At 48.5% G+C, this 121,896-nt stretch overlaps 2 protein-coding genes and 1 long non-coding RNA gene across 5 annotated transcripts in view; 2 read left to right on the top strand and 1 right to left on the bottom strand.

Annotated features, from left to right (window-relative positions):
- Positions 1-3,308: 3,308 nt before the first annotated feature.
- Positions 3,309-38,912, bottom strand: CD9 (CD9 molecule). The gene is made up of 8 exons (XM_081250066.1): positions 38,705-38,912; positions 14,608-14,713; positions 8,224-8,321; positions 7,560-7,634; positions 6,081-6,179; positions 5,870-5,959; positions 5,176-5,259; positions 3,309-3,813 (listed from the first exon to the last, which is right to left on the bottom strand). Exons 1-8 carry the CDS (start codon positions 38,768-38,770, stop codon positions 3,748-3,750), a joined length of 684 nt encoding a protein of 227 aa, XP_081106192.1. The 5' UTR covers positions 38,771-38,912; the 3' UTR covers positions 3,309-3,747.
- Positions 38,913-39,053: 141 nt separating this feature from the next.
- On the top strand, positions 39,054-61,629 carry LOC308625057. Of its 2 annotated transcripts, none has more exons than XR_014017047.1 (3): positions 39,054-39,437; positions 58,610-60,258; positions 60,490-61,629. It is a non-coding gene; the product is annotated as an uncharacterized lncRNA (long non-coding RNA). The 2 variants fall into 2 exon arrangements; XR_014017048.1 differs by lacking the exon at positions 39,054-39,437 and adding an exon at positions 52,636-52,769.
- A 38,988-nt stretch (positions 61,630-100,617) lies between these two features.
- VWF (von Willebrand factor) overlaps positions 100,618-121,896 on the top strand; it is a 134,855-nt gene continuing 113,576 nt past the window's right edge. The window contains exons 1-6 of one of the 2 annotated variants that reach the window (XM_081248296.1): positions 100,618-100,766; positions 101,932-101,986; positions 103,431-103,595; positions 111,706-111,808; positions 112,090-112,298; positions 120,013-120,134. In XM_081248296.1, the coding sequence (XP_081104422.1) occupies positions 101,932-101,986; positions 103,431-103,595; positions 111,706-111,808; positions 112,090-112,298; positions 120,013-120,134 (654 nt within the window). In that variant the 5' untranslated portion in view covers positions 100,618-100,766. Of the gene's footprint in view, positions 100,767-101,865; positions 101,987-103,430; positions 103,596-111,705; positions 111,809-112,089; positions 112,299-120,012; positions 120,135-121,896 lie in introns of both variants that reach the window. The other variant, XM_081248297.1, reaches the window with a different exon arrangement.

Genomic DNA, 121,896 nt, shown 5'->3' with positions numbered 1-121,896 from the left:
CAACCAGAAGCGGAGAGCTGCAGGAGTGCCCAGTCCGTGGTTCCAGGATCTTCTACAGCTTAACTGTGTTTCCATGTTTGGCTTCCATGAGATACTACCTGTGTTCTTAACAAACTGTTCGCTTTCGCTGAAGCTAGCCAGGTGGTCCGTTATTTATGACAAACGGAAAGACAAGGTATAATAAATAACTCTGAGGTATTCCTCAGTTTACGTAGCAGCAATCCGTTTTGCTAACTTCACTCTCTCCAGCAAAGAAGCCAGGACTGGGAAGTGTGCATATGGGACCTGCTTTTCCGAGAAGGAGCTGGCAGTCACGAGCAGGGTGGATATTACCTTTTTTTTGGCATGTGGGATCTTGGTTCCCTGACCAGGTATTGAGCCCACGGTCCCTGCAGTGGAAGCACAGAGTCCAAACCACTGGACTGCCAGGGAAGTCCCCAGGGTGAATACTACCATTAATCAGGGATTGTGATGCCGTGAATTAAGACAGTCTCATTCACTGTGAGATAAAACAAACGATTGGCCTGTTATTTCCACAACTGAAATAGTAGTTAGCCTTCAAGTGCTCAAATTAGTAAGGTTCCGAGGCCACAGAACAGCAGAGAGACCCAAGGATGCTAACCTAGCTTGGATTTGTTTTTTTAATTGTGGTAAAATAAACCTAGCATACAACTTACCATTTTAACCACCTTTAGGTGTACAGTTCGCTGGCACTGAGTACATTTCACAGTGTTGTGCAGCCATCATCACTACCTACACTTCCACGCCTTTTTCTTTATCCCAAACAGAAACTCTGCACTCATTATACAATAACTCCCCATTCTCCTTTCCCCAGCCCCTGGTTACCTCCAATCTACTTACTGTCTCTATGAATTTACCTATTCTAGGTACCTCGTATAATTGGGATCGTCCAGTATTTGTTCTTTTGTGTCTGGCTTATTTTGCTTGGCATAATGTGTTCAAGGCTCATCCGTGTTGTAGCATGTGTTGGAATTTCACTTCTTTTTGAGGCGAAATAATACAGTAAGTCCCCTACATACAAACGAGTTCCATTTCGAGACGACGTTTGTAAGTCCAATTTGTTCGTATGTCCAACAAAGTTAGCCGAGGTACCCAACTAACACAATCGGCTACATACCGCTGCTTTTACACTTGCTTCCGGACATCCTGGGCTTGAAATAAAAATACTGTACTACTATACTCTATACAGTACTGTACAAAGTACACAAAAGCACAACCACTTGTAGAGGATGCACGCACGTGACAACGGACGCCAGACACAAGAACTAACTTAGGTGATTGGACATGCGAAGGCACGTTTGCATCTTTGAAAGTTTGCAACTTGAAGGTCCGTATGTAGGGGACTTACTGTATTCTGTTGTATGGATCTACCACATTTTGTTTATCCCTTCATCTGCTGATGGACATTTTTGGGTTGTTTTCACCTTTTGCCTCTCGTGAATAACGCTGCTGTGAATATTGGTGTCCTGATTTTTTAATGTAATGGCGTTCAGGGCCATTTGGGTTCTCTCTCTCTTTTTTTAATGTTGAGAAAGAGCCCAAACTGAATCAAGGAGTGGAAAATAAAAACAGGTTTCCTACGCTTCTGTACTTCCCCTCTTGTGGTGTTTATCTCACTCTGTTGTAATTGCTGGCTCGATGCTCTGAACTGCTCACTAGATTGTAGACTTTCTGAGTGAAGACTGTCTCCCGCACGGTGGCTTGGTGAGGGTGACTGACATCCCCCAGCATGCCTCTTCCTCCTCCTTTCTGGTTAGAGTGAAGCACAACTGGAGGTGGAAATGCAGCAGCAGGCATTCCGCAGCTCACACGAATTGCTGCTGCTTTGCTGGCTTTTACTCAGGTTCTCCACATCCCAGCCGGTGTGTGTTCGGGTCCACCGCATCGGGTCCTGGCCTCTGCAGGACCCACACCACCATCATCAAGAACAAGAACAGACGCGGATTTGTCTGTCCTCTTGGGCTCCACGTTCTCGATCTCGCCCACGTTACCTCCATCTGTCCCCCCTGACTCTCTGCCCGTGGGCGTCAAGTTCCAACGTCAGAAGCAAAGATCGTAGTCTTATAGAGACTGCTTAACCAGCTCCAGCAGTTGTGTAAGGTCAAATCCCTGTAAAAAAAGTATTTAATATTCTGCTTCTGTTTAAACCCTGATGAGTATACCCTCATTTACTCAACCAACAAATCTTGAGTACCTACCATGCACTAGGCAATAGGTGCTAGGTGCTGAGGGGATAGCAGGGAATGAAACAAAGTCTGGGCCATCGGGGAGCTCATGTTTACTACTGTATCCTCAAGACACATCACATTGCTGCAAGAAAGAGTCCCGGGCTAGGCTCCAGTGTTGATGTGTGAACAACGGTGAGATCTTGCATCCAAATCCCTTCATCCCTCCATGCCCTAATTTCTTCACTAGTAAAGTAGGGAGACCAACCTTCCCACCTACTTCTCATGTACAGCACAGAGCAAAGAGCAGGTGAAAAACAATTGAAAAAATAAGTAGCTCTAAAAAAAATTTAGGGAAGCAAAACCCCAGAACATGTCTTTGGTTATAAACTAACACATGCTATCCATGGAAGCATTTGGGATGAAGTGTAGAGAGGTCTGCAGTTTACTTTCAATTAGTTAAGTGGAGGGGAAATGGAGAGGAGATGAGGGAGGGGGAAAGGATGTGTAACATGTTAACAACTGGTGAATCCAGGTGCACGGTATACAGGGGTTTGTTATTCTTTCACCTTTTTTTGTAGGTTTGAAATATCCCAAAATAAATGGGGGCAATGCCTAGCTAGGCTAGGACTATGGTTGACACTGGACAGACATGAGGACCCCCCCCCCGCTTTTTTTTTTTTGCGGTATGCGGGCCTCTCACTGTTGTGGCCTCTCCCATTGCGGAGCACAGGCTCCGGACGCGCAGGCTCAGCGGCCATGGCTCACGGGCCCAGCCGTTCCACAGCATGTGGGATCTTCCCAGACTGGGGCACGAATCTGCGTCCCCTGCATCGGCAGGCGGACTCTCAACCACTGTGCCACCAGGGAAGCCCGAGGACCCCTTTTTTGATGTAGCAGGATAAATTTAGGTTGGACCACAGAATAATTTGAGTGTTCTGGAGCTTTCTAAGGATAGAAGGGTAGGCCCCTAATCTTCTCTGGATGTGGTTGTCTTTTCTTGGAGGCAAAATATTGGATTCCATGAACTTTGGAGAAACCTATCATCATGTTCTCAATTTTCTGTGCCCTCTGAGATGTGCAAGGTTGGAGAGGGCAAGGACCAGGTTCTACTGATACCAGTTTGGGATGTTGTCATCATCTTTTATTATGTATCAAATTGTCTTTAACATAAGTTACAACCTGATTAAACTTGATAGACATTTTTTATCTATTTAAAGACACACAAAAATCTCTTTATATACAATATCTTTTGCCTAGAGTCTAGCAAATATAGTACCTTTCATTGCAGGATTTCTGCTTAACATAATAAGCAAAAACAAATGACCAAAAAAATATAAACCAGAGCAAACCCAAATCCCTTAACTACAAATATCAATACTGAATAAAGCATTAAAAACACAAACATAGAATAACTTTTTTGTTTAGAAATGCAGAATGAATACTAAAGTTAGTGGCAAAGAAAACCAAAAAACAAAAACAAAAAAAACCACAGAACCCCGAGAAAATAACCAACAGTCTTCTGGGGTGAACTTTCCTGCTCACGGCTGCAGCGCTGACTCTAGACCATCTCTCGGTTCCTGCGGATGGCACAGCACAGGATCATGCTGAAGATCATGCCGAATATCTGGAAGACAGGAAGGGGTGTGAGGAATTATGTGGCTTTGCTGCGGGAAGGCGGAGGGAGAGGGGAAGACAGGAGACATGCTGGCCGATACAAATGACAAGGACAAGGTGCCCACGAGGCCAAATGAGGTAAAGGGTGTGAAGCAGGAGAAATGTAAGTAAGACAGTGGAGGGACTGCTGACCAGGGGGATTCTGAGTCTGCAGCCATCAGCCACTGCAGGCCGCACAAGCCAGCTCCCTGGGAACTCTCAAGGTGAGCATTCTTTTTTTGTTTTGTTTTGCGGTACGCGGGCCTCTCACTGTTGTGGCCTCTCCCATTGCGGAGCACAGGCTCCGGACGCGCAGGCTCAGCGGCCGTGGCTCACGGGCCCAGCCGCTCCGCGGCACGTGGGATCTTCCCGGACCGGGGCACGAACCCGCGTCCCCTGCATCGGCAGGCGGACTCTCAACCACGGCGCCACCAGGGAAGCCCCTCAAGCTGAGCATTCTTAAATTGAATGCTCCAACGCCAGCTATTCCCATAGTGTCTACAGGCCAATATGTTCACTTCCCTCTTTGTGTATGTCTGTGTTTCCTATTCTAGTTTTAAAGGTATTGCCGTGCCTTTTACTGAAAGCTGCTTCAAGCCTTTCCTAGATGCAGAGGAGGGGTGTCAATTACCACTAAGACAGGAAGCGATTCTCTCTCTGGGGGAGTCTTTGCAAGGGGCAGAGGAAGGCCGTGTCCCCTACAGAGTCTCATCACTCCCTTGTGGGGGAAGATGGGTGACCCCAGGGAACCCGGTTGGCCCCTGGTGGCTTCTGGGGGCTCCTGACATGGCAGTAGATTGTTGGAAGCTTTCAGTCTCCTCCTGGTTATCCACCTTTGGGTGTCTTTCTGACCACAGTGGGAGGTGAGACAGTTCACATCCACGTTGCTTTTACTGAACTACTTTCGTGGGGCAAAGAAAAGCAGGTGCACGGTGAAAGCATGTTCTTAAGATTATCCCGGGATCACTAACAAGTCTGGGTGATCTATATCCTTGCTGTTCCAAGTGTGGTCCGTGGACCAGACACAGTGGGATCACCTTACATTTATCCCTGCACCTTAATGGTTATGGGAATGGATCCTGGAGACACAGTGAGTTCAAATCCCAGATGCTTCACTCCTGACCTCAGAGACTTTGATCAATGTACTCAACCTCTCTGTCTCTCCGGGCCCGAGTCTGTAAAATGGGAATACGAATAGGTCCCACTTCGTGGATGTGGCGAGGCTTAAATTAGTTGATAAATTAGTTGATTAGTTAAAACAGTGCCTGGCCAGAGCAAGGGCTTCATCAATCTTAATTACTAAGATTCCCTCCCGATGCCCCCTGGCACTCACCATCACCACGGCAATCCCGATGCCCACGGCGCCGATGATGTGGAATTTGTTTTGGAAGACCTCTTCGATGGCCTCAGGGCAGGACTTGGGGGGCAAACCAAGACTCAGGTCACATACGGTCTTGCTCCAGGCTCCCCCCAGCCGCCCCCCACCCCGGCACCCGTCTCATACCCGGAGCGCTGGTGGTCCCAGAGCAAGGGCTGGGGACTGGCTGGTGGATGGAAAGGAGAACCAGGAGAGAGATGGGAGGTGGGTCCCCAAAATTTGGGCAAGAAATCAGGGAGGGAAGAGGGATGAGCCCTTGCTTTGGGGTCCATGTCTTATCTGGCCATAGGGTTACCTCCTATTATTCTGAAGTTTGGACATTCGCTCTAGCTCACAATCATGAGCTGCTCTCAAGTCTATAAAGCAGGAGTCCAGGCCTGGGAGCATCGCCCATGCACAATGGCTGGAGGGCCCAATCGTTGCAGGGAGCTAGAACACTTGGTTATTTCCTTGGCCTTTGTTTTGCTGCCCTTGAGGAAACAGAGGCCCAGGGCAGGGGAGAAAGGAGATGGCCACCCAGGGGGAAGAGGTGTTTAGGAAGCACTGGGATGCTGTCCTCCCAGAACAAGGGGGCTGAATGCAAGTCCACTTTGGCAGGATTTGCCCAGAGCAGCTGGGCCGGGCACAAGGGTCTTGCGCGTAAGCTTACCTTCGTCGTGAGGTTGTCGAGTATATCCTTTTTGGGGCAGATGTCTGAGATAAATTGTTCCACTCCCCCAGCCAAACCACAGCAGTCCAGCTGCAGAGGGAAGGACAGGGATGGGGGTGGGAGAGATAAATAAAGAGGACTGAAATAGAGATGCACACACGTTCTGAAGCAAGGCAAGGAGAAGGGAGGCGTCTTAGCGAAGCCGGTGTACCGCGTAGTGGATGGCTTTCAGCGTCTCCCGCTGGGGCTCGTCCTTGTTTTTCAGCTTGTTGTAGGTGTCCCTGTAGAATTTCTGCACTTCCTTGATCACCTGGGATGCACAGACAAGAGAGGAGCAGAGATGGCTTCTTTATGAACAAACGTCACCTGTTCCGTCTTGTTCACGTGCAGCCACAAATTCCCGGAGCGGACAAGCCACTGGACTAGGACCTCCCCGCCTCGGGGCCTCCGGGGTCCACCCTCATCTCCTCCCACACCCTCTAGGAACCGCTCCAGCCATGTCCCCTTCTTTTTGCACCTTTGGTTGGTCCCTTCAGCCCCACTTGGCTTTCCCTTCTACCTAGAAACAAAATTAAATTGCCTCAATCTAAGGAACTAAAACCAAAAATCCTACTCCCGATTCGGCTAGTTTTTCAGGCTTCCATCTTTTTTTCTTCACTCAGAGACTGGGTGACTTTTGGCAAATTACCAAACCTCTCTGTACATGAGTTTCTGCATATGTAGAATGGAGATTATAATAGTCCCCACCTCAGGTTATGGCAGGGATTTAAAGGTAATATTGCATTAAGCCTGTAGCACAGTGTCTGGTGCAAACAGGGAAGAAGGACTAGCTATTATTTTATAATACGAAGGAAGTAGCGTTATGGTTCTGCACCTGGGTGCATCCGGGTTTAAGAATGCCTGTATCCAGGGTCTCTCTTCTTTGGCCCCTCCTGCTAAACATGACAAGACAGCCCTTCCTGGAACACTGTTCTGATGCAGCCCACCCTGGCCCCCCACTGAGCCCACTCTCAGCCGTGCTCAGACCCTTTCTTTGCCGGGAAGGCCCAGCCTCCACCAGCTTTCCTCCTGAAATCCTCTCTCTCCTGCCGGGTTTAGGTCAACACCCCTCTCTCTCCGTGAAGCCAGAAGAGAGTCCCCTACCCCACGCCGGCTTTCAAATCCCACGGGGCTTCTGATTATAAATGACTTCTGTGACACTAGTCAAATGCATGTCTTTCTCCCACACTAGGTGTCAAAGCTCCTTGAAGTGGGGACCACCACCCACGCATCTCTGGACCCCCCAGCGAGCGGGGTACAGCTCTTGGCTGGTGGTGGCACCGATTTAGAGACGAGGGGAGGGAGCGGGGTGGGGGTGGGCCCGGGCCAGACAAAGCCATTTTTCCCTAAGTCGTGTTCCAGAGAAGTTGAGGGGAGGGCTGCTAAGCTGTGAGCGGCAGATACACTGACCCAACAATACTGCCCAAGTACCCACCCCGTGCCAGCACCGTCCAGGGCACGGGAAGCAGTGGCCGGCACCCACCCGCACAGGGTAGTGTGAACACTCGCATCCCCTTCCCTGGGGAGCTCCCCTCAGAGGCACGTCTGATGGCTGAAGGCCAAAGGCCGAAGCAAGGGACCAGCTGGGACACCCTTCCACCGCCATCACCCCATCCCCTAACTCCCAAGAGACCTTATAGGAAAAACCTACCTCATCCTTGTGGGAGTATCCCCAGATGGCCGCAGCTATTTCAATGGCAAATATCACCAAGAGGAAGCCAAAGAACTGGAAGGGAAAGGGCTGGGGTGAGGCACAGTCCCAGCCGGCCGGCCGGAACAAGCATCTGGGAACCCGGCATCTGGGGGAGGGAACGGATGCCTGGAAGGGACGGGAGGGGGTCCACAGAACTGCCGGCTCTCAGCCAAGGCCAGGAGGGGAGAGTGGCACAGACCCCAGAGCTGATATTTCTAAGGTGTCAAGGAAGAGTCAGTGATAAGATACCCTCACCTGCTCACAAAAACCACAGAGATTTGAGGAAAGAAGGAGGTGAGTACAATCCAGAGTTTGAGGAAAATTGCAACAAATTTTGAAACAAGAAGGGGAGGCGAAGGTACCTGTGGATTCAGGGAAAAAAAGCAAACGTGGTCCTCGACAAAGGGAAAAACAGAGTCCTGGCATTTAGTTGCCTAAGGGAAGTGATAAGACAGAGGCTCCAGAAAGGGAGAGGAGCAGCGTGTCATCACGGGGCCGGGGATGGGGGCAGCGAGGTGGGCACCCTGGGCACCCGCTCTGCCCCGTCCCGCCCCCTGGTCTATGGGATCTCGGGTGGGCACCCTGGGACACCAGGGGCTGTGGGCACAGAGGGGACACTCACCAATCCCAGCATGCACTGGGACTCCTGCACAGCCCCACAGCAGCCCAGGAAGCCCACCAGCATCATGAGGGCGCCGGCTCCAATCAGAATGTAAACTCCTGAGGGCACAGGGCAGAGGACAGGACAAGGAGCTGTTAGCGGGGACGTGTACGTGCTTCCTGATCTCGTTCCCCCTCTGCATCCTTACTGCTCCCGTCTCAGGGAACAAGAGTCCCAGATACCTCCTCCCACCTGTCTCTCCTCTGGGACCCACCCATCAAGCCCCCATTCCCACCTTACCCTCAGCCCTCCTGGAAGGTGCCCATTACCCCCGCCCTAGGACAGAGAACATCCATGGGAGCCCCAGATTCTACTCAGGACAGACCGGTCCAGTCTACAACCCGTCTCCAGCTGGATGGACCCACTCCCGCTAGTTCAACTAGACTCTCCAAACTGGGGCTAACTTCCCGAGGCTCTGACAAACCTCCTGCTGGCCTCCACCTGACACAAGAGGCTAGGAGAGCAAGCCTTCAGCAGGAAGGGGCTGTGCACACGCAGACGCCCACGCTCTGGGCAGGCCAGCTCGGCCACCTTCCCAGAGGGGATGCCTTCCCGCCCTGCTGCCTGGTGGCAGCCGGGCCTGCACAGTTAGCAACGTCCGAGGGCACGAGAGCCCTGCTCTGGTGCAAAGAGCAGCCTGGGTGTCAGAAGACCCTTGTTCTGGTCCCAACTCTGCTACTAGCTGCTGTGTGATCTTGGGTAAGATCACAATTTCCTTATTTCCTTGTTAGTAAAATGAGAAGTTGGTTGCTAGAAAAGTTCAAAAGATCCCTTCTAGCACACCAGTGAGACCTTGCCGCTGCAGTTCAGTTACACCAGGTTAAGAGTGGAAAGGATCCTCCTTGCTAGAGGGAAGGTGCGTGACAAGGTTTCTAAGCACTCAGGTGGGGTGTCCAATGGGGAAGGGGTGGTGAAGGGCTGTGAGTTCCACAACTCTGGCCTGGGACAGGGGGACACAGTGGGACACAGCCCCGGCCCTAGTCATCCCCCCCCCCCCCAGGGAATGCCCAGAAGGGCCCATCGTGCAGTTCTATTCTTGAGAAGCACAGCTGACCTGCAGTGACCACCCGCTTCCCCGGTTCCCTCTTCCAGCCCCACCAGCCCCGGCCCCGGCCCCGGCCCCTGCCCCGGGAAAACTGGCAAAGAAGTCCTAGGCCTCCCTGGCATGCAGGCATGTTCTGTCCACTGCTGGGAGGGGCCTCCTGTCACACGTCGAAAGCCCCAAATGCCTGGGTTTGAAAGCCGGCTCTGTGACCCTGGGAAGGCCACTTATCTCTCTGTGTAACTGTCTTCCATCTGCAAACTGGGGACAGGAAAAATGCCCACCACAAGGATTGCTGTGAGGATTAGACCATATGCTCCAAACGTCCACAACAAGTGCTAGCTACTGCTAATCTTTCTAACTTTAATTTACAAAATTTTAATCTCTTTATTAAGGTATAGCTGACGTACAATCAGCTACTGTCAGTCTTCACAATACGAAGGATGGACGACAATTGTGAACGATCACGATTGCGATGCCGAATTTCACAGACGTGTTGCTCCCTCCCTGCTGTCCTCTCGCTGGGAGCAGGGAGACCTCCCTAAAGTAGGCATGCTTCGCCACAATACACAACAGGACACTGCGACGAGAACCCCGGCAGGTGTCACAGTGATTTCACCGTCCCACATCCGTACGCTCCTCCCAGGCCGGAGCTGTGTAGGCAGCAAACCTCGCAGCAGCCCGTGGCTGAGACTCCCGGGCAGCAACAGCGAGGGGCGCACACAAGGGAGCGTTTGTCCTCTGCCCGTCCCCTCCCCACATCTGTCGTGATGTCAAGTCACGTGGCCTTGCTGGCAAACCCGGATGAATGTGGGTATTGTTCCCATGCACGCCCGGCCCAGACTGGGCAAGGGGACAAATGCAGCTTGTCCTGGAGTCAAGTCCCATCCTCCTAGGTTGTCCACTCCATGGGGCCACAGGCTGGACTTGGGGAGGCAGGTCCGCCCCGCCCACACATGGGCACCACAGGAAAAGTGGCAGCGCTTTCGGGTCTGGGCTCTGACTTGGGGACCCCGGTGAGTGGGGGCAGTAACACGGCCCCCGTTTCTCCCCGTCTCCTCATCTCTCCCCACTGGGGCAAGACAACAAAGGATGAGGTCCCTCCTTGGAGCTCCGTTGCAGGGGCTGAATAAACAGGGGGTATCAAGAGATCAGAAGGATTTACAAGCACATAAAATAGGGTTGAGTGGGGATGATCACACAGACGCGTTTTCTCTCCGTCCAGATCCCAGCCTGGCCGGGCGACCCTGGCAGAAGGCAGAGGAGTCAGGTTGGCGGCCACAGAGAGCCACTAAAGGAAAAAGCATTTCCCACGCAGAGAGAACATTCTCCTAATGGGCCTGTGGGTTAATATTAAATATTCAATCTTGGGCTCAGCAGATGAAGATTTTAGGACCAAGGGTCTTGGTTTTAAGTCTTGCTCGGACAGCTGCAAGATCTGGGGTGTCTTGGCTTCACCCTCTCTCCATCCAGTGGGGGATGAAGATGGGCAATTCCCTGGCGGCTGTTTATGGGGATTTTTGACAGCACCTGTCAAGCCATAGGGCGGCTCAGCTATGAGCAGCAAGCCCAGAAGCCTTCAATCCACTGCAGGGTGAGGGCTGCCTTCAAAGGGCCATCCAGGGCTTCCCCTCGGACAGGCTCCGCCTGGTCTACACCCCGAGCTTGTGAGCAGGGGCTGACGGTGATAAATGACAAAGCTTTCTCCTTTATAAAACAAGTGGATGTTAGCCTTCAGTCTGACTCATGGAAAAATTTATTTGTCACGGAGCCTTCTCTGGGATTACTGTATTCATTTGCTTAAGGGCTGTTTATTCTGCTTTCTTCAGGCTGACATTATAGGCCTAGTACCAAAAAAAAAAAAAAAAAAAAAAAAAGCTTCTAGTGAAGCAGTAGCGTTGAGTCCTTTACACAAAAGCCTTCTTTTTCACCTGTTTATTGGGGCTCTCGGCCTCGGGAAGGCAGGGGACCCATCAGCCTCCCGTCATCACCCCCATCCTATCTTGCAAACAGTCCTTCCCACACCCATTCGTGTGCAGAACAAAATCTGGCAGAGCCTCTGGCCTCCACTTGCTGAGAACAGTTTACTGTCTCCAAATAAGTGGAGCCCTAAGTCTGCTCCCCGATGGCTCTCTCCCAGTCTCTGTCCATCCCACTGATGGCTGGACCAAGGACTTAAGAAGGGCTGCTGGCCTGGGACCAAGAAGAAGAAGTTCCCCAATTGGTTTGCAGCCTGGGATTATGGATACGGTTGATGGCCTGAATCTCCAGGGCCCGAACTGGAGAGAAGGCCCATATAAGGCTGTCAGCCGTTCTGGATCCACTAGAGCCTGTTCTGAACGTTGCAAAGTTTCTTCCCTCGCTTCTCTGCCTGATTATGCATTCGTTCTCTACTTTGAAAGCTGTGGCCCCGCTGGAGAAAAGACACTCCTGGGTCCTTCAGGTTTCCTGAAGGGTCAGCTGCATGGCCAGGCTGGCCTGTGGGTTGCCCTGCAGATGGTCTGTACCCAAGTGCAAGGGACGGTCACCCTATGATGTCAGGAAGAGCAGCCGGGATGGAGCTGGCACTCTCTGCTGGAAGAGGGGCTGTGGGTCAATGCAAAGGCTGATGTCACAGCCCGAGGGGGAAGGGGACACAGAGAACGAAGCCTCCTTGGCCCTTTGCCCGGGTATGACAATTATTCAGTTGCCCAGAGCACTCAGCGAAGCGCGGGGCCCAGCCAGGCCCAAGTGGTCAGTCGTTGACTGTGTTCTATGTGATGCCACTTGAATCACCCTCCAAGTCCTGGGCTTCTGCCAGCAGAATGAAGTCTTCAGAGCTGAGCCCTTTCCCAGGAAGGGGGTCCAGTGCAGAGGGTTTGTATCTGTCTATGAGAGCTCAGGGGGCAGTGGCCACTTGTCCCTGAGTAGGGGTTGCTGTGTCTCTTTGGGATGTGCCTTCAGACCAGCTCCTGGTCACCTCAGGTAGGACCACGGGCCATCAGAAGGACGCCACAATGACCAGGGGACCTGAGTCCTGGGAGGTTCCTGGAGGCAGGCCTGGCCCCTCTGGCTGTATGCTTGTCACTCTCCTGCCACTTGCCTGACTTTCCTACCTGTCACCTGCTGGGCTGCTGGGGCCGGGGGCCTGTCTCCCCCAACCACAATTGGGGCAGAGTCAAAAGGCCTAGGGAGGGACTTCCCTGGCAGTCCAGCCAGTGGTTGGTACTCCACGCTTTCACTGCCGAGGGCCCAGGTTCAATCCCTGGTCGGGGAACTAAGATCCCATAAGCCACGAGGCCAAAAAAATAAATAATAAAAAAGAGTGGATATATGTATAACTGACTCACTTTGCTATACACCTGAAACTAACACAACATTGTAAATCAACTAGACTCCAATCAAAAAAAAAAAAAAAAAAAAAAACACAGAATGAGCCAGAGTCCTAGATAACAAAACAGAAACTGGTCGTTGGAAGTGACCAGAGGTATGGAGCCAGGCACCTGCAGAGCACGGGGAGGCCGGGGACTCGCTCTAGGACAATGCCACCTGCTTGCACACGCCTGCCCCCAGATCTGCTCTCCCCGTGGAGGGTCCCCAGCTCCCTGTTGTGACGTGACGTGGAGAGCTCAAGGCCTGCCCTCAGCCCCTGCCCCTACCCTGCAGTCCCACTGCCCCAGCCCACAGAGTGGCATTCCAGGCCTGCCGAGGCTGCCAAAAACCTCACAAAAGAATGCTGTAGCTAAAACAAGTCAGGGCCCTATGGAAACCTGCTCCCTAGAAACTCTGCGTGTGTAGTTTTCAGTGTACTTTTTTTTTTTTTAACTTTATTTATTTACTTTTGGCTGCGTTGGGTCTTCGTTGCTGCGCACAGGCTTTCTCTAGTTGCGGCGAGCAGGGGCTACTCTTCGTTGTGGTGCGCGGGCTTCTCACTGTGGTGGCTTCTCTTGTTGCAGAGCACGGGCTCTAGGCGCGTGGGCTAGTTGTGGCACGTGGTTCAGTAGTTGTGGCTCGCGGGCTCTAGAGCGCGGGCTCAGTAGTTGTGGCGCACGGGCTTAGTTGCTCCGCGGCATGTGGGATCTTCCCGGACCAGGGCTCGAACCCGTGTGCCCTGCATTGGCAGGTGGATTCTTAACCACTGCGCCACCAGGGGAGAGCATGTGTGTGTAGTTTTAAAAAAATTATGCTGTGCTTTTCTTTCCCTTACTTTCTTTCTGACAATAGGGAGACACGCCCTAAAAAACCCCAACTAACACCACCACCAAAAAGAGATGAAGGCAGGGAAACCATCCCCAGACCCAGGCGCCTGTGGGGCCACCCGCTGGAGGCTGGCCCTGGGAGGCGGGAGGGGGTCATGCGCCACCGGCCACCGCGTTCTCCCTGAAGGTCTGGGTGATAACGCTCTTCAGACTGTTTGCTCCGTCTTTTTTTAAAAATAACTTCTTTGGTGGGTGGAAAGGAAGTGACCAAACGTACACTTCGAGCCTGATGACATGACAACATTCTCCTAAAAATAGGGGCTGCTTTTGTTTGTCGCAAATGAAGGGTTTCCTATCCCCCAACCAGGCGAGGGGAGAGCCAAGAGGCTCTGTGAGCTGACTCAGAAACCAGGGAACTGCCTCCACAGGTCCCGGCCCTCCCACTCCTGTTAGAGATGCTTACACAGCGATAGGCTGGTGAAAGTGACAGAATATGATGCTAGAAAAAGATGCCAAAGGACCCGTGTGCAGAAAGAAACCTGCTAAATCTGTTTATCTTCAAACTGGAAGCCTTTGCCCTAAAACAAAATCACTTTAGAAAACAGATAAGACTTAACATGCATGGCCTGTGCCCCAGCACAGGGCTCTGAGGGGCTGGTGTCTCTTCTAGTCGCTCGCATTAATCTGAACGTTATCCAGGAGGCAGGTCCTCTGGGTCTCTGAGCCCCTATCTGAACCGTGGGGGAGATGCTCCCTCTCCTTCCCCTGGCTCTGTGGGTCCCCAGGACAAAGTTTTTTAAATTAAAGAAATGAACAAGGCTTCTTAGACATAAAATTCAGAGAGAAGTTCAGAGACAAGAAAGAACAGAGGTTCTGAAACCCTCCAGGGCGGCGGCAGCTTTAGCTGACTTCACATCAGAGAACGGCCCCAATGCCAGGCTCGGTCAGCTCGGAAAAAGAAACCACATCAGTCAAATGCAAATGCGTGGGCACAACTACACAAAAGCACAGCTGGAAAAGGACCCGACGGGCAATGCAGCTGGAGCAAAAGTCCTCCCCAGCCCAAGTCCTTGGATCAACATGGACTCTCCACGGCTGGAGGGAACAGCAAGGTCCCCCACTCACCTGTGTAGAAGCTGGAATTATTATTATTCTCTTGCTCGAAGATGCTCTTGGTCTGCGAGTCGAATCGGAGCCATAGTCCGATGGCAAGGACCGCGATCCCGGCAAGCTGCAAGACACACAGGACATCGGCGTGAGCCTGGCTGTCAGGAACAGCGCGGTGCCCTATCTCAGGTGAGCCGCCCTTGGCCTCTGCCCCTCACCGGGCACCTGGAAGCAGCAGCAGCCAGGTGGGGGTGGGAGCAGGGGATCGAGCCATTTGCTAAAAATACCAGCCAGGTGGGAATAAACAATTATCTACCAGCAGTACAGGGATGGATACCTCGTGGACAACAGAATATTATACAGCCGTGAAAATGAACCAGCCACAGTTTGTGCAATACTACGAGTGCATCTCACGATGTTAATCAGAAGAGGCAAAAAGCACCGAACACGTACAATACAATTCCATACAGTTAAAAACTCTTGTTTAAAAGTGCATGTATATCATAACAGAAAGAGAAGGAAGTGATGATCATAAAGTCGAGTGAGTGGTGGCCTGTAGGGAGGGTGGGGTTTCTGATGAGGGAACAGCATTGGTGGGGGCGAGGGGGGAGGCGGGTCTAGGGCACTGGCGATACTCTAGCTTTGACTTGGGTGGTAGTGGCCCGGATATTCACTTCACAATGATCCTTCACATTGTTTGTGTTTTCTGCACTCCTCTGTATATATACCAGACAATTAAAAAAAAAAGAAAAAACATCGCCCAACGCGTAGGTACCTCCCTGGGCTGTGAGGGCAGCTGTGATTCCGGACTCAACCATGCTGCTCAGTGAAACCTACCCACAGCTGGCGCCTCTCTCTTCACACAGGGAAGCCTAACAAGCTGAACCACCCGACTCCAGGCTTAGGTGGACATTTACTCATGGGTCATCCTTGTAAACATCAGACAAGAAATCTCCAGAGGATTGTCTGATCCTATAATTTAGTGAAAATCCCATTTCATAGGTGGGCAAGTTGAGAGACTGGACCCTAAAGGGCAGACTCTCCCAGTAAGGAAAGACTGAAGCATCAATCCTGGCCTGTCAGGCAATGCTGAACTTGATGCCAGGGACCAGGGATAAGGCCCCCTGCCAAGCCCCGCCAGGCCAGCTGAGCTCCCCTCCCCACTGCTGCTGGCCTGTACCAGGGCTTGCTGGGGTGACTCACAGGCTGTGGGTGGTGGCCGGCTGGACGAGGGTGTGTGGGCTCAGGGCCAAGGCCCAGCCCCAGGTTTCGCTGGCCCACCCTCCTCAATAGAGGCACCCTGTGTCAGAACCCTCCTCCTCAGGGAGCTGCGTTCTTTGCCCCAAGGGCCAGGACAGCCTGCAGTATAGACAGGCCTCTTCTCTCTCTCTGCTTCTCTCCTTCTCCCATGACTCTGCAGCAGGTTTGGACGTGCTGGGTGGAGAGTGGAGACAGCAACAGTGGGAGGGGCGACCCAAGACCTCACACTGCAGTAGAGTTAAAACCTTGCCTACGGGGGATTCCCTGGCGGCCCAGTGGTTAGGACTCTGTGCTTCCACTGCAGGGAGGGCCCAGGTTCAATCCTGGTCGGGGAACTAAGATCCCGCATGCTGCCTGGCGCGGCCAAAAAAAAAAAAAAACAAAAAACACCCTTGTCTACTCCCGTAGCGGTGTCCACAGTGAGGGTCTGGAATTCCTTAGAGTTCTGTTGCTTCAGTTCTCCCATCTGGCAAACAGGCGTGGTGAGCTCGGGTGCTTGGGTTCAGTCTGGGTTCTCCTGACTCTCAGGACCTCTTAGAACAAGGGCCCAGCTGGGAAATCTTGGTGCACTGGGGACTAAGACCCAAGACCCTGGTCTAGCTCCCCTGGGGTCTTGGAGAGTTATAAGAAAGAAGGTAGTAGTTCCCCCTTCTCCAGCCCCAACACAAGTAGGCCCAATCAGATTCCTGGAAAATGGAAGACAGAGGCCACTGGCTTCTTTGGGAATATGAAAGCATTAACCTGAAAAGCCTGGAGGCTGGAGCTTCACATGCACTTGCAGGTAGTCCTAGACTGTGGTTAGCACTGAGCCACAAGCCCTGGCCTCAGTTTCCCCTCTCACCCTTATCCTGGCGGGGCTGTCGCTGAGAGCACCTGGGACTGAGAGAGCCGTGTTCTTTCACGTCCTTCCTGCTCTAGGCTGCCTGCACTTATCCAAGGATTATCCTCCAGTCATTCTCCTTGTGGATAAAGTTACTCATCCACCCCTTACTCTGCTGGAAAAATTCTTCAACGAGTCACCACAAAAAGAACAAAAACAATCCCGTCCAAAAGAACAAAACTACAAAAGATGACGATGTAAAGACAGTGGTTCTGCTCAAAACAACAAAAAACGATGATGACAGCTGCACTCTGCCCAGAAGCTTGTCAGGCCAGGAGCTGGGTCTCTTTGGGAGTGATGCCATGTACAGGCATCAGCTCCCAAATGAAACTTCCAGTTTTAGTTTTGAGGATCCTGAGTCAGTCGTTTACCTTTTACCTGGTCCACACTCACAGGTGGCATGAAGAACACTGTGTGAAGAACAATGTCCCAGAAGGTCCCACCCCGGCCAAGGACAAGACCAGATACAGGAGAGGAGTCCAGGGTCCTGCCACATCTGGACACCATCCCAGACCTAACATCAGGAGGAAGGGAAAGTGGCTGGCTCTGCAGAAGTGGAAAAAGCATGGGACTTCCCTGGCGGTCCAGTGGTTAAGACTCTGCGCTACCACTGCAGGGGGCGCAGGTTCGATCCCTGGTTGGGGAACCCGCATGCCACATGGTGCGGCCAAAAAAAAAAAAAAAAAAAAAAAAAGAAGTGGAAAACGCAGTAATAGATCTCAGTTTCTTATGCCTAAAAACTCACCATGAGCGAGGAGGATGGTTCAAGAAACCCAGGAGGAAGGGAGGACAGGGGCGGGACTGGGAGGCTCGGTTCACCAGAATCACAGAGAAATGAGCACTGTTGCCCCTTTTGTTTGAATTGCTGAGTTAACTGGCCTGAAGGGATGCTGCCGACAGCTGCCCCGTTTTCTGTAACGCTGTTGGAGAAACTGCTTCAGTTGGCTGGAGGTCACAGGGCCATGACACCACTTAACAGTGGCCTTCCCAGGTGTGCAGGCAGTGCTATCCGGGAAGCTCAGAGCACTTCCCAGGAGGGCACCCTTTTCAGTGTGCACAAAGGGGTCCCCCAGCCCCCCACCTGGCTCTCGTCCCCAGCTACTTGAGTCCTAGGAGAAACCAAACAGGAATGACCAGCAAGCACCAAAAAGAGCTTTAACCTTTAAACAAGGGTCCCACCCCAATGTGCAAAGCAGCACTATTCACAACAGCTAAGACATGGAAGCAACCTAAGTGTCCATCGACAGATGAATGGATAAAGAAGATGTGGCACATATATACAATGGTATATCACTCAGCCATAAAAGAGAATGAAATAATGCCATTTGCACCAACATGGATGAACCTAGAGATGCTCATACTAAGTAAGAAAGAGAAAGACAAATACCATATGATATCACTTATGTGTGGAATCTAAAATATGACACAAATGAACTTATTTACGAAACAGAAACAGACACACAGACATAGAAAACCAAAGGGGAAAGGGGATGGGGGAGGGATAAATCAGGAGTTTGGAACTAGTAGATACAAACTACTATATATAAAATAGATAAACAACAAGGTCCTACTGTATAGAACAGGGAACTATATTCAGTATCCTGTAATAAACCATGATGGAAAAGAATATGAAAAATATCTATATAGGTATAACTGAATCACTTCGCTGTACACCAGAAACTAACACAACATTGCAAATCAACTATACTTCAATTAAAAAAAAAAAGGGCCCCAGCAAGTTATTGAGGGACTCCATAAAATAAGGAATTAGGGGTCTGGGGGACCAAGAAGTTGACCGTTTCCTCCAGGGTTAACGAACAGCACGTGGCAGGAATGTCAGCCACACAGAGGCCACGGCTGCAGCCCGCCTCTTACCCATCATGGCAGGACTAGAGTGCGCAGGCCGAGGATGCTCAGACAATTCCCTGCTCATGGGGTCCCTGGAAGAGGGCAGCGACCTGCCCACCACCACCAACCGGTCTGGTGGGCACAGAGGTAGAAGGTACAGCCCCTCCACTCCCAGCCCCAGGCTCTGCCCAGTCGGCCTGGTTACCGCTTTCCAACAAGAGCCAAAGGGACGCATTCCGCCTTCAGGCCAGAAAAGGTCCCACCCATTTGATACTGCAGGGAAAAAGGACAGTTTTCCCCATCGTTTTATTGGAGATTTCTATATTTCCTCATGCACGCTCCGTTTCTTCTTAGAAGATGGGTCAGGAGAAAAACACGAGACAAAACCTAACCTGCGGACATTCTACAAAATACTTGACCAGAATGTCTCAAAACTGTCAGGATCATGAAAAATGAGCACAGACAGAAACTGTCACAGGCCAGAGGAGACGAAGGAGACAGGACACCCGTCACGTGGTATTGTGGGTGGGATCCTGGAACCGAAAGGGGACGGGGCTGGAAAACCAGGTGAAATCCGAGTAAGTCTAGCTTAGTTAAGAGTAACGTACCAGTGCTGGTTTCTGAGCTGTGACAAATGTGCCCTGGGAATATAAGCTGTGAACAAGAGGGGAGACGGGGAGGAGTACAAGGGGACTCTCTGTAGTATCTCTGCAACTTTTCTGTACCTCTAAAACTGTTCTAAAACTCTGTGTGTGTGAGTGTATGTGTGTAGTGTGTGTGTGTTAGGTGGGGCCTCTCCTTCAAAGCTTCCTGTCTCCTTCAAGAACCTGCTCCATAGGGCTTCCCTGGTGGCACAGTGGTTGAGAGTCCGCCTGCCGATGCAGGGGACACAGGTTCGTGCCCCGGTCCGGGAAGATCCCACATGCCACGGAGCGGCTGGGCCCGTGAGCCATGGCCGCTGAGCCTGCGCGTCCGGAGCCTGTGCTCCGCAATGGGAGAGGCCACAACAGTGAGAGGCCCGCGTACCGCAAAAAAAAAAAAAAAAAAAAAAAAAAAAAAAAAAAAGAACCTGCTGCATTAATTCACCTCTTTCCTGCCTCTGTTGTCTGTCTCAGCTGTTTCACTTTTTAAAAAAATTTAATTTATTTTTTATACAGCAGGTTCTTATTAGTTATCTATTTTATACATATTAGTGTATATATGTCAATCCCAATCTCCCAATTCATCCCCCCTCAAACCCCCCCGCCACTTTCCCCCCTTGGTGTCCATACGTTTGTTCTCTACATCTGTGTCTCTACTGCTGCCCTGCAAACCGGTTCATCTGTACCATTTTTCTAGGCTCCACATATATGCGTTAATATACGATATTTGCTTTTCTCTTTCTGACTGACTTCTGCCAACACACACGGGCAGGTCTGTCGATCCTAAAAAAACCCAGAAAACAAACCGGCTCCTCCTCCAACTGCACTGCTCCTCCTGGCTGCTCTGCGCTTTAAACCCCGAGCTTCTAGCTAAACCACCTCCAAGTCCTCAGTCAGTACGGAGTCCCCGTGGGGCCCCCTGCCCTTCATGTAGGACAGTGGCCGTTCCTCTGAAAGGCTCCGACGGCTTGGGCTGTCACCCAGTGTTAAGGCTTCTACGCCATCCTCGCACTTCTGGATCTCTGAGCAGGAACAACAGTGAACCCTGCTTCCTTCTCCGCTCCTTAGATGGAATCCCTCAAAGTTTCCCAAATAAGTCTCGTAAATCCTGCCTCAGCTGGAGGGAGCCCCTCCTCCTGGAAGGCTGTCCCGGCCACCTAGGCCAGCTGCTTCCCCAGCAAGACGTCCTCAGCTTCCTCCCCGGGAAATGCGAGCCCCACTCCGCACTGGTCCTCCCCAGCATCCTCGCTCCCTCTCTTCCTGTTTACACTCTCCTGGAGGGCAGGATGACATCTCGGTCATTTCAGTAGCTCCCCTGCACCCCATCCATACTTGCGACCAGACAGTCATTAGTAAATCATTATTCAATACGTGAAGGATGACTTCAAAGAAAGAGAAGCTCTGAAGCCCATCAGAATTTCCTCTCCTGGGTCCCCTCACCTTGGACAAGCCTTCTTTCCCACCGGCTTGTCATCCAGACCCATCTTCCAACATCTCCCAACAAGGGTCAGAAACTACAAAGAACAACTACTTGCCCAGAATAAATACTGAGAAAGAGCCATGAGGGTATGTGATGAATGTCACAGTGAGATTTAGGGGCACGTCCACATCAAGTCTTTTGGAAAATGAGGGTTTATAAAAAGTCCATGCCCTGCTGTGCTCACTGCCCACTGAAGTCCAGTTAGACACTCCAATCCTTTTTTTTTAATGCATTCATTTTTTATTTAATACTACTTTATTAAAGATGACTACATATAATTAAAGTAAACCTTTAACATACATAGCTTTGGATATTATTATACTTTTAATAGCAATATTCAAGTGGTGATGGGTGTTTAATTCTTTCACTCTAAAATATATGTGACTGGACTCCCCTGGTGGTCCAGTGGCTAAGACTCCATGCTTCTAATGCCCGGGGGCCTGGGTTCGATCCCTGGTAGGGCACTAGGTCCCGCATGCTGCAAGTAAAAACCCCCACGCCGCAACGAAGATCCCGCGTGCCACAACTAAGACTCCAAGAAGCCAAATAAATAAATAGTTAAAAAAAAAAATATATGTGACGTTTTAGATGTCTGGTGATAGGTGTTGAATTCATCACTCTAGAATATCTGTGAATTTATGATTCTGAAGTTTTTCTGGATGACAGATGTTTGAGAATTGGGTGAAAGTCTCAGAAAAAGTCTGAAAAGCATCGCTATAATTTTCCATACAACCTCTAGAGTTCACAGACACTCTGAAACCATTCATAAAACCTGGAGTGTATGGATTCCACATTGTGAGTACTTGGATAGACCCTCCAATCCTTGACGAGCACACAGGTAATCCAGTCAGCTGGGGCGGATGCCAGCTTCAGGAGGCGTGAAAGCACAGCCCCGCGCGCCGGGCGGGCCCAGCTTCCTGGCCTGTCCTCTCCCCTCCCCTAGCTGAAAGCACAACATGCCCAAGGCACCCACGCAGAGATGGGGATTTCAGTGAGTCACACCAGACCCACAGGGACAGGCCCAGAAATCTTACACTACAACACACACCTGGGGTTAAAGGAAAGGTCTCCAGTTCCAACGGGCGAATTGAAAACAAATCCTAAGTGCAGTGTTGCTTAGGGACACCTGGCTTCTCTGGACCCCCTGCCGAGTTTGCAAAGCCAATTCCAGCTGGAGCCTGAGAAACGGTGGCCCTACCGCCCGAAACGCCTGAAGCAAGCGTGCAGAAAGGCGGGAGGTGACGAGGAGGTGACACAGAGGAAAAGGGCAACCCGCTGACTGCAGAGGTTTCAGTGTGTGTGTGTGTCTGTGTGTGCATACGTGTCGCCTTGCATCCCATCCCTCAGGTGGAAGGAACCATGTCTCCCCGTGGGGCAAACCCCACTTCAAAGAAAAATCCTTTCAAGGCAAACACATTGGGTGGTCTTGGCTTGGGCCTCTTTCCTCTCGGTCCCCTCTGTTTTCTGTAATATGACCTGACGGGTCACACGTTTTTTAAAAGGACAAAATACTCATGGACGCTTTCTCCATCGAGCTGTCTTGGCCCAGGAAGCGCTGGGCAGATCATTCTCCACAAGCAGTTTCCTTTGAGGCTGACCTCAGACTGCAGTGGTCCCATCTGCCACTTTGGAGGCGGCTAGAGGTGGGCGGTGGTGACAGGAGGGGGTCGGGGGAGAAGGCAGTGCTTTCTTTCCTATGTCCCATTGTCCTTCTGTGAAGCCCTGGCTATCTGGTGACTTTGGTCAAAGGGATGCAGCCGACTTTTTAGTAAGGGACAGGTGGCATGACGGAACAGTGGGCAAGAAGCGGGGGGCCCGAGCTCTGCCCCCTGTCGCTTGCACACCGGCGCCAGCCACGGGGTGATATGAGAATCACCTGGCAGAGTTCTAAACAGGTATCCGCCGCCGCTCCGTCCCGGGGCACCCGAGCGCTCCCAGGAGAATGTACATCTCTGCTGAGAACAGCTGCATGTGTGGACAGTGGTGTGGCCTCTGGGGCTAATTCCAGCGCTGCCACCTAGGAGCTGTGTGACACTAAGCAGTCTCCGTAGCTTCTCTGAACCTCAGAGTTCCCATTTGTAAAAAAAGAGTTTGATACTTTCCTGCCTTTGACCCAGGAGGTTGAAGGGAAGATTAAATGAAGTGATACGTGTAAAAACCTCTGACAACCGTGAGTGCCAGAGCCAGCCAGATTCTGTGGGGAATATAATGATGACAACAGTAATAATAAACCTTGCGAACGACACGAAGACAAAAGTGGGGATATTCACGGCTCTTGGCGGCCTCAGCTGTGTGTCCTCCTCTGATCTGAGGAGGCAGCTGGGTGGGCACAGGGCGACTGGGGACAGTGGGGGTCTGTCTTCTGTGGGTCTGCGTGAGCGCGGTGTGCTGGGGGAGATGCCCCCAGAGCTCCGCTAGGACCAGCCGGGATGGGGGGAGAGAAGTGGGGCGGGGAGGGTCAGGGACACAGCTGGCCGACAGTGGAGGCCTCTGGCCTTCCTGGGATCCCAGGCTGCTTCCCTGAGCGAATTCATGCCGCAGGAAGCAGTTACTGAACGAACAGATCACAGAGAGGGATGGGATTTGCCCTCTTTCCTTCCTTCCTTTGGGAAGATCCGTATCAGCCCTGGATTTTTTTGTTAACATACTGGGCTTGGGAGACCTCAGCTTAGCTGCCCCTGGCCACCCAGGAAGTCACAGAGGTGAACCCTGAGGATGCAAGCTGCCTCACCACTCACGCCTGATGGAGCCTCGGGAGTGCAGATAAGGGCCTCTGTGTTCACACGGCCTTTAGAAACAAGTCGGGCCACCTAGACCTGTGGGCTCCAGCCTCACCCATCTCCATGGCAACCCTGGCTCAGCACAGAGTGCCAAGCCTGATGGGCTGATTCACCGTCAGGAGCCTGGGCCGGGTGCTGCTGGCAAGAGCAAACAGGAGCCGGCTCCCCAGCGCCTCTCTCACCCTCTCCCGGCACCCTCCTCCCCTGAGCCGGTGTCTCTGGAAGGATGAAGCACTTGGACAGGAGCAGAGGTCTTGGAGTCCTGCCCTCTACGGGCCCGCCGCACAGGACAACAACAGCTAAAACCAAACTCCACGCTGATCAGAAGAAAACTGCCATGACTCGCTTTCCTTAAGGATCACAAGTAAACTGTTAGTGACCTCCCTGGTGGCGCAGTGGTTAGGACTCCGTGCTCCCAATGCAGGGGGCCGAGGGGGCGGGGGTTCGATCCCTGGTCAGGGAACTAGATCCCCCATGCATGCCACAACTGAGGAGCCCGCCTGCAGCAACTAAGGAGCTGCCTGCCACAACTAAGGAGCCCACGTGCTGCAACTAAGGAGCCGGCAAACCGCAACTAAGGATCCTGCGAGCCACAACTAAGGAGCCCACCTGCTGCAACCAAATAAATAAATTAATTAAATTAAATCAATATTAAAAAAAAAAGTAAACTGTTCGTTCATGGCAGAACTGAAAGATGCCAACCAGGGCATATTACTAATGTTAGTTTTATTAGAGCTGAACAGAAAAGCCCCAGAGATCACAGTCCTGAAGAACAACTGTCCTCCACCTTCCCGGTGAGTATGATCATTCTGGGGGCCATCTCGTCCCCTTGGGGCTTCTTCTGAGCTGCACATCTACAGAAGCCTGTATCCTCAAAGGCCACTGGGGGACGTTTTTCCAGGCCCGCGGTTCTCAACACGTGGTCCCCAGACCAGCTGTAGTAGCAGCAACATCACCTGGGAACTTGTCAGACGTGCAGACTTGTTGTCCCCGTCCTGGACGTACTCGATTAGAAACCCAAGTGAGGTGAGGCCCAGTGATCTGTGGTTTTTTTTTGGCCACGCTGTGCGGCATGCAGGATCCTAGTTCCCCAACCAGGGATCAAACCCGAGCCCACTGCAGTGGAAGCGTGGAGTCCTAACCACTGGACTGCCAGGGAAGTCCCAGCAATCTAGGTTTTAACAAGCACCCCCAGATGATTCTGCTGCCCACTCAGGTTTCAGAACCACTGCTCTAAGGCTTTCATTTAAACACTGAACAATCGGAGGAATGGAAAAGCTCTTTCTGGGGGTTCTGAACCCAGAGACCAGCTTTTGAAACGCCAGTGCCAAAGGGCACGAAGCTATGGAGTGGGGGTGTGAGCCTCCCCTGGGCGCAGGGCTCCTGCTGGCACTGGAAAGCCAGGGAGGGGAGCTGGGGCTGAGGACCACCTTGGCTGCTGAATGGTGACAGTTAAGGGGGAGGATACAGGACAGGTAAGCAGGAAGGAAGCAAGAGGTGAGAAAGACAGATACTGGCTAGACAACGCCCTCTTGAACCCACTGAGTGGGAAGTCACAGTACATGCTCAAGTCAGAACCTGCCTTTGGCTTCTCCACGTGCCTCCAGCCACAGAGTCACCTGGTAAACCCTCCTCCCCCAGATGCCAGCATGACTCGGGCAGCCCCTGCAGCAGGGCGCTCTTGGCAAAAACTTCCCCAATTTCAGTAGCCTACGTTCTCCCCAGGACAGGCTGCCGTTGTGTATGGAAGTGAACTCTTCCTCAAATCACCCCAAATTCTAGGAAAACAACATTAAAAAAAAAAAAAAAAAAGAACACATGCAGAGGCTGATGGTCAATGACCTTGTAGGTTTATCTAGAGTTACTGCTGATTTGACTGTGGCAGGCTTTTCTGTCCATTAGTAACTCCTCCAGAGGCTAGGGAAAGGAAAATAAATAATGTAATAATAGTAGCCGTCACTCATTATGAGCACTCACTCATGTCCTACATCGCAGGAGGTGATTTAAGTATATTACCTCATTTAATCTGCGCGTCACACTTATTTTATAGGTGAAACAGAGAGGTTAAGCAACTCGCTCAAAAAGGCACAGCCAGCAGCGCAGAGCCGCACTCTTCCCAGACCTGTGCTGCTTCCCTGCCAGCTGGTGAACGGGAATGGGAACCCCCAAGAAATTTTCTGGGGGGGTGACAAGAGTCTGGTCTGGACATCTTGAATTTGGCAGGATGCTCTGACCTAAACCTTATCCTGCCTGCTGGCTAGACGAGTCCAATTTAGGGCATCAATGCCAGCCAAGGCCAGGGCCAAGGGAGGGAACGACCACGGACTCATCCTTTGGGTCCGTTCTCTCTCTCCCCTCCCCCTCTCCCTCTGGTGAGCCTGGGACAGGTGGTGGCCTCAAGCCCCCCCTCGGAGGGTCCCAGGGGAAATGCACCCTTCAGGGCCAGTTCTATCTTCCTTTCTTTGCTTCCCAAGGTGTCCACACAGAAGCAATGGTGACTGGCTCCGTCCCCTCTGGGACCTGGCTTCAAGGTGTCAAAAAGTTCCCCATAAGAGGAATCCAGCCCTTTTGGGAAGCAGGAGGCGAGCGTTGAAGGAGAGGTGCCGAGGCCGCCCCTCTTGGGCAGATTCCACAAGAGGGGTCCCTGTCAACTGGGTACCCTTATGGGCTACTCCAAGCAAAGCCCCAAACTGGTCCCTCCCTCCCTCACCTTTCCCAAACCAGGGGAGTCTCTGAAATGGGCGTTTTGTAGACAGATGAAAAGATAAGTCGTCTGTTTCACCTTCTGAAAGAGAGGAAGCCTAGTGGTACAATTTCAGCTTTGAGCAATGCCCTCAGTGATGCGGCTTCGTAGAGCTGAAGCAATAAGATGGGGACGAATGTGAGTGCTCAGGACAACTGCAACCTCTGAAAAATTCTAAGGAGCGGTAGCTCCATATGTAATAGTAACTCTACAACAGTTGCAGAAGCTGACAGCTGAGCTCTTGCTATGAGCCAGGTACCATGATAATAACTTGACATTAAATAGCCCGTTCTTGCTCCCAATGACCTTGTTTTATTGTATGCAGGTTGCAGGATTACCCTCATTACCCACGTTAGGAAACTGAGGCCTAAGGAGAGTCACCAACGGGCCGCCTCCCCCCAGGGATCTACATTTCCAACAATTCAACCCCTCCTTCCCCCAATAACCCCCCTGGGTCATAACGTCCCCTGCTGCTCTGTGTTGCTCTTTTACACAATGCAGCACTTTGACGGGGTGGGGGGGAGGCCTCAACAGCAACAAAACCAAAATCCAACCATCTCCCCCGCTCTTCTCCCAAGCCAGGACCTCAGGGAGGCAGCCTTCTGCTATTTAGTGCCCTAAACACTGAGAAGATTGTGGTACCTACCCCACCGCCTAGATAACTCAACATTAAAAAAATAATAATAATAAAGATTGTAGGATAAGTCTAAAGAATTAACTTTCCCCAGGTTCCTGAGCACGGGCTCAGCCTGTCTGTGGACCTCTTGGGAAGACGCGGGGTGGTGGCTCAATAGCTGCAGCCTGTGGGTGCTACCATCTTGCTCTACTGGCCTCTTTCGGGCAACTGTGTTCAGCTTGCTAACAGGGGGACATTCCCTGGAAGCACACAGTGAGAGATTCCCCAGGGAGAAGAGGAATATTGGGAGACTACAGCCCTTCTGTTAGGCCCTGCGGCCCCTTCTGAATCTGAGGATGCGGGTGGGACTGCCTTATACACTTCGAGGTAGTTCCGATCATCCCAGCTTGAGATGACGAAACAGGCTCAGAGAGGTAAAGTCACTTGCCCACGGTCACACAGCAGGTATGCAGTGACTCAGCTGACAGTTCTCTCCCTCTGTCACATGCACAGCATGTGCCAGGCAGCGGTCAGTTCCTTGACTGCCTGTCTCATCCCTGGTGGAAGGGAGGTAGCTTGGTCCCCTCTCTGGGGTGTGGCAGAGGATGAAAGACCTTGTAATAAGCTTCTTCTCAGCACACCTTTATGGAAATTAGGCAGTGACCTGGTCTGAACAAGTTCAAGACTTGAGAAATCCTCCCTCCTGAGGACTGAACCAGCATCATTTAAAAACCAGAGCCCTGGCGGTCCAGTGCTTAGGACTCTGCGCTTCCACTGCAGGGGGCTCGGGTTCCATCCCCGGTCGGGGAACTAAGATCCTGCATGTCTCACGGCGTGGCCAAAAAAGAAAAAAAAGAAAACCAGAGCCCTTATTCTGCCTAAGAGGAGAAAAGTTGTAGCTGATACAAGGTGCCAGTGTTAAGTCGTTTGGGGCTGAGGGGTTGGGAGGGAGGCCTCTGCTCAAGGTAACCTCCTTCTAAACAAGAAGTTTCAAGTTTCCACTGCCTGCTGGCCAGACGTGTAGCAGACGTCAGCCAGCCCATAAATCCATTTTCTGCTGAAAGTAGGCATTCTGATCTTAACCAAAATCATCTGATGTGGGGGATTGTTTTGGGGCTGTTTTGCTTTAAATTCCAGAATACCATTGTGTTTTCCATTGTGTATGCCTAACTAAGATGCCTGGTGAACACACACACACACACACACACACACACACACTCTTGCTGATACACTTTAGCCACACGGACCAGCTAGCTCTCATTCCATCTGTGGGACCTGTTATCACCTGCTCGCGTGGCCCTGGGTGGTGGGAGATACCCCTTGCCCTATTCCTCTGCCACAATCCCCTCCTCATTTTAGTCTCAATGATTAAACAGCAAGCCCTCCACTGTCTGCTGTGTCCCCCGCCTCACCCCAAGTGCTTCACTTGAATCATTTAATTTTTCTCAACAGACCCACCAGGTAGGTAATATTAACTTCTGTTTTCGAGATGAGAAGTTTCAGGCACAGAAGTTCAGGAGCTTGTCCTGAGATCACATGGCAAAGAGGTGCCTGAGTTACAGCCTGGACCCAGAACAGTCTGACTGCAAAGCCCAAATTCTCAATCATTTTGCTAAGCTCAAAGATCTTTTTGATCCATTTTGTTGATTTCAGGGCCAGAATTTTTCACTTTTATCCTTTCTCCTTCCTGGTCACAGCTGATTCTATTTCAAAAGTGGCGTCTTCGATCCGTAAAGGCCCCAAGAGAGCCCACGTGTAAGAGCAGAGGGCCTATCTTCTCACGACAGGAAGGTACCTGCCATGGCCACCTGGCCTGCAGGTGCCATCGGAGTCTGGCGTCTCTCTGGGGGAGCCTGATGGACAGAGTCTAGAGAGAGAGCCTGGGACTCCTCTTGCTGGTCTCTGGCTGGAGAGCTCTGGGCACGTTCTTGCTGGCCAGCCAGAATTGAGTGTGGCCACAGCCCTGCTCTGGGAAACAGACTCTCCAGAGTAAGCTGGTACATTCCCTTCTCGTCCCAGCTTTGTCACCACTGCAAGCCTGGCAAGTACAGACACCGCTGCAGCTGCCCATTGGCCACTGTCCTTGTATCCCTATAGGAATGGCTTGAAGGTGGGACTCAGAGCCTTTGCCCGCTCCTTACAGCACCATCCTGCCGGCAGAGGACAAAGGGAATGAGAGGGCATCACTGCAGGCCTGTCTTACAGCCCTGGGCATGGGGCCCTGGGAGGCATGAGGATCACACCAGCTCCCCATTCTAAGGGTCCCTCCCCAGCTCTGGAAGAGAATGTCATTTCTAGTTGAAATGAGTTTTCTGATCTCTTATGGGTTATCTGTCTTGGGGAGCCAGGGCTATAATTTGATTGAAGAGGGGGAAAGTAGAGTGTAGGACGACTTCCCCAGGCTTGTAGAAAGGAGGCTTTAAAAAGTTTGAGCATAGGGAGGGCTTCCCCAGTGGCGCAGTGGCTAAGAATCCGCCTGCCAGTGGAGGGGACACAGGTTCGAGCCCTTGTCCAGGAAGGTCCCACATGCCACGGAGCAACTAAGCCCGTGCACCACAATTACGGAGTCTGAGCTCTAGAGCCTGTGAGCCACAACTACTGAGCCTGAGTGCCACAACTACTGAAGCCCACACAACAAGAGAAACCACCGCAATGAGAAGCCTGCGCACCGCAACAAAGAGTAGCCCCCGCGCAGCAACGAAGACCCAACGCAGCCAAAAATAAATAAATAAATAAATTAAAAATAAAATTTTTTTGAGCATAGGGAATTCCCTGGTGGTCCAGTAGTTAGGACTTCGTGTTTCCATTGCAGGGGGCCCGGGTTTGGTCCCTGCTCGGGGAACTAAGATCCCGCAAGCTGCCCAGTGTGGCTAAAAAAACAAAAAAAAGTTTGAGCATAATAGTTACAGGTTGAAATCCATGGCCCCACATCACAAGAAGGCGCTTATAGTGCATCAGGGTGAGCAGGAGGAAGAGTCTTTACAGGGGATGAGTTTCCTGTCCCTGCAGGACACATTCTGCTGAGGGTGGCTTCCCACACAACAGAGGGGGGCATGGATGTGAGGGGTGAATGCAAACTGGTACACTGCAATTGTTCATCTAGATGGGAAGAGGTGTTTTTGATTCGGATTTGTAAATAACCTTGTCTTAGTCCATTAAGGCTGCTGTAACAAAGCACTGTGGACAGGGTAAAAGTCCAAGATCAAGGCACCAGAAGATTTGGCATCTGGTTTGGACTCGCTTCCTGGTTCATAGAGGGCTATGTTCTCATTAGAATCTCACATGGTTGAAGGGAGAAGGGAACTCTGGGGCCTCTTCTTCCTCTTTTTTTTAAAAAAATAAATTTATTTATTTTATTTATTTATTTTTGGCTGTGTTGGGTCTTTGTTGCTGTGAGCAGGCTTCCTCTGGTTGTGGCGAGCGGGGGCTACTCTTCGTTGCGGTGCACAGGCTTCTCACTGCTGTGGCTTCCCTTTGTTGCAGAACATGGACTCTAGGCACACGAGCTTCAGTAGTTGTGACACGTGGCCTTCAGTACTTGCAGCACATGGGCTCAGTAGTTGTGGCTTGTGGGCTCTAGAGCTCAGGCTCAGTAGTTGAGGCGCATGGGCTTAGTTGCTCCACGGCATGTAGGATCTTCCCGGACCAGGGCTCGAACCCGTGTACCCTGCATTGGGAGGTGGATTCTTAACCACTGTGTCACCAGAGAAGTCCCGCCTCTTCTTATAAGGGCACTAATTCCATTCATGAGGGCCCCATCCTCATGACCTAATCACCCCCAACAGCCCTGCCTCCAAATAAAATTGCACTGGACTTCAGGATTTAACACATGAATTTGGAGAGGTGCAAACAGTCTATAGCAAACTATCTTTTAAACTAAACTCCCAAAGAAGACATAAAGATGGCCAACAGGCACATGAAAAGATGCTCAACATCACTACACATCAGGGAAATGCAAATGAAAACCACAATCAAGTATCATGTTATACCTGTCACAATGGCTATTATCCAAAGGACAACAAATAACAAGTGTTGATGATGATGTGGAAAAAGGGAACCTTGTGCAGTCTTGGTGGAAATGGAAATTTGTGCACCTAGTATGGAAGAGTATGGCGGTTTCTCAAAAGATTAAAAATAGAACTACCACATGATGCAGCAATTTCACTTCTGGTTACATATCCAAAGAACATGAAAACACTAATTCGAAAAGATACATGCACCCCTATGTTCACTGCAGCACTATTTACAATAGTCAAGACATGGAAACAACCTAAATGTCCATCCATAGATAAATGTATAAAGAAGATGTGGTACATATATGCACTAGAATATTATTCAGCCATAAAAAAGAAAGAAATCACACCATTTGTGACAACATGGATGGACCTGGAGGGTATTATGCTAAATGAAATCTGGAAAACAAAACAAATGCACAAACCAAACCAAACCAAACCCACAGACACAGAGAACAGACTGGTGGTTGCCTGAGGGAAGGAAGGTTGGGGAGGTGGGTGAAATGGGCGAAGGGGATCCAGAGGTACAAATTTTCAGTTATAAAATAAGCCAAGGGGATGTGATGTACAGCAAGGTAACTAACTATAGTCAGTGATATTGTTTTGCAAATTTGAAAGCTTCTCTCATCTCAAGAAAAAAAAATTCTGTAACTTTGTATGGCGACAGATGGTAAGTAGACTTACTCTGGCAATCATTTTGCAACGTGTATGAATGTCAAATCATTACATTGTACACTGGAAACTAAAGGAATGTTGTATGTCAATCATACTTCAATTAAAACACATACATGCTGTAGAGCAGAAATTAAACACAACATTGTAAATCAACTATACTTCAATATAATTAAAACACACACACACACCAAACTTCTGGTCAATTGAAAAGCAATGAATTCGCAACTATGTATGATTTTGCTGATCTTTCATTTAAAGCTTTAATAAATCAACCTTATCATTTGCTACCGATTCAATCCATGTAAGTTTAAAGATAAATAAAAACTAAAATGCTATAGAAATGTGTTTTGAATTCACTAAAACGGTCTAATTTACTTTATTATATTTTTAACCCCCAGTCAAGGATTTTCTCCTATGATCCACGTGTGGTGTTGTTTCTGCCCTTGGACACTGACATGCAGCTCAGACGGGGAGGAAAAGGGGCCTCCTCTAAGCAGTTTGGAGGCAGGGGCTCGGTAGGAGTCATGGCCCCCATCTGCCTGGGTCTGAGAGAGGTGAATACTGGGACCCTGAGAGTGTAGCAGGTAGGCTGTGGAGGGTGACTTCCCTAACATAGCCAGGGACACCGTTTCTGCTCCCTTGCACAATGCTTGGCAAGAGGATTGGGCAAAAGGACTAACTGACTTTCTCCACGTCCACAGTCCACACACCTCTCTACCCAGGGATCTTCCCTGGGATCAAACAGATCTGGCCCCTCTCCTCCAAGTCAGCGGGCTTCGTCCTCCCTGCTACGTAGCCAGGCTGTACATCACAACTCAGAGGTCTCCGTCTCCAGAGACCCCCGGGAGACGCATCTCCCTTTCCAAAGTCCTCAGGGGCAAGGCCAGAGAAGGCCAGCCGAGCCTTCTAGTTTCCATTTGTGGGAAAGACAGGACCCTGCTCTTTCCCAGCAAAGACAAATCGCCCAAGCTCCAGGACTAGGAATACAGAACACGCCTTGAATTACTCTCGAGTCCAAGCCACTCCTTGGGTGAGGATTAAGCTGACAGTCGGAGCAAGGCTGGGTGGGGAGGCCAGAGCTCCAGTCAGGGCTGCCCTTGATCCTCGGGGAACTTAGGGGCTCTCTAATGCCTTCCTCCAAGTCCCCCCAGCTCCCCTGCGCAGTCCTGGAGAGCAGTGAGGCAACCCACACCTCATGGCAGAAACGTGGGATTCCGGACAGAGCAGGGTTGCCTGGAAACCAATATGCGGTGTTTGATATAGGGAGGTTCATGGGTCTCTGGAGAAAAAAGCAAAAAAACGTGGACTGTATGTTTCTGGAGGCAGGTCCCATTGTTTTCATGGGACTCCCCCAAAACGTTCGGACATGCCAGTCGAGGATGACAGCAAGTAGTACTTAAAAGCTATCTATCCAGGGACTTCCCTGGTGGCGCAGTGGCTGGGAATCCTCCTGCCAATGCAGGGGACATGGGTGCGAACTCTGGTCCAGGAGGATCCCACATGCTGTGGGGCAACTAAGCCCATGCGCCACAACTACTGAGCCTGCGCTCTAGAGCCTGCGAGCCACAACTACTGAGCCCGCGTGCCACAACTACTGAAGCCCGTGTGCCTAGAGCCCGTGCTCCGCAACAGGAGAAGCCACCGCAATGAGAAGCCCACGCACCGCAATGAAGACTAGCCCTGGCTCGCTGCAACTAGAGAAAGCCCGCGCAGCAACGAAGACCCAACGCAGCCCAAAATAAGTAAATAATAAATAAATAAATTTATTAAAAACAAACAAACAAACAAAAAACTATCCAGAACTAAGTATTTCTTTGGTGGAGGGGAGGAATTACTGGATGGATGTAATTAAAATAAAATTATCTCATCTGGAGACAGGACGCTGCTTTCCACAGCTGCCTGCCATCACTTGACGGAAAATGCAAATGTCCCTGGACCAGCATTACTTTTTCCACGGAATGAAACAGGCAAGTGATCTGCAGTCAGACTTTAAAAACATAAATTAAAAAATATATTGTTTAGATTAGCGCTTTTGGTCTCCTTAATTCCCTCAGTTGCAAATGATTATCTCTGGGTGAACCTGGGTTCGACAGGCTCTTCCCCAGATTTTCAAACCCCCAAACCCTTTAGTCATTGCTCTTCTGTAAGTAAGAGGGAAAGACGGTTTCTGCAAGTCTTTGGTTGAAAAGACCTGAGGCGGCTCCAAATCAAGTTCCCCTGCCCCCGTCCCCGGGGGGAGGCAGGAACACGGCACAAAAACATGCAGCTTCCTGAAACTTTTTCTCCATGCTCCTTTCCCCAGACTCTCCAGAACATGCAGCCACCACCAAGGCAACAGGACCACAGAAGCCACGGTAACCCGTGACGTCGGGTCCCTCACCCTCACAGCCAGACACACCCAAGAAAGAGGGTCAAGGCTTGTGCTCTTGGGCAGAAAAAGTGCTTTTGTTAAGTCCCAGGCGTATTATTAAGTCCCAGACTGTGCAACCAGTCCCCAAAACCGTGCCACCTTGTAAAATGGAATCGAACAGGAAAACAGACAAATCGAACATGGACACATAGCTCTGTGTGTTAAGAGTGAAGATCTGCATCTGACACAAAAGGAAGATGTGAGAACGGTGATGTGTGAGGTCTGAAGTCGCAGAAGACTCGTTTAGCAGAGTAAGTGTTCCAAAGGGCTTCTATCAAAGCAGTTCCAAACTCAGGTCTGAACGGGCAGCTGCTTCCTTTGAGCACAAGAGGGTAAGGTCTGGAATGGTGCCAGGTGAGTGTGCGTGCGCGCATGTGTGCGTGCGCGCGTGTAGAGGAATCCTCCCCATCCCCCAAATCAGGAGTCCAATCTGTTGTTGACAACCACCGCGGGGCAAAGTGGGGGGAAAGCCTCAGGAGTCTGGGCAGGGAGAAGTCTTATTTTCCTGAGCAGATGCAGACACCTGGCCTCCCCAAACCTGCCAGCCTCTGTGCAAACACAGCAGGGCTCGGGCTGTCTGGGTGCCAAAGGTGGAAGCCATTTCACGCAAGAGCCCCAGCTGCTTGCTCAGTCCAGCACTGAAGGCAAACAGCTTCTGGGTGAAGCAGCAGGTTAGGTGGGAGGGGCTTCTGCCAGTGCCATCCCGCTCGCCCATCCCCCGCCCGGACCCCGCATTACGAATTTCTCCGCATGCAGTTTTATTTTCAGAAGTGGGGCTGCCCCACAGCCAGACTTGCGGCCACACATGAAATGGAGTCAGGGTCCTGAGGTGGGACTCGCAGAGGTGTGTGGAGGAACGAGGCTGGCAGTGATGCAGGACGAGAAGAAGAAGGGGGGACGTGTGTGGACGTGGGGTGTGCACCTGGCTACCCCTCTCCGGTTTCAACTTGCACACTTCCTCAGGCCATTGCTCCCACCCTCCCCACCTCCTCAGCCCCCTTTCCACACAGGGATGACAAAAGCTACGGCTGGAAGTTTACTCCTCATCCAGGACTAGGCTCCTGGGCTAAGTACATCACACGCATGTGCTCATGTAACCCACAGCAACCCCAGGGGGTAGGCACCAGCTCCACACGATGACGGGCAAATCCAACCCAGAGCCACTCTGACCACTAGGCAGCACCGCCACAAAAGGCTGAGGGCGACCAAAACAGAGAACCCCCCCAGACAGAGAGACCCCACCCAGGGGGAGTGGAGGGAACTTGGGGTTACCAGGAAAGAGAGGCACGACTCAGGCCCCAGACGTCAAGAGGCCTCTGAATGAAATGAAGCCACGCTGGGTCAAGCCTGGGTACCCACTGCACACTTCCATTTCCTGACTCCTATTTTGGGTTGTGTGGGAATGTCCTCTGCTGTAGGCCCAGGGGGTGGGGCTGGTTTCATAGACTGAGCTACTGAAGGGACCTTTCTGGACCATTTGCTCCAACCCACTGGTTTTACAGATGAGGAAACTGAGGTCTGGAATTCAAAAGTGACCTGCTCAAAGTGAGCTGGGGGCAGAGCTGGACGAACACCCAGGTCCCTGAACTCTGGTCCAGGCCTCTGTCCATGTTTCCGTGAAGCCTGCCTTAGGCCCGCGAGACCCCATTTCTTGGGAAAGAGAAATTCCCTGCTATTCCCATCAGTGAGGGAGGAGACGGGGTGAGAGGCAGGGAACAAAGGGGTGAGGAGGTGGGTAGAATGTGAAGGCCTTGCCCCTGGCCTGGACCAGCCCCGGTTCCCCACTGTACGGCGGAGGCTGCCCCTTTGGCACTGTAAAATGTTTCCCCATCGAAATTTTTTGGAGGGTGGGTAGGCTAAGAGGTCTGAAGGAAACCCAGAAACAACTGAAACAGAGCTGGGAAGTTAGGGTCCTGGAGGCACTGGAAGAACAGCCTGACTGCTGGCTTAGCCACGGGCACCAGAGACCCTACGTGGGGAGGGCAGGCAGCGCAGGCTCTGCTATCACTGAGGGTCCCACAGGGATGAGACCGGGGGCCAGGGAAGAGGTACACCGCTCCCCTCCCCCGCCCCAATCACCCCACTGCCACTGAGGTGGGCTTCTCGTCTCTGGGTCCCTGCTGGACCACCCCTCAGCATCCTCTGTCCATGCGGTACTGGTGGCCCCTAGCCTCCCAACTCCTCCTCTTCAAGGCCCACATCAGGTCCCAAACACCAAGTTTATAAATTCCTGGTCTCAAGAGAGAAAGGGAAGCGATGACGTCATAACAATCCAAGCAAGCAGTTCCCTCAGGTCATAGCTTCTCTTAAAAGTTATTTTTTGAGAGCTTGTTGCCACCCTCCTTTCATTCCCACTCAGCTGGGTACAGCAGTAGGTGGTGGAAAGCGTGCTGAACTTGGAGCCAACCAGACCCGCCTTCAAACTCACCTCTGATGCTGTCCTGCCACATGACCCTGGCTGAGTCGTGGAGCCTCTCTGGGGACTAGTTTCCTGGTCATCAGTAAAATGGGGATAATGCTACCTGCTCTGGCTATACGATGAGATTTGGAAAAGGACTTTGCAGTAACATGCTGCACGAGGGGATCATGGTGTTCCTTTATTCCAACACCTCCTAGGAGGGAGATGAGGGCTCCATCTCTACAGGGACCTGGATACAGGACGACTGAACAATAACCGATTCAGAGACATGAAGCTACTGCTGACCCCCATACACCACCTGTTACCAGCTCCCCTTGTTGGTTTTGTGATGGAGACGGAAGAGGACAGGACTTAAGGGACCTAGGGGTTGGGATATTGGCTGGGTTCCTGTGACGCTGGGCAGGTCAGCCCCTCTCTGGCTCCCGCTTCCTCGCTGTGAAGAACAGGCTGGACTGAATGACCTCAAAAGTGATTTCTAATTCTATACCCAGCTGTTCCCAGAATGAGTCATTTCTGTTTCAGATGACACAGCCCATCAGCAGCACCTAGCCCAGGCAGGGGCAGGTCTGGATACAGTGGGGTGGCAGGCTGGAGTCAGTGAGAGGCTGAGCAGATAGATATCTGAGTGGCCTGGGAGCCTCCCGCCAGGCTCCTGCAGGTGCCATGGGGCGGGGGGTATGGAGGGACCCTGGGAGTCCGTGGGTCCCCACGCCCCAAACCCTCACACAGCCTAGGCAGATAGCTGAGGAGTAACCAGGAGACTGGCAGGGGAGAGACGTGCTAGGGAGGAGGGAGAGGAAAACTCCTTAAAGGACAAGGGCTGGGTGGGGCAGGGCTAGTCAGCCTTTGACGTTGTTTCCTAGAGGCGGAGTTGGGGAGGGGTGAGCCAAGGCTGGCAGCTAGCTGGCTGGCAGGGACACCTGGGAGGAGGGGGTGCCCACCACAGGAGGGTCTCCCTAGAGCAGGCCATGGGCTGGGCAGGGCACACCTATGCACTGTCCTCACTAGAGCAGGTGTTGGGTGTGATGAGTCTTGCAAGGGCAGGTCAATCTCATACCCCGTCAGCTCCAGAGAGAGGATTAAATCTCAGGAGATTTTTCCCTGGGGTTCATGGGGAAGCAGCTCCAAGGAAATAAGCACATTTTTGTTACAAGCCTCTGGTGGCTCGCCCCTGCTTCTACAGCCATCTCTATCGAGAGTGGCACAGGGCCTGCCTTTCCAAATGCTTTCCTGACTGCAAAGGGGCAAATACTGTCCACCTGTGAGCAGGGGATGTGGCCCGTGAACCAGGACATCAAAGTCCCCTATTCTTTGCTTCTTTCTTTGGGTGGCCCCTTAATCCCTCAAGGAGAGGTGCGGAGGGGCCACTGGCCTTCCCTGCTGCCGGCCTTAGCCTTCCCATTTGCAGACAGGTTGAGAGTGGCCGGCAGCGGGAGTCCTGGAGCTCCCCGGCCTGCGTCCTCCCCAGGTGACAGTCCACTCCCTGTGGCCCCGCCCGGCTGCTGGGTGGGCTGGCGGGGAAGGGGGTGAGGCCGGCACCTGATCTCTCCCGGAAATGGAGAAACACAGGACTCATCCTACTGAGAGCGCCGAAAGGCATCTGCCCCACCCCTCCCTAACTCTCCCGGAGTTCTCTCCAGCTCAGATACTTATCGCTCTTCGGGGGGAAAAAAAAAAAAATCAAGACAAGCTAGTCTTTCAGGTAGTTTCGAGGGAGCTCGGACTTTCTCACGCCGGCTCAGAATCAGTCTGAGAGCATGGGGGCCTTAAGTTTCCTCCTCGTGGGTGGAGGAGGGATCCCGACGCTCATTCAGGGACGGGGCCCGGGACGCTGACACCCGCGACCGGCGCGCCCCTTGCTCTCCGGCGTAAAGGTGCCAACAGACCTTCACTGAGCTCCTCCGGCGCCACCTTAGTCCCTTGGAGGGTCCGCATCCTCCCCTCCCCGCGGCCTCGGCCACTCGGGGGGGACCACACCCGGGTCACGAGCTGCACTGCCCGCCACAGTCCCCCTCGGGCAGGGCCTTGAGTCCCCAGCAGAGGGGGTGCTCCGTTTCTCCCTCCTGCACTCGGAGGGGATCGGGGTGGGAGCAAACCACCCCGCCCCGGCTCACTAGGGCCCCGCGCCCCCTGCCCGCCCCGCTTCGGACCAGCCCAGGACCAACGCGCCCTCCCAGCCCGTCTCGGCCCCCGCCGAGGAGCCAGCTGGCGGCCGCAGCGCCCTCTCCTCCCGCCAGGAGTCTTCCCCTGCGCAGGCGATGCCGGTGACCGGCAACCCCGACCGCGGACCGGGTGCCCGGGACGGACAGGTGGCCCCGGAGAGGAGCGCGCGGCAGTCGCGCTCACTCACCCAGAAGATGAAGTTAAATCCGAACAGCAGATATTTGATGCACTTGGTGCCTCCTTTGACCGGCATGGTGCGCGCTGGACTGGCCTGGGCCGGACTGGTGTGGGACGGGGGCGCTTGAGGCCGGGACGGGCGGGAACAGGCTTCGGACCGAGGTGCTGGCGGCTGCGGGTTGGCCTCAGGGCTGCACTTTTAAAAAGTGCCACTCCTCGGGCGCGCGCCGCCGCGGTGCGCATGTGCCGGGTCCCGCCCCCGCCCCCGCCCCACCTGCCCCACCCCGCCCCGCCCCGGTGGCCGCGGCCCCTCCCGCCTCTGGCTCGGCCCTTCCCACCGAGTCAGCCGGCCTTGACTTCCCGCCGTCCTCCATGTTTCCTCCCACCACTGCTGGGGTCTTTCCAGTCGGTCATGTTCGGCTGCTTTCGTCCCAGAGTAAGTGGAGGCCTCGCCCTTCCGGCTGTCGCCTGGTTTCCTACCTTCCCGAGCCCTCTACTTTGGGAGACCTTCCCCGGTGGTCGGGGCCGAGGTCCCTTAACCCAAGGCCGGCTGCCCGCAGAATGAGGGCTCTTCTTGCTTTGGCCTCGATTTAAAGAGAAGCTGCCTGGCCTTATGTCTCCCTGGGGCGGCTCCTTGCCAACCTTCACTCGTGAAACACACTGTTAACTCGGCACATCATGCGGAGCAGGAGGAATTAGAAGCTCGTCGTCCAGGTGGGAAGATCGGTCGGAGGCTTATGGGAGTAAGTCTCAGATACCATCACTGAATAGTAATATGTCTGAGGGCCGGGCAGCCCGGGAGTGCTTCCTGAACTTGAGGTTCAGGTGGCCCAGAGGAGAAGACAAAGGCTGTAGCCTGGCTTCTGTTCTTGCCTCTACTGCCCATCACCCGCCCTCTTGCCCTTTGACTCTGCCCACTGCTACCTCTTTGATGGTCCAGTGCCAGAGTGCTTAGGGTGTTTCTCCCCCGCTCAAGAAAGTCCCGCAAATGATAAACGTTGGCGAGGATGTGGAGAAAAGGGAACCCTCCAACACTGTTGGGGGGAATGTAAATTGGTGCATGGAAAGCAGTATGGAGGTTCCTTAAAAAAATTAAAAAGGGAACTACCCAGCAATTCCACTCCTGGGTATTTATCCAAAGAAAATGAAAGCACTACTTGAAAATACATTTGCACCCCTGTGTTCATTGCAACATTATTTACAGTAGCCAAGATATGGAAACAGCATAAGTGTCCATCAATAGATGAAGGGATAAAGAAAATGTATATACACACAATGGAATATTACTCAGCCATAAAAAAGAATGAAATCTTGCCACTTGGCAGCAACATGGATGGACCTAGAGGGTATTATGTGGAGTGAAATAAATCAGAGAGAGAAAGCCAGGTACTGTATGATTTCACTTACATGTGGAATCTAAAAAACAGACAAATACAACTAAACAGAAACAGAGTCATAGACACAGAGAACAAACAGGTGGTTGCCACAGGGAAGGGGGTAGGGGTAGGAGAGAATTAGGTGAGGGAGATTTAAGAGGTACAAACTTTTACTTACAGAATAAATGAGTCATGGCAATGAAATGTACAGTGTGGGGAATATAGTCCATAATTATGTAATATCTTCGTATGGTGACGGATGGTAACTAGACTTGTGGTGATCATTTTGAAATGTATAGAAATATCGAATCACTGTGTTATGGATCATGAACTAACACAGTGTTGTAGGTCAATTATACTTCAAAAACAAGCAAACAAACTCAGAAAAAGAGATCAGGCTTGTGGTTACCAGAGGTGGGGAGGGGAGGGGAAGGGGAATTGGATGAAGGTAGTCAAAAGGGACAAACTTCCCATTATAAGGTAAATAAGTACTAGGGATGTAATGTACAATATAATACATGATTAACACTGCTGCAAGTTGTAAAGGAAAATTGTTAAGAGAATAAATCCTGAGCTCTCATCACAAGGAGAAAATATAAATATTTTTCTATTTCTTTATGTGTATGAGATGTGGATATTCACTAAACCCACTGTGGTAATCATTTCATGATGTATGTGAGTCAAATCACTATGTCGTACACCTTAAATTTATAGAGTGCTGTAGGTCAATTCTATCTCAGTAAAACTGGAAGAAAAAAATTCTTTCTGCAGCTCCCCACATTCAATGAGATAAGTTAAAATTCCTCATCTTGCATCTGTAGGGGGCACTCTGCCCTCCCCAGCACCCCAGGTCTGCACCTGGCATGTGGTGTGTGCCCTCTGGCTGGCCTGCCTTCCCATCTTCACTTGTAGAAATTCTATGGCCCCTTAAACATTCCTTTCCTCTTTCTCACCAGAGGATGAGGAGATTCCCCCTACTTTTGAAATCCCAAAACCCTTTCATATTTTTTTCAAAATGAAGTTTCCTTTGGTGGTTTTTTTAATTACAAAAACAAAACCTGCTCAATTACCGAAACATCAGAAAATACCAATAAGGAAAAAAAAAAAGTAACTCAAAATAACACTCACCAGAAACAGCCTGCGTTACTACTTTAAAGTACATATTTTGCTCTGTTTATGATCGTTGTTAGATCTGTCTCATTGATGCATTCGTTGGAAAACACTTCAGTATCCTGTTACGAGGGTATGTCCTTAGGGCAGGAGGGGGATGAGCGTGTTACAGGAGGTCAAGGAGAGAGGCTTAAAGGCCAGGGTGGCTTAAATGAGGAGCCTTTGACCCAAATTGGGAAGCATGCTTCAGAACCCCAGGAAAAGTGGTTGCAATCATGGGAGAATCAAGCAAAGCTGGGGCTGGGGCCGTCTGGGGTCTGGGCTGGAGCTTACAGTTGGGGGAGGCGTGTGGGGAGGTGTAGGTGGGGATGTAACTAGAGGTGCCTCATGGTCCTGGACTCTGCACGCGGGGGTGAGGGGTCACTGAAGTGTTTATAAGCAGGGAACCTGTGCTTTAGGTAGTTGGGTGGCTGGTGGCAGGGGGCGGTTGGGGGTTGAGAGGAGGAGCAGGCAGGAGGCTCCTTGAGGACAAGGACCATTGTCTCTTATCTCCAGGCCTTGGCTCAGAGCTTTGGGGGGTTAGACTGAAAGGTGAGGTGTATCAGGGCACCTGCAATTGGGGAGGGGGGCAGCAGGAGATGAAGGTGAGCCGGGGACCCGTGGAGGTACGTTAGGAGGCTGTGGAGTAGTTCAGGTGAGAGACCAAGGGGTGGGGCAACGGGGTGGAGGCTGGAGAGAGGGGGGCAGACCAGGAGAGGGGGCAGCGAGGGCAAGATCAGAGTCAGGCCAGCTGGAGCCCAGGAGGATTTCATTCATTTCTTCTTGCAGTGTTTCTGGAGAGCCTGCTCTGTGTCCTGTACATACCCGATGCTAAGACGACACGCCCTCTATCTCACCTGGAAAAATCTCAGTGCAGGCCAGACCAGTATAAGCCCCTGGGGTCTTTGCTTGTGGTGTAACCCAGCAGGACCCTATGGGGCCTTCCTGGGACAGGCCTCCCCCATATCCTCTGCTTTAGCTCTCTCTTAAGTACCTACGGTAATAGTATTTGATGCACATTTCCTGAGTTGTTTTACAGATGCTAAACCCCCCCACCAAAGGGAAGATGTTAACTACTTGATGACCTGAACACATAGCCCCAGGCCTCCTGGAGCCTAAGGATTGGTCATGTGACCCCCTGTGACCCCGCCCTGTTACCTCACCATCAGCCAATCAGAGAACTGTGCACGAGCTGATCACAGACCCTGCGACCCTTGTCCCTTGCCTGGCTTTTAAAAAAGCTTTGCTGAACCCCTTCGAAATCCTTCCTGGAGCTTGGGGGTTTTTTAGGGCATGAGCCACCCGTCCCCTTGCATGGCCCTGCCCTGATAAACCTTCCTGTGCTCCAAACGCCGACGTTTTGGTATGTTTGGCCTCACGGTGCGTCAGGCACACGAACTCGTGCTAACGGGGAGATGTGGCCTAGGAAATAGCAGGGGCTGGGGTGTGTACCCAGGTCTGCCGGAGCCGGGAGAGGCTTCCAGCAAGGGGGACACCGCCGCTGACTTTGGAAGGCGGGCCAGCAGACAAGGCTGGGGAGGGAACTCCAGGCAGAGGGAAGCATGTGGAAAGGCACAGGCACAAAACCACAGGCAGCTGCTGGGGAAACCACCATAGTGGGTGAGACAGGGAAAGAAGGAGGACTGGGAAGGAGCAGCAGCGGAAACAAAGTTCCCTAAATGTTGCCAGTGGTGGCCACGGGCAGAGGAGTTTTGGTGCTCTTTGCCAGGTCACTGCCCCTGACCCACCGTGGCCAAGGGTGGTTGGGGTCCAGCAGGGTGTGGGGTGCTGAGGCCGGAAACCAGACGAGGTCTCACGGTGCTGTTCTCAGCCAGAGTCCACCTGCCTTGGGATAACAGGTCTAAGGAGAGAAAGGATTTTATCTTTTTTATATTCTCCTCTCCTCTCCCCGCCCCACCTCCTCATTCACAAGCCCAGATGGGAGGCGTTGAGCAAACATTGAAGCTTATAACAGAAACTCCTCCTAAGGGTAATTGTGAGCCCTGGCTGAGGTCATCCACCTGCCACTGGAGTGCCCAGGGAATGTTGGCTACTGTTACTATTACTGTTATTATTTACCCTCAAGAAACCGTTGGTGGGAGAGGGCTACGGTGAAACATCAAATTACGTACAATCAAGGAGTCCTGAGAATGTGAGTGAGGAGATCTGAATTCTGTTCTTGATCCCACCCTTTGGTTTATTTTGGACGAGCCACCTCCTCTGTCTGGGCCTGTACAGTGACATTTTGAATTAGGAGATGTCAGGTCCCCTCTATTGTGTGGTGCCCTGAGCCTCCGCCCCAAAGTGTGTTTGTTAGAGGCGTTGAGTCCTACAGGCAACCAAGAAAGGGAGCAATGGAAAAAATATGGTTTGCTTTAACTGGAAGGGGAAAATCTGGGTAAGCCCCTGAGTCAGAGGTCACATGAAGGCAGTGAGGCCTTCCAGGTTCTGTGTTGATGGAGTGGGAAAACTTTTCCTACCTTCCCTCAGGACATCCTGTTTCTGGAAAAACCCCTGCTCTGGCTGAGGGTTCACTTTGGCTCTTGTGCCCCACCTGGTGGTAAGATTTGAACACAGGGCTGGGGAGCTGAGGACTGGCCACACCCATCTGCCTGGGACCGTTCTTGCTTCCCGCTATGGGAGGCGGCTGGAGAACCCACTCTCATGGGCCACTAAGGCCTCCCAGCTGCCACACTGGTGGCCATTTCTCCTTGCCATGACCCTGCTGACCAGCCCTTCTTTCTAGACACCTCTCCCTTGCTGTCCCTGGGTTGCACCATCTTGGTTCACTCCCTTCCCTTCTAGAAACGTCTTTGCTGCGCCTCTTACTAAGCTCAAATGTCACCACTCCGTGAAGCCTTGAACACTCGGTCTTTTCCTCCGTGGATTACCTTGTTTGGATCTTTCCTGTGTGACTCATTGGCCTTCATCGTAATCTCTCCTGTGTACACGTTTTGGAGGCGAGTTCCTCTAAATACACGTGCGATTGGTTAGTTTCTGTGTTCTCCAAGCGTCCAGTCCCTTGCCGGCCCATAGCAGCCCTCTGCAAACTTGTGAAAAAACTGCCAGGGAGTGGGTCTGCCTCAGGCATGGCTCCTCTGTCCTGTGTTCCCCTCTTTCCCTGGACGTGCATCCCCCCTTGTTCCTCCCACCGTCTTTCCTTTGAAATTTTCTTTAAATTCATCGTGATATCTGAGGGCCTGTAGAGCATTTCCCTAACCCTAATGTCCCCGCAAATATGCCCACATCCTAACCCCCCAAATCTGTGAAGATACTACCTTCCAGGGCAAAAAGGATTTTGCACGTGTGACTACGTTACGATCTTGAGATGGGGAGGCTATCGTGGCCTGTACTCACGGGCTCAGTGTAATCCCACGAGTCCTTAGAAGAAGAGGCAGGAGCGTCAGAGCCAGAGAGGGAGACGTGGAGGTGGAGGCTGAGATGGGAAGGACGCAGGGCCGCAAGCCAAGGAATGCAGGCAGCTCCAGAGGCTGGAAACGGCAAGGAAGCAGATTCTCCCCTAGGGCTGCCAGAGGGAGCAGATGTCATCCTGCCGACTCGTTTTTGGGCTTCTGACATGCAGAATGGTAAAGTCACGTGTGCTTATTTTAAGCCATTAAATTTGTGGTAATTTGTCACAGAATCAATAGTATACTCATAGACATGTCAAAATAAATATCAAGATCAGACTTCGTAATCTCCGAGGGCCTCCCTGCACAAGAGGCCGCCTGCCCTTCTCCTTGCCCACACCCTGCAGTCAGCCCCGACCCCTCCTCTCACCTGGGATTCCTCTGCCCCTGCTGGGCCCACACTGTTCCCGTCACTGGTAGGAGGTGCCACCGAGGCTGTCCAATTTAAAAATGAAGAAGCGAGCCTAAGGCAGGAGAGAGCGATTTATTTTGTTTCTTATTTTTTTCTCTGTTCAAATGACAGGGTTTTATTGGATTGTTGGTGTCTTTTAAAAATTTTTTATCTTTTTCGAGGAAGTTTATTTATTTATTTGTTTATTTTTTAATTGAAATATAGTTGATTTACAATGTTGTGTTAGTTTCCCATGTAGGTTATCACAAAATATTGAGTAGAGTTCCCTGTGCTCTATAGTAGATCCTTGTTGGTGATCTGTTTTATATATAGTAGTGAGTATATGCTAATCCCAATCTCCTAATTTATCCCTCCCCACCCAAGAGAGAGGGATTTAGAGAAAAGAGCAGACCTCAGGGCTTCTGAGTCCAGCTCCGTGTTGATGGCTCAGCTTTCCTTCCTCACGCTCCACCCAAGGTGGGGCCGTGTCCTCGAAGCCCTTCCTCAGTCCAAACAACTGTCCCATCCTCCTACCCGCCTTCCTGTCATTCACTCATCCAGTCTGCACACATCACTGGACCCACTGCCTTGCCCTGTCACTGGGCTTGGGCTGCCGTGGGCCGCCCTCCTCCCACCATAACTTCTTTTCAGTGTGTTGAACACACGCGTAGTCCATGTGGAGACCACCCACGCGGAGTATGGAGTTTATGAAGATTTCACGGAGAACTGAATGAGGGGTGACAGCTTGCATGCCAGAGAACACCATTCTCAAAATGCTTTTTGGATCTTTCTTCAAACTTCCATTCTGTGCAGCCATGCCTGCCTGGTCTCCTGCACCCCTGCCCAGCCCCTGCCAGCCTCTGGCCGCTGCCCTCCGCTTCACGGGGAGCAACGTAGCTGTCACTCGGCATTTCCAGTCTGCATCCTCCACTTCCCACTACCCCAGCTCAGCAAAACAAATCATGTGTCTCAGGATCTGTCCACTTTAGGAGATTGGGTGGGGGGTGACGAAGAGTTGTAAGTAACTAATATTTTTTTAATTAATTAATTAATTTATTTTTGGCGTGTTGGGTCTTCGTTTCTGTGCGAGGGCTTTCTCTAGTTACAGCGAGCAGGGGCCACTCTTCATCGCGGTGCGCGGGCCTCTCACTGTCGAGGCCTCTCTTGTTGCGGAGCACAGGCTCCAGACGCGCAGGCTCAGTAGTTGTGGCTCACGGGCCCAGTTGCCCCGCGGCATGTGGGATCTTCCCAGAACCAGGGCTCGAACCCGTGTCCCCTGCATTGGCAAGCAGATTCTCAACCACTGCGCCACCAGGGAAGCCCCAGTAACTAATATTTAATATCATCTTTTTGTCGTAACCCCTAAAGCTTTGCTTCGCTCATTTTTCCTGCTCGAAAACCTCTCGGGCTCCACTTACTGCTAAATTGTTTGCCATCACACTTATCACCTTCTCACAGAGGAAAGAATTTTCTTAGTATGTGTGTTGTTTATAATCTGCCTCCTTCCGCCGGAATGTAAACTCCTCTAGAGCAGAGACTGTGACCGTCTTGTTCTCAGAAGTATCCCAAGGGCCTTGAACAGTACCCGACACACAGCAGGTGCACAGTAAATATTTTCTGAATGTATGAAAGGCTCATGTCCTGATTCTAAGCTCATCATAAAGGCTCTCTGCTCTCTTGTCATTACCTATAGTATTTACACTTCTGTTCCCTCTCTTGGGACACTGCATGCACACCCACACCTATGGCTGGGTTCCCACCTCCTCTTCTCTCTGCCCCAGTCCCTGGCCCATCCTTTTCTCTTCTCCCCCATAAGCAGCCCCCATCTTTGAGGCCAGCTCGGCCCCTGCCTTTCCCGAATCCTCCATCATCCCAGTCTGCGCTGGCCCTCCCTCTCAGCACTCCTGTAGTAGTTTCTTTCTGAATTACCCACTAGACTCCGATCAGACGTTGTCCTGGATGGTAATTTCATGTGTGTGGTTTTCTTTTTTGGCTGAGCCGCGAGGCATGCGGATCTTAGTTCCCCCACCAGGGATCGAACCCGTGCCCCCTGCAGTGGAAGCACGGAGTCCTAACCACTGGACTGCCAGGGAATTCCCAGTAATTTCATGTTTCATGCATCTTTTTAAAAAAATGTCCCCCAATAGATGATCAGCTCCTGTAGTACCCACAGTAGGTACTCTGCAGACACTAGATGAAAAAATAAGCCCAAAGAACGAACACTTGGATGGGCACAACTGCTATGCGTAAACCCGTTTAATCCTCAAACGGCCCTCTGAGGTTGAGAGTCTTACTACGTCCATTTCACACATGGGGAAATGGAGGCCGCATGAATTCACTTGCTAGGAAGCAGCGGAGCCGGAATTTGAGCCCAGGTGATCTGGCTCCAGGACCCGGGTGCTGAACTACCTCTGCATGGCGTAAATGGCTGTGTGAACATTGGTGCTCTCTCTGTCTTTCTTGCCCTTTGGTTGTGGAGGTGGGTGAAGGGACTGCAGGTGACACCCGAGGGGTTGTGCCATCTTGTAGGTGCCCCCAGCAAGCTGAGCGTCTGAGTCTTAGGGGCCGAAGACAGGTGGAGAGTTTGCGTCTTGGTCCTGCCTTTACTGGAGCCTGTCCTTCTGAGGCTCCCTTTTCAGCTGCGGAGCCAGGAGGATGACTGCTTTTCCTCCACCACGGGGAATGGGGATGGCTGCTGACCTCTGTTCTGGGTGATGGTTCTAGATTCCCGGGGGGGATTAGAGGCTGGACACAGGGCTCCTCCTAGATGAGCTGTGTGTGTGTGAGTGTGTGTGTGTGTGTGTGTGTGTGTGTGTAGCAGACCTGGGATCTTTGTGTGTGTGTGTTCAGGCACATCTGGGCAGGTGAAATATAGTTAAGATGAACATGAAGGTAAGAAACTGTGGCTGGTGTCCCCCTGGGGCCTGTGGGAGGGGTTCAGAAAGAGGGGACATTGCCGTGGGGTACTGCCTGCAGAGAGGTGGAGTCTGGACCCCGTGGTGGGGCACAGGAGGCCCTGGTAAGGTGGCCTCTGCCAATGCCCATCACCCGTTCCCCCCTTCTGGCAACTTCTATGCTTTAGCCATTTTGTACTGCTCTTCTTTTTGTCTTTTTTCCTTCTCTCTCTTTCTTGCTAACTCTTTTATTTTGGAATAATTTTAGGTTTACAGAAAAGTTGCAAAGATAGTACAGCTTCCCCCCAATGTCAACATCTGAAAGAAAAGTGGTTTATTTGTCAAAACTAAGTACAGTACTATTAACTAAACTGCAGATGTTATTCAGATTTCACCTGTTTTTCCACTGATGTCCTCTTCCTGTCCCAGAGTCCAATCTAAGATCCCACATTGATTTAGCATTTTGAATTCGTTTTAATTCTCTGAACGCCCTGGGCTCATTCCTGCCTCTCTTCCTTTGACTCTGTCATTCTCGTCGTCTACAGTAAATTTCCTATTCCCAGCAAACTCCTATTCATCCTGCAGCAACCCCTCTTTCAGTCAGGAATAATATGGGGAGTGGTGGTAGGAGTGGGGCTTTGGGATCTGGCTTTTAGCAATGTTAAGTGGGGAGAATTTCCACTGCTCCTTCTGTACTCAGGATCTCTTTGACTCCCATTTGTTTTTTTATTTTTGATAAATTTATTTATTTATTTTTGGCTGTGTTGGGCCTTCGTTGCTGCGTGCAGCCTTCCTCTAGTTGCCGCAAGTGGGGCTACTCTTCGTTGCAGTGCATGGGCTTCTCATTGCTGTGGCTTCTCTTGTTGCAGAGCGCAGGTTCTAGGCACGCGGGCTTCCATAGTTGTGGCGTGTGGGCTCAGTAGTTGTGGCTCATGGGCTCTAGAGCACAGGCTCAGTCGTTGTGACGCATGGGCTTAGTTGCTCCGCGGCATGTGAGATCTTCCCGGACCAGGGCTTGAACCTGTGTCCCCTGCCTTGGCAGGCGGATTCTTAACCACTGTGCCACCAGGGAAGTCCCACTCTCATTTTGGGTTTTTTTTTGTTGTTGTTTTTTTTGCAGTACGCGGACCTCTCACTGCTATGGCCTCTCCCACTGCGGAGCACAGGCTCCGGACGCGCAGGCCCAGCGGCCACGGTTCACGGGCCCAGCTGCTCCGTGGCATGTGGGATCTTCCCAGACCGGGGCACAAACCCGCGTCCCCTGCATCGGCAGGCAGACTCTCAACCACTGCGCCACCAGGGAAGCCCGTCTCATTTGGTTTTTATGTAACCTTCTTTATGCAAATCCAAGCACATGCTGGGGCATACTATTGCTCACTCCCCGCTCCCCCAGCCATGGTTTCTCAAGGTGCTGCATCTGCAGGTGACCTTCACAGGACCCTGCAGATGGCTGAAGGCAGAGCTGGCACAGAGCTCAGGTCTCTCACCCCTGGGAGCTTCAGCGGCTCCTCTGTCCTTCGGGATTATCCGCCTCTAAGGTCTTCCGCTGTCCGGTCTGGGGGTGCTTTGGTGTAACACTAGGCTCGGTTTGGTGGGTAGTGGGTTTCCTGTGGTTTCTCGGCAAACTGCACCTTTAGATAAGGCTGCATCATCCTTTTATTTATTTATTTATAAAGTCCCCTTTGGGGACTTTCCTCAGGATGCTGCAGCCTAGGCTGTCGCTGGTGTCCCTGCAACCCTTCCACCTACCTCTGCCAAGCAGACCAGGAAACCCCCCAGAATGTTGGACCCCTGGGCTCCCTGACTCCACCCACCTCCGGGGGCTTCGGCGGGGCCCCCCCTCCCCCACCCCCGTCCTCTCTGCTCCTGAGTCCCCTGCTTGGGATGCTCTTCTTCACCTGCATCCTTTAACTCTCACGCAGCCTTAGATTTGTACTGTCTCCCGAATGTAACTTCTGTGTAGATCATTCATTTACATGATTGAGAAATAAAGATATAAAAGTGTAGAGAGGGAAGAGTGTATCTCCTGGAAATTGTTATAGATTGAGAGAAATTTAGGACTTACCTCAACCCAGTACCGCATGAGGGCCTTGTCTGGGTCCTGATCCAACCGAACCAATTATTAAAAAAAAAAAAAAAGTTTGTAGGCAATTAGGGAAATTTAAATATAAACTAAGTGTTAGATGATAGTAAGAAACTATTTTTAAGTGTATTAGGTGTGATGATGGAGTTGTGGTATACTTCTGAAAACCCCCTGTCTCTTAGAGCTACATACTGAAGTTTTTTTTTTTTTTACAACTTTATTGGAGTATAATTGCTTCACAATGGTGTATTAGTTTCTGCTTTATAACAAAGTGAATCAGCTATACATATACATCTGTTTTTAAAGCTAGAATGATACGGTGTGTGGGATTTGCTGTACATTTTCAGTCCTTTCCCAAAAGGTAGGGAGATAAATGAAACTAGAAGGCAAAACGGTGGTAACTGTTGATGCTGGGTGATGGGTAGAAGGATTCACTAGACTGTTCTCTCTAGTTTTGTGTGTGTTTGAACACTTCTGTAATAACCCAAAATATCACCATCCAGCCTTGTCCCCCATCAGCCTGGTTCTCCTCCAGTAACCAGTGCTGGTTTTATGTATCCTTTATGCAAATACGAATACATATAATTGCTCCCTCCTCCCTCCCTCCCTTTTTAAGTACCTTGCTACTGGTGCATTTGCTTTTCCCCCCACTTTATTATACGTGCTAGGCAGAATAATGGCCCCTAAAATGTCCACACCCTAATCCCTGGAGCCTGTGGATATGTTACTTTACATGGTAAAAGGGACTTTGAGATGGGGAGGTGATCCTGAATTATCCAGGTGGACCCAGTCTAGTCATGTGGATCTTTAAAATCAGAGCCTTCGCTGGCTGTGGTCAGGGGAAGATGTGAGTAAAGGTCGGAGAGACATGGCAAAGCTGGCTTTGAAGCCGAAGGAAGGGACCACATACTGAGGGTTGACTCTGGCCTCCTGAAGCTGGAAAAGGCAAAGACATGAATTCTGCCCTGGAGCCTCCAGAAGGGAAGGCAGTCCTGCTGACACCTTGATTTTAGCTCGCACTTCTGACCTACACAAATATTATATAAACGTGTGTTTAGGTTTGTGCTAATTTGTTAAGCAGCAACAGGAAACGATTCCATTTTATCTTGGAGCTGTTTCTGTATCAGGGCAGAGGTGGCGGAAGCCCCAGCTCCTCACTTGTACTCGGGGTCTGGAGTCTGACAGGTCTGGGCTTGAGTCCCGGCTCTGCCACGTTCGCTGTGCAATTTTGGGCGAGTTACATCCCTTCTCTGGGCCTGTCTCCTTGTCCGTAAAAAGGCGATAAAAGCACCTGTCTCACAGGGGTGCTCTGGGGGTTAAATCCTACAATGCATCCAAAACATTCAGCACAGTGTCTGGCACAAAGTAAATGCTCAAAAAAAAAAAAAAAAAAAGACAGCTGTGAATAACACTATTAACTCTATAATTATCAGTACAAGGCGCTTTCCCTGGGTTCTCCAGGCCCCATTGTCCTGTCTGTTGACTCCTTATAAACCTGGGAGGCGGCAGATAAATTAGCCCTTGTTTCTGCAGCAAACACCCTCTCTTGCCTGGGTCTGGCTGCTTGTTTCCCTTTGTGTGGGAGCCCTATTTCCCTAGAAGGTGCTCAGCAGCCTGAGGGCCAGGCTCTGTTCCCACGGCTTGGTGCTGGATATTAGGGTTGCAAACTGCTTGGATGATTGATCCATTAGCAGGCAGCTTCCAGAGACGGTTCTCTTCTTCCCAGACTCAAGGTTCCCTCCTTCCCACACCAAGGGCAGGTCAAGGGCAATGTCAGACCCAGGCAGGGCAGGCTCGCGTGCTGCTTCCACATGGCACAGACCCTGAGAGTGATGGGAACCTCCTGGATCCCGGTCACGGTCCCCAGCAGCCAGCGTTTGCGTGAGCTTGCCGCTTCCTGAGGCCAGCCGCTTACTGTCGGGTAGTTTTGGTTATTACAAAGGTTTCCTCCCCGCCTGTGACCCCTGTCCCTGTTCTGCCCTCTGGGGCCACCTGGAAAGGCTCTGCTTCCCTTTCTGCCTTTTAGATGAGTGACAGGTGGCAGAAGGAGTGCAGGCTTGCGGGCAGAGCCTTGGGGTCCAGTCTCCGCTCTGCCACTGACATGCTGGGTGGCCTTGGGATTATGTGAGTCTGTGAGTCTTTTTTGAACCCTGTTTTCTTCCTTCCCTCCCTCCCTCCTCCCTCCCTCCCTCCCTCCTTCCCTCCTTCCTTCCTTCCTTCCTCCCTCCCTCCCTCCCTCTCCCCTCCCTCCCTCCCTTCCTTCCTCCCTCCCTTCCCTCCCTCCCTCCCTTCCTCCCTCCCTTCCTTCCTTCCTCCCTCCCTCCCTTCCTTCCTCCCTCCCTCCCTTCCTCCCTCCCTTCCTTCCTTCCTCCCTCCCTTCCCTCCCTCCCTCCCTTCCTCCCTCCCTTCCTTCCTTCCTCCCTCCCTCCCTCCCTTCCTCCCTCCCTCCTCCCTCCTTCCTTCCTTCCTTCCTTCCTCCCTTCCTTCCTCCCTCCCTCCCTCCTCCCTCCTTCCTTCCTTCCTTCCTCCCTCCCTTCCTCCCTCCCTCCCTTCCTTCCTTCCTTCCTTCCTTCCTTCCTTCCTTCCTTCCTTCCTTCCCTCCCTCCCTCCCTCCCTCCCTTCCTCCCTGCAGGGGCAGCATGGAGTCTTAACCACTGGACCACCAGAGAAGTCCAGAATCCTGTTTCCATAATCTGTGAAAAAGGAACGAAATACCCACCTTTCAGGATCGTTGTGGGATCCTGGAAAACACCCCCATCTAGTGAACACCCAGTAAGTGCTGGGTCCCTTCCCTCCACTCCAGGCCACTCCTGGGCTCCTTAACTGCTCCCTGGGGAGGAGGTTTGGAGGCGGCCCCACCCCTCTTTGCTGCTCTGGCAGGGATGGGCCAGCCTCCAGGGTGGGCCAGCAGTAACGCCTGGAGTCTTTCTTCTGCGGTGGGACAGCCTTTGCCTCAGTCCTTCCCTGCCCGACTTCTGCCTTCTCTGGGCTTCAGCTTCGCAGCTGGGAAGAGGAGAGAGGTCTCCTCTTTGGGGGAGCATCATCCTATCTCAGTGCTGAGACGGAGGCCTGGCCAAGCCCTCCCTCTCCTCTTCTCTGGCCTCACTGTGCCTGGGGGCGCTGAAGCTCCCCTCTCCTCTGCCACAGCCCCACAGATGCTAACGCTTCCCCTCGGCATAGAAACACCGCCTTATTTTTAGTTCTGGCCCTGGTCCACCACACTGTACCCCTCCCTGCGTGAACTTGTCCAGATCTGCAAGTTGTTTTCCCACACACTTAGAACCACAGGAATGCTCTCGGTCAGTACATTTACATGGGCTCTGCTCATATTTCTCTCTCTAGTGGCCCCGGTTGCTTGTACACAATCTGTTTCTGCCACAGACACTCTCCAGTGTGCCTCCCAACTCCGTCCCCATCTCCTGTACCCGCCCCCTGCCCCTCCCTCCAGAAGAGAGGAACAGTCCCTGGAAAACCCCAAAGCTGGCAGGGACGAAGGAAGACAGCAGTGTGTTGATGCACACCCCGCCCCATGCACGCATGCATGCACTGTGTTCTACTTTCCATGGCACGGGGTTGGCCGTGGCTGGATCAGCTCAGTTCTCTGAGGCAAACTGGTTAACCGAGATATTACGACACTTTCCCCCTCAATTTAAATTTATGATGAACAAACAAACAAGCACCCGCTTTGGGGACAAAGAGTCAAAAGCCGATCCTGACGCAGAACAGCAGGCTTCTAAACTGAGACAGGGGTGTCTCCCCAGGGCTGGCAGAGAACACTCTTGCGTTCCAAGAAACTTTAGCAGGAATCCCACTGTCAACGTAGCCCCTGCTGGGGATTGTTCCACTTCTGATTCTAGACAGGAAGCTCCTTGCGGACATGGGACATTTTGTTTTCAACTTTTAAAATCTCCAGTTCCTCAGGGTTAAACCCCAATTCCTCAGGGCCTGTGATATGATGCCCACACCTTAACGGTGCATCTGGTCCCCACTCACCCTCCCCCAACACACACACCCTGGACTCTAGGATGTTTCTTTTATTTTTTAAAATAAATTTATTTATTTATTTTTGGGTGCATTGGGTCTTCGTTGCTGCGCACGGGCTTTCTCTGGTTGCGGTGAGCGGGGGCTACTCTTTGTCGCAGTGCACGGGCTTCTCATTGCAGTGGCTTCTCTTGTTGCGGAGCACAGGCTGTAGGCGCGCGGGCTTCAGTAGTTGTGGCGCGCGGCTTCAGTAGTTGTGGCGCGCGGCTTCAGTAGTTGCAGCACGCGGGCTTTATTAGTTGTGGCTCGCGGGCTCTAGAGCGCAGGCTCAGTGGTTGTGGCCCACGGGCTCAGTTGCTCCGCGGCATGTGGGATCTTCCTGGACCAGGGCTCGAACCCATGTGGCCTGCATTGGCAGATGGGTTCTTCTTTTTTAGAGTTCTTTCATATATATTTTAAATATACATGTGCAATACATTAAATATATAGAGATGTGTGAATATATATTTACATATAGATATGTAAATATATATATCTCTCTCTCTCACAAAGGGCATACATATGCACACTCACATGTCTGTGCGCATACCCCAACAGGACCCATCTATACATAAACCAGATGCAGTCCATATCAGGCCAACTTGGACACAAATGAGAGCCCTGCCTTAGCAGATTGCAGACTGCAACTGCATTGGAGTAACCCTTCAGTTTCTTCTACCAAGTGTAAGGCCATTTAGAAATACACTGAGAAGACCTCCTTTGGGTGTGTGGCAGAGCCCGGGGCCCCTCTGGCAGTGCACAGTTTGCCTGAGTAAGGACTGCAGGATTGAGATGTGAAGGAGCTATCGAGGAGGAGGGACTTGTGCTGTTTTGGGTCCTGAAACTAATAAGCAAACATCCATAGAGTGACTTTAGCTCCAGGAACAAGGCACTAGTGTCAGAATCCTTACTTATCTCAGCTTTAAGCAAATTTCAGGAGGAAGCGAAGAGAAGTGTGTGTTGCTGCTGCTCGTCACCATCCAGCTTGACCCAGAGAACCGGGCACAGCTTTTAGGGGTGGAGAAATTCAGAGGTCAATCAGGCCGACTTGTAAGATAAAAAGAAGTTACTTAAAATGGAAGGATTTGGAAGCAACATAAGAGGTGACAGGTACTGGTTTGGGTTTATAAATGTTCCAAGAAGCCAAACCTTGTATATGGCACCGTTTGCAGCCATATCATTAGCATTATTAATAATCCTCATGACATATTTATATATACGGAAATAGAGTGAAGCAATTCTAGAAGAGGAGGTGAAAGTGAAGGTGAGGGTCTCTGTGCAGCCCAGATGTCAGCACACTTCAGGAAGCTTCAGAACCAACAAAGGCTGAGAGGCATGTATTCCTGCAGCATATAACCAACAAGGGGACATGCATGTTCCTTTCTTCTTCCCCCTGTGTATGACTATACATTTCCCCACCTTTCCCCCCTGTAATACATATCCATGCACACTTTAAAAAAGTGACAGGTGGCTTCTTAACCACCGTGCCACCAGGGAAGTCCCTAGGATGTTTCTTAAAACTGATAGGCACACTGCCCCTCTGACCTGGCCTCCTGCTCTTCCTTCAGCTGGATCCCTCTCCCCCAGGATCCTTCCTTCTTTGGGCCTTGCTCCAAAGGACGCTTATCGGAGATGGCTTCTTGGCTGGCTGTATGGCACAGCCCTGCCCACTCCATGTGTCCCTGTCGTCTCCCCTGCTTTGCTCCCTCTGTTGACTTTATCCCCAGCTGACGTGGTATATGTTGATTTTTCTGGTCTTTGTCTCCATCCACTTGAATGTGAACTTCACGGGGGCCGTGGCTAGTCCTTACGTTTGCTGCTGTATCTCCAGGACCTAGATGGTGTCCACGGTGGGTGCTGATACTTATTTGTTGAAAGGGAAGCGAGGGCTCAGTGTGTGGATGGATGAGTGACTTGTAGTGGAAGCCTCTCAGGACAGCTGGGCCCCTGGATAAAGGACCATCCAGGGAGGGAGAGCTGGGCCCATGTGGCATCCCCCTACCCAAGAGGGCTGAGTGGCCACCTGCTAGCAAAGGCAGGACACACAGAGAGGGGAGGGCTGGTGTGCGTGGGCTCCCCCAGGAGGCTGTGTCGGGCGTGGCCAGAGATGAGGGGTCCCTGGTCGGCCGCCAGCCCTTGCAGCCCTTCCCTTCCTGTCCAGTGAGTCAGCCAGGCCCGGAAATGTGCTAGGGAAGTGGCCCTCTCAGGAGTACAGCAGGGCTAAGGGTCAACAAAACAAGAACCTGCTCCACTGCCCTCCCACTCTGCCCATCAGAAGCAGGCAACCCACTCGCATCTCCATCGCAGACTGCTGGCCCCCAGAAAGTGAGAGAACGCATCCCCGGCGCTTCAGCCCCCAGCCTGTGGTCCTCTGTGACGCCCCCGAGGAAACGGATGCAAAGCCTCTCCTGCCCGCTGATGCTTGTCTCCTGGTCCCTTGATTTCTGGAGTTGAGGCTGGCAGGGGAGGAGCAGCTGCCCGTTCGGACCCTTCTGCTTCCGGCTTCCTCAGCTGTCGTCTCGTTTCCCCCTCCCCTCTCCCCTTCTTGCGGGTCTCATCACACAGATTGTTTCCGGTTCAGCATCTGTCGCCCCCTCTAGACTGTAGGTCCTTTGTGTTCATTCGCTGCCGTGTCCTCAGTGTGTGACACCCTGTTTGTAAATGAACGACTATGTGAATGAAGGAGGAAGGAAGAAGTTTTGCCCCCTTGGGCTGGTCAGAGCGGCTGTGACAAATGTAGGTGCTTAATCAGCAGGGGCAGCAGGGTGCCCCTCGTGATCACGCCAGCTGGTCCGGAGGGACCTCTCCCGTGTGGGGCTGTGCTCCGGAGAAAGTCCTGCTGAGGCAGCCCACGTAGCCCTGGGGCTCTGGGGGCAGGGTAGAGGGCCTGGTGGATAACACGTTTTCCTCAGGTCCACGCAGCTCACACCTATAGCACTTTCCAGCAATAGAAAGGCCAAGGAGAAAGGCTTCCCGTGTTATGTAAGGCGGAGCCTGAAACTGGATTGGGAGAGGAAAGTGCCAGGGGCTGCTGGGGTACAAGCCCCTCTTTCTCTTTACTCCTGCCTGCGTGCTTCTCTGTTGCGGGACCAGAAAAAGGCAGGGGGGATGAGAAGGACACAGAAGTCTTCTCCTCATCTTTTATTCATATATTCAGTGAATATTTATGGGCCGACTATGTGCCTGACAGTGCAATTGAGCCAAGGACGGAGAGCTGAGTAGACTCAATCCCCAGCCCCAGGGAGCTCACAGCCGGACAGGGAGACAGACAGGTAAACGGTCCCAGGACAAGGCCACAGCTGCTCTGATGGGCTCTATGTAGGGATGCTGTGGGGACAGAGGAGATACTCTGAGTGTGGGACTTGGTGCAGTCTGCATGGAGGAGGTGCCATCAGAAAAAGGCCTTGAAGGATGAATAGGAGTTCGACCTGTAAAGAAAGGGAGGGGGTGGGGAAGGGAGAGAGTACATTACAAGCAGAGGGAGTAGCAGCTGGCAAGGCGGGAAGTTGGGGATGGACTGTGTCGGTCTGGGGTAAGGGGCTTGGGCGTCGGGGTGGTGAGAGAGGGGACCGAGGTCGGAGGGAGAAAGTGTGGCCAGAGCACCTGCTACTCCAGGCTGAGAACTCGGGCTTGCTCCCAAGAGTGGCGGGCGGGGGTGAATCTAGGCCCCACCCTGGTGTGCTGGTTATTTTCTGTTTGCCTTCCTCTGCCAACCCTCTGTAACCTGCTCTGACCTTGTACACTGCTTCACCCGGCCTCCTGGACCGTCTGTTTGGAGGGCAGGAGGAGACTGAAGTTGGGGTATTTATCCTCCAGTATCTCACATTTCCTTTAAGACTCTCTCCCTCCCCACCCTCTCTCTGCCCTTTTGCTTTGGGTGCGGTTGATCCAGCTCTGTAATTCAGCCTCACTGGCCAAAGCCACGATGGATCGCCAAAGCCACGGTGATGAGTTTGGGGAGGGATTTGGGCTCCACCCAGAGCCAGGGAGACTTCAGCTGCGGTTTCTGCGGGAGAGGTAGGGGTTCCTCCCTGATGAGCTTGAACCTGGAGGCACAAACCCTGGAACCACGGTCTCCATTTGTTATCACATGTGGCCTGAGGAAGACAGCTGCTGAGAAATGGAGAGAATTCAGGTCTTTGAGGTCCCAGGCAGGCTGCACTGAAAGGCAGCCCAGCCTGACCCCTGGACTTTTCAGTTAAATGAGCTCCTATTTCCTATTTTGTTTCCCCCAGCCCCACCTTTTTTTTTTTTTTTTTTTTTGTCACTTGCAGCTGAGAGAGTCCTACATGAAGCAATGGTCATCATCAAATTTTGTCTTACATTCTAGTTCTTTTGGAGATGGTGCCTCAGGTAGAAGGTACAATGGGATTCAGTCAGAACGTCACAATTCTCACTTAGGCTACCCCTTCCATCTCGAGCCCGTGTTTGTAAAACAGCACTAACTACACCTGCCTGCTTTGGAGGAAAAGCGAGAAAAGGAAAGGCAGACTGTAGGGCGATTTTCAAGCTTTAGTTATTGTTGTTATAATTTACGTTCCTTGAGGGCAGAAACTGAGGTGGCGGTTTTGTTTGTTTTGTCTGTCCCACAGAGACCGCCAAAGTCCCTCAAAGGAATTGGATGTTCTTCGTACTTATACTCCCCATACAGTCGATGAAGACCAGGAGGTCACAGAGATGAAGCGTCAAGCCCAGGCCAGGCGAAGACTCAGGAATCCGGTGTGCCGACTCAGCTGAGGACAGCAGTGAAGCCTCTCTGCTCTGAGGTGAGGAAGAGGCACTAGAGGAGGATTCTGGCCCTAGGACCAGCTCTGTCACTGACCTGATGGGTGACTTGAGGTCACTTTAGCCCCCAGGCCTCAGTTTCCACATCATTCAAATGGGGCCAACCCTCACCTGCAGGGATCAGCAGGTTCTATGTTGAAGAGCACACGGGGCCCCCCAGCACCCTTGCTGCTTGCTGTGTGGAGCCGCGGAGCCGCAGGGCGGCCTGGAGAGTGAGAAAGCTGGGGGGCTGGAGGGCTCTCTGCCCCTCCATCCACCTGGGTTCTTTGATTCCTGGGGCGTGAGGGTTTTTTTTTTTTTTTTTTTTTTTGATGTGGACCATTTTTAAAGTCTTTATTGAATTTGTTACAATATTGCTTCTGTTTTATGTTTTGGTTTTTTTGGCCGTGAGGCATGGGATATTAGCTCCCCGAGCAGGGATCAAACCCACACCCTCTGCATTGGAAGGCGAAGTCTTAACCACTGGACCGCCAGGAAAGTCCCAGGGTGTGAGGTTTTGCAGACAGGCCTGTTCTCCCCGGGACGGGGCAGGAAGCTGAGACACTGAGGGGTTAGAGATTGCTCAAGGCCATGTGGCAGCGTCAGGATTCACGCCCCAGCTGGCCCAGCACAGGCCTCTGCCCACCTGTCTGGACAGCAGGTGCCTCCCAGGGCCGCCCACGGACAGCTGTGCTCCATAAATTCCGAGGGGTGGGCTCAGGGCCCTGCTGGCCTGGCCACTCTGAGGTGGCCTTGCTGCGGCCTGGCTGGTGAGGGCGCTGGAGGCCCAGGTTCCCTGCGGTTTCCGTGGGGGGTGGTGTAGCCAGCGGTCCTGCGAGAGGTGGGGACTCCGAGGGGTGGCGCAGACGCTGTCTGTTTTGCTGGGCCTGGGCCCTGAGTGGCTCTTCCGGCCATTGTGCTCTGGGTCATGAACAGAGACCAGGATGCCTCTGTAGCCTTTGTAGTGGACGCAACACCCTGTACTTCCCCGCATTGCAAGGAGGCCCCTGAGTGTGGTCACTTACGGGAGGTCTCCCAGACCTGCCTTCCTCCCCTTGCCCTGGACTCCATCCTCCTCAAGAGGACGTGACCCTCTTTGTGGTGGAGGCCTCTGGCCACTCAGCTCTCCCCGTGACGGGCAACCGTGCGCCCAGATGTCCTTAGGTCCCAGCCACACAACAGATCAACAGCACAGTGAAAATTTTCTGACTTAAGGGCTTTACACACTAATCTTGTCAACAGTTCCACGAAATTGTTGCTATAGTTACCACCCCTTCCCGTTAAAATGAAGGAACCTGAGGCTTAGAGGGGTCCAGTAACCCCCCTAGGACACAGCAGCAGTGAGTGGCAGAGCCAGGTCTCAGACCTCACGTGTCTGAGGCTGGAGCCTGTGTTCGTATCCGCCTGCCACTCGGCCCTGTAGTTAAGCCTAGTACTTTGTGCTTTGGAGGTGGGTAAGGATGAAACAGAGCCACTTGTTCATAAGTCATTTTTTTTTTTTTTTTTTTTTTTTTTTTTGGCGGTATGTGGGCCTCTCACTGTTGTGGCCTCTCCCGTTGCGGAGCACAGGCTCCGGACGCACAGGCCCAGCGGCCACAGCTCACGGGCCCAGCCGCTCCGCGGCATGTGGGATCCTCCCGGACCGGGGCACGAACCCGTGTCCCCTGCATCGGCAGGCGGACTCTCAACCACTGCGCCACCAGGGAAGCCCTATAAGTCATTTTTTTTAATAATAAACTTTTAACTTTAGAACAATTTTAGATTCACAGAATTACTGCACAGACGTAGTACAGAGGATTCCCGTACACTCAACGCCCAGTTTCCCCTATTATTGACATCTAACATTAATGTGGTACACACGTCCCTATTAATGAACCAATATCGATACCTTATTATTAAGTGAAGTCCACAGTTTATTCAGAGTTCTTTATTTTTCACCTACTGTTCCTCTTCCATTACAGGATCCTACCCTGGATCCCACATTGCCTTTAGTCCTCCTGTCTCCTTAGGCTTCTCGTGGCTGTGGCAGTTTTTCAGACTTCCCTTGTTTTTGATGGCCTTGACAATTGGGAATTTTGCAGAATGTTCCTTAATTTGGATTTGTCTGATGTTTTTCTCATGATTGGGCTGGGGTTATGGGTTTTGGGGAGGAAGATCACAGAGGTCAAGTCCCATTTTCATTACATGTCAAGGGTATGTTCTATCACTATGACCTATGATGTTGATGTTGACCTTGATCACCTGGCCGAGGCAGTGTTTGTAGCTGTAAAGTTCCTCTTCCTCTCCAGTACTTACAGTACTTGAGTTATGCTTTGGACACTAGGAGAAGAAGCAGCTGGTGACTCTCCAGGGACTAGAGAGAGGGAGAGAGGGCAGAGCAGGGTGATGGCAGGTCTTGTGGAACAGAAAGGGAATTTGCACCTAGCCAGGAGGAGAAGCGGATGGCCTTCCAGGCAGGCTTGATGCAAGAGAGACTCGGTCCAGGATTCGGGCGGGAGCAGCCACTCAGCCAGGCTCAGCTGTAGGAGGGCGTCTAGGAGTTCCGTGGAGAGCCGGGCGAGAGGAGCTTCACCCCTGGACTCCTGTCTCATTTTCATGGACTTCATCTCCCAACAAAGTGAGCGGCAGTCATCACAGAGACACGCCCACGGAACTGAAAGACATCGCTGCTGTTCCCCTGGAAACTCTCCTCTATCTCCCCACTAGACCACTTTGCCTGAGAGTTCAGGATACGTGAATATTTGTTATAAATCCTGAAATTATTCTGAGAATCAGCACCGTTAGATTGCACTATCCTTTGGGGTCGAAAGTGTAAACTTTGCAAGTAAATGTTTAAAATAGACCACAAGTTCCATAACCCTGCTTGGGGCATTTCTTCATTTTATAAAATATATGTACCGGTAATCTCAAAAGATGGAAGTGGCCTGGGCCTTCTTATGTGACCTCAGAGAGACCCTGCATCCTTCAACTTCAGGAGGCTGGTGAGGGAGGGGACTGGGGGGCCAGCTGGACCACAGCAGAGCTGGACTCAGTGGTCAAATCCTGTGTTTACATTTGTCTGTCTGCTCCAGAGTGTGAGCTAAACGGGTGAGACAGAATTTGGATAGTGGATCTGAGAGACTTTGGTCACAATTTTTTTTTTTTTTGGCTGCGCCATGTGGCTTGTAGGATCTTAGTTCCGCGACCAGGGATTGAACCTGTGCCACGGTAGCGACAGCGTGGAGCCCTAACAATTGGGCCGCCGGGGAATTCCCGAGATGCTTTGGTTTGAAGTGGCATCTGTGATTTTCATCCCAGCTCCTAACATCTGTCACTGTGCCTGGAGTTACACAGTTAGAGAGAAATACCTGTGGATGTTTGGGGGTCTAGGAGGTGCGTGTTAAATGCAAATACCCCTAGGATAGGAAATGACTTTAGTTGTTGGCAACTAACACAGCAGTGGAGGGCAATCAGCTTCTTGAGAAGAGCAAGGTCCTGTGAGAGTGGGACCCAGGACAGAAGTGTGGAGAAGTGCGGAGGGCAGGGGCGCGAGAGCAGGGGTGGGGGAGACGCGGCGGGGGGTGGAAGGGAGGCGCCAAGGGTCTTCACAGGTCTGTGGGAAGCGGCCCTGGTGACATCCTGTTTATAGCCGAGTGACCTCAGATGAGTCACCCCCGTGATTCAGTTTCCCCACTTCTCTGTGACATGGGGAAGGTCAGCTGGTCAGGAGGGGACTCTTTTCCTCATCTTCCCATCACACACTTGGTGCCACCACGGCTGTTGCCATCGGCTAGCAGAATGCGCCACATGCAGGAGCACAGGGGGCTCTGGGCTGAGGGCTTGGCATCCATTACACCTGACTTCACTCTCACAACCCTGGGACACGGGTGCTGTTCCCGCCTTGGCTTTACAGATGGGGAAACCGAGCCTTCCAGAAATTGAATAACACACCCAATGTCACGCGCCAGGGATGCGTAGGTGAAGGGCCGCCACAGCTGGGTCAGTCCTGGCCAGGGGCGCGCACACTTCTTCTACAAAAAGTAACTATTTTAGGCTTTGTGGGTGACATAGAGTCTTCCGTCCTCCTCCTCCCTCTCTCTCTTTCTTCATCCGTTTAAAAACATACAAACCAGGGCTTCCCTGGTGGCGCAGTGGTTGAGAGTCCGCCTGCCGATGCAGGGGACACGGGTTCGTGCCCCGGTCCGGGAAGATCCCACGTGCCGCGGAGCGGCTGGGCCCGTGAGCCATGGCCACTGAGCCTGCGTGTCCGGAGCCTGTGCTCCGCAATGGGAGAGGCCACAACAGTGAGAGGCCCGCGTACCGCAAAAAAAAACCCCAAAAAACAAAACATACTAACCATTTTCAGCTGGTGAGCTGTACACAAACAGGCCACTGGCTGGATTTGGCCTTCAGCCCATAGTTTACTGACCCCTGTTAACAGGTAAACAGAGATGCAAACTGCTGCAGAATGGCACCTCTTTCCAGCTTTCAGAGGGGATGTCAAACCCACTCAGAGACTCCCGGCCTGAGAGGGTGGCAGGGTTACCTGTCTGGTCCAGGTGGGTGCCGGCTTCTCTGAAGATCTAGGGGGATGTGGGCACCAGGGTCTCTCTGCCCCTCACACCTGTCCCTCCCTCTGCCCAGCCTCCCCTGTGCTCCCTGCTCACCGGGGCTGGGCCCCTCTTCCTCCTCAGCACCCGTCTCGCTTTCCTTTCTCCTGGGACTTCTGCTCTCGGTTGGGTAAGGCCAGCCGAGAGGATCCACAGACCCACAGCTACTCGTCCCCAAGCCTTTGTGCCAGACTGCCTTGGTGGCTGGGCCCGGGCAGGAAACCGGGAAATCTCTTTGTTCCTAAGGCGTCTCAGAGTCAAGGGGGTTTGGGAAAGGAAGCTCTGTGTAAACACAGGCGATGATGTTTGTGTGCAGGGCAGGGGACCAGCCTGTGTGAGCCTGTGCAGAGGCAGCTTGGGAAGAGCTGGGGTCCCTGTTCTGGGCAGCGTAGAAAAGGGTTAAGCCAGGCCCACATGTGGGCTCAAGTCCTGACACCACCATTGACCCACTTTGTGACCTGGTCTGGATCCTTAAGCTCTCAGACGCTCCCTTTCCTCATCTATTAAGTGGGAATAGCAATATCCATCTCAGTAGGTATCCTAAAGCTTACAAAGTTAACACCAGTATTCATCCAGTGCTTCCTACATGCCAGGCCCTGTTCCAAGGACTTCCTCTATACAGTTATCTTCACTATTTGTGGATTCCGTATTTGCGAACTCACCTACTTGCTAAAATTTATTTGCAGTGCCCCGAATCATTACTCAAAGTACTTTGCAGTCTTTCGAGAGTGTGTGCAGAGCAGTGACAGCTGTCAGTTGCTGGACCCTCATGTTCCCAGCTGAACAGGGAGTAGCTCAGCCATCTTGCTTCAGCTCAGTCTCTCCTGTTCACAGTCTATTTGGTGCCACATTTTTCTCACGTTTGTGCTTTCTGTTGGTGATTTCGCTGTTTAAAATGCCCCCCAAGCACAGCACTGAAGTGCCAAGGTTCCCACGCACAAGAAGGCTGGGACATGCCTTGTGGAGGAAGTACCTGTGTTATACCAACTTTGTTCAGGCCTGAGCTGTAGTGCTGTTGGCCGTGAGGTCAATGTTCACGAAGCAACAATTTATATTTAATAAAGTGTCTTTAGGGAATTACGTGGTGGTCCAGTGGTTGGGACTCCGAGCTTCCACTGCAGGGGGCACGGGTTTGATCCCTGGTTGGGGAACTAGGATCTCGCAAGCCGTGTGACGAGGCCAAAAAAAAAAAAAGTGTCTTTAAGCAGAAACACACATAAAACAAGCTAACATATTGACTGGATGATGAAAATGTGACCGCTTGCGGGAACCTTGCCCTCCCTGATTTCCTCCCCGGGAACACTGGTTCAATATTCTCTAATTCAGTGTCCATAGTGACTTCCTAGGACATCACTGCCTAGAACGACAAGAATCAACTGTACTAACTTGTTTCATAATCACAACAACTCTTTGGGGCAGAGTCTCATTATCCTCTATATTTTGCTGATGAGGGCATGGCAGCACAGAGAGGTTGCCTAATTTGTCTGAGGTCACACAGGTCTAGGTAGCAGAGTTGGGACCAAAGCCAGGTAGTCCCTTCTGAATTAGGTAAAGCAAGATGCAGAGAACCTCAGGCAGTGCCCCGCACATAATGTGTGCTCATCAGGCCTCTGCCATGCAGTCCCACTCTGGCCGTGGTGTTGGAGGTCTCTAATGCCCATTCTGCTCTGATATTCTAAGGCTTTGTGATTTCTGCCAGTCCTTCCAAGCCTGCCCAGCGCTGTAGGAGTGGGCTAGGTCTGCAGGGTGGGGGGGTTATAGCTTCAGGAGTGGAAATTGGGACGGACAGGCTGTGGGTATGGGAGGAAGGATGCTGGGGGGCAAATGCCGAGGGCTCAGGTGGTATCCCTGAGGAGCCCGGGGGCAGCCTGATGTCCCCTCCCATGGTGCCTTCCTCCCTCCCTCCCTCCCTCCTCTCCTCCTTTCCTTCCTTCCTTCTTTTATGTTTTTGAATTTTATTTTATTTATTTATTTAAGCAGCAAGTTCTTATTAGTTATCTATTTTATACATATTAGTGTATACATGTCAACCCCAATCTCCCAGTTCATCCCACCACCACCACCCCCCTGCCGCTTTCCCCGCTTGGTGTCCATACATTTGTTCTCTACGTCTCTGTCTCTATTTCTGCCCTGCAAACCGGTTCCTCTGTACCATTTTTCTAGGTTCCACATATATGCGTTAATATACGATATTTGTTTTTCTCTTTCTGACTTAATTCACTCCGTATGACAGTCTCTGGATCCACCCACATCTCTACAAATGACCCAATTTCGTTCCTTTTTATGGCTGAGTAATATTCCATTGTATATATGTGCCACATCTTCTTTATCCATTCTTCTGTCGATGGACACTTAGTTTGCTTCCATGTCCTGGCTATTGTAAATAGTGCTGCAGTGAACATTGTGGTACATGACTCTTTTTGTTGTTGTTGTTGTTTAACATCTTTATTGGAGTATAATTGCTTTACAATGGTGTGTTAGTTGCTGCTGTATAACAAAGTGAATCAGCTATACATATACATATATCCCCATATCCCCTCCCTCTTGCGTCTCCCTCCCACCCTCCCTATCCCACCCCTCTAGGTGGTCACAAAGCACAGAGCTGATCTCCCTGTGCTATGCGGCTGCTTCCCACTAGCTATCTATTTTACATTTGGTAGCGTATATATGTCCATACCACTCTCTCACTTCGTCCCAGCTTACCCTTCCCCCTCCCCGTGTTCTCAAGTCCATTCTCTACGTCTGCATCTTTATTCCTGTGCTGCCCCTAGGTTCTTCAGAACCTTCTCTTTTTTTTTAGATTCCATATATATGGGTTAGCATACGGTATTTGTTTTTCTCTTTCTGACTTACTTCACTCTGTATGACAGACTCTAGGTCCATCCACCTCACTACAAATAACTCAATTTCATTTATTTTTTGGCTGAGTAATATTCCATTGTATATATGTGCCACATCTTCTTCATCCATTCATCTGTCAGTGGACACTTACGTTGCTTCCATATCCTGGCTATTGTAAATAGAGCTGCAGTGAACATTGTGGTACCTGACTCTTTTTGAATTATGGTTTTCTCAGGGTATATGCCCAGTAGTGGGACTGCTGGGTCATATGGTAATTCTTTTTTTAGTTTTTTAAGGAACCTCCATACTGTTCTCCGTAGTGGCTGTATCAACTTACATTCCCACCAACAGTGCAAGAGGGTTCATTTTTCTCCACACCCTCTCCAGCATTTGTTGGTTGTAGATTTTCTGATGATGCCCATTCTAACTGGTGTGAGGTGATACCTCATTGTAGTTTTGATTTGCGTTTCTCTAATAATTAATGATGTTGAGCAGCTTTTCATCTGCCTCTTGGCCATCTGTATGTCTTCTTTGGAGAACTGTCTATTTAGGTCTTCTGCCCATTTTTGGATTGGGTTGTTTGATTTTTTAATATTGAGCTGCATGAGCTGTTTATATATTTTGGAGATTAATCCTTTGTCCGTTGATTCGTTTGCAAATATTTTCTCCCATTCTGAGGGTTGTCTTTTCGTCTTGTTTGTAGTTTCGTTTGGTTTGCAAAAGCTTTTAAGTCATTGGGTCCCATTTGTTTATTTTTGTTTTTATTTCCATTACTCTAGGAGGTGGATCAAAAAAGATCTTGCTGTCATTTATGTCAAAGAGTGTTCTTCCTATGTTTACCTCTAAGACTTTTATAGTGTCTGGTCTTACATTTAGGTCTCTAATCCATTTTGAGTTTATTTTTGTGTATGGTGTTAGGGAGTAATCTAATTTCATTCTTTTACATGTAGCTGTCCAGTTTTCCCAGCACCACTTATTGAAGAGACGGTCTTTTCTCCATTGTATATCTTTGCCTCCTTTGTCATAGATTAGTTGACCATAGGTGCGTGAGTTTATCTCTGGGTTTTCTATCCTGTTCCATTGATCTATACTTTTGTTTTTGTGCCAGTACCATATTGTCTTGATTACTGTAGCTTTGTAGTATAGTCTGAAGTCAGTGAGTCTGATTTCTCCAGCTCCGATTTTTTCCCTCAAGACTGCTTTAGCTATTCGGGGTATTTTGTGTTTCCATACAAATTTTAAGATTTTTTTGCTCTAGTTCTGTAAAAAACGCCACTGGTAATTTGATAGGGATTGCACTGAATCTGTAGATTGCTTTGGGTAGTACAGTCATTTTTACAATATTGATTCTTCCAATCCAAGAACATGGTATATCTCCCCATCTGTTTATATCATCTTTAATTTCTTTCATCAGTGTCTTATAGTTTTTGGCATACAGGTCTTTTGTTTCCCTATGTAGGTTTAATCCTAGGTATTTTATTCTTTTTGTTGCAATGGTAAATGGGATTGTTTCCTTAATTTCTCTTTCTGATTTTTCGTCATTAGTGTATAGGAATGCAAGAGATTTCTGTGCATTAATTTTGTATCCTGCAACTTTACCAGATTCATTGATTAGCTCTAGTAGTTTTCTGGTGGCATCTTTAGGATTCTCTATGTATAGTATCATGTCATTTGCAAACAGTGACAGTTTTACTTCGTCTTTTCCAATTTGTATTCCTTTTATTTCTTTTTCTTCCCTGATTGCCATGGCTAGGACTTCCAAAACTATGTTGAATAATAGTGGTGAGAGTGGACATCCTTGTCTTGTTCCTGATCTTAGAGGAAATGCTTTCAGTTTTTCACCATTGAGAATGATGTTTGCTGTGGGTTTGTCGTATATGGCCTTTATTATGTTGAGGTAGGTTCCCTCTGTGCCCACTTTCTGGAGAGTTTTTATCATAAATGGGTGTTGAATTTTGTCAAAAGCTTTTTCTGCATCTATTGAGATGATCATATGGTTTTTATTCTTCAGTTTTTTAGTATGGTGTATCACATTGATTGATTTGCGTATATTGAAGAATCCTTGCATTCCTGGGATAAATCCCACTTGATCATTGTGTATGATCCTTTTAATGTGTTGTTGGGTTCTGTTTGCTAGTATTTTTGCATCTATATTCATCGGTGATATTGGTCTGTAATTTTCTTTTTTTGTAGTATCTTTGTCTGGTTTTGGTATCAGGGTGATGGTGGCCTCATAGAATGAGTTTGGGAGTGTTTCTTCCTCTGCAATTTTTTGGAAGAGTTTGAGAAAGATGGGTGTTAGCTCTTCTCTAAATGTTTGATAGAATTCACCTGTGAAGCCATCTGGTCCTGGACTTTTGTTTATTGGAAGATTTTTAATCACAGTTTCAATTTCATTACTTGTGATTGGTCTGTTCATATTTTCTATTTCTTCCTGGTTCAGTCTTGGAAGGTTATACCTTTCTAAGAATTTGTCCATTTCTTCCAGGTTGTCCATTTTATTGGCATAGAGTTGCTTCTAGTAGTCTCTTAGGGTGCTTTGTATTTCTGCCGTGTCCATTGTAACTTCTCCTTTTTCATTTCTAATTTTATTGATATGAGTCCTCTCCCTCTTTTTCTTGATGAGTCTGGCTAAAGATTTATCAATTTTGTTTATCTTCTCAAAGAACCAGCTTTTAGTTTTATTGAGCTTTGCCACTGTTTTCTTTGTTTCTATTTCATTTATTTCTGCTCTGATCTTTATGATTTCTTTCCTTCTGCTAATTTTATGTTTTGTTTGTTCTTCTTTCTATAGTTCCTTTAGGTTAAGGTTAGATTGTTTATTTGAGATTTTCTTGTTTCTTGAGGTAGGCTTGTATTGCTATAAACTTCCCTTTTAGAACTGCTTTTGCTGCATCCCATAGGTTTTGGATCGTCGTGTTTTCATTGTCATTTGTCTCTAGGTATTTTTTTATTTCCTCTTTGATCTCTTGGTTATTTAGTAACGTATTGTTTAGCCTCCGTGTGTTTGTGTTTTTTACATTTTTTTTCCCTGTAATTGATTTATAATCTCATAGCGTTGTGGTCGGAAAAGAAACTTGATACGATTTCAATTTTCTTAAATTTACCGAGGCTTGATTTGGGACCCAAGATGTGATCTGTTCTGGAGAATGTTCTATGTGCACTTGAGAAGAAAGTGTAATCTGTTGTTTTTGGATGGAATGTCCTATAAATATCAATTAAATCTATCTGGTCTATTGTGTCATTTAAAGCTTGTGTTTTCTTATTAATTTTCTGTCTGGATGATCTGTCCAGTGGTGTAAGTGAGTTGTTAAATTCCCCCACTGTTATTGTGTTACTGTTGATTTCCTCTTTTATAGCTGTTAGCATTTGCCTTACATATTGAGGTGCTCCTATGTTGAGTGTATATATCTTTATAATTGTTATATCTTCTTCTCGGATTGGTCCCTTGATCATTATGTAGTGTCCTTCCTTGTTTCTTGTAACATTCTTTATTTTAAAGTCTGTTATCTGATATGAGTATGGCTATTCCAGCTTTCTTTTGATTTCTATTTGCATGGAATATTTTTTTCCATTCCCTCACTTTCAGTCTGTATGTGTCCTTAGGTGTGAAGTGGGTCTCTTGTAGGCAGCATATATATGGGTCTTGTTTTGGTATCTATTCAGTGATACAAAAGTTGTCTTTTGGTTGGAGCATTTAATCCATTCACGTTTAAGGTAATTATCGATATGTATGTTCCTATTACCATTTTCTTAATCGTTATGGGTTTGTTTTTGTAGGTCCTTTTCTTCTCTTGTGTTTCCCACTTAGAGAAGTTCCTTTGGCATTTGCTATAGAGGTGGTTTGTTGGTGCTGAATTCTCTTAGCTTTTGCTTGGCTGTAAAGCTTTTGATTTCTCCATTGAATCTCAATGAGATCCTTGCCGAGTAGAGTAATCGTGGTTGTAGGTTCTTCCGTTTCATCAGTTTGAATATATGGTGTCACTCCCTTCTGACTTTTAGAGTTTCTGCTGAGAAATGAGCTGTTAACCTTATATGGGAGTTCCCTTGTATGTTATTTGTTGTTTTTCCCTTGTTGCTTTCAGTAGTTTTTCTTGGTCTTTAATTTTTGTCAGTTTGATTACTATGTGTCTCAGCATATTTCTCCTTGGGTTTATCCTGCCTGGGACTCTATGCGCTTCCTGGACTTGGGTGGCTATTTCCTTTTCCATGTTAGGGAAGTTTTTGACTATAATCTCTCCAAATATTTCTTGGGTCCTTTCTCTCTCTCTTCTTCTTCTGGGACCCCTATAATGTGAATGTTGGTGCATTTAATGTTGTCCCAGAGGTCTCTTGGGCTGTCTTCATTTCTTTCATTCTTTTTTCTTTATTCTGTTCCATGGCAGTGAGTTCCACCATTCTGTCTTCCAGGTCACTTATCCGTTCTTCTGCCTCAGTTATTCTGCTGTTGATTCCTTCTAGTGTGTTTTTCATTTCAGTTATGGTATTGTTCATCTCTGTTTGTTTGTCCTTTAATTCTTCTAGGTGTTTGTTCTTTAATTCTCCTAGGTCTTTGTTAAACATTTCTTGCATCTTCTCAATCTTTGCCTCCATTCTTTTTCCGAGGTCCTGGATCATCTTCACTATCATTATTCTGAATTCTTTTTCTGGAAGGTAGCCTATCTCCACTTTGTTTAGTTGTTTTTCTGGGGTTTTATCTTGTTCCTTCATCTGGTACAAAGTCCTCTGCCTTTTCATCTTGTCTATCTTTCTGTGAATGTTCTTCCTTCCTTCCTTCCTTCCTTCCTCCCTCCCTCCCTCCTCTCCTTCCTTCTTTCTTTCCTTCCTCCCTTCCTTTCTTGCTGCTCCACACAGCATGTGGGATCATAGTTCTCTGACCAGGAATCGAGCCCACGCGCCCTGCAGTGGAAGCACGGAGTCCTAACCACTGGACTGCCAGGGAATTCCCTCTTGGTGTCTTTTTTTTTTTTTTTTTTTTTTGCGGTACATGGGCCTCTCACTGTTGTGGTCCCTCCCGTTGCAGAGCACAGGCTCCGGAGGCGCAGGAGCCTCAGCAGCCATGGCTCACGGGCCTGGCCGCTTCGCGGCATGTGGGGCCTTCCTGGACCGGGGCACGAACCCATGTCACCTGCATCGGCAGGCACACTCTCAACCACTGTGCCACCAGGGAAGCCCTCTCTTGGTGTCTTTAGGGCTCTCTCTTCACCAGCTGGGAGCTGCTGGGAGGGCTATGATTGGCTTATTTTCTTTAGTTGAAGTGCAACTTGAGAGCCTCTCCAGCATGACAGGACACTCTGGTACTCATGACAGGTGATAATAAACCTATTTCACAACCGGCTGGCACAGTCACCAACCCATAATCCCAGGGGCTGCTGTAGGCGAGGAGGCCATCTGCCCTGGGGTTGTCAGCTGATGTGTACTGATGGCTTGATTCTGCGTCCTCTACGTCCATGGCACACACAAGTTGCATCTGTCTCTTAGCAGCTGTCTTTCCTGAAAGATTCTAGTGGTGGTGTAGGTGGTGGGGGTCACCTGTGCCCGACATCACAATAATAATCCATTAAATGCCCTGTTAGTGAGGAGTGAGGGCAAGGAATCTGGAGAGAAGGTCAGAGTTCAAACCTCAGAGGTCCACCAGCCTACAACCCTGTGCAAACCCTCCCACCTCTCTAAGCCCTGGTTCTCTTGTGGGTAAAGTCTGATAAAACTACCTCCCTAACAGGTGTGGTGAAGATCAAGTACAATTTCATGGGTGAACATGCCTCGTATGGTGAAAAATTCTGTACGAGAAATGAAAGGGATTGAGTTGGACCCTATCCGTAGCGGCTCACACAAGGAGTAGGAATTGAGCTTCAAGGCATTGACCTTCAACTGCTTTGGGGACCCACAGGCAGAGCTGCCACCTGCCCACATTCTCCTTCCCTTCCTCCACAGCCAGTGGATCCAGGTGGGGACATGAGGTCCCAGAATCCAGTCTCTGTTTCCCAGCCTCCTTGGGCCATACCGTCCAGTTCTGGCCAGTGGGATAAAAGCGTGTCCTTAAAGGGCAGGGCTGTCTTTGCCACAACCCTGCCCACTCTTTCCTTCCCCCTCCTGGCTGTCCAGGGCACGGATGTGGTGAGAAGCTGTCTGAGACCATGAGATATGGCCAGGTCCCTGGGCGGGGGGATGGCAGAACAGAAATAGATGGTGCCAGGTCTCTGTAGCCTGGATAACTTAGCTACTGAGTAGTAGCCGAGGGAGAAAGGCTTTCTATCATTTCAGTTGTCTGTTACAGTGGTCAAAGCTATAGCCTAACCCTGTGAGGATCAACCCAGTGGTGAAGTAAAAGTGGTCAGGCTAGCACACTGCTTTGGTGCAAGGATGAGAGCTGGGGTTGGGACGGCAGATGGGTGTGAGAATAACCCCTGGGAAGGGCTGGGCCAGCCGCCAGTGCTCTTTGGGTCATTCTAGGGAGACTTTCTGGGGAGGCAGGACTTTGTGGATATCAATGGTGTGAGTACCCTTTCCTTCACCTGCCCATCCCCCCAGGCCTCCCCTCTCTTCCTGGATTCCTTCCTCTCTCTCTGATCATTAGCCGGGCATTGTGCCCTCTGTCTCTCCCGAGGAATACAGTCAGGAAGAATAAGACAGGGTCCTGTCTTCATGGCATGATGTCATACAGACTCAAGCCACTGAGATCACAAACCTCAGGTCATCCTTGACTCTTTCTTTCTCTCATGCCCCATAAAGACTTCATCAGTACGTCTGGTCAGATCTGCCTTCAAAATAGAACCGGGGGAATTCCCTGGTGGTCCATTGGTTAGGACTCTGTGCTTCCACTGCAGGGGGCACGGGTTCAATCGATCCCTGGTTGGGGAACTAAGATCCTGCAAGCCTTGCAGTGTGGCCAAAAAAAATTAAATAAATAAATAAATAAATAAATAGAACCAGGACCCTGATTCCACTGCCACTATCCTGGTCTGAGCCGCCACCACCACTTGCCTGACCTTTTTTAAAAAAAAAATTATTTATTTAATTTATTTATTTTTGGCTGCGTTGGGTCTTCATTGCTGCATGGGCTTTCTCTAGTTGCGGTGAGCGGGGGCTACTCTTGGTTGCAGTGCGCGGGCCTCTCATTGTGGTGGCTTCTCTTGTGGAGCACAGGCTCTAGGTGCACGGGCTTCAGTAGTTGTGGCACGCAGGCTTCAGTAGTTGTGGCTCGTGGGCTCTAGAGCACAGGCTCAGTAGTTGTGGCGCATGGGCTTAGTTGCTCTGTGGCACGTGAGATCTTCCCGGACCAGGGCTCAAATCCGTGTCCCCTGCATTGGCAGGCGGATCCTTAACCACTGTGCCACCAGGGAAGCCCTTGTCTAAACTTTTGCGTTAGCTCCCTACCTGGTTTCCATGCTTCTTCCCTCCCCACCTCGCCCATTGTCTGTTCTCAACAGAGCCTGCAGAATGATCCTCTTAGAACATAAATCAGATCATGTCCCTTCCTTGCTCAGAACTTTCCAGTGGCTCCTCATTTCTCCCAGAGTAAATGCTAATTTCCTTTCACCAGCCCATAAAACCCTTCCTGATGGGTCCCCTGGCCATACTGGCCTCGGCTCCAATCATGCTTCTCTGTTCCCTTGATTTGGGGCTGCCTTGAGCCCAGCAGGTGTGCACCCACTCAGGTGTTTCTGTGCAGCTCTCTTTGCCTTGAATATTCTTCCCTAGATATTCTAAGACTCAGCCCTCATACAGGCCTCTGCTCCCGTGTCACCTCCTCAGAGAGGCCCTCCTGACTACCCTCCATAAATACCACTCGCCCCCATCACTTGCTCCCATTACCCTACATCCTCTCCCTAGCGCTGTCACCATCTGACTTATATTGGTTTCCTCGTATCTTGGTCAGCTCGGGCTGCCATAACAAATGACCATGGACTGTGTGGCTTAAACAACAGACATTTATTTCTCACGGTTCTGGAGAGTGGAAGTCCAAGAGCAAGGTGCCAGCAGATTCAGCTCTTGGGGAGGGCTCTCTTCCTGGTCTGCCTTCTCCTTGGACCCCCACATGGCCTTCCTGGGTGCAGGCAGGCAGAGAGATCTTGGGTCTCCTCCTCTTCTTATAAGGGGACCAATCCCATCGTGAGGGCCCCACCCTTGACCTATTCTAGCCCTAATTATGTCTCAAAGGCCCCACCTCCAAACACCATCACTTGGGGGTAATTAGGGTTTCGCCATATGAATGTTAGGGTGATACAAACACTTGTTCATCAACTTCCTCCCTCACCAAGTATAAGCTCTTGGAGTAGATTGTCCCACACTCTGGGTCTCCCATCACCTACAATGATGCCAGCACCCAGGTAAGGCTCAGCTGATACTCCCCGGATGGGGAGTAGGGAGTTAGAGCTGATGGATGGCTCTAAGAGAGTGCAGAACAGAGCTGGAGGGGTTGTGGGTGTGGGTGGAGCCTTTCCCAGACTGTGGCTGGCGCTGGGTCCCGGAGTCTGCTGGGTGCCAGCTGTCCGCTTCCAGTCCTGGCCTTTTGTTTACTTGGTCAGTAGTTTGGGCAGCCTTGGGTTTTTCTTGCTGAATAGTTCTTGCTGAACTCCACGGGAGGAGTTAAATAAATACTGGCTCCCAGATACGGGAACCAAAATCCTACAGGAAATGTTGAGGTGGGAGGGAGGGAGAGGACCAGCCCTGGGCTTCCCCTGCCAGGGCCCCCAGGAGCACACACCCGATTCTTTTACCCCAGCTCCTGGGGGAAGTGAAGCGGGTCATCCTGTGTTTTCCAGTGGAAACTTCTTGGTTCTTCTTTACAGCATTCATTCGTCCGAAGAGCTGGTAAACATTTATTAAGCACTGCCTGCCACTAACAAGTTAGAAATTCAGAAAACCTTAGTGGGGCAAAATTTCTATTCAATGTTCATAGCGTTCGTGTTTGGCAATTCTTCCTTCTCTCACTCTTAAAACGTTCCCCCATTCTGATCCCATGCCCTAGACGAGCGCTCTATATCCCAGAGCAGTGGTGTGCTTGATAAATGATTAATAGCCGGCTCTCTGCAGCCTCCACTATGGCTACATTTTCATGCTACTGATGTGATGTAACTGAACCAGGTTTGTTTACCTGACTCTCAGCAAGCCAAACGCTGAGACACCAAGGTTTGCAGCAGAGAAAGAGTTTATTCTCAAGGCAGCCAAGTGAGGAGACTGGAGAAAAAGTCTCAGATCCGCCTCCTCGAAGGCAAGGAGCTTGGGATATTTACGGGATAAAGAAACAGGGTATTCTTACACGTGGAAAAAGGTGATGGGAGGTAGAGAAAGGGTGAGGTAACTGGTGTTCTGCGCAGGCATATCTGTGTTATGCTTCTTCATGGGACGTGTATTCAAAAAATGCAGGCACTTAGCATGATCTGAGGGTGGAGTTTTGGGCCCTTTGACGTCAAAAGGTCGTTCATTGGACATTTGTGCAGGCCCAGTTTTAGGATCAGTGGTCTCAACCAGTCTTAGCTGTCTCAAACTGGACATGAGCTGACTCCAAGTTTCTGAAAAACAGCTTAAGCCTCCATTACTATGGCAACCCATACGTCAGAGTTACTACTGTCTGCAGGGGTGGTTAAGGAGTCTTGCAATATATTTCTAAGGTATATGAAACTTGGAGGGTAGGCAGTTAAAGAAAGTAAAAAACATAACTAAAGAGAGCTTAATCAGTAAAGGCAGGTTCCAAGCAGAGGGGTTTTAACATGCCGTTCCCTTACCTGCTGTTCTGTAAGACAAGCTCAGGAATTTCTGTTAGTCACCAGCTTCTATTAACCTATGGGGTGTGGTTTCAGTGTCACTGAATGCAAAATTGGAAAGAGTTGTGTAGTACCACACCATTGGATAGAATTCCCACTGTACTGATATATATGTATGTATAACCTCAAGAGTATAGATAATGGTAAAATGTATAATAATTAGGAAATGATCAGTTTCCAGTATTTGTTATCTCTGTTTTAAATATAATTTATTTAATTATAAGTTTCTATAATTAAATTTTTATTTTTTTTAATTTATTTTATTTTATATTTTAAGATTTTTTTTTGATGTGGACTATTTTTAAAGTCTTTATTTAATTTGTTACAATGTTGCTTCTGTTTTATATTTTGGTTTTTTGGCCGCAAGGCATGTGGGATCTTAGCTCCCCAGCCAGAAATCGAACCTGCACCCACTGCATTGGAAGGCGAAGTCTCAACCACTGGACTGCCAGGCAAGTCCCTTAAATTTTTAATAATGACTACTTAATAACTGATTTACAAAATTCTTAAAAATACAACAATCAGCTCTTGCAAGCCAGGATGAGCTGGTTCCAGTTATCACTGCATGGGAGCTTGTGAAAGATGCAAAATCTTGGGCCTCACCCCAGACCTACTAAATCAGGCTATGAATATTAACACTTTTAACAATGTCCTCAGGTAAGTTGTATACATGTTAGAGTTTGAGAAATGTGGCCCTAGAGGTAACCACTGTTTCTGATTTTGTTTATATCTTTTAGACCTTTTTCACAACACAGATGCATATGTTTTGAAATGATTTTTTTCTGGCTTTTTCTTTGAACAATTTAAAATAGATTTTATTTTTAAGAGCAGTTTTAGGTCCACAGCAAAATCGAGCAGAAGGTACGGAGGTTTCCCGTATACCCCCTGACCCCACACATGCACGGCCTCCCCCAATATCAGCATCCTCAGCAGAGGGTACTTTTGTTACAATTAATGAATCTACATTGACACATCAGTATCACCCAGAGTCCACAATTTACATTAGGGTTCATTTGGTGTTGTACATTCTATGGGTTTCAACAGTGCAGAGTCTTAACCACTGGTCGGCCAGGGAAGTCCCTAGATTTTCAAATATTGATCTTATATTTGGTTACCTTGCCAATGTTTCTATTAATTTTTAATAGTTTGTAGATACTTTTGGGACAATTATATCATATGTTATTAATGATAGTTTGTTTTTTTGTTTCTGATCTTTATGACTCTAATTTATTTTTCTTGTCTTGTTGCATTTGCCAGGATTCCCAATGTTATTTAAACAGAAGTGGTAAGATTGGGCATCCTTATCTTGTTTTCTATTTGAAGGGGACTGATGTTACATTCTTACGTATCCTCATTAGAATAGGTTTTTAGAAAAATTGAAATACAGTTGACTTACAATGTTATATTAGTTTCAGGTGTACAATATAGTGATTTGCTATTTTTATAGATTATAATCCACTTAAAGTTATCATAGAATATTGATTATATTTCCAGTGCTGTATATTAAATCATTCTATCTTGTTTATTTTATACCTAGTAGTTTGTACCTCTTAATCTCCCTCTATCTTGCCCTTTCCCCCACCCTTTTCCCCACTGGTAATCACTAGTTTGTTCTTTGTATCTGTGAGTCTCTTGTTTTGTTGTATTCATTCATTTGTTTTATTTTTTAGATTCCAAGTGAAAACGTACAGTATTTGTCTTTCTCTGACTTCACTAAGCATAATGCACTCCAGGTCCATCCATGTTGTTGCAAATGGTATCCCATACGTTTTTGTCAGTTAATCTTAGTAGGTTAGGGCTTCCCTGGTGGTGCAGTGGTTAAGAATATGCCTGCCAATGCAGGGGACACGGGTTCGAGCCCTGGTCCGGGAAGATCCCACATGCCGCGGAGTAACTAAGCCAGTGCACTACAAATACTGAGCCTGCGCTCTAGAGCCTGCAAGCCACAACTACTGAGCCCACGAGCCACAACTACTGAAGCCCGCATGCCTAGAGCTCGTACTTTGCAACAAGAGAAGCTACCGCAATGAGAAGCCCACGCGCCACAACGAAGCGTAGCCCCCGCTATCCGCAACTAGAGAAACCCCACGCGCAGCAAGGAAGACCCAACTCAGCCAAAATAAATAAATAAATAGATAGATAGATTAAAAAAAAATCTTAGTAGGTTAAAGTATTTTCTTCTATTCCCAGAGTTTTTATGAATGAGAAAATTTGTCAAATGGTTTTTCTGCATCAATTGAGATGCTCAGATTTTTATCCTTTAATCCGTTAGGGTGGTATGTGATAATGATAGATTTTTCAAATTTATTTGAAACTTATTGATGGACCAGTCAAATTTCTGGAATAAATAAAACTTGGTCAGAATATATTTTCTTTGTAATATACTGTTGTATTCAGTTGCTAACATTTTGTTTAGGACTTTTTACTTTTACTTGTTACTCTATCTTCATGAGTAAGTCTGGCCAGGGTTTTTTTTTTTTTCTCATATTGTTCATGTCTGGTTTTGGCATCAAGGTTACATTAGATTTATAGTCTCAATCAGGGATAATTTTCTTTGTGGCAGAATCTGTTGCTGATTCTCTAATAGTTATTCTGACCCTCTTTCTTTAGCAACAGAACTCCAATTTTTAGCTGGACACATAGCTAAAGATTATTTTTCCCAGCCTCTCTCACAGTCCTTCATGTGATTAAATTTTGGCCAGTATCCCCTCATCAGCACCATAGTAAGTGAACTCTTTATAGACCCAAATCCTGAGATTTATGATTCCTACTTTGAGAAATAGGTCCCTGAGGCATTTATTTCTAATCGTGACTAGTTTCATTAAAACTAAAAATATGATCTAGTATGTAGACTTCATATATATTTATATTTATACATTTGGGTAGGATTAGAGAAATATTTTCATTGCTTCTTGATCTATACTTACACCTTCTCTAGATAACTTAAGTGGAAAGAATATCAATTATTGAAGTCATTAAACTGGCCACTAATTTGCATGAAAGAATGTCAGTTATAAACCATTTTCAGCTTTTAAAAAGATCTTTAAAGAATTTTTCTTCAGTTGTAAGAAAGCTTTCTCCTAAACATGTGAACAAATGCAACTTTCATATTAAACTGAAAATATTCCAAATTTTACATGCACTGTAGCCAGAACCACAGAGAGAAGCTAACCAAATGCAGAGGAATATTTTTCAGTTTCTACAAAGAAATATGGCCTCTTGTTTTTCTTGAAACTCAGCTCTCTTGGAGTGTCTGATTTTTTTCCACGTTTGATAGAGAAGTGGCTACAAAGAAATGTTTCTGTGCTCTAAAAAAAATGATAAGGCGGGGCTTCCCTGGTGGCACAGTGGTTGAGAGTCCGCCTGCCCATGCAGGGGACATGGGTTCCTGCCCCAGTCCAGGAAGATCCCGCATGCTGTGGAGCGGCTGGGCCCGTGAGCCATGGCCGCTGAGCCTGCGCATCCGGAGCCTGTGCTCCGCAACGGGAGAGGCCACAACAGTGAGAGGCCCGCGTACCGCAAAAAATAATAATAATAATAAAAAAAAAAGATAAGGCAAGCAGAATGATAAATGGCAACTGATGATGGACCTCATTGCTGGAGACAGAAGAGCAGGTGGAAGGGACTTGTAAATGTTAGAGAACATACCCATCCAACGAGGGGAGACCCTCATCTCCTGCTGATTGTTCTCTCATGAGAATGTGATCCAGCCTTCCTGCCAGTCTTCTAAGTGAACCGGACACCCACATTTTAATGTAAAAGATCCTGAGCTTTTAATATTGGCTCAAAGTTTAAAACCGGAGACAGTAGTTAAAGCTCCCCCCACACACATCTGACTCTTTGGGGGGAAAGTGAGGGCCAGAGGAATGTTGTAACTTTCTCGAGGTGGAGGATGAAGTAAGTGGAGACTCTGACCTCCGGGACTCTGAGACGTCTTCCATTTCTGAGATTCTGTGATTAAGTATATGCAGCTATTAATTCCAATCAAGGGCATGATTGTATTCTACTGTTTGCTTGTTGCAAGGGCAGGATCCTAAATGTCCCAGGCTTTCTCTTCCTGTAAGAGGCTCCATCCTCAGAAAACGACTTGAGGGAGGGGTGGTGGCAGCTTGCTCAAGGCCCACGGTTTAGGATACATGAAGTTTTTCATGCAAATTATAGCAGGTAAATTCAGTCTCACAGAAGGAGAGAGGTTGGACGTTTAGGAGGACATAAGGATTTGTCCTTGAACATTTGTGGAAGAAGAAAGATGCGTGCTTTTTCCTAAATCAACAAACGTTTTATAGTATGGGAGAGGCCATTTCACACAGAGAATGGTTGTGTTTCAGGAAGGCATAAAGATAAGGGGAAAGTTCCTGTGGTTCCCGAATGAGTGGGTAAAAGCTTCCTATGAGAGGATGTGGCTGGCTCACAAGAGGCCGTTTCTGTGTTTCAAAGCAGACGTCTGGAAACGTGGACTAACTGAATTCAAAGCAGGGTTGCTTGATCCAACCAAACCGTATTGTCCCAAAGCCTTTTTCCCACCAGTGAAGTCTGAGCTCAAAGGATTCCAGCCCGTGTTTTACAGTAAACCAGGGAGAGCTCAGTCAGAGATTCTGGGACCCTTCAGCCCTTTCAGGATGCCCACTGGGAGAGTCCTCCAGAAGGTGCCCTTCCAGCTGTGAGACCCGGATTTGAGGGTGGGGCCCTAAGCAGGCTCAGCTTGGACTGCAATACAGGGAGTGCAATGGTGGTGCAGGGCAGAGAGCAGGAGTTGAGAGCAAGGGGTGAATTGGGGCTTTCCCACTTCTCTCTGTGGCCTCTGGCAAGTCACTTTCCTGAGCATTCACTTCTTCACCTGCAGATTGGGAACGGTCCCGCCGGCTCTTGCTAACGCGTGGCGGTGCCCTGAGGAGGGCATGTCTGTGAAAGTGCCCTGAAAACAGAAAGGATTCACATCACATCTGGCACCTTCTTACCTCTCCAGCCTTATCACCCTACCACGCTTCCCCTGTGTTCTGTGTTCCAGCCAGGCAAACCATCTTTTGGGTTCTTCCTAGGTAGCTTCCTCCTGCCCCTGGGCCTTTGCACATGCTGGTTCCATGACCTGAAGTGCTCCTCCCATCTTTGGTTTGATTTTAGTCCTATTCATCCTAGAACTCAGCTCATTGGCCCCCCCAGCCCCATCAGTTTCGGTTGGAATCCTCTATCACAGGTGTACATCCACAGCATCACTATCTTATAGACATAGGTCTCATCACCATTTGTAGTCATGATTTGTTTAGATTTATGTCATTCTTGTCACTAGACCGTAAGCTCCATGAGGGCAGAGGATGATGCAGTTTTGCTCATCTTTGTATCCCCAGACCCAGCCCAGATACCAGATAAATGTTAGGATTGCAGAGTGGTTTCAGGAGTGTAGGCAGCGGGGATTCTGGATTTAGGTGCCTGGGTTAGGATCCTCAGAATGAGGATCACAGAGTGTCTTCTCTGAACAAGCTCTGTGTTCACACCTTTTCTTCCCCTCCCTTTAAGCCACGCTGTGCCCCATCGTGTGGTGTCACGTTGATGTCCATATATGTTGCATACATCAAATTATGGCAACGAATTATTAGTGGTAGGTGGAGGTGCCTCTGTGTGCATCAGGTGAGGCACACAGCTCTGGTCTGGAGAACAGCTAGTTGGAACAGGAAGTGGGCTTCAGAACAAGGGGCACAACATTAGTAGATTCTACTCTGTCTGGAACACTGCTTGGGAGATTTGAATTATTAATAAAAATTCTAGGAAGCCCAGTAGCTTTTTAGGAAACTTTATGCAATTAAGGGAAGATAAATTCCAAGCATGCTTCCAAGCACTATTATTATTTTTTTTGCATTTTGAATACTTTATATTGATACAATATTCATAGAGAAAGTATACAGATTGTAAGCACCCATTTCAATACTTATTCACAGACGAAACACCGCCCTCATCACCAGCAGCCAGGTTAAGAATTAGAACATCACCAGAAACCCGGAAGTTCCTCTCACACTCCCTTCTAGGTACCCCGCCCCTGCCTCCCCTCCCCACCAAGGGAACACTCTTGTGACTTCTAACAGCACAGAGCTGCCATTTCCTGGTATTCTACGCAAATGGAATATCCAGTAAATACTTTCCTGAATCGAGCTTCTTTCGCTCAACACTGTATTTGTGTGGTCCATCCATTCTGTTGTGTGTGATTGTAGATCATTCTCATTACTATGTGACAACCCATCGTGTGAACAGACCACAGTGTATGTATCCATTCGACTGTGGATGGACCTTTGGGTAGTTTCCAGCTTGGGGCTATTACAGATAGCCCCAAGAATACAATAATACAAACCATTACAGATAGTTTGGTTCATTGTAAAGAGGTATTAAAAAGTAAATCCACCTTTTTTTTTTTAAACTGTGCTTTTTTAGCATTTTTCTTTCCATTTTAACCCCCCAGGGAAGCAAGAATCTGATTGGGTCAAGAAAGAGCCTATCCTTTTCCTAAGAATTCACAGTTCGTTCTTCCTTCTCAGATCTGCAACTTCACCTATAAGCTGAATTCTCAGTAACCTTCTGTGTTTATTCTCCCCTCTCCTCCTTTTCCTAACATTAAAAAAGTAAACACCCCCTTAAAGACATTGTAAGCACATTGCCAAAAAAAGTGGAAACTCTAGAGAAGTTTAGATAAGAAAGCGACAGCAGGATGTTAGCGCCATTCTCCCCAGTGTTTTCTTCTACATCTATTTTGCATAGTTGAGATGGTCTCTTTTCACTTAAGATTATACCGCAAGTATTTCCCCGTGTCATTTGTAACTGTGCCTCAGCACTGTTTCTCCTGGCTACGTGATAATCCATCCCATGTGTATGCCAAAATTATTTGACTACTCTTCTAAACTGGGACGTTTAGGATGCTTGCACTTTCATTTTGACAGTCAGAAACAATGCTGCAGTGATTATCTTGGAGGCAGATCGCTGTCCTCATTGTAGGTAATTTCCTTAAGCTAGTTCCTAGATATGGATCAAAATATATAAACCCTTTAAAGAGGTGCTATTTAAATACTCCAACCAGCTTTAAGAACTGAGAGCAGGAAAGAACACATTTCACTACATCATCACACATTTTGAATATTGTTTAATATGGTGTATCTTCATATTGTGTGGTTTTAAGTATTTTAGAATTTCTCTTCTATTTTTTGACCTGTGAGTTATCTGGAATATATTTTATTTATTTAAAAAAATTTTTAAAAATTTAATACAATTTTTAAATGTTACATGCCATTTACAGTTATTACAATATATTGATTATATTCCCCGTGTTGTACAATGTATCCTTGTAGCCTATCTTACACCCAATAGTCTGTGTCTCCCACTCTCCCATGCCTATATTGCCCCTCTCCCCTCCCCACTGGTAAACACTAGTTTGTTCTCTATATCTGTGAGTCTGCTTCTTTTTTGTTATATTCACTAGTTTGTTCTATTTTTTAGATTCCACATATAAGTGATATCACACAGTGTTTGTCTTTCTCTGTCTCTTAGTTCATTTAGCATAATGCCCTCCAAGTCCATCCATGTTGCTGCAAATGGCAAAATTTTGTCCTGTTTTATGGCTGAGTAATATTCCATTGTATATATACCACATCCTCTTTATCCATTCATCTGTTGAGGGGTACTTAGGTTGCTTCTATGTTTTGGCAATTGTAAATAATGCTGCTAGGAACATTGGGGTGCATGTATCTTTTCCTACTAGTGTGTTTGTACTTTGGAGATATATACCCAGGAGTGGTAATGCTGGGTCATATGGTAAGTCTATTTTTAGTTTTTTGAGAAAGCTCCATACTGTTTTCTGGAAGTATGTTTTAAAATGTCCAAGTGTATAAGGATTTAAAAAATCTTTTAATTTAGTTGTATTATAGTCAGTGAATATGGTATGTATTTTACCTGTTCTTTGAAATGTGCTGAGAATTGTGCATAATTAATTTTTGTAAATGTTAGGGTGACTAAACATCTAAATTCTTTGCGGGGGGGCTGAGGGGTTTCCTGGGATAAAAGACTTTCAGTGCTAAAATCAGGTAAGTCCTGAGCAAACTGAGCTGGTTTGGTTCCTTATGTATACCTGAGAATAATATGGCTTCTCTCATTATTGGGTGCAGAGCTCTAAACAGATACATTAGGTCAAGTTTATTTATTTTTTTAAAAACAATTTTTAGTTAAAATTTTTATTTTGAAAACTGTAGATTCCCATGCAATTGGTAAGGAATAGCACAGAGAAATTCATTGTATCCTTTACAGGTTCCCTTAATGGTAACATCTTGCAAAACTGTAATATAATATCACCACCGGAAATCGATGTTGATACAACCCACCCATTTTTATTCAGGCTTCACCAGCTTTACTTGTACTCATTTGTGTGTGTGTGTGTATTTAGTTCTGTACAATTTTATCACATGTGTAGGTTTGTGTATCCACCACCATGTCAAGATATGGCCATCGCAACAAAGGTCCCTCCTTTTGCCCTTTTATCACCACAAGTATCTCTCTTGTTCCTCCTCCCCCTCACCCTTCTCTCCTACCCCTAACCCTTGGCAACCTCTCATCTGTTCTCCATTTCTAAAAGTTTGTCATTTCAAGAGTGTTATATAAATGGAATCGTACAGTACTTAACCTTCTGCAGTTGGCTTCTTTCACTCAGGTAATTAATTCTCTGGAGAACTGCACATGTTGTTGTGTATGTATCAATAGTTTATTCTTTCTTTTTTTTAACTTTATTTATTTATTTATTTGGCTGCATTGGGACTTAGTTGCGGCACGTGGGCTCTTCAATGCTGCATGTGGGCTTCTCTGTAGTTGTGGCATGTGTGCTCTAGAGCACGCGGGCTTAGTTGCCCTGCAGCATGTGGGATCTTAGTTCCCCAACCGGGGATCGAATCCACATCCCCGGCATTGGAAGGCGGACTCTTAACCACTGGACCACTAGGGAAGTCCCAGTTTATTCTTTCTTATTGCTGAGTGGTATTTCATGTATGGTTTGACCAGTTTGTTTAGCTATTAACCCAATGAAGGATATCTGGGTTGTTTCCAGTTTTTAACTACAGTATTATGAATAAAGCCGCTATGAACATTCATGTATAAGAGTTTGTGTGAACCTAAGTTTCTATTTCTCTGGCATAAATGCCCAAAGGTACAATTACTGGGTTTAACAATTGTTTTAAAAAATCTTTATTTTACCAAGTTCATCTGATTGACTTATGGATAATTGAGAAAGACTTTAAAGTTGATTTATTGATTTATGTATTTTGAAGCTATTTTACAAGATGCAGACAAATTCAGAATCTGTAACTTTCTATCTGTAAAATTAGAACCCCAGCTCCTGGGATAGTGGTTCAGGAATCCTACTGGGCTACTAGGACCCAAAACTCCACAAGATGTAGTGGTTGGAGCCCTCTTTAACTCTGTGGCAATAATAATGTGGTGTCATAGTTACGGAGAACATGAGAAGATTAGTCTGCAGTTGTGCATCCTTTTGATAGTAGACATTTCATTACTTTGATGGTCATCCTGAAGGCAGGAAGTGAGCATACTGTTTCGCCCACAGATGTCCCTGGAGGAGAGGAAGTGGAGGAGGATGGCTTCCCTTTAGCTGAGGTGCTGGTTGTATATGCTGGGAGCTGGGAGCCTGGCTTGAGAAATCTGGTGTGTTTGTTTATTTGGCATAAACTGAGAAGAAAGTTTTCTTTCCTGTGGAGTTGACATTGGAGAAGAGATGCTACAGAAATATGAGAAGGCAAAGATGAGCCCTGCTAGGAAATCTCTCCCCGCTTGAAGTTCTTTTGCATTTGTGCCAGCTCCACCCTGGAGAACTTACTCCCCAGGCAGGCAGAGGTCAACTCATCCATCCCCCTGCCTCTGGGTAGCCCTGCCCCAGGTGCCTCTGACAGTCACATCTTCACATGTGAGCTTCTTCTCTGGTTGCATCTGTTCATCTTCCCAGCCCAGTTCTTCAGGCTCTTACACCCTGGCCCTCAGGGATCCCTCTTCCTTGAGTTCATGGTACTTACTGTTCTCTCAACACCAATTTATTAGCCAAGCTGCCTGGAATCACCCCCCAAGAGAGCAGGGCACTCTGCCGGTGTGAGTTTCCTATCGCTGCTCTAATAAGTTGCCACCAACGTAATGGTTTAAGACAACAGAAGTTTGTTCTCTTACAGTCCTGGTCAGAAGTCTGAAAAGGGTCAAAGTCAAGGTCTGGGCAGAGCTGTGTTCCTTGTGCAGGTTCCGGGGGGGGAATGTGTCCCTTGCCTTTTCTGGCTTCTCCAGGCTGCCCTCACTCCTTGGTTCGTGGCCCCTCACAACTCCAACCTCTGCTTCTGCGACCACCTTCCCTGACCCTGACCCTCCTGCCTCTCATGTAAGGACCCTCGTGATTAGACTGGGCTTCCCGGGGCAATCTAGGACAATCCACCATCTCAATATCTTTAGCTGAACCACATCTGCAAAGTTCCTTTTGCCCTGTAAGGTGACATTCACAGGTTTGGGGGACTAGGGGGAAGATGTCTTAGGGCAATCACCTGGTTGACTGTACCCGCTCTTCTCTTCTCAAGCCCATGGCCCTCTTCAGACCCTCACTGTGCCTCTTCTGGAAGAGTCCATTAGCCCCTGACTGGTCTCCCGTGTCCATCCAGCCCCTCTACCATCCGTTTCCACTGCAGCCAGAGTGTTTGGCCCAGAGTCTACTGGATAAACACAGACCCTTAACCCTGACTCAGGGTTCTTGACGAGCTGTCTTACCACTTTTTCTTGTCTTATCTCTCACTAGTTTCTTTTACATGCATTAACTACCAGCCTGTTACGGCATTTATTTATTCTAACATGCCCAGAGCTTTCCTGCTTCTATGCTTTTACTTCTTTCTTTGCATCTGGAATGCCCTTTGCCCTCATTTTCACCTGTCACAATCCTATTTGACCTCATCGTCAAGGGCCTTAAAATGTGGATGACCATTGACCCAGAAATTCCATTTCCATGTATAGGAATTTCATACTATGGAAATAATCCTGAGGGTTGTGCATAGATGCAGCTTCAAAGATATTCATTGCAGCATTGTTTTTTTTACTTTATTTTTTTTGCATTGTTTTTTAAAAAAATTTTTTATTGAAGTATAGTTGATTTACAATGTTGTGTTAGTTGCAGGTGTACAGCAAAGTGATTCATATATATATATATATATATATATATGTATATATTCTTTTTCAGATTCTTCTCCATTAGTGGTTATTACAAGATATTGAATGCAGCATTGTTAACAAAAAGAAAAAAGTAGAACCAACCTAAATAAACATCCAACGATATGGATCTGGTTAAATTGTGGGATAACAAGAAGTGAAATATGCAGTGAACAAAAGCCAAACACCCTAAAGTATTGATGTGTTGAAAAACACGATATATTCAAAAGCAGATTACAAAACCCCCTGTATAGGAAGATTTTATTTAAAAATTATATTACATACACATTAAAACAGGACAGCAGCATTCTAAACTGATGATGGTGGTTGTTTCTCAGTAGTGGGATTATGGGTGATTTTTATTTTCTTATTTTTATTTGTCCATACTTTTTCTCCCCTACCATGACCACATGTTACTTTTATAATAATAAAAAAGCAATTAAAACTATTAAAACAATCATTCTACCCACCCTACCCAGGCCAAGTCAACCCTGTCCCTCCCTGAAGCCTTCCGCAGCCATCATCCTTGATGAATGTGAGGGGTCTGTGCCTTGACCCTCTGGCACTGTTTGAAGCTCTTAGCACGCCCCCTTTATTTGTACTTAAGAAGTTGCTACAGAGCAGTGTCTGGGTGTGGGGCTTCATCTCCCTGGTGTGAGGCTTTAGGGCTGCTCAGCCCTGGGGCGGTGCCCCCGCTAGAGCGGGGTGCGCTCAGACATCCCGAGCTGGGGCTGGGGCTCAGGGATTTGAAGGGTCACTCTTGCCAAGGGTCCTGTGTCTGGAGGGCAGGTGTCGTCTGGGAAGGCAGGCTGTTTTCAAAATTCCATTCCTGTTCTCATGGAACTGGTGGTCTGATTAGGGAGATAAGGCAACAGCACATCACATGTTATAGGAAAATACGAACATTGCCGACAGATATCATGTGGGTCCTTGCCAAGTGAGTAGTAAGAGGGCAGAGGAGGGAGAGGTAGCCACAGGTCAGGGCAGAGGAGGTGTGCTCTGGGCTGGTGACGCATCCATCAGGTCAGTGCAGTTTTGCCCCAGACTTATGTAAATGTAACCCAAACACTCGGGTAGCTCAAGGCTGCTGTGGGGCACAGTCTATAGCTTTCATTTCAAAGAGCACGCTTTTATTTAAAAAAATTTTTTTTTTATAGACTGCATGTGGCATGCAGGATCTTTGTTCCCTGACCAGGGATAGAACCCATGCCCCCTGCAGTGGAAGCGCGGAGTCTTAAACCGTGGACTGCCAGGGAAGTCTCTCAAATAACATGCTTTTATATACAAAGAACTTTACAGAATTCCAGGAAAACCAACAACCTCAGTGGAAAGACTAACTCAGAAAAGGTACCCTGGGCGGTTTTCAAATGTGTTTACTGATCAGTTGCATTTAATATATAAAATAGCTATTGAAACCACTGGGCTTAAGCTGTCAAATGTAAAACTCGATGGCTTGGCCTCTGACTTGGGAATTTCCTGAAGAAAGTGGCTCTTGTGGTGACAGCAGGAGTCTAGGTGTGCTAAGTGGAGTCCGGGATTGGAGAGTTGATCACCCCGCAGCCCTGTGCCCTCTGCTCACAGCACCAGCACAGCCTCCGCTGCAGCTGGTGGTTTACACAGCTCCCTTCTTAGCCAATCAGGAATCCCAACTGTATTTATCTATGCTCCCCTGTATTTAGGGAAAATAGTCTTAATATTCCAGTCAAGAGTGTTATACCCTGACAAAATAGAAATTCCAGTGTCATTTAGAAATAGTCCTGGAGAGTCATACCAGTTACGGCTGCAGGATGACAAATGGGTGCATGACCCTGGTCCGATGTCACTGTCTGATGTCACTGTCCCCTGGCAGAGCAAACCCATGACTTTCCCTTTGCAATTTCCCCCTGATCCTCTGACGAGTGCTTTTTTTAAACCTGTGTGTTGACAAATTGGAGAGCCGCTGACAACGTCCTCAGATTTTGAGCAATTCTTTCTTTCCTTGCGATATCAGCCCTGGATCTACTTTTTAATATTTTATGCTAATGAAACAGCACAGGGAGTTCATCAAGCATTTCCGGAACACTTATTATGTGCCATGCTCAGACCAACGTACTTGGGAAATTACAGGGATGGGTAAGGCGTGGCCCGTCTTCTAGGAGAGGGAAGGGTAGAGGAGATAAGATTTAAAGAGGAAAATACAAGGCAAGATGAGTTTCCCTAGAGACATGCAGGGTGGTTCAAAGATAGCAAAGTGGTTTCTAGACAGGTAAGTGGGGATGAGGGGAGCAGGAAAGGAGAAAAGCCTCCTGGAATAGTATACGTGTAGTAGAAAACACATGAGCTTTGCGTCAGACAGACGTGGGTTCAGAGCCGGCTGTCTTTTCGTAACGCGGTGATCTTTTGCAAGTTACTTAGCCTGTCTGACCCTCAGCATCCTTATCTCTGGGGTGAATGGTTGTTAGGAGGTGTAGTGGGTTGAATGGTGCCCCTCCCCAGAAGGTATGTCCACATTCTCACCCCCAGGACCTGTGAATGTGCTCTTATTTGGAAAAAGGGTCTTGGCAGATATACTTAAGGATATCACGATGAGAGCACCTTAGATTACATAGATGGGCTCTCATGACAAGTGTCTTTTTAAGAAATACAGAGGGGAGACACAGAGGGAGAAGGGGAGACAGTGTGAAGACGGAGGCAGAGATTGGAGCGATGCAGCCACGGCCAAGGAAGTCTGGAGCCCCCAGAAGCTGGAAGAGGCAGGAAGCTCTCTCTCTCTCTCTTAGAGCCATTGGAATAGCTTGGCCCTGTTGCCATCTTGATTTCGGACTGCTACGGAACTTTGAGAGAATACATGTCCGATGTATTAAGCCACCCAGTTTGTGATAGTTGGTCACTGCAGCCCCAGGAAGCTCTACAGGAGGATTGCGTGTAAGAATGCATGTAAAGCATGTAGCAGAGTGCCTGGCACCAAAGGCCAAGGGAAGGATAATTAGCAGAGAGAAGGAATGGGGGGAGCGGGAGTGCCTTTTGGACGGTGAAACTGTGAGTGAGCACAGGAGGTGTCTGGGGAGCGAGGCCAGCGGGTGATGAGTGGGGTGCACGGTGGGGTTGGGTGCCGGTGCCCATGGGGGCCCAGGAGGAAGTTAAGACTGGTCATGAGGCCCGAGAAGGAGGAAGGTCCACAGAAAGAGAGGTGGTGGGATCTCCGGAGGCCATTGGCTGCCAGACCCAGAGGTCATGGCAACAGGCCCTGGAAGTTGCTGGGCTGCTGGTCTTTAAAGAAGTCCTGTGGGAGGACTTCCCTGGTGGTCCAGTGGTTAAGACTTCTCCTTCCAATGCAGGGAGTGCGGGTTTGATCCTTGGTCGGGGAGCTAAGATCCCACGTGCCTTGTGGCCAAAAAACCAAAACATAAAAACAGAAGCAATATTTCAAATTGCTCAAACAAATTCAATAAAGACTTTAAAAATGGTCCACGTCAAAAAAATCCTAAAAATAAAAATAAAATAAAATAAGTCATGTGGGCTTGGGAAGGGGGAAGCAGAGAGAGGGGTGGACTAAAGATTTGAGATCAGTGTTTTCTGAGCCCTCCATAACCCCCCCTGGATTCTCATGTCACCCTGACTGTAAAGAAGGTTAGATTTAATTTGATTTAAAGAAATTAAAAGGAGGTGACATATCTTGCAAATGCAAGTTTGTGGACTAAGATTCACATTCTCCACAACAGATTTGAAGATGAATGTTTAAAACTTCTGTAGTATTTTTGGAAGGCTACCCAAGAAACTGGAGACAGTATTGCCTCTGAGAAGGGAACTAGGAGGCTGGTAGGGTGACCAACTGTCCCAGTTTGCTGAGAACTGTCCCAGTTCTAGTAATGAAAATCCCATGTCCCCAGAAGTCCCTCAGTTCAGGGCAAACTGGGACAGTTGGTCACCCACTAGGGAGGAGGGGAGATTTGATTTTTCACTGTTTCCTTTCAAACATTTTGTGTTTGTACTTTTACTAGGTACCCATGATACCTAACACCCCTCGCCCCCAGAGCAAACAATCCCCCAAACCCCTGTAACATAAAAAAACCCACCATAAGTAAAAATTAAATGTAAATGAAGAACTGAGAAAAACATTTACATATTAATGTGAGGAAACAAAAATATTATTCCTAATCTCTAAGGAGCTTTTACAAATCAATGGGAAAAGATAAACATTTCCATTGAAAAGGAGCTAAAGACACTAGCCAGGGGACTTCCTTGATGGTGCATTGGTTAAGAACCCACCTGACAATGCAGGGGACACGGGTTCGAGCCCTGGTCCGGGAAGATCCCACATGCCACGGAGCAGCTAAGCCTGTGCTCTAGAGCCCTCGAGCCACAACTACTGAGGCTGTGTGCCACAACTACTGAAGCCCGCATTCCTAGAGCCTGTGCTCCACAACAAGAGAAGCCACTGCAATGAGAAGCCTGTGCTCTGCAACGAAGAGTAGCCCCCGCTCGTAGTAACTAGAGAAAGATCCCACGCAGCAATGAAGACCCAACGCAGCCAAATAAATAAATAAATAAACTAGCCAGAAATTCACAAAAGAAGGAATACAAATGGACAATATTAGAAAACAACCCCCAATATTTAAAGGGATGAATATTAAAAAATAATCTCATACCAATTTTTGCCAGTTAAACTACTAAATAATAAAAAAATAACTGTCTTAGTCAGCTCAGGCTTCTGTACCAAAATACCATAGAGTGGATGGCTTAAACAACAGACACTTACTTCTCACAGTTCTGGAGGCTGGAAGTCCAAGAACAAGGTGCTTGCAGATTTGGTTCTTGGTGAGGGCCCGCTTCCTGGCTTGCACACGGCTGTCTTCTCCCTGTGTCCTCATACGGTAGAGAGAGAACGCTGGTGTCTCTTCTGTTCTTATAAGGGCACTAATCCCTCCATGGGGGCCCCACACTTACAACCTCATCTAACCCTAAATACCTCTGAAAGGCCTCATCTCCTTATGCCATCACATTGGGGGTTAGAACTTCAAAATATGAATTTGGGGGGACATAAACATTCAGTCCATTACTAATAAAATGCCATGGAAGGGTAAATTGATATAGTTCTTGGCAGGATGTATATAAGTCTTAACAATTTTTGTGACTTTTAACCCAGTGATTTTTTTCACATCTAGGAGTTTGTTTTAAGGCAATAGGCCTTGTATGTGAAGATGGGTGTGCAAGGATGCTGGTCCCTCTGCTATTTGTGAGAGCAAAGCCAACACGCCAATGTCACTGGCATCAGGGCTTTATCTTGTAAGTGAAAATTTCAACTGTCCAGAAAACTAGAGAGGATAATATAAAGATATCCATGTTCCAGTATCTTTTTATAAAAATTTATTCTTTTACTGAAGTGTAGTTGAATTACAATGTTGTGTTAATTACTGCTGTATAGCAAAGTGACTCAGTTATACATATATATATTCTTTTCCATTATGGTTTATCACAGGATATTGAATATAGTTCCCTGTGCTATATAGTAGGACCTTGTTGTTTATCCATCCTGTACACCAGTTTGCGTCTGCTAATCCCAAACTCCCTATGCAACCCTCTCCCACCCCCCTCCCCCTTGGCAACCACCAGTCTTTTCTCTATGTCCCTGATTCTGTTTCAGTTTCATAGATAGGTTCATTTGTATCATATTTTAGATTCCACATGTAAGTGATATCATATGGCATTTGTCTCTTTCTGACTTACTTCACTTAGTATGATAATCTCTAGTTGCACCCATGTTGCTGCAAATGGCATTATTTCATTCTTTTTTTATGGCTGAGTAGTATTCCATTGTATATATGTACCACATCTTTATTCATTCATCTGTTGATGGACATTTAGGTTGTTTCCATGTTTTGGCATGTTCCAGCCTTCTTAATGTGTTTCCATATTTGTCTCATATTTTTGGAATTATTAAGTAAATAAAACATATACAGAGAGATATAGCCCCTCATGTACCCCTCTCTGGATCCCATCTTCTCTCTTCCTCCCTAAAGGTGACCACTACCCTGAATTTAGTGGTTATCCACTGTACATGTTGACTTTTCCTGCAATTAAACATATTTATAAGCAGTAATATACTGTTTTACTTTACATGGTCTTTATTTAGCTTTACATAAATACTATCGTGCTGTAGAGAGTCTCTGACACTTGCTTTTATTTTCTGCTCAACATTATTTGGGGGATTTATCCATGTTGGTAGATGTAGCCTTGATTATTTTTGACTGCTGTTTGGTATTTCATAGGATGAATGTATCACCATTTATTTATTCATACTGTTGAAGTATATTTAATTGTTTACATGCTTGTGAACTACATTCACTGCTGCAGTGAACATTCTGTGCAAGTTGCTTTGTGCATGTAGGTGAAAGTTTCGCCAAGTGATATGCCCAGGAGTGCATGTGCTGGGCCATGGGAAGAGCATCTTTAAATCTCTTAGCTATTTCCAGATTTTCCTCCAAAGTGATATACCACTTGTCCTAACAACAGCAAATAGTTCCAATAGCCCCACATCCTGGCCAATGTGATGGGAAGATAGCTATGTGGTTTTATTTTGGATTTCCTTAGTGACCAGTGGGGTTGAATGATTTTTCATATGTTTACTAGCCACATGGGTTTTTTTCTTTTCTGTGAATTGCCTTTCTATATCACTTATCTATTGTTACTGGGTAGTTTGTCCATACCTTAATTTTTTTAAAAAAATTAAGATATAATTTAAAAAAATAAAAAGAAAGGAAATTCCCTGTCAGTCCAGTGGTTAGGACTCAGCACTCTTACTGCCGTGGCCTGGGTTCAATCCCTGGTGGACAAACTAAGATCCCACAAGCTGCATGGCACAGCACCCCCCCCCCAAAAAAAAAAGGTATAACAGACATGTAACATTGTATTGGTTTCAGGTATACAATATAATGATTTGATATTTGTAAATATTGTGAAATGATCACCTCAATTAGTCTAAGTAACATGTTAACATCTATCACCACACATAGTTACAATAACAACTTTTTTTCTTGTGAGAACTTTTAAGATCCACTCTCTCAGCAACTTTCCAATACTGATTACCATATTATTAATTGTAGTCGCCATGCTGTATGATACATCCCATGACTTAACTATTTTATAACTGGAAGTTTGTATTTTTGACCCCCTTCACCCATTTTGCCCACCCCTTACCCCCTGGGGCCTCTGACAACCACCAATCTGTTCTCTGTTTCTATGACCTTGGTTTCTTGTTTTGTTGTTGTTGGTGTTGTTGCTTGTTTTTGTTTTTGTTTTTGTTTTAGATTTCACGTATAAGTGAGATCATTCACGTATAAGTGACGTCATTCACATATAGGTGAGATCATTCACATATAAGTGACATCATTCACGTATAAGTGAGATCATTTACGTATAAGTGACATCATTCACTGTATAAGTGAGTGTTTGTTTCAGATTCTATGTATAAGTGAGATCATTCACGTATAAGTGAGATCATTCACGTATAAGTGACATCATTCACGTATAAGTGAGATCATTCACGTATAAGTGAGTTTTTGTTTTAGATTTCACGTATAAGTGAGATCATGTATTTGTATTTCTCTGGCTCATTTCACTTAGCATAATGCCCTCAAGTTTCATCCACATTGTTGCAAATGGCAAGATTTCCATCTCTTTATGGCTGAATAATAATATTCCATTGTATATATACCACATTTTCTATATCCATTCCTCTATCAATGGATATATCAGTTGTTTCCCTATCTTGGCTACTGTGAATGATGCTGTAATGTACATGAGGGTGCAGACATTTCTTTGAAATAGTGATTTAATTTCTTTCAGATATATACAGGGAAGTGGGATTACTAGATCATATGGTAGTTCTATTTAAATTTTTTTGAGGAATCTCCATATTGTTTTCCATAGTGGCTCTCCCAGTTTATATTCACACCAACAGTGCACAAGTGTTCTCATTTCTCCACATCCTCACCAACATTTATTATTTTTTACCTTTTTGATAATAAAAACTTTTCTCTTTGATAATAGCCATTGTCCATTTTTATTGATGATTTAAAGTTTGAAATTGTCTGAACTATTCTTAATCTTTTGCTTTCCACAAGGATTTTGTATCAGCTTGTCTAATTTCATGAAAAACCCTGTTACATTTTGATTGGAATTGCATTTAATTTATACAGTAATTTGGAGATAATTGGTATCTTAACAATCCTGTGATTTCAGTAAGTATGAGCACAGTGTATCTCCCTGTTGGGTCTTCTGTTATGTCTTGCAATAAAATTTATGATTTTCTGCATAATGGTTGTGTGCAGATTTTATTGTATTTATTGTTAAGAATTATTTATTTATTCTTAAGAATAATTTATTTTTATTGTATTCTTATTGTATTTATTTTTTGTTGTTTTACTAATAGGGTCACTTTAAATAGTACATTTTGTAGTTATATAGGAACATAATAGATTTTAAAGATTAGTCTTATTTTAGCAAACTGCTGAACTCTAATAAAATTCTCTTATGTAGGATTCTCTGGAATTTTTCTACGTAGACAGTCATATCTTTAAATAATAACTATCTTGCTTTTTTTTTTTTCTTTCTTTTGCTGTACCACACGGAACGCAAGATCTTAGTTCCCTGACCAGGGATCAAACCTGTGCCCTTTGTGTTGGAAACACAGAGTCTTAACCACTGGACCATCAGGGAAATTCCTCTTGCTTTTTCTTTTTGAAGCCATATACCTTATATTTCCTTCTCTTTTTTTCTTTTCTTTTTTTTTTTTTTTTCTGTACTGACCTGGACATCTGATCCAATGTTGACTAGCAGTGATGATATTGGGCATTTTTGTCTTGTTCTGATTTTTAAAGGGAAAGTGGCTTATATTTTTACCACAATTGTGAGGTTTGCTCTATTACTCAGGTCAAGGACATTCCCTTCTTTTTGTGGGTTACAAAGATGTTTTTGTGTGCTTGTTTTCCATAAGTGGATGTTGTTGATTTTTACCCAAAGCTTTTTCCACCTTGCCTTATAATTCAATAATTTCTTTCTTTATACATTTTGAGCTGATATTATGAAGTGCACATAATTATAGCTTCCTGGTACATTTCTCTTTTTATCTTCTTTGTATCCTCTTTGTCTGTAATAATGACTTTTTTTCTTAAGGTCTATTTTGTCTGATAGTAGTATAATCAGCTTTCTCTTGGTTATCATTTGGCTTTTCTTTTTTTTTTCCTTGAAGTATTGTGTCTTTATGTTTTAGGCCTAGCTCTTGAACATTGCTAGATGTGTGTCATCCAACCTGATAAACTGTTTCTTTTTACTGTTGACTATAATTGTTTGGATTTTTGCTATCTTATTTTATACTATTTGTGGTGCTGTTTCTTTGTTTTCTCCTGGGTGAGTCTAGATGTCTTTGTTTCCAGCTCCCCACCCTCCACCCCTCAATGGTTTGGAAAACATTCATTCAATTCTATTCTTTTAGCATCCTCTCTTAGAATTTGACTGTGCATTCTAGCCACCACAAAGTCTACAGTTACCACCTCTTTCTTTCTTCTGAGCAATACAAGGACCTTACTACACTTCCACTCTCATCACCCCCTCCCCATCCTAGGTGCTATTGCTGTCTGGTATTTTGGTTCCATCTTATTTTTTAACTCTCCAGTTTATCCTTATTATTGTTATTGTTTTATGCAATCACTGCCTGCTCCTCTTTACCCCCATGTTTACCAATTTCTTTCTTTATCTTTTCCTCTGGCATTTTCTTTGTGGGTTTAATTTTCTTCTTCCTGAAGTATCTTCTTCAGTAGTTCTTTCAGAAAGGACTGTTAATAATAAACACACTGCCTGTTTTCTGAAAAAATGTTTCTACTTTCCCCAATCTCTGAATGATAATTTAACTACCTAGTTAACCCCCTCACACATCCCCCTGACCTTAACCTTCCTGTGCTTCTTTTAGACTGCCAGGGTCTGAACCTCTGTGCTCAAGGCCCAGAGTATTGAGGAGTTAATGAGCCCAGGAGCAGCCCTTGACAGTTAAGGACCAGTGTAGGTTATTTTAGAAATACCTCTGCTTTCTTGACCCAGGAGTGGGATAATTCTGTGGCATGTGTCTTAACCTTTCTCCTAGACTTTCCTCATGGATGAAGCTCAGCTGACCATGTGGTAGCTAGCTTAATAAACACGTTTTATTGGCTGTTCTCCCTTCCCCATATCATGTCTCCACTTGCCTGCCTGTGTTTCCTGCTTTCCCAAATAAATTATCTGCACTAAAATTCTCAGGGCCTGCTTTGGGTTGGGGGAGGGAGTGGCATTCAAGCTAAGGTAGCGTGGATGGGAATCTACGTTGAAGGACGTATTCTCAGTACTTCTTTTTGGATCCTTTCCTTCTATCGTTTTTCATCTCCTTATATCTTCCTAAACTCTTATCTTCCAGCACATATTTCTTCCGAGATGTCTGGTGTTTGTACTGGAATTTTAAAAATTAATTTACTATATATTTTCACTTCTATAAGTTCTTTTTAAAAAAACATTTTATTGGATTATAGTTGTCTAAAAGTTCTTTTTCAAGTCTTCCTCTTCTTTTCTAGTGATGTCTTATTCTTTTGTTTTCAATTCCTGCCCTTTAGTCTATGATTTCTTTCTTTCTTTCTTTCTTTCTTTCTTTCTTTCTTTCTTTCTTTCTTTCTTTCTTTCTTTCTTTCTTTCTTTCCTTTTCTTTCCTTTTCTTTTCTTTCTCTGTTGGGTCTTCGTTGCTGTGCACGGGCTTTCTCTAGTTGCAACGAGTGGGGGCTACCCTTCGTTGTGGTGCGCGGGCTTCTCACTGCCATGGCTTCTTTGGTTGTGGAGCACGGACTCTAGAGCGCAGGCTCGGTAGTTGTGGCGCGTGGGCTGAGTTCCTCCTTGGCATGTGGGATCTTCCTGGACTAGGGCTTGAACCTGTGTCCCCTGCATTGGCAGGCGGTTTCTTAACCACTGTGCCACCAGGGAAGTCCCTAAACACCTGTTTTTAATTTTCCTGAGTATATACCTAGGAATGGAATTGCTGGGTAATATGGTATTATATGTTTAACTTATTGAAGGACCACCAGACTATTTTCCACAAGAATTGCACCATTTCACATTCTCACCAACAATGTACGAGGTAAGGGATTCAAGCATTCCACAATCTCTCCAACACTTTTTGCTTCTTACTATATCCATCCTAATGAAGTGTGAAGTGGTATCTCGTGGTTTTGAGTCACGTGTCCCTGATAACTAATGATGCTGAGCATCTTTTCATGTATTTTTTGGCCCTTGTGTATATCTCCTTTGGAGAAATGTCAATTCAAGTCTTTTGCCCATTCTATTTGGGTCATTTGTCTTTTTCTTTTAAATTTATTTATTTTATTTATTTATTTTTGGCTGCATTGGTTCTTTGTTGCTGTGCGTGGGCTTTCTGTAGTTGCAGCGAGCAGGGGCTACTCTTCATCGCAGTGCGCAGGCTTCTCACTGTGGTGGCTTCTCGTGTTGTGGAGCGCAGGCTCTAGGCATGCAGGCTTCAGTAGTTGTGGCTCACGGGCTCTAGAGCGTAGGCTCAGTAGTTGTTGGTACATGGGCTTAGTTGCTCCGTGGCATGTGGGATCTTCCCAGACCAGGGCTTGAACCCATTCTCCTTCATTGGCAGGCAGATTCTTAACCACTGCGCCATCAGGGAAGCCCTAGCTGTGCTTTTAAAGAACATTTGTTGGGACTTCCCTGGTGGTCCAGTGTCTAAGACTCTGTGCTCCCAGTGCAGGGGGCCCAGGTTTGATCCCTGGTCGGGGAACTAGATCCCACATGCTGCAACTAAGAGGCACATGCTGCAACTAAAAGAGCCCATGTGCTGCAACTAAAGATCCTGGGTGCCGCAACTAAGACCCGGCAGAGCCAAATAAATAAATATTAAAAAAAGAAAAAGAACATTTGTTGTATTTAACACAGCATTTCGAAATGTTTTGTAGTGGGCGGATTTTCAGGTTATCTAGTAAAAAGAAAAGTTGGAAATGGAAATCCTTAAGTGGCTTTTCTGCTATATCATGCTAATTCTGTCTCTTCTGCCACTTATTTCTTGGGAACATCTTCCTCTCCTGGGGCAGTAAAGGGAGTGGTGGGGTGTGAGGGGTGTGCATGGGGAAGGGGAGGTTGGGGGCGAAAGGTTTCCCAGACTCTTGGGGCTGGTGCCATGACATGAGAAGCAGCAGTGTGGGCTTCCTCACCGAGATGTGTCTTAGGCTGCCTGTCACACAGCCTGGGGTCCCAGCATGAGAGTCCCCATCCTCCTCTGTTTTATTGGCTACCTCTTTTATCAAGCATTAGTTTAGCAGATGATTCAGAATTAGACTCCAGGGAATTAGAGGTTGGGAAGAAAGATTGGTGTGTGTGGTGTGTATATTTGTGGTATGTGTATGTGATGTGTGGTGTGTGTATGGTATGTGTGTATGTCGTGTATATGGTGTGTGGTGTGTATGTGGTGTGTGCGTATGTTGTGTGTGTGTATGTGATGTGTGGTGTGTGTATGGTGCGTGTGTGGTGCATGTGGTGGTGTGTATGTGTGTATTGTGTGTGTTGTGTGTGGTGTGTATGTGATGTGTGTGTATGGTGTGTGTGGTGCATGTGGTGGTGGTGTGTATGTGTGTATTGTGTGTGTTGTGTGTGGTGTGTATGTGATGTGCGGTGTGTGTATGGTGTGTGTGTGGTGTTTGTGGTGGTGTATGTGTGTGTGCTGTGTATATGGTGTGTGGTGTGTGTGTGTGTGTGTGTGTAAGGTCAGGGAGGAGTCAAGGCAGCAGAGGTGGTTGGAAGTGTCTCCGGGAAGAGTACTAGCAGCTGACGGTCCAGCCATCATTTCAGAAGGGCCTGGAATAGTGACCAGGCCCCTCATCTTTAACTTGTCCATTCTCTGGCCAGGACCCACACTGATGGTTCCCATCGGGGCTGGAACCGGATCACTCACACCTAGCGGGACAGGAAGCATCAGCTCTCTCCTTCCTCTAAACACGGCTGCTAAATTGGCTCAGGTTGAGGTGTTTTTCCAGACTTCCCTGGAGTCTGGCCCTGGAAACCGGATCCAAAAGCTCAGTTGCTCCAGTCTGGATTCTTCCCTGGCCTGCGCCGGCCTGCCCCGGACAGCCAGCCTTCCTGGTACTGCCGTCTGTGGGGCAGTGTCTGAGGGGCACCCGTGACTGTGTAGGGGCGCCAGGAGGGCCAGGCAGCTCCTTAGGGCAGCTGCTAGGAAGTCTCCCACCAAAGCGTTCAAAGCCTTATCGCCTTGGAGGTGTTTCTAATACCATTTCCGTTCATTGTTTCCTCTCGGTCATTAGGAGGAGGCCTATCCCCTGTGGTGGCAGCTCACAGCTATTGTGGTGGGAAAGGGGGGGCTGACGGACGTCACAGCTTGGGCTTTATCTCCCCTCGGCCCAGGGTGTCCACAGCACGGGGGTCACTCACCAGCAAGACAGTCCCAAGCCACAGAAGGTCCTGGAGAGCATGGCCTAGGTCTGGTGGCACCACTGCAGAGGCTGAGTTTCCCGAAGGACCTTGGGGTCACCTGCAGTCCCCATTTGCAGGGGAAGGTATGGTCTTTGGGGAAGATGGCTGGCTCATAGTGGGAGGAAGATGCAGGACTGATCCTCACCCCTGGGGAGCTGGGGTTCTCCATCCCTGGACTAGCTTGGAGGGTGATTCACAGCCAGGGACCCTCTAATGCTACCTCCTCCACTTGCCTCTGGGGGTCCTGTGGCTTCTTACGCTCCTGCCTGGGCTTTACTGCTTGTAATACTTGACCAGATGGGACAGGAATGAGCTCTGCCCTCACCTCTGGGTACCTTCTGGAAGCAGCCTGATGTACCTGTGTGTTGGGCACCTGCTCCAAGACCAAGCCTTGGCCATAGTAGACATTAGAGTGTTCCTTCCACAGATACATCATGGATGGGGTTTACCTCTCCCTTGTTTGGCTGGATGGGGCAGTGGGTGGTAAAGGAGCTCCCCACCCCCAGGGAATCTCAGGTGACAGACTCTGCACTTAATTTTGCAGCTTTTCCAGAGGAGGGAGCTGTGGCCGGGACCCTGAGTGACTCGGGGTATTCTGTGCCAGCCAGGGTCAGTTGTCCTTTTCTGGGGCGGCCACACCACAGGGAACCTTGCCCACCACCCAGGGCTGCTGGACTCCTGTCTATTTATCAGATCAACTCAGCAAATGTTGCCTGAACACCTCCTGGGTGCTGGGCACTGTGCTAGGTGCTGGGATGGGGGTGAGAGAGGAGTTGGTGTACATTGTGGGTGATTGACCAGAAAGCCTGGCTCCTGAGTGTTCTCAAAGCCTGGTGCCCGTGGTAGGAGCAGAAGCAAGACAGTTCCTACTCCCCAGTTTGCTGCCGAGCGTGAAAGGATGCAGAGGAGGAGGGAATGAGGTGCCCCCGGCTCTGAGCGGCCGCGGGAGCTCAGGGGATGACACCTGGGGGCGTGTGGAGGCCAAGGCAGGGCTTTCCTCTCTGTGTGCAGCAGGGACCGCTGTTTGGGGAAGGATGCCCGGGGTCCTGGATCACAGTGATTGTTACTCTTGGGCCTGGCCACAGGCTTTTTTGGGGACCAGCAGTCCATGTTTAAGGGGCAAATGAGAGTGATTCTCTTCTCTTGCTTGAAAAAAATTCTCCCTACTTCATGCATGGCCAGGAGCACATAGCAGCAGCCACCTGTGTGGCCAGTGATCGCGAGCTCAACTCTCCTGCTTCTCCGCAGATGATCCCTGCCAGGCTCACGAGGTTGCTGCTTGCTCTGGCCCTCACCTTGCCAGGTAGGTACAAAGGGGCTGCCACTCTTCACTGCTGCCTCAGGGCCATTGGGAACCCCCCCCTGCCAGGGACCAGCAGGTGTGTCTGGAGCCCACCTGTGTGCCCAGCCCCACGTTCGGCTCATGCCGGGGCTGCCGGAGTCACTGGCTCCCTGGTTAATTCCTCTTATGAAGGTTCTGCAGAGCCCACTGCCCTGGACTTGTGTTTCTCAAGGACCCGGTGCCTGTAAATGTCTTCTCCAGTTAGGGAACTAGGAAGCACCAGGGCCACACAGAACAGTCCTGTATGCTGGGGATGGAGGATGGGGAGGAAGGAATCCAAGACTTGGGCAGATTATTAGCTTTAGAATGGATTGTGGAGCTCATCTAGCTGTACAGGTGTACATCTGATAGTACCGATGAAGAGACTGAAATGACTGCTCCAAAGTCACACAGAACCCAAATCCGAGGCCAGCTCTCCTTCACTGTACAGCACTGCCCTGCTTCCCTCACTGAGAGGCTGAGTCTGTGCAAGGCAAGGGGGACCCTTTTCTGATCCTGAGTCTCCATTTAGATGACTAGGCCAGCAGCATCCAGCCTGCTGCTCACGGGTTAGTCTGGGGCAGAATGTACATTCGTCATACCCTCTGCATCTTTCTACTAGGTGTGTTCTGTGCCAGGGGATCCAGAAAACTTAGAGATGGACAGCTGTGGTTTCCACCTGCCAGCACACACACACACACACACACACACACAGTGTGAGAGTGGCAGGAGATAGCGTATGACCCTGCAGGAGTCAATACTTCACAGATTCTATGTGTCAGGCACACAGGTTGATCTGTTTAGAATTCAATATATTCAAGATATACCAGTAGATGAATGTAGAAGGATGCTCATTACAATCTATGTACAGATCAGAAAACTGGAAAATGCTAGAACCTGTACCAAATCCATTTAGATGCAAAAGATAATGCAGCCACCAAAAATGTTTTGGAAGTACGGCATGATAAATTCTTTACAATATATTGAGAAATAAACAGGTGATAAACAGTTTGCTCAGCATGCTGACAAATTTGCAAAAAATCTGTATATACACAGTAAAATAGAAATAAAAGATAAACGCTAAAACGTTAACTCTAGTTATTGCTGAATGTTGGTTACAGATGATTTTAATTTCTTTTTGTTATTCTTCCATAGTCTCCAAATTCTCTCTAATGAGCACGCAGTACATTTAAAAATCAGTGAATATATGTCATTAAAATGAATAGGTTTCCTGAAAAACAGTTCCTCCATTATTGCTGAGTCCTGGGTCATATTTTGGTGCTGAAAGCAACAGCTTTATTGTCACTGAGGATGGCAAGTTCTTCCCCGGGGCCTAATTTCTAACAGACGCAGCCTCGTTTCTACCAGGCTGCAGTGGTTTGGGCTGGTGGTGCCAGGTGTGCTCACGTGTGGCCTTTCCCTCCAGGGGCCCTTTGTGGAGAAGGCACTCTTGGCAGGTCGTCGATGGCCCGATGCAGCCTCTTCGGAGGTGACTCCATCAACACCTTTGATGAGAGCATGTACAGCTTTGAGGGAAGCTGTAGTTATCTCCTGGCGGGGGACTGCCAGACACACTCCTTCTCTCTCATAGGTGAGTCCGGGCCCTGGGATGAGGAACTCAGAGGTGGGTGGGGAGTGGGGACAGCATAGCTCAGCCCTGGCAGGTGAGGGCCTTGGGGATTGCGGGTTGGGATTTCCTACTCTTAGGACAGTGCCTGAGCGGAGAGCATGGTGGGGAACGGCCTCTCCACGACGTGGGGATTCCCTCGGCTTCTCCCTGGGCCTCTACCCGTGGGAGCCTCGTGGATGGAGAGAGTCTCCGTGCTTCTCCAGTGGTTGAGTCTGTTGCTCTGGGTCCAGGCAATGCTCTGGAAGCCCTGAAGCATCGAGAGAATTGATGACCCAGAAGGTGGTTTTTAATAGCAAAAGCCTGTAGAAAAGGGAAGGAAGGTTGCATGCTCTTGCTGGAATTCAGAGTATCAGCTGATGTTGAGCACCCCCTGTGTTCCTGGCAAAGTGCTGGTATCATGCCCGTGTTATCTCTGCCCCCGTGCAGCAGCTCTGCGATGTAGGGGCAGGTACCGTCACCCCCCTTCACACATGAAGAACTGAAGCCCAAGGCGGTTGCACGATCCTCCCAAGGGCTGACGGATAATAAAGGAAGAGCTTTGATCCTGGGCTTGTCAGGACGAAGGACCTTTCTTCTGTGTTAAGGAGAGAGGGCACTTTCCAAGGCTGGGAGTGGGGCTGGAGGCAGTGATGGAACACTGTGGTTTGGTGAACAGTTAACGAGATGTGTGTGGTGCATGAGTGAGGGATGCAGCAAAACCCAGCAAAGGCGGAGTCCTTAGCCTTGGCAGGGCGGGGCGTGTGGAGGGGGAGATGGCAACGGACAGACCTACACTGTTACAGCAGAATTTTTCGTGGCAAACAAGGAGAGTGAGGGAAACTTTACTCAGGAGGGACCAGTGCAATGGAGCTTTTGCAGTAGAGGAAAAAGATGGGCTCCACTCCAAATATAACACAGACGAGTGGGGATTTATAGTCAGGGAGCCGGGTGTGGGTTGCTGGTGGAAAACGACTAAGAGGAAACATCAGGGGTCAGGGGGCATTCTGGCTAAACCAACTTGACAGGATTCTAGCTGAAGGGAGGCCAGGGTGATACGATGTCCAGGGTGGGTTACAAGGAATATGATCAGATACTGAGGGTAGGGGATTTTCGCTAAACTGACCCAGCAGGATTCTTGCTAAAACTGGACTAAGCAGGCCAAGGACAGAGTCCATGGGGGCACCTAACCGAGGAGAGGGCTCAGAGGAGCCTGACTCAGGTTTGGTTACGGAGAATTGGTCAAGGAGAGCATCTTGGTCAACACCCAGACCCTCACATGAGATGCAGGCTATAGGGCTCTTGGGGTGTTACTGTTGGGGCCGTGCAGCCTAGTGGGGAGGTCCTTGTGCTGGGAGCCGTGGTTCCCTATTTCCAGCGTGCATGAGGCTCACCTGGAGGCTGGTTAAAACAGATTGCTGGGGTCCCCCATCCCTCCCACCCCACCCAAGGTTTCTAAGTCAGTGGGTCTGTAGTGGGGCCTGAAATGTTCATTCTTAACAAGTTCCCAGCTGCTGCTGCTGGTTTGGGGCCCCAAGTTTGAGAAGCACAGGCCTGGGGAATAGTGGAGTGCAAGACTGGGTCATGGGGGCAGGCTGATGGGGCCAGGTCCTGCTGTCTGCTGGGGGAGTTTGTTTCTTGATTCAGCAGGCAACGAGGGGCTAGCGTAGAGCCTCAGCAGAAGCTGGTTCTTTGCCAAGATGCTTCTGAAAGGGAGAGAAGCGGGATGCAGGGTGGCCTTGGCCGTGGTAACCAGGCGGGTGATGAAAAGGAACAGAGACATCCCTAGGGCATGATGAATTGAGGAAGTCATCCTGAACTCTGAACTCTGGGGACCCGTCTTGCTTCAGAGCAGCAATGGAGAGAAAAGGTATCCCCTCACCTTCCCTGGGGAGCTGAAGGCCCCAGGTCCTTCCTCCTCAGGTGGTCCCAATGTTTATTTCAGTGGATTCCTCCATCTTAAAAGTCACAGTGCATTTGTTCTGCTTGCTTTTTAAGAGTCCACATGTGAGATCGTACAGTATTTGTCTCTCTTTGTCTTATTTCACTTAGCACAACGCCTCCACGGTCCATCCACGTTGTCGCAGATGTACCGTGGGCACTTGGGGGCATGTCTATCAAAGTCAGGGTAACGCTGACCCCTGTTCCTCACATCCACGCGGGTCGGTGTCAGAAGTCCGGCCTCTCTGGCCATCCTTCTCTGGGTTTCGGGGACCAAGGAGGAATGGAAGGGCTCTCTAGGTCAGAGCATCTCTGTGGGACACCCCCTCAGCGTCCTCCTTTTCTTAAAACAATTTGCTCTTGTCAAGTGTCAGTTTTCTGGCAGGTAGTTGGCTTAAGTCAGGCTGTAGATCAATCCCATTTCAATGTAGATGGGTTTAATTCCCACCCAGAATTGAGCCTGCTAGCATCAGAGAGCATGGGCGGCTGCTTCTTCTGTTTTTAGGGGTGGGGGTGGGGTATTGGCAGGAGAGGGATAATCTGAGGAGCTGAGCCCGGCGGGGTGGGCTGGCACCGCTGCTCCGGGGGCCGGAGGTGCCAAGGGGCCCAGCACCCCTGGACGCTGCCGTTCCATCCTGCAGGCACGGCTGTGCCCTCCCACACGTCTCTGCTCTATTGTTCTGCTATGACATCCTGTTTCCTCGCTTCTAAATGGCAAATTCCCGTTCCTCTCCTGTGACCCTTGTTCACATCCTGGGTAAAGTGTTTGTGTCCGAGCATCAAGGGCCACCTGGTGCCAAGGCGAGGCCCCTTGCCCTGATGTTGGCTCCCGGTCCGGCAGGCTCCATCCAGGGTCCCAGGTCAAGGCTCCTAGCCAGACAGCACGGGGACCCGGGAGGGACCTCAGGAGTTCTGGTGGCCCCTGAGCCACCCTGCAGGATGTGGCTCCCAAAGCAGCCCCGAGAGAGCCACGGACAACCGGCAAGGTTCTGCGTGAGCTCCCCAGCATGAGCCTCTGCCTCCCCGTCAGTATGTGGCCAGGTCACACCAGATCGCCGTTGTGCAGCTTTTGGACGATGATCACCTGCATCAGAATCACAGGAGTGGCCCTGATGTGGGCTCTGCCCGTGTTAGCGGTGTAAACCAATAGTTCTCAACCAGGGTGACTTTTTTTCCTCCAGAGGACATTTGGTTGTGTCTAGAGACATTTTAGATGGTCACAACTTGGGGGGTGGGGTGGAGGCTAGTGTCATCTGATAGGTAGAAGCCAGGGGTACTGCTAATTATCCTATGTGCACAGAGTGGCCACCTCAACAAGGAAGTATCTGGCCCAAAGAAGTATCTTGCTGGGCAAAAATGTTCTTTTTTAAAATTTTATTTTTTATTGAAGTATAGTTAAATTACAGTGTTGTGTTAATTACTGCTGTTCAGCAAATTGACTGTTATATATTCTTTTCCATTATAGTTTATCACAGTGCATTGCATATAGTTCCGTGTGCTCTACAGTATAGGACCTTGTTGTTTAGCCACTCTCTATTTAATAGTTTGCACCTACTAACCCCAAACTCCCAATCTTTCCCTCCCCTGACCTCGGCCACCACAAGTCTGTTCTCTATTTCTGGGAGTCTGTTTCTATTTCTTAGGTAGGTTCATTTGTGTTGTATTTTAGATTCCACGTATAAGCGATATTGTATGGTATTTGTCTTTCTCTTTCTGACTTACTTCGCTTAGTAGGATAATCTCTAGGTCCATCCATGTTGCTGCAAATGGCATTATTTTATTCTTTTTTGATGGCTGAGTAATATTCCATTATATATATGTGCCACATATTCTTTATCCCTTCATCTGTCGGTGGACATTTAGGTTGCTTCCATGTCTTGGCTATTGTGAATAGTGCTGGTATGAATATAGGGGTGCATGTATCTTTCTGAATGATAGTTTTGTCTGGATATATGTGAGCAAAAACGTTTCAAAGCCACTTGTTTAGATGGCCTCCAAGCTCCTTCATGCTGCCACGGTTTGCTTTTCTGAAGTCTCCTTCCAAACCTCCCCTTGCTGCCCCTGCCTTGGGTGTGGAATTCCGCAGGGTCCTGCAGGTCTGTCCTCACCGAGGGTCCCAATCCCAGCACCTCTACCCCCACCTCCACCAACGGGCCGCTGCCGTACGCAGTGCTGGGCTCTGGGTGCCCCTGGAAGGCTCCTCAGCTTCCAGATGCCATCGCCCCTGGGGCCACGCAGAGCCCACCCTTCAAATGCTTAAACCAGCCCCCGGTCCGAGTCCCAGTCCCGTCATCACTCACCAGCTGTGTGATGATGGGCAGGTGACACCGAGTGTCAGCTGCCTGGTGGACCCAGGTCCCACGGGCTGTGGAGTCAGGCTGTATCACCTTTTACCTGGAAAAGATGGGAGCTCCCATGCACCCCAACAGTGGGAGGCTCGGGGCTCTGTCACGTTCTCCTGGTGCCCTTTTGATTGACTTCCTGCTGGAGTCTTGGCTGGCCCAGCCTTCAGGCCCTTCCTTCATTGTGGCAGTGACCTCTCGCCTTCCCCACGGCACCTGTTCAGCCCTGCTTCCCATGGAACAAGTGACTGTTGAGGTGATCTTACATCCTTGAAAGCCTTGAAAGCAGCTTCAGGATGGTGGCTCACGCCAAGCTGCCTGATTGCAGGCAGTGTTCCCCACCCACTCTCCAGCAAACACCCCCCCACACCTCCTGCCCCTCCCCTGGCTGGCTGCCTAGCTCTCTCAGGCACCCTTCTGAATCCCCACGATGGGGAGGGAGCATCTTTGAGGAGAGGTGCCCAGGGTTCCTCTCCTGTTCCCAGGAGGGAGATACCTCTAGCTCAAGGTGATGTACTGGCTGAGTTACCTAGTGAAGCAGGTGCAGAACCCTCCAGCCCTCTTGAGACTGGGGATGGATAGGAATTGTACTGGTGAGGAGGAGAGGGGCTCTGTGGCCGGGAGGAGACCCCAACCTCTTGTGCTCATTGTACCTCTGCCAGCAGGCAGGTGGTGAATGGGGCTCCCTCCAGGCTGGGGTGTGGTGGTCAGGGTGAGCCCCGGCAGAGGCCGGGAAGGGATTCAGTCTTTGGCCCACTGTGAATGTCGAGGGGCCGGGAAGGCTCCTGGGAGGGACCGCAAACTGAAGGCTGTTGCCGGGCTCTCCCACTTGTTTGCATTTTCCAGCATTTTATTATGGAAAATTTCAAACATACGGAAAAGTTGAAAGAATAGGACAACGAACACCCCTATACCCACCACTCAGACTCTGCCATTAACATTTGAGTTTATTTGTCCTATCACTTATCTTTGTTTTTCTTCAGCTAATTTCTTGCTGTCAGAAAGTCTGTTCAACTTTTGAAAGATTTGCTTGCTACACAAACTGTTGGAAGTGAAAATGCAGTTTGGACAAGACTCCTCAGTGGGACAGGAGAAAACCCTTCCCCGTGGTTGGCATCTCCTTTAACCCCTGCCAGCGTTGGTCTGGAGCCCAGCAGATTGTGGCCTGTGGGCTGTGGGTGGTCTGTGGGCCTTTCCTGGTGGCCCCTGAGCTACTAACAGTATATCATTCAAGACTCTATTCTTAGAATGGGCTTGTTAGTTACATGCCACGGCCCTCACTGAAATCTTACCAGAAACAAGTCTATTTTCTGGCTCATTCTGGTTGGTTCTGGGTGTGTGTGTGTGTGTGTGTGTGTGTGTGTGTACCAGGTGTCTCTGTCCTCCAGCAGCCTGGGTCCAGCACAAGCCCTGGTTGGAGGACGCCTCCTTCCAGACCTCTGCTGGGCTGTCCTGAGACCACCCTTCTTAGCTCGCTTTATCAGTGGCCCCAGCCGTGGCAGCTGCACGTCACGTCGACAGACCTTCCAAGCCTCCTGCACTTGGTTCCATGGACATTCTTGCCTTCTCTCTCTTTTTTTTTTAATTTATTAAATTTACTTTTGGCTGTGTTGGGTCTTCGTTGCAGTGCGCGGGCTTCTCATTGCGGTGGCTTCTCTTGTTGCGGAGCACGGGCTCTAGGTGCATGGGCCTCAGTAGTTGTGGCTCGCAGGCTCTAGAGTGCAGTCTCAGTAGTTGTGGAGCACGGGCTTAGTTGCTCCGCGGCATGTGGGATCCTCCCGGACCAGGGTTCGAACCCGTGTCCCCTGCCTTGGCAGACGGATTCTCAACCACTGCACCACCCCTTGCCTTCTCTTTTGCTGAGGAGCTGGAGCTACAGTCCCCTGACCCTTCCAGGAGCAGGCACATGTCCTCATTTCCAAGCTTAACCTTTCCACCTGGGTCCCCGTCCCATTTCTACAGGAGCATGAAGGCGTGGCACCCCCAACTTTGACCCCTGTTTCTCCAGCATCTTCCACCTCTATCTTCACCGGCTGCCCTCATCTTCCCTATTTCCATCAACTTCTCAGTCTCAAAGGCTTGAGACGCAGACCACACTGTTCCTTCTGGATCCTTCATCTCCTGTGGCCACTCAGTTATCTTTGAAAACCAATAGCCTAGCACAGGAACCTGTTCTCCGGACAAGCAGTGGGGTTGTTAGGTCTTCATTAAGCTGCAAAAATGTCTCTTCCTGTTTTCCCGCTTTCATGTCAACCGCCGTCACCCTTGCCTCTGCATTTGCCCCTCACAACGGCAACGTCAGAGACCATTTGATCACGTGTTTGGCTATTCAGACATCTCTAATGGCAACATCTGTGTCCTTAGTAAGTTCGCCGCATGGAGTGAGGCTTTTTTTTTTTTTTTTTTTTGGTTGCTGTACGTGGGCCTCTCATTGTTGTGGCCTCTCCCGTTGCGGAGCACAGGCTCCGGACGCGCAGGCTCAGCGGCCATGGCTCACGGGCCCAGCTGCTCCGCAGCATGTAGGATCTTCCCGGACTGGGGCATGAACCCGTGTCCCCTGCATTGGCAGGCGGACTCCCAACCACTGCACCACCAGGGAAGCCCTGGAGTGAGGCATTTTACCTTGGTATCTCTAAACCTCTCCCAGAGAAGCAAATTCCGTACAGTGAAGAGAGACGCACAAATCTCCATTTTATTTATTCTTTTTGAAGTTTTACCAAAGTATAGTTGATTTACAATGTTGTGTTAACTTCTGCTGTATAGCCAATTGACTCAGTTATAGATGTATATGTATTCCTTTTCATATTCTTTTCCATTACGGTTTATCATAGGATATTGAATATAGTTCCCTGTGCTCTATAGTAGGACCTTGCTATTTATCCATTCTATATATACCAGTTTGCATCTGCTAATCCGAAACTTCTAATCCTTCCTTCCCTCCCTCCCCCCGGCAACCACAAGTCTGTTCTCTATGTCTGTGAGTCTGTTTCTGTTTCGTAGATAGGCTCATTTGTGTCACATTTTAGATTCCACGTGTAAGTGATATCATATGGTATTTGTCTTTCTCTTTCTTACTTCGCTTAGTAGGATAATCTCTAGGTCCATCCATGTTGCTGCAAATGGCATGATTTTGCTCTTTTTTATGGCTGAGTTGTATTTCATTGTGTATATATATACCATTCATCTGTTGATGGACATTTAGGTTGCTTCCATATCTTGGCTATTGTGAATAGTGCCGTAATGAACATACGGGTGCATGTATCTTTTTGAATTATAGTTTCGTCTGGTTATATGCTCAGGAGTGGGATCACTGGATCATATGGCAACTCTATTTTTAGTTTTTTGAGGAACCTCGTACTGTTTTCCACAGTGGCTGAAGCACTTTGCATTCCCACCACCAGTGTAGGAGGGTTCCCTTTCTAAGAGAACATTTTAAATAACACATCCCAGAGTTCCTGTCCCCAATAACCACATTGTGGCTTTGATTCACTGCCTTAGAAAGCATTCGACTCATGCTTATTTTATCTTTATACTTCGATTGTAAACTCCCAGAAGGAAGGGGTCAGAATTTTACATTTCTCTTTTGAGAAATATAAGAGACTACTAGAGGGCTATGTATCAAGAAGGCACTCAATAAATATTTTTAGATGAATGGAAAGATGAGTGCACCAATGAGATTTCTGGGAAATTTTTGTTGCCCATTTGTTAAATCTTTGGGGGGAGTTTTCCACTGAGATAAGATTATAAATAAATGTATTCACTTTTTTGGGTAATAATTGCTACCCAGTTTAAATAATTCTTTTCTCTTTCAGGGGACTTCCAAGATGGCAAGAGAGTGAGCCTCTCCGTGTATCTTGGGGAATTTTTCGATATCCACGTGTTTGTCAATGGTACTGTGCTGCAGGGGGACCAGAGGTAAGTCGGAGCCCAGAAAGTTCAAATTAGAAGGGGCCCTGATAATTCCCCTGTACTCCCCCATCGTCTTTCGGATGAAGCAGCAGGGCCCAGAGAGAGGAAGTAGATGTGCCCAGAGGAAGTGAGCAGGGTGTGCGAGAGTGGGGTGTCCCAACGCTTGGACTAGGCACACAGCCTCTGCCCCTTGGTCTGAACCCTGCAGCATGGTCGGGTTGAAGGGTGGAGGGACATCCGGAAAATGGACGAGAAGGCCACTTCCTGAGTTCCTCCTGTCCCTCCAGGGTCTCCATGCCCTATGCCTCCAAAGGGCTGTACCTAGAAACTGAGGCTGGGTACTACAAGCTGTCCAGCGAGGCCTACGGCTTTGTGGCCAGGCTTGATGGCAGCGGCAACTTTCAAGTCCTGCTGTCAGACAGACACTTCAACAAGACCTGTGGGCTGTGCGGCAACTTTAACATCTTTGCTGAAGATGACTTCCGGACTCAAGAAGGTAGGCTTTTCTGGCACGCCGTTTCCTGAACGCTTGGCTGTGCTGTTCTGCTCACCAGTCTTCACTATGACTCTTCCCCTGGCGTTCCAGCCTCCCCAAGTCCTCAGCTCAACTTATCCCGCCAACCTTATCTCTTAGCGTTCTACTTCGCTGCCTAGACCCCCCGTCAAACCAGATCTTGGGGGCTCCTCGGACCCGACGAATTCCCCACATGGCAGATGGTTGATAAATGCTGGATGGTTTGAATTCCCCACGTGGCAGATGGTTGATACATGCTGGATGGTTTGAACAGATCCTCCTGAGCCACTGTGTTGGAACTTTGAGGATGAAATCTATAAAGGGTGGTCCTGGGACTTCCCTGGTGGTCCAGTGGTTAGGACAACATGCTTCCACGGCAGGGGGCCTGGGTTCGATCGTTGGGGAACTAAGATCCTGCAAGCCACGCAGTGTGGCCAAAAAAAAAGGGTGTCCTCTACACTGTCCAAAAAGGCTAGTTTATGTGGGTGTGCGTGCATGTGTATGTTCACAAGCAACAGGAAGTAATAGACAATGCGAAAACCACTGCTAATCTTCTTTCTTCTTCTGATAATTTCAATTACATAAACATTTAAGTAGGGATGTTCTTTTGCAAAAGCTGAACATTTGTGTATAAGTTCTCCTTCTTTTTTACGGTTAAGGGGTAAGTGTGTAGAGAAACAGTTGATTATTCCTTTCATTGGACTGGAAAATAGTAAGATCATTTGTTTCTGTCTTCTCCAGCCCTGATTTCTTAAACTTTTTATTGTTCAGTATGTACATTTGAGGCTATCAACTTTCCTTAAATACTGCCTTAGCTGTATCACACCAACTTTGATAGGTACATATTTTCATTTTCATTGAGTTCTATGAATTTTCTATTTCCATTTTGAGTTTTATCTCAACCTATTAAATGTGCTTAAAATTTTTACATGTTCAGAATTTTAAAAGCTATCTTTTGCAACTAAATTGATTTCTGATTTAAATTAGAAATTTGGGGAGATTTATCTGTGGCCTAGTACATGATCTTTTGTTATTGTTCTATGTATGCTCCAACAGAATGTTTTCTTATTTATTTATTTATTTACTCTCAGTGGAATCTATGGTACAAGATGTTTATTAGAGATCAACATCGAAAGGAAGGAGAGGAAGGAGAGCTGAGTAGAGGGAGAGCTCTAGAGCAAGGACTGCCCCTCAGAATGTTCCATACCAGGCTAAGATGTCTGGGCCCCATTCGCTCACTGCATATGGACTGCCTCTAGAAGGGTATGACATCAGGAGGTAGTTCTCTGTAGCTGAGACAGACTCTGAAGAGCAAATCAAGTCCTGCGTGAAAGGGATCTGGGTAGTGCACCTCTGTTTCTACCTCAGATGGGTTGCAAGATTTTTGGCCAAATGTGTGAAGCAGGGCCTCATCCAGCTAAGATTACTGGTAATTGAAGTAGCCAACTCTTAGTTCTTTGCCACCAGTATCAGCATTATAAAGCCATTTCTCTGTCATTACAAATATAAAACAGTTTTCAGTGGTAAAAAGATAATGAATTATGGTCCTATCACATTGGTTATATGGGTGTAAAAACCTGGGCTGGACAACAATGTCATAAATACATTTGCTTTTGGAATTAAGTGTTGGATATATTTTACATCTGAAGAAAAAGAAGAAAATAAATTGAAATATAAGACAAGAAAAAAATTATCTCAGAATGCAAATTGGTTCTTTATTTTAAAGTTTATTTTATCTGATATGAGTATTGCTACTCCAGCTTTCTTTTGATTTCCATTTGCATGAAATATCTTCTTCCATGCCCTCATTTTCAGTCTGTATGTGTCCCTAGGACTGAAGTGGGTCTCTTGTAGACAGCATATATATGGGCCTTGTTTTTGTATCCATTCAGTGAGCCTGTGTCTTTTGGTTGGAGCATTTAATCCATTCACATTTAAGGTAATTATCAATATGTGTGTTCCTATTACCATTATCTTAATTGTTTTGGGTTTGTTTTTGTAGATCCTTTTCTTCTCTTGTGTTTCCCACTTAGAGAAGTTCCTTTAGCATTTGTTGTAGAGCCGGTTTGGTGGTGCTGAATTCTCTTAGCTTTTGCTTGTCTGTAAAGCTTTTGATTTCTCTGTCGAATCTGAATGAGATCCTTGCTGGGTAGAGTAATCTCGGTTGTAGGTTCTTCCCTTTCATCACTTTAAATATATCTTGCCACTTCCTTCTGGCTTGCAGAGTTTCTGCTGAGAAATGAGCTGTTAACCTTATATGGGAGTTCCCTTGTATGTTATTTGTTGTTTTTCCCTTTCTGCTTTTAATAATTTTTCTTTGTCTTTAATTTTTGTCAATTTGATTACTATGTGTCTCAGCGTGTTTCTCCTTGGGTTTATCCTGCCCGGGACTCTGTGCTTCCTGGACTTGGGTGGCTATTTCCTTTTCCATGTTAGGGAAGTTTTTGACTATAATCTCTCCAAATATTTCTTGGGTCCTTTCTCTCTCTCTTCTTCTTCTGGGACCCCTATAATGTGAATGTTGGTGTGTTTAATGTTGTCCCAGAGGTCTCTTAGGCTGTCTTCATGTCTTTTCATTCTTTTTTTTTTTTTATTCTGTTCCACAGCAGTGAATGCCACCATTCTGTCTTCCAGGTCACTTATCTGTTCTTCTGCCTCAGTTATTCTGCTATTGATTCCTTCTAGTGTATTTTTCATTTCAGTTATGGTATTGTTCATCTCTGTTTGTTTGTCCTTTAATTCTTCTAGGTGTTTGTTCTTTAATTCTTCTAGGTCTTTGTTAAACATTTCTTGCATCTTCTCAGTCTTTGCCTCCATTCTTTTTCCGAGGTCCTGGATCATCTTCACTATCATTACTCTGAATTCTTTTTCTGGAAGGTGACTTATCTCCATTGCATTTAGTTGTTTTTTGGGGGTTTTACCTTGTTCCTTCATCTGGTACATAGCCCTCTGCCTTTTCATCTTGTCTGTCTTTCTGTGAATGTGGTTTTCATTCCACAGGCTGCAGGGTTGTAGTTCTTGCTTCTGCTGTCTGCCTTCTGGTGGATGAGGCTATCTAAGAGGCTTGTAAGAATGTTTCCTGATTGGTGCCAGATTCTGTATCTTTTTGTTGAACTACCTTTGTTAATTGTGTTATTCAAGTCTACTATTTTTTTTACTACTTTTTGTCTGCTTCATCTACCCATTACTATATGAATAATGCCCTCACTGTCCCCCCACCTTGTTTCAATAACTACTAAATTTGGCATTATTATCATAGTTTTACATAATTGGTGCTTCTTTGGCTATGCCTTCATGTTTAACAGGTTCTTTGCTCATAATTTCTCCTTTTATGTTACTATTTTTTGTAGGTTCAATTTCTATTTTTAAAAAAAACATCCCTTAGTAGTTCCTCACTCAGAGTCTGGTAGTGATAACTGAAACAAACACTCCTTCATTCTTATATGATATGTTAGCTAGGTATAGAATTCTAGGACATTGGTTATTTCTAACAGTGCTTTGAGGATGCTGTTCCATTGTTGCTGTCAAGAAGTATGTTGTCAGTCTAATTGTCATTTCTTCACAGATAATGTATCTTTTAGCTTTGTGTATGAGTCATCTCATTGCTTTTGGTATTCTGAAATCTCACTGTGCTATTTCTATGTGTGGGTTTTATTTTTATTATCTTGCTTGAGACTTTTTGTGACTCATGAATCTGATGATCCCTACCTTTTATCAGAAATAGGAAAATTTCAGTCATTATCTCTCTTCTGTTAGACATATGTTGGATATTTTTATTCCACTCTATTTTCCCTCTTTACCATACTTCCACTTTTCTATCTCTTTATCCCTCTTTGTTGCTTGAGTGGTATGGTCATGCTGGCTGGTGAGAACCAGTCGTGTGCATCTTTCCCAGCTCCATTTTCAATAATGTCATGTTGGTAGCTTGAAACTGGCCATGGTGGGAGTATTTACACCATGGAAACAAGCAAATCAGGGCTTTGCTTTCCCCCCAGAGAGCTGGCTTATCAGCACATCACTATTTAGATCTATCTTCTAGTTCACTAATTCTCTCTCAACTCTAATTGACAGATGATGTCTAATCCATCAATTGACTTTTCTTTTCTATTTCATTGACTATATTTGTAATTTTAGAAGGTAAATCAGGCACTTTATCAACTCTATTATTTTTCTTATTGTCTTGTTCTTTTATCAAGTTTTGATTTCTTCTTTATAACAGCAATTTAAAATATATTTCTTTTATAACCTCTGTACAAAAACTTTATTATCTGAAGTTTTTAGAGCTTGAATCATGTTATCTTTATGTCTGCTGGGTCTTGCTTGAAGTAGATTGTTATCTGTGTTACATAATTTTGGATTGTAAGCTCATCTTTAGAAGGGTTTTATGCTAATTTTTAATATGGAGTTACTGAATCTCACAAGAAGTATAAATTGGAATCTCAATGCTAAATGAGGGCTTTCCTATCACTAGAAATTCTCAGAGGAGACTTTTCCCCTCCTATTCAGAGTCCAGACCAAGGAAATAAACTTCCTTATTATTTTCCTACATCTCAGAGTGAATTTTTTTCTTGTTAGCTTTCTCACAGAGTGGGTAGTCCTTCAAGACTGCCAGGTTCACAAAGGGGTCTAAGCCCATCTCCCTACATCATGCAGACCCAAGACTCATTTCCATCAATTTCCAAGGAGCTGTTAAAACCCAAGCACATTAGTTGGCAAAACTGCCACCCCCACTGTAATACCCTGTAGTCAGAACATCAAGTCATATTTGCCAGTTCTATTCTTAAACTTTCTTTCCTTGCTTTTAAACTTTCTTCCCTTCCCTTCCTCCTTTCCTTCTTCTCCTTCTTTTTTGTCCCTTGTCATTCCCTCTACTTTTTAAAATGGGATTAAACACAGATTCAACAGGATATTTGTCCTTTGCAGTGGCAGAGTTTTCAGATTTTTCTAATGTGCTGTATTGCCAGAAATGGAAGTCCCAGCCCTAAGATATCTTTTTCTCCAGGTTTTAAGATCTAAAAAACTAAAAATGGTTTGGGATTAACAGATACACACTACTGTGTAGAAAATAAACAACAAGGACCTACAGTATAGCACAGGTTATATTCAATATCTTGTAACAACCTACAATGGAAAAGAATCTGAAAAAGAGTATATATGCATATGTATAACTGAATCACTTTGTTGTACACCTGAAACGTTGCAAATCAACTATACTTGAATTAAAAAATACTAACTAAAAATGGGACCTATGTTACTAGGGAGAAGGTGGTGCATGTTGGCAAAAAGTCAGGGCTCTGGTGATATTTTGGAAATCACTCAGAGGACTGTGGGTTTATTTTTTTTTTGGTTGGCAAAGACTCGACAGTTAACCCTGCTTCCTGACATCATGGGAGCCTGCCCAGCTGGTTTTAACTCTGGCTCTCAGAGATTTTTCTATAAACGAGATGATTTGTAATTCCATCTATCAGGCATCCTTATGTCTCATTTCAGATTTAGCCCATAGGGTTTCACTTCCTAAAAGGTCAGGAAAGGATCTAGAGGTCCTCTAGTCTAACCCATCATTTTACATATGAGGAATCAGGCTCAGGAGATTATGGGATCAGCCCAAGATCACACAGGGCGATCGAAGGAGAACTGAGACCAGACCAGGGGTCTTGATTCTCTCTCGGGCTTTCCCCACATAGCACAAAGCCTCTTCTCCGCCTCTTCCTTGAGATGGTATATTAGAAGGTGGGCAAGCCTGTGTGGCGTGGTGACTAAGAACCCAGAGAATGCCTGTCATAATGCCTGGCACATAGTAGAAACTTCACAGATTTAAGTGCCCTTCCCTTTGGCTTCTCCATGTATTAGTTTCCTGCAGCTGTCAGCAAATTACTGCAAGCTTGATGGCTTAAGACAACAGAAATTTATTCTCTCACAATTCTAGAAGGCCAGAAGTCCAAAACCAAGTTGATGACAGGACTACACTTCCTCCAGGGGCTCTGGGGAGAATCTGTGCCTTGCCTCTTCCAGCCACTGCCAGCCATACTTGACCTGTGGCTGCATCATTTCAATCTCTGCCTTGGTCTGCACATTGCCTGCTCTGTGTGTGTCTCTGTCTGATCTCCCTCTGCCCCTCTCTTTTTTTTTTTGTGGTATGCGGGCCTCTCACTGTTGTGCCCTCTCCCGTTGCCGAGCACAGGCTCTGGACGCGCAGGCTCAGCGGCCATGGCTCACGGGCCCAGCTACTCCGTGGCATGTGGGATCTTCCCGGACCGGGGCACGAACCCGTGTCCCTTGCATCTGCAGGCGGACTCTCAACCATTGCGCCACCAGGGAAGCCCTCTCTTTTTTTATAAAGATTTTTTTTTTTTGATGTGGACCATTTTTAAAGTCTTTATTGAATTTGTTACAATATTGCTTCTGTTTTATGTTTTTGTTTGTTTGCTTGCTTTTTTGGGGCACGAGGCATGTGGGATCTTAGCGCCCTGACCAGGGATCGAACCCGCACCCCCTGCAATGGAAAGCAAAGTCTTAACCTCTGGACCGCCAGGGAAGTCCCTACCCCTCTCTTAAAAGGACGTATGTGATTGCATTTAAGGCTCACTCAGTGAACCCAGGATAAGCTCTTCCTCTCACAATCCTTTATTCAATCACATCTTTTGCCGTAAAATATTCACAGGTTCTGCGAACTAGGAAGTGGCCATATCTTTGGGGGCCATTTTTTTCTGCTCACCACACCCAGAGGCCAACTCACTATACTTCCAAGTCCTGCTTTTCTTTTTCTGGGGATAGTTTATTTTCTATTTCCAAGTGCGTGATCTGATCTTGAAGCATGCTTCGCTCTTCCAGATCTGGCTATGCAGAGGCACTGCTTGCCTTGCTGCTCCACTGAGCCCCTTTGCAATGAAGGTGCAGCAGTTCTATTTGGCACTGACTTGGTACCAGGTACCATGCAGGCCCGGAAGGCCCTCACAGTCTCTTGTGGGTCGCTGATAGGAGTGTGTTTGCTCTGAGTACCAGGGCACAGATGCTCTGCGAGCACCAGGGATGCAGTGATGGGGATGCTTAGGTTCATGGCACATCCTTACCTTCATTCTGCAAACATATGTTGAGTGTCCACCATCCAGCAGATAAGAGTTTAGAGATAAGAGCCACAGCCTGTGCCCTGAATTAAGGAGCTCACAGTTGAATGGGGGGTGAATATAAGTAAAAAGGACACTAACACAAAGGATGATGAGAGCCTTGATAGAGCGATGGCCAGGGTGCTGAGGGAGCACAGAGAGGGGCACCCAACCAGACGGGGGAGGGAGACAGGGAGTCGAGCTAATTCAGAAGGGCCTCCTGGAGGAAGTGGTTCCGGGGCTGCATCTCAAAGAATAAATTGAGAGAGTCGGGGTAATAAGGGGGTGGAGAACATTCCGCACAGAAGGAGGAAAGGGAGCAAAGTCCTGAGAAGCGAGAGTGGGTGGACTGTTCCCCGTCGCCTTTGCTGGCGTCTTCCTCACTGTGCCCATCCATCCAGCCGCCCCCCACCAGACGCTGGCTGAACCCGGGTGCCCGTGCCCTGTGGTGTTAATGCCGGGGTGCTCCTGCCACAGATGCCTATGTTTTAATCTAAAGAAAGTTGATTCAGGTGACAACAGGCCTAGAGTTCTCACTCAGAACTCCCGGCTCTCACGACCGTGACTTCACCCTCCTGAAACTTTCTCCACAGGGACCTTGACCTCGGACCCCTACGACTTTGCCAACTCCTGGGCCCTGAGCAGTGGGCAACAGCGGTGCCAGCGGGCGTCCCCTCCCAACAGCTTGTGCAATATCTCCTCTGAGCTGCAGAAGGTGGGTCCACCCAGGCTTGATGTGGGCTGGGGGCGGGTGCGGGGTTTCTGGAGTCAAGAGGCAGAATGATATGCAGTCCCAGGTCCTCCATCCAGGGGAGGAGTGAGTCCCTCTGGCTGCTCCATGTCCCACGGGCCCCTTTCCTCCCGAAAACCAGCTGGGGCTAGAGTCGCGTAGACGCTAATCCTAATACTGTCCTGGGCCTGGAGCTCTAAAGATGGGCCTGGTCGAATGAGTTGGTACCGTGAGTGACTATACTTTTCTGTTTTACGTTCCAACGCCCTCTCAGCCCCAGATATCACCATCATCACCTGCCACCTGTCTGAAATTCTGTGGTAGAAAACCATTCCTTTTTAAGGGCCCAATAAGTGGTTGTTATAAAGCACAAGTATGGGGCCAGGCCCCAAGGTCTCACCAGCACATCAGCAGGAAGGGGGTTACCTCCTGGTGGGGAGGGAAGAAAGCTGGGGGGAGGGAGGAAGGTGGGGGAGGGAGGGGCAAGTCCTGATGTCCCCAGCTTGGATGTTGTAATAGTTTCCTGAGGCTGGAGTAGCAAATTATCTCAAACCCAGTGGCTTACAGCAACAGGAATGTATTCTCACGGGTCTGGGGGCCAGAAGTCTGAATTTGGTTTCAAGGTGTCTGCAGGGTGGGCTCCCTCCAGAGGCTCTAGGAGAGAGTCCCCCCTGCTTCTTCCAGCTCCTGGGGACTGTGCGGTTCCTTGGCTTGTGGCTGCCTCCGCCACTCGCTGCCTCTGGGGTCTCATGCCTCCTGTGTGTGTGCTTCTGTCTGGAGACAGAGCGGATGGGGGCTTCTCCCGCCCCTCCCCACATGGCCCTATTTCTCCCTGTACTTCGCAGCTCTTTTCCCTTCAGGGTTATCCTTTATGATCGCACTTGGAGAGGAGGGGGTCTGGGCGGGAGGGAGTGGGCGGGACTGCACGCTGTCTCCTCCTTTTGCGGGTGGAGATGGCCTCTGTGCTTCTGTGTGGGGTGTTGGGAGGACGATGCTTTAGGTGGGGAAAGACCTCCCTCGATGGACGACCTCCCTCTCCCCCTTTGGGGCCAGGCCTCCTGGGCTGAGAGAGGAGAGAGCGGCATGGCCCCAGATGCAGCTGGGCTCTCGTCAGCACATGGATGCCCTGTCCAGGCTGCACTCAGAGACTCACCGTCTGGGGAACGGGTTCCTTGGAGGTGATGTGAGTCAGGTTCCCTGGAAGCAGAGGTTTGTGGGCAGCGAGTGACCAGGGAGGCTCTCAGGGAGTGAGCGAGACGGGGCTGGTCAGGGGGAGAAGCTGAATGCCACGTAGTTACGACCGAGGCCTCGGCTGGTCCTTCAAGGAGCTCTGAAAGCTGTGCTGGCCCATGGGGCAGGGAGGCCCACACCGACCAGTCGGTCATTGGATGTAGGCTGCCTCTGGGCAAGGAGACGGGGCGGCTCCCTTGGGCTGAGGGCAATGCCTGCGGAGTGACTCGGCTGTGAGTCCCCACCAGCCAACACCCTCAGCTCCCGGTGGGTGAGTCCTTCTGCTCTGACACCCAACCCCTGGTCTACATGGGGGGCGTATACCGCACCCAACATCCCCCGCAGAGCCAGCTACTTGACAGCATCGCCTCCCTACCATCCACCCCCCCGAGCGACCATGCTGCTCCAACCCACAGCCGTGGGGGGGGGCGGCCCCTGCTTATCCCCGGGACTGTCGCCATGACGGGACTTGACCGGCCACATAAGCCCCTCGCCTGGGCCTGTGCGGATCTGCAGG

The sequence above is a fragment of the Mesoplodon bidens genome (assembly GCF_964165515.1).
Source record: "Mesoplodon bidens genome assembly, chromosome: 11".
NCBI lineage: Eukaryota > Metazoa > Chordata > Mammalia > Artiodactyla > Ziphiidae > Mesoplodon > Mesoplodon bidens.
This window is presented reverse-complemented; position numbering and strand designations above follow the sequence as displayed.

Bases quoted from the DNA above. Each gene is read 5' to 3' on its own strand.
- CD9 (XM_081250066.1), bottom strand. From the start codon at position 38,770: ATGCCGGTCAAAGGAGGCACCAAGTGCATCAAATATCTGCTGTTCGGA. The intron at 8,322-14,607 runs GTGAGTGGGGGA...CTGTGCCCTCAG, and splicing joins TAATTCCAGCTTCTACACAG to GAGTTTACATTCTGATTGGA. The intron at 7,635-8,223 runs GTGAGTGTCCCC...TTTCCCTTCCAG, and splicing joins CCCAGTGCATGCTGGGATTG to TTCTTTGGCTTCCTCTTGGT.